The sequence below is a fragment of the Lissotriton vulgaris genome, chromosome 4_1 (assembly GCF_964263255.1).
Source record: "Lissotriton vulgaris chromosome 4_1, aLisVul1.2, whole genome shotgun sequence".
Lineage (NCBI taxonomy): Eukaryota > Metazoa > Chordata > Amphibia > Caudata > Salamandridae > Lissotriton > Lissotriton vulgaris.
The window spans coordinates 32,145,531-32,271,335 of NC_141691.1; the positions used below are offsets into that span (position 1 = coordinate 32,145,531).

General features: G+C 43.4%; 1 protein-coding gene across 1 annotated transcript; it reads right to left on the bottom strand.

Annotated features, from left to right (window-relative positions):
* Nucleotides 1-43,317: 43,317 nt before the first annotated feature.
* LOC147718279 (nicotinamide N-methyltransferase-like) lies at nt 43,318-121,618 on the bottom strand. The gene is made up of 3 exons (XM_086966676.1): nt 121,445-121,618; nt 74,308-74,515; nt 43,318-44,187 (listed from the first exon to the last, which is right to left on the bottom strand). Exons 1-3 carry the CDS (start codon nt 121,590-121,592, stop codon nt 43,752-43,754), a joined length of 792 nt encoding a protein of 263 aa, XP_086822802.1. The 5' UTR covers nt 121,593-121,618; the 3' UTR covers nt 43,318-43,751.
* Nucleotides 121,619-125,805: the final 4,187 nt, after the last annotated feature.

The window sequence follows — 125,805 nt, forward strand, 5'->3', positions numbered from 1 at the left end:
TTATGAGATGATGTCAGTAGTGGACCGATGTGTGAATAGGTCGGAAGCAGCACAAGGCGCCAAGATCAGGATGGCAAGTCCTGGATGTTGGGTGCCATAGTTCAGAGTTCTGAGTTTGAGCCTTTTTCAATGCCTGTGCTTTGTTGTTTCCCCTCCATCAAAAACAAAAAAAAAATATAAAACTGTGCAAAAATACAAAAAAATCAAAAAATGTTTAGAAAAGCAGTGCTTGTAAGACTGTCTGAAGCTTATTTCCACCTACTGCAGCTTCACTATTCTCAAAGTAAGTGAGGGTCGTTTGTGGACCTGACTGCATTTGAAAACAATGTTATATGGTACCTTCCTAAACCGCTTGACGGAGGCCCCCGAGGGGCGGTGTGATGGCCATGGACTCGGAGAAGACGCTTGGCTCCGACCCCCTCCCCAAGTCTTATAGCACCGGTGTAGCCTGAGATCGCCCCCGACATAGGAGGCCGGCTCCCGGGGTCCGCCGGAACTTTTTGCCTTTTGATGACTCTTCTATTCTGGACCTTGTCCCACAATCCGTTTGACCTGAAGACACGCTGTAGTGGGGCGCCCCTTTACCGTTTTAGTTGCCATTCCGCCCGCTTTTGCTACACTGTGCCTCTTCCGCCATTCAGCTGTTTACCGCCCGCTCTTGCAACTACAGCGTCTCGCTCACCATGTAGTTGAGTTGCTCCCGCTCTTGCGATGCAACGATAAGCGACTGCCACAGGACTCTCAAAATGGCGGCCGGCTCTTCAGATTTGGGCGTGGTCCACTAAAATGGCCCTGGGACACCTTGGAACTCGGACGCTTCCCTGATAGGGCTTGGGTCCCATTCTCGAAAGCGTCCCCTCAGCCGTGAAGATTCTACAAAAGTCTTGGGGACCCCCGACTCCCGCAGGCTTCTGGTGGAGAGCGGCTGCCATGTTTGCTCGTGGAATGGCCACGACGGACCTACGAGAATGTAGTGCTCTCATGCTGACGCCAGCTTTAGTCTGAAACATCCAGAAACACTGTAGACTACCAATTCGATCAGTTCCGGTAGCGCCCCAACATGACCCGGTAGAGAAGAACTTGCCCTCCCCTCTTTGACTGATGGTTCTTGTTGCCTGTCCCCTCTGTTGTCATTTTACAGAACTTTTTGGACTGCTGAAAGGGGTTGTGTTCCGAACGCTGGTTGGTGGAGACATTTTGACTATATTCTTGACCTACGTTGTCGCGTAATGCGTTATATGACACGCCGCGTTAGCGCAACCGGAAGTGATCCGGGGCGCGGCGCGCAGCGCGTAACGTAAGCATAACAGGTCATGTGACTTGTTAATAAAAGTTTTTATTGGTTCATTTTACTTTTGTTATTTTAATAATGAAAAGCTTGGTCATATGACCTAAAAAATACGCTTTTTATTGATTTCGAACTTTTTTTTTAAAAACATATATGTTATAATATTCCAGGCTAATGTACTTTCCCCGAAAATTTACAACTGTCCTGCAAGTAAAATATATTCCTTTTTCGAGAAAAAGGGCGTTTCTTCGTTCCATGACGGAGCCGTTGAGTAAAAGAGACTCGGCCTGCTGTCTTAGTCGCCGATACGCCTGATTATCAGATTCTTATCGATCACTTTATGTTGCAGGAGTGGAAAACACAACTGCCCTTGACCATTTATCTTTACTGCGTTCCTACATATTATACCTTTTATCCGTCATGTAATTGGACTGCTTTATTTCACTTGCCTTTTACTGATTCGAAAACAGTGACTAAAAGTAAAAAACTTTACCAATATAAATACTACTACCATGTTTTGTTTTAAAAACCTTTATTGTGAAAATGTCAGTATACAAATACGGGCCTATAACCACGTGGGCCGGCCACGGAGCAAACTGAAATCGTATATGATGAGGGGACATTTACATTATAGAGGAACGTAACGAACGAGCCATTAGGTTGCAGAAACTAAGGTGTATAACAGTTGCGGAATCGGTGGACGTACATTTTGTAATTAAAATACGACAGGGCCACTTACAAAAAAGTTATCTAGATATACATTTGCGTGCAAAAACCATGGGTGACGTTAATTCGAACTTTCAATAGTACAGTAATCAATAACACATCAGAACTTAATATCAATAGGGATGTCGAAATATTCAATCAATTCTCGTCCCCGCCCGCCATGAGCATCAAAACTGCATTCATATCTCGTGATATCAAGGTTGTTCAACCAGTACACAACAATGAGTCCCATTCATACTGGCGCCATTTTGGGCGAGGCCGGGCAGGTCCAAGATATAGTCAAAATGTCTCCACCAACCATCGGCCAGACCAGAACCCCTTTCGGCCCTTTATGCTACAAGATGGTGTCTTCCATTCAGAAAATATTGTTGGCAGCATTTTGAAAGGAAACATAAACAGCCGTTCTCCTAGTGAGTCTCACATTGTTACATTTAGGAAGAATGTTGAAGAGTAGTATGTGGAAAATCTGAAGCCATTTTTCTACAAACTCTCAATCAGCCTTGGATGGAAAAAAAAATCCTGAAGAATGTACAAACTGAAAACCAATTTTTGTCTGTATAGCATCAACAGCAACGCTTGAGTCAGCTTTGTGTTAAGCCGCCATTTTGATTCAATCAATAACGTCCCCCTGCACACATTCAGGGACCTGGTCATGTCTTCAGATGAAACGGATTGTGGGACAAGAAGCAAAAAGGAAAAGGAAAAAAGTTCCGTCGGACCTCGGGAGCCGGCCGCCTATGTCATGTGCGACCTTTGGCCACACCAGGGCAATAGTGAAGCTGCAGCAGGTGCAAATAAGCTTCAGACAGTCTTACAAGCACTGCTCAGAACTCTCAACTATGGCACTGAACATCCAGGACTTGCCATTCGGATCTTGGCGCCTTGTGCTGGTTCCGACCTATTCACACATCGGTCCACTATTGACATCACCTCATAAGCCAACGGGGCACCCCACGCCGACTTTCGGCGCAGCATTGTAGGATGGCCACACCAGTGCGGCAACTTGCTGGACACCACCTCGGTGCCATCCGGATCTCGGCGCGTTCGAGTCACTGTACCGCAAGAGTGACCGGAACTCAGCTGGACACGCCGTCTTTCGGCGCAGCATTGTAGGATGGCCACACCAGTGCGGCAACTTGCTGGACACCACCTCGGTGCCATCCGGATCTCGGCGCGTTCGAGTCACTGTACCGCAAGAGTGACCGCAACTCAGCTGGACACGCCGTCTTTCGGCGCAGCATTGTAGGATGGCCACACCAGTGCAGCAATTTGCTGGACTCCACCTCGGTGCCATCCGGATCTCTGCGCGTTGTGCTGCCTTTGGCCTACTGTAGCCGCAAGTGCGGACGCAACTCAGTTGGACGGCGAGTGAAACGCTTCGGGGCGCCGCACTGCAGCCGAGGAGCCTCCATCTTGGGGGAGACGCACAGCCCCCACTGACTGACGCGACCTCACAGGCCAACGGGGCGCCCCACGCTGACTTTCGGCGCAGCATTGTAGGATAGCCACACCAGTGCAGCAACTTGCTGGACACTAACTCGGTGCCATCTGGATCGCGGCGCGTTGTGCTGCCTTCGGCCTATTCGCACATCGGTCCGCTACTGACGCCGCCTCACGTGCCAACGGATTTTCTACGCTTTTTGTAGCCCTATGCCGCATAACAGGTCATGTGACTTGTTTATAAAACTTTTCATTGGTTCATTTTACTTTTGGTTTCCTAAAGATGGAAGGCTTGGTCATATGACCTAAAAATAACACTTTTCATTGGTTTAGAACCTTTTTTTTTTCCAAACGATGAAAGCCCCACCTTGTTTCTGGATGATTCAGACTGAAGCTGGCGTCAGCATGAGAGCACCACCATCTCGTGGCTCCGTCGTGGTCATTCCGCGAGCAATCATGGCAGCCGCTCCCCACCGGAAGCCTGCAGGAGTCGAGGGCCCCCAAGACTTTTGTAGAATCTTCACGGCTGAGGGGACGCTTTCGAGAATGGAGCCCAAGCCCTAGCAGGCAAGCGTCCGAGTTCCAAGGTGTCCCAGGGCCATTTTAGTGGACCAGGCCCAAAACCGAAGAGCCGTCCGCCATTTTAAGAGTCATGTGGCAGCCGCCTATCGCTGCACTGCAAGAGTTGGAGCAACTCAACAACATGGTGAGCGAGACGCTGTAGCCGCAAGAGCGGGCTCAACTCAGCTGGATTGCCGCCACCTGGGGAGGCCCGTTCACGCCGCCTCCCCCACGCCCCCCCCCCGGGCCGCCCCATGCCAATTTTCGGAGCAGCATTGTAGGATACCAAAACCAGTGCAGCAGTTTACTGGACATCACCTGGGTGCCATCAACATCTCAGCGCGTTCTGCTGCCTTGGAACTATTCGCACAACAGACCGCTACTGACGAGGCCTCCTCCGCACCACCCGGGACGCCCCACGCTGTTTTTCTTTGCTGCATTGTAGGATCCCAAAAACCAGTGCGGCACCCAGGTGACATCACCTGGGTGCCGTCCAGAACTCAGCACGTTGTGCTGCCTTGGGACTATTCGCACAAAAGACAGCTTCTGACCATTGTTGCTTTTTTTGTCAAAAATGTTTAAATGTTTGTTACAGTTTTTGTTCCGTTCGTTATATTTAAAAGTTAATAAAGTTTTATAATCCCACTTTGTTGGAGTGCTATATATTTTTAAAAAATCGGGTGAATGGGGCCTTGAATCGGGTTATTGTCATGTGTGGGCTTTGCAAGTGTACTGCTACAGGATCGGACATTTCAAACTCAAATGCACGTTCTTTTTCTTACCTTTCCGAAGCATGGAGCGCAATAGCAGGCAGAGAAAGGGTGATGCAAGTGTTGAACACTGCCTGGCCTGGAAGTTGCTGGCAGTGCCCCCCCCCCGCCCGCTCCTGAAAGAGGACACACACACACCGCCGCCCCGAGTACTTCACAGATCATTAAAAGACCATGCGCTTGTTCATGAGGCTTAAATGGTTTATCACCCCTTCTAGAACCCCTGCATCGACCCTCTGACGTTTCCTGGAAAAATTACCACGTAACACAATACCAAGCCCTGTCAGCTGAAACCCCTGAGGAATCGTGGGGCATATTATCAAGGGGGTTTATCTCCGCTTTTTTGGCTTTAAAAGCCAAGAAAGCGGAGATAAAATTATCTCCCTATTACCAAGCTGTCGCTAACACCAGTTAGTGACAGCTAAAAGGAGATAGCGACCATCTTGGGCCCCGCTTTGCATGTCAGTGATATTTATCACTAATGACATGCAAAGTGGGCGTGCCAAGATGTTACCGACTGGAAACAGTCCCTAACATCGCTATCTCCTATTACCAACTTTTGGAGATATTCGCGCTAAGCGCGAATATCTCCAAAAGCTAACACCTGACCTGAGCAGTTCTTAGCCATGTTATCCAATGGGAGGTGGATAACATGGCTAAGAGCATTTGCTCGATAATGCATGAATATCGCGGACTTTTCAGCGATATTCATGCATTGCGGCCGTTTTTTATCGCATTTGCGATAAACCTTGCTAATAGCAAGGTTTATCTGCGATAAAAATCGCCGATGTGCGGCGATAATTTTTGTCTCTAAACAAGTTAGAGACAAAAATTATCGCTAGTTGTTGGTAATATGCCCCCGGGTTTTTGCTTGCAGAAATCGGGAGGCGGGAGACTAGCACTGAAATCAGTAGTCTCACGCCTGAATCGGGACGGTTGGTATGTCTGGATTCTCTACAGCTGGGGCCATAAACTACATCCGCAGGGCTAGGTGATAGCCTGGGTCCGGCCTGGACAATCGGACACAGAGGAAGAGGAGTGTCAGAGGGTGCGGTAGTGAATAGGGTGAAAGGGAGGTGTCGGGCGGGCACAGGGTGTGATTCTCAGGGAAGAGCAGCGCAGATGGGGAGAAGTATATGGCCCATGCATGAGAGAGAGAGCGGGGGTGACCAGTGCGTGGGGGAGATGCTTGCGAGGGTGGGGAGCCGTGCTGAGAATCGACAGCGTGCAGAGAGTGGGTCTGGTCAAGGCATCTAAAATGGCTGCCGTGCACGACAAAAGTGTGGCATTGGAAAAAAAGCAAGATGGCGCAGACAATGTTTATCAATACGAATTAATTTATAACAATTATTTTTAACAATATATTTACTCGCAGTGTCAAAATGGCGGTCAACACTTCCTGATTTCCATCGAATCGAACGTTAACAGACGTCACGCAGCAAAAAAAAAAAAAAAGCTCACGCACAGCCGCTGGAAGACATGTATCAACATATATGAGCCTCCTCAGCCACCCTCAGAAAACATAAGGGGTCAGGATACGTCTCCCGCACCCCCTTATACCTAGTAATTTAATTAAAACGAAACACAAAATGGCGAATTCCCGTTTCGCTACCAGTTTGCGGCCCAGTTCGCGGCCCGGGAAGCGCTTCTACCGTGAAAATATATATTTTTTTATTTTCCCCACGGGACCCTTTAATAACCCCAACATCATTCCTAGGGGGTCAAGAGAGGTATACCTTGCCCCCTTTCATTAAATTCCCCCTTCGTTTTTCACCTCTTCTTCTCTCTCGATCCTACCGAGAGATAAGATGGCGGCCGCTCTGGACTGTTTAGAATGTTGACAGACACCGGAGAGCCAATCAGCTTTCTGCGCGCAAAGTTCCGTTTCGCGAAAAGTAAGCGGACCGGAGCGCAGCCCGGAGTGCTGTTACAGATATATATCTTGTTTTGAACGTTAATTTCTCAAAATCCACTGGAGCACATATATTGAGACCTAGCAAAGGCACATCGAGCTAACAGTCCCTACAATTTTGCCAAGTTTCGTGCAAATCCATTCAGCCGTTCGAGCTAAAAGTGAGGCCAAAGGCCCTATGGAAATTAACATGGGAAAAACGCGTTTTGGGACCCCCCCTTTTTCTCGGCCCCCCCTTGACGAAACCCCCCCAAATTTTCGGGGGCTGCTCAGAAACAAAATGTGCCATTTTCCTGAAAATTTCAGCCGATTCCGTCCACAAACGCCAAAGTTATTAGACATAGAATTTTCAAAAGTTCCATAGACAAATAATCCTAACTATATATACCTACTGGCGATAGCCAGTAGGTAATATATATATATATATATATATATATATATATATATATATATATATATATATATATATATATATATACTCCACTCCAAACTTCAGCATACAAGAAAGGCACTGACTCAGTGAAATTTTGGATTCCAAATACGTTTTATTCACTTATTGGCTGCTTGACGCGTTTCGGCGGTAAGCACCCGCCTTGTTCACAACATCTCTGCAGTTTGTGGTTTAATTTATACCCCTGTGACATTACATTACATCATGTACGTTTGACTCTTATTTTGTGGTAGGATACAGCTTGTTTTACACTTCTGTTGCCTGGTTGCCATGGTTACATTTGGCTGAACTCCATTTCGGCAGACATAGAAAAGTTACTAAGGCATGCACATTCCTGAGTCACGTCATCCTCCCTTTCACGTTTACCCGTAACTATAGAAACCTCACAGCTGCCACAGCCTAGTGAATTCTTCATTTACACAGCGTGCTTGGCAAATGTAGAGCGGTGATCCGTCAGCGGCCGTGTTATTTAATTAAGTGAGTAAAACTTTGTTTGTATAATCTCACAGGTTAATACTGATGGTAGCGCGCTGAAACGGTGCATAATTAGCCTGTCTTACGCTATGTGTGGGAAACTCATTAGCGGTTGAGTAACCGTGTGGCTCCTGTTAGTGCCGTTGTTGGGTTTGTGTATGTCGTGGGTTTTGTACTAAATGGTCCCAGGTTAGACATCCAGGGACCCTGTGTTTATTTTATGTGCAGTCAGGTACCCCAATTATTTGTATATCAGGAAACTGTGGTGCTCGGTAATTAAATACAAAACCCGCATTCTGCCTAAAAACACATCATCTCCAAGTGGAATGGTGTCATGTATAACATTCATTAAGATTAACGCAAAAATTACAAATACCTACAATAATGACATTATTTTTGTCTGCACACGCGATCATTCTGTACAAGTCAATACACTGGGTGTACATATAATTATGTTGTGTGCTCCCACTGATTTTCGTGGTATTCCTACCACCCACACATGTGAATTAGAAGACATACCATAATTGCAAATGTTTAAGTTCTGAAGACATGCCTATTATCATTAGCTGAACTACCACTTCTATTTTAATAGAGTCTAGGGGTGGTGATTGTGCTCCTATGTACAACGTGACGTGAAGTTAAAACATGAACAGTAGATGTTTCTAGGAAGGGAAAGGAGGAAACTCTTAGGAAGAGGGAAGGCATTACAGTAATTTGAAAACTTGTGTGGCTTACAGGTGTACACTAAGCGCCTCATCAGAGTTCAGGCCATTGGGTATCTTAGAATTAAGGAGGATTATATACCTCGATTCTAATCTCTTCGGGGTTAGGAGACGGTTACCCCCCCTGGTATTTTTGGGGACACTGTCAATGACATAGTACAACAGTACTTCTATGTCACCTGCATGGACCGCGTTGATATGTCTGGCCACTGGATAGGCCGGGTCATCATTAGTCACTGCTCGGAGGTGTTGGAGAACTCTAACGTGCACTGGGTGGATGGTGCTCCCTACGTACCGTTTACCACACATACAGACTAAAACATATACTGCGTAGTCCGTTTTACAGGTGTATTTGTCTCGGATAGAGTATGGTTTAAGTCTAAAGGGTACCTCCACTTTAGTAGTATTTATGCCATGTCTACAAGCCTTGCATTTATAACATTTTCTGAAACCCTTTTGGTTAGTTAGCCAATCTACAGATTTTTTGAGGATCGGTGCATTGCAGACTAGATGATTTCTCATGGATTTGGCCGTCCTGAATGCAATGGAGGGTCTGTTCCCACATATTTCTCCTACGGTCGGAGCATTTCTTACCAAAGGCCAGTGTTTCGTAAGTATTTTCCTAACCTGGGTGTGGTAGGCATTAAACCCTGTGATAAGTCTCGGGGGTTCTTTGATAGGTGTTTGTTCGACAGGGACTTGTTTCTGAGTACACAAAAGATCCTTTCTGTTAATTGTTCTCCATTTGGTATCTGCCTTATTACAGGTTTTCTGGCTATACCCTCTATTCAGTCTAGAAAATAGATTTTCTTTTGCCTCAGTGAGCCCTGTTCTTGTGCTGCAATTTCTCGTCATGCGTAGGCATTCTGCATATGGGATGGATTCCTTGAGGTTATGCGGGTGAAAACTCTGTGCATGTAGCACTGAGTTTCCCGCGGTGGGTTTACGGTACGTTCTCGTTTGGATTTTACTGTGTTCAATGTAGAGTTCTAGATCTAGGAATTGTAAAGAGATGGTGTTGGTGGTAAACGTGAACTTTAGATTGAGTGCATTGTCGTTAAGTTGTTCTGCAAATGATTCTGCCTCCTCTTTGGGACCTTGCCAAAGTTTAAATATGTCGTCAATGTAGCGTTTGTACATGACTACATTTTTGGTGAGTGTGGCAGCATGTTTGACTCCTAGTACCTGTTCCTCTCACCAGCCCATGTGAAGATTCGCATAGCTGGGAGAGAAACAGGTAATCATAGCTGATCCTTGCAGTTGTTTGTAGTGGAGTCTGTTAAAGATAAAGGTATTGTTGGACAAGCACCATTCTGTCATTTCTAATAACATCCTAGTGTGGTTATACAGTGTTATGGGTCTCTGCCCCAGAAAGTGGTTTACGGCTCGTAGCCCATCATGATGTCTAATACTGGTGTATAACGACTGCACATCTAAAGTCATAAATACATAATCAGTTTCCCATTTTACATCGTAGATTTTGCGCAAAAAGTCTCCAGTGTCTTTAATGTATGCTGGAAGTTTTGATACAAAGGGTTGCAGGAAATGGTCAATGAAGATGCTAGTGTTTTCAAAAAGGCTGCCAATTGCTGCAATGATGGGTCTTCCTGGGGGCACTTTCTCGTTCTTGTGTATCTTAGGGATAAGGTACAGCTGTGGGGACACTGGGTAATCTGTTTTCAAAAATTCGAACTCCGGTTTGCTAAGGAGTCCTGAGCTTTTCCATTTATACAGTGCATTGGTGTATTTTTCCTGTATTCCAACAATATGTGAGGGAGTGATCCTGGAATAGCACTCCTGGTCTTGTAGTTGTGACATGGCCTCATTGTTGTACATTTCCAAAGGCCAGAGCACGATGTTTCCCCCTTTGTCTGACCACCTGATCACAATGTCTGATCTAGCTTTAATTTTCTCCATTAACTTGTCATATATACAGTCTTTGTTTTGGTACTTTTAAAAGAACTCCCTGGAGCTGCGCATCAACAGGTCTTTCAAATCTTTTATCACACAGTCTGTAAACAGATCAAGACCATCTTTTGGCATAGCTGGCATAAAGACAGAACGTGGTTTGAAATTAGTTCTTACAGTTTTGTAAATGTCTATATCTGCCAACGCGGCTGCCTTTCCCGATGATACCATCTCACTCTCATTATTGTGTTCTAGGTCAATCATGTCTCTAAGTACGTTCATGTTAGCCACACTCAATCCTTGGTCATCTTGAGTGCTGGATTGTATGTTTGCGACTTGGTAGGTAGTGTTGACAAAATGTTTTTGTAGCTTCAATTTACGCATATATTAGAAGAAGTCAATTCTGGTTTGTGCATAATCAAAATTCGCGTGTGCACAGAAAGTCAAACCCAAAGATAAAATTTCTAGTTCTTTTTGTGATAGCTCCATAGTAGAAAGGTTAATTACTGTGTTGTCTGCGCTATTTTTGTTATTTGGCATTATCGTCGTTTGTTCTTTCTGTATTGTTTTTTTGTTGTTTTTGCCGTTTCTTTTCCCCCACCGTCTGTCTTTTCTGCGGCGGCTTTTTGTTTTTGCTGAGAGTCCTGTTTTGTGGTTGATTTGCTCCTATGGCGGTGTGGTATCCTGGGTCTTAGGGTTGTGAGGCGTTGTAACCGTAAAAAAGCCAGCTCCTGTGCTGGTGTCGGTACTGGCCCTGTAGCTCCTGTGGCATTATTCGTTTTATTTTCTGATTCATAGTCTGTGCTTAGTTCTGGCTCACTTTGCTCTCCCGGTGCTCCTGTGTTAGTTGTGGCATTCGGTAGGGGTTGGCGCCTGACTTGGTCATATTTTCTGGCAAAAGTGTAAATTCTACCAGTCATATAGTCCTTTCTATCTCTTTGGAATTTTATGGCTTTTCTTTCTTTAATTTCTTCTTCGTGTTTGAGAATTCTCACTTTTATTTCATCCAGCGCTTTGGAGATTTCTTCCTTATTTTCTTTCGTGTCTAATTCTTTTATGATTTCTTCAATGCGGGTAATATATATATATATATATATATATACACTGAAAAAACCATAGGTTTCATACCAGTTATAGTTAGGAATTAGCATTTAAAAAACCTATTAAATTCACTGAAAAAAACATGGGTTTCACACCAGTTATAGTTAGCTGGAAATTTTACTGAAATAAAACCAATGAAATTCCCACGTTATAGTTAGTTGGACTCACTATAACTTGCGCGTGTAATGCACTGCTGATGACATCACATATTACATCACTCATGACATGGTCAGTGACATCACTCATGACATCACTGATGACACCATCCTTGTGACAGAGTGACAGACCTCCTTTCACTGTAAAGTAACCCTTGAAACACATATTCAAAAAGAGAAACTAACATTTTCAAAAAAGTGGAGATACCTATACCAGTTACAACAATGGATTCAGTAATTCCACCATTTATGTACACATCCACTCATTCACCAACAGTTCTATATAGTCACTCATATATATATATACTATTTAAACATTAGACTAACTAACTAACTAACTTTTATTAACTACTCCCGTCTTCAAAGGCCAATTACCTTTACTAAAATTTTGGTTTTAAAAACACTAGGTAAGAATTTTTAAAGTCATAAGGCAAACATTGTTTATAAGTCAAATGAGAATCATTGCAGTAACTCCAACCTATTTGACATTTTAAGTAGCATGTATAATGTCCTGATGTTGTCGAAGAACCGTCATGATAAATAATAGCTACAGTTGTAAAGGTTCTTCCTTAAATTGATAACTGAGAAGCCACAACATTTTTGATAGAAGTCTTCAATTTAGTTCCATCAGGTCTACATCGTTGGAAAACTAAAATGATATACTGACCATAACTTTGTATAAATAATGTGGATAGCATTGGACACTTACATTGGGTACACACCATATTATTTATGATCTGCTGCTTTAATTAGATTTTTAAATGACACTGATTTCCAGTCTGGTAAAGTCAAATATATAAATCTTTCAGTGTCTATTCTAGTATTACTTGATGAACTACATTTCTGGCAGTCATGCTGCCATTGATAGGAAAGGCTGCAAAGATTATCTACATCTACACCTTCATCTTCCAAAACACCAAACATATACATTAAAAATTCCTGACAATCCTGCTGAATGTTCTGTGAAAATTTATCTTGAACAGAACACATATCTAAAATATTTCGAATTTCTGTTAAACTTTCTATTTTTGCTCTATCACTGGACATTTCTCAAACACAGAATTCAATAAACCACACAATCTTTGATCCCGATTTTCAACAATCTGTTCTTGTAAAGTTTGAAGAAAAAAAACAACATTAACCACTACATTAGCATAGCAGTTGACACCAGAACTGTTTTCAAACTGAAATCCAACAATATTTTCATCAGAATCCTTTTTCTTTCTGTTTTGAATTACAGTTTCATCTACTTTTTGTCTTTTTGCTACTACCTCACTGCAATTATTCTCATTTCATCTTTTTCAGCCTACCACACGTTTTTCAAACAGAGGATATTGAGGTAAATGTGGAGCATACTCTCTTCTTAACCTATTGTATTCTTTAACACAATCTAGATCTGCACAATTCTTTGTCTCATCACACTCAATCAAGTACAATCCTGATAAAGTTCTGACTCGTGATAATGCCACATATGCCATACCCTCTTTAAACACAGATCTTCCAATGTTCACCAAAGCACTTGAGATTTATGAATTGTCACCGCATATGCCAAACAAACAGGAAACTGTTTTCGGCGAACATATAAGTCTTTTACAAGCAAAAATCTAGCAGAACAACAACTGATTTGTTGTACTTGCTCAATTTCAACACATTTTTATTTTTAAAAATTCAATTCCATCTCTATTTCTATAATTCACAAAATCAACAACATAACCCATTGCTCCATTTACCAGACCTCTTTCAACATTTAAATTCCTTCTCAAAATGATACGACAATTTAAACACACATTCAGAGTCTTTTCAAAACCAGCTGTTTTAGAAATACTTTTCTCTAATGAATCCAATTTTGTTTTCAAATTTTCTGACAAAACAATTGTTGCACCCATATGCTCTATTTTATCTATTGCTTCCAGTTTCACAATCTCTTCATTTTCTAACTTTAACATGTTGTTGTTGAAGATGGAACATTCTTGCAGAGTTGGCATCAAACATATCCCAGATTGCTTCTCAGTCATTTTTTTAAAAATATTCCCTGGAAGAATGTTTTCATTTGGATACAAATTTGAAATTAATCGAGCATGTAAAGCTTCTTTCCCAAGCTGGTCATGTGACCTGACAATAACACTTTTTATTGGTGCAATACATTTTTTTTTTCAAAAGGATGAAAGACCCCACCTTTTTTCCTTATTCTGACTTTGTTGTTTGACTTAGGAAGACCTGTTTGTACCTCTCTGTACCTTTTTGATCTTTATAATGGCTTCAGTAGCAGCAGCAGCTGGTGCATCTGCACCACCACCACCACAACAACCACCAAGAGGACCACCACAAGATATCATTGGTGGTCAACAAGAGGAGGAAGAGGAGGAGGAGGAGGAAGAGGGGAGGAGAAGATGGCTTGAAGAACAAAATACCCCATACCAGTCAAGACCACACATTATATGGGAGTTTTTTTCGATCCCAGAGGGGAAGAAAAAAGTAAATGCAGCCAAGGTGACTTGCAAAATCTGTGGCGTGGAACTTTCCAGGGGAAACCCGAATAAGAAATATTCATTTGGAAACAACACGATGATACGCCACATGCAGCGCAAGCATCCAATAAATTATTCTGCTGCAGAGATGAGGGAACTGGCCAGTAACCCTCCCCAATCCACAAGCACCACCTCAAAAAGGAAGCAACCCACTCCGTCGGCACCAGAGGAAAGTGAGAAGATGCCTTGCATTCAGCCACGATTTGCAGATTTCCGAATTATCTGTAAATATTGTGGGAAGACCATCTCCTACTCTCCGTAAAGCTCATCGTCCTTGCTGGGGACAACCACAAATGCCCCAATAAACCCTAGTTATTTCTTTTCTTTTTTTTTTGCTCCAGTTGAGCCATTTTCAATTCCCAGTTTTTTCGTTTCTTCCCATGAAAAATACAAAAAAATATAAAACTGTTCAGAAAACCCCAAAAAAGTACAAAATGTTCAAAAAAACAATAAAAAATATAAAACAACAAAAAGAAGAAAAAAACAGTTCTTTTTAGAACTACCTCCAATTTATAAAAAAAGGCTACATTTTTAAAAAACTCTATTATTCATTTTTCCCCATGGGACGCTCCCCGGTCCGCTCCCTGGTGCGCGTCCAGGCGCTCCCCCGCACAAATCACAAAAAAAAAATTGTTTTTTCCCCGCTGGGCCCTTTTATGGCCCCCCATCAAACATAGGGGGTCAGGGGGGTCTATCCCTGCCCCCTTATGGTCATTTGATTTTTCTACCTCTTATGTCTCGATTTTACCGAGACACAAGATGGCGGCCGCTCCGGACTGTTTGGAATGTTTACAGACACCCGAGAGCCAATCAGCTTTCCATGCGCAAGTCGCGTAGCACGCCCGGTGCGCTCCGCGGTGTGCGTACCGGGGCGCGCTTATAGATATATATATTTTTTTTAACCTACATTACTCAATTTCCACTGTAGCACATATCTTGAAACATAGCAAAGGCACATCGGGCTACCAGTCCCTTCAATTTTGCCAAGTTTGGTGAAAATCCATTCAGCCATTCGGGCTAAAAGTGAGGCCAACCGCCCTATGGAAATTAACATGGGGAAAACACGTTTTGGGACCCCCCTTTTATCTCGGCCCCCGCTTGACAAATCCCCCCCACATTTTCAGAGAAGGAGCGGAGTGGAGCGGGCTACGAACTTTGAGAAATTCGCAAAGATTCGTCCACTGGCGCCAAAGTTATTCCCAATCGAATGTTGCTTATTTCCTATGGAAAGTAGATCCCAACTATAACTACCTACTGGCGACCGCCAGTAGGTAATATAATTTGTTTTAAAGGGTTTAGGGCTGAGTGTTATTTGATTGTTAATGTTTTTGCAGGGTTATTGGGTGTACTGTTTATTAGTTGGTTGAAATAGTTTTGACCAGTTCATGGATGGGTAGTGATTAGGGGTAGTCTGAAGATTTTAAATGTGTCAGATTGATGCCCTAAATGTCAACAGATTATCTACTGTGAAAAGTCATAAGATCAGCAAACGGAGCACGCAGGGCTGGTTATCAGTTCTGGCTAGGCAGTTGGCTACAGAAGGTGTTTTTAATTTATTTTCTAGCACCTGATGTTTTCCTTCTGAAGAGCCATCTCATGACACTCAGCAAGAAGCATACAAAACATACTCTGAATGTGCAAACAGGTGTACCATGGTCTTGAAAAAAGATTTTGAGTTCAGGATTGATAATCCTTGAAAATGGATTAGTTCAGGGGGTTTTCAATAATTGAACAGCACTACCAATAAAATACATTTGTTTTGCATATGAGAAAGTTAACATGTTTGCCCCCAGAGAACCAGAAGAAGGAACTTGAGGTCAAGAAATATGGCTTAAGCCCTCAAGCCCTAAGTGGTTAATGTGCTGAATGGTCTCCATGCGAATCCAAAGGCCCTGGTTCTGAGGGTTTCCACAGGCTGTGGTCTCCCTAGGTCTTAGAGGCCTTAGGGGGCTGTGAGTTTGAAAGTCTCAGAGGTGGAGCCTTTGAAGGCGTCCAGAAATCAAGGATTGCATGATCTCTAGAGTCTATGAGTCCAAACCACAGGGGCACTAGGTAAAGACAGCGGTTACAGTATGTAATGATTCAGTGCATGAGAAAGAGTCCCTTTAACACGATGCCCCCTAACAAATGAATATATTAAACTACTCTAACACTTAAGTCTAATTGTGAATGGTCTATACTTTTTTAACGTAAACAGTAACTACGGCTAGTGCATACCTAACAATTTATTGTGTTGCTTTTTGTATCTTCTGGTACTTGCTGGGTACAATTAAAAAATTCAATACATACTAAGCGCCTGATCATTATATTAGTGGGCTGCCACTGTCAAGCCATCTGTGGTGGTCCCACTGACATCCGGCATAACAGTTTGACCGCAACATTATGATGCAGTGAGACGCACTGCAGAGGTACCGCAACGCTTCCAACAGGCTCAAGGAGTCCGTTGGAGTGTTAGTTATATCATAATCCCTACAATGGGGCAGGGATTATGATGTCCCTCTCTGACAGACTTTGCAGGACTGAATGACTGCCATTGATAGGCTGTCGGAAAGGGACTTTGGTAGCACCTAGTGGGCCCCATAAACGTCTGCCATGAGGCTCTAGGGCAAATAGTGCTATCACACACATCCATGCACCATATGCCAGGAACCACATGGTGCATGGCACACAGTTCCTGGATGTTCACAAAATGCTTCTTTCAAGTGTGGCTTGTGCTGGGGCACTTTTCCTGTAACACATCACAAGCTGAACTAGAAAAATGAATTTTGTGACTGCCTGCATGGAGGTCTTATCATAATAGGGAGTGCAGAACTGCCAACTCATTTTCGGGTGGTTCCTGCTCTGAAAAAAATGTGGTTGGATGCTAGTCCAAACCCTATTGTAATTGATCCCTAAAGGTTTTCAAATCAAAGCTGATGGAATTTAAAGGGAGACAAAGGGTATGGAAATTATTGGGATGTGCAGATGATGATGTAGTAATACTCACAAATGATGCTACATATTACACAAAAAAATAATGAATCAACACAGTATTCTTATTTTTTGGATGTGATAAGTATTACACCTAATTGAGCAGCTCACGACTAATGCCTAAGGGAGAAAATGTAATCTTTTTGGATTCCATGTTGACAAACTGAATCCAATTGATGGCAAAACAATGCTGTAAAGAACGCATCAGAACCTACACCAAGAGTATTGGAAAAAGTAAAGAAACAAGAGCTTCTAAAACCACCACACTGCTTAATTAACTACTTAAAACACATATTCTACTGTTTGATTAAATTAGTTTCTTCAGAAGTAGAAAGACAGAACCTGTACTGGAATTTGGACATATAAACATGTGTGTCTTGAATGAGACTACTATTGCTTGAAAGGAGTGATGGAGATGAGACAGAAATTCTCTTGAAAATGTGTATGTCACGTTAATAAGAGTTTCTGAACCGTGTGACCCTGTGAAATGCTTCTATGTTGAGAAACTGGTTTAGATGCACTTCCTGTTCTATGGGGCTAACTATGTCTAGTGTAGCTCATTAAACACTTCCTGTCAAATCAAGGAAAGGAGGCCTTAGACATAATTTGCTTCATTACAATTACTATATTCAGGTATAGTCAAGGGCTCACATTGACCCTCTTTGATAATTTAGTGTCTCAGCAATGTAAAACTACACCCCTATGTTTCAGAATATCGTCTGTGAAAGCTTAATTCATGTTACAAAGAGGTATCCTTTTAGATTCACTATTACTTCTAACTTAGCATCTGACAACTTGCAATCTTTATGGAAATGTAGATGTAGGGGTACGTAGACAAGTGCCATAAGCATCATACATATCATTGGGCCTTTACATAGCTTTCACCTTAATAGTAGTTCAAACACATCCAAACATTGATAATGTTTGTATCAGATTGTTTTCAAACTTTGTTGGTGTAATGAAGTCAACATAGGGGAGATATACGGTCTTTGTCAGGGAAATGTATGATAATAAGAGGTACTGCACTAAACTAAAGAGCTTGATAAGGGTTTTGTGTTTATCAGATATCTCAGAATTGGGTATCCCCTTCTTCTAACAATATATTTCTATTTTATCTCATTGAACATATAGAATCATATTAATAGTGTAGGACCATAAAGGGTACAGGCAATAGTGTGGATGTTTTTCACCAAACGTTTCTTAGTGATATCAACAGTCAAGAGTAAAGCTTGAGACTCTCAAGGTCCAATTCATAAAGGTAAACTTATACCTGAAGTCTAGGTTTAACCCCTTCGCTGCTTATGACAAGCTCAGCTCGTCATGAGGTACACTGGAGCTTCGCTTATGACGAGCTGAGCTCGTCATGAACAATGGGATTCAATAAATATCAGCACAGGAGGGGAAATGTCTTAGCAGCCAAGGTGTTAACTTCAAAGTCTAAGGGCCCAAATCACATAGGTAAACATAGACATGAAGTAAACATTTAGACCTGAAGTCTAAGGGTCCACTTTAAAAAGGTAAACCTCGACTACATGTAAACGAAGGACCACTGAAAAGATTGCTGCAGAGAGTAATGTAGCGGGGGAAGCTGCATAGTCAATACGACTGGTAATGCACATCTGGCAGATAGGTGGGAAGACTCCTCCTGGTCTAGTCCTGATTGTCAGATCGTTTTTTATCCACAATGTTAATAAGTCCTCAGCTTTGAGATTTGAACATCTGAACAACTGTAGTGAAACCCATGACTGGTGGGACACCTCTTGTGGGGTTCAGGACTCACTTAGACTGGGTCCAGGTCCAGGTTCAATATGGTGGGAGCCTGTTATGCCCCTGTCACTCTGAATAGAAGACAATCAAACTAACCCTTGGAATTACTCTTGTAGTCCTTGGTGCAGGTAAAGATGTAGGGCTCAACATCAGGGCTGGCCTCTGAGAGTTCAAGGCAGTCTCCAGGCAACATATTATTCATTCCATGTATAGCAGCAGTCTGGCAGAATGCACAACAGGTCACAGCAGAAAGTATTCCTCTGAGAGTCCTCCCAAAGTTGAATAGTGAAATGAAGAGTGTGAATGTCTGAGGTAAGTATGGGCAAAATTTGCGAATTCACGGTCCGCGAATTTGCGCAAAAGCAAATTTGCGGCCCGCTAAATAAGCAAATTTGTGCAAACTTGGGATTTTTTTTATTTGGCGTGTTCGCTGTTTTTTTTTTCAGCGCGGCTACCGCTAACTTACCCATGCTTTCGTTTTTGGGCGCGGCCATCTTGTTCGTGGGAGGAAAAGAACTCGGCAAACTCAGAATCAAGGTAAGTCAACACAGCGCACGCAAGATTGTATTTTAGAAGCGCGAACAAGCAAAAAAAAAAAAATAGCGAACTCGCGAATTGCAGATTGTTTGGCAATTTTGCGATATTCGCAGATTGCAAAATTGCCAAAAATCTGCAAATTTCGTGAGTGGAACGAATTTTAGGTCCATGCTTAGTATGAGGTCCCTTTTTTATACTCTGGGCCGTCCTTCTGGAAGGTGGGAGAAGCTTCTAGACAGTATTTTGAAGTGCATTGCATTTTCCAGACTCCCATGAGCATAATCTAAGCTGGCAGCAGTGACAATGCAGAGAGGTTTGGTCCATTGAGTGAGGGCAGTTGCAAATGGGGCCCTGCTCAACTCTTTACCCATCTTTCCAGCAGATGGCTCATTCAGGCACACATAATCCCTCTATTGTGTGACTGCCTTGGAGGAATTCACAAAGTCTAACTGTCATTTACACCTTGTCATTTGGCCCAAGACAGTCTGCAGGGATAACATGGCTAATGGCAGAACAATACTAACTTTCTAAAAGTGTCATTTTCAAAATTGTTATAAAAATTCAAACTTTGCCATTGAATACCATTTTTCAGTTTAATTACAAAGACTCCAGACATGACATGGCTACCTGCTCCCAAATGGAAATGATATCTTATTACACATACTAAGGAATTGTGTTTTCTACTACGAGGGCACATACATTTAAAAGTAGATGTCCTACTTTTTAAATCCACAGTACCCATGCCTCTGTTCTGCCATGGGTCTACCCAGCAGTGACTTATATGTATTAAAAGGAAAGTTTTGGACAAGGCACAAAAAGTATTTTGCCAGGTTGATGTTGCAGTTTAACATTGTACTCAGGCTGCAATGGCACACCTGGGACATGTTTTAAGGTGCTAGGTAAGTGGGTAGTACCACATGTGTTACAGGCCCACTGGTAACATTTAATTTACAGTCCCTAATCATATGGTATACATCACTACCAGGGGCTTACCAGTAAGTTAAATATGCCAATATTGCATGCATTGAAATCATGGCAGTGATCCCTTAAAAAGCTGTCACTAATATTGGGCAGAGTGCAATGACAATGGGTGATTGTTTAAATAAAATTCACTTGTGAATAAAGTCCTGGGATTGTCAGAAATGGAATGTTTTTAAGTTACTCCAGGCATGAGACAAACCTTAATATTGTAAATAACTTGTATCATATGGCTGGGGTACTTGAAGATGCTTTTCTTACCAGTCAGAGGTTGATGAGAGAACATTGATCTGGTGGTTCTAGGAGCCAAAACACAGGGTGCCACACATTTAAAAATCTGAGGTTTAACAGATAATTTTCAATTAAAATAGCAAGATTAGGGCCAATGTTACAGATGCTCGGGGATAGCCAGTAGGGTTCAATATGATAGATACTGAAGATGGTTGGAAGAGCACAGTTACCAATATTTAGACCATATGTAAAGAGAAGTACCAAAAGTATGAAGAATAGTTTTATCAGAGTTTATTTTCAGGTGATTATGAAATATAAAATACATATTAAAAGCCATTTGTATGAAAATGATGTGTCATCTGTGTGTCAGAAAAAACTCAAAGCCAGATCTTATGATGATGATGATGAATATGATTTACAAAGCACACAGCTGCCCTGAGGTGTGTCCCAATGCTTCTGTTTCAATGTTCAAATTAAGACTGAGTGAGCAAGACAAAGTTCTACAGGCAGTTTATTCCCCCAGCATGGACACGATTCTTGGGACAAAAGCAACAGATTTATTGGAGGATCACTGCTTCCTCGCAGGGAAGTACATTTGACTTATGGTAGAAAAAGTAGCTAGGGATTATCTGGTGAAAGGCTCTATGGATCAAAACCAGTACCTTGAACACAATTATTTTCTTCACACAGAGCAAATACAGAGTATGAAGGTTAGTCAAGATCGTAGATCTCAAAGGCAGTTTCAGGAAGAGTTGCACTGCCACATTCTGGACCACCTAAAGTTTCTTATCAACATAGTCAGGAAGAGAACATTAGCATAATACAGCCTAAATGCAATGAAGGCTTGGACAACTGTTTTCTTGGCCAGACTAGGCGGAATATATCAAAAGGTTTTTAAAGGAACAGAGTAAACCAAAACAGGTTCCTACCACAAACCTGACATGAAGCTGAAATGATAACTGATTGTCAAATTTGACCCCTAAATTCCCAGCTACACTTGTTTGAGGCAACAGGAGAGAGGTGCTCAATCTGGCCAAGAGGCTCCCCAGTTAGAAGGACCATCGTTACTGAAAAAGAAGATGTCCCCTTATCGGCATTGGAAATTAATCAATGCTGAAGCATCCAGAAGAACACAACAGACAGAAAGGTCTGATTGAGTTCAGAGAAAAGTCTTTGCCTTTCTCAAAGGAAAAGCTAAATTTCTTGTCATTCACATCCAATATAATCTTGGCTCCCAAGGATTGAACCACATATTCAAGAAGGGTAAGGTAGATTTTAAACAAGATGGAACTTATGGCCGAACCCAAATGTCCCCAAATGTCATGGCCATATTGCCTGATGCCAAAGGGGTAGTCCAGACCTCTTGTCTTCTTTCCCCTACGAATGAACCTAAGCAGCTGAAACACATACATTGCAGCCCAATTTCATTCAGTCTACATCAAAGCATCGTAAGAGCGACCATGCACAACAGATACAATGCTATCCAGAGTGCCTTTTATATGCTCTGAGATCTCAAGAACAGCTGTTTCAGTGCTTAAATCTGAAACCAGATTGCCTAGGATGAAGGAGGAGATCTTAATGTAGTTGGCTGGTAATTTGAGATCTACAGAAGACTTCTACAATGAAGGTAGTATTTTAGCCTACTTCCAGATGGAAGGGACCACTGTTGTCTCTTAAGAGTCATTTAGAACTCTATTTTCCACAGGATTAATCGCCTCAGCACCCATAGATTGCAGCTCTCGGGGGCAAGGATCTATCAGAGAGCCATATTTAAGACTGCAAATGGCTGTTTAAGAATCTGTTGATATCAGATGTGCATGAGGACTATGGAAAGGTTCTAGGTCCACTTCTGTCTGAATCTTCGAAGGCTCTGGTACCCTTTGAAGTTTATCCTAGGCAACAATATTGATCACTGGGAGATCTCAGTAATGGATGCCCAGGGTGTCCGTACCATAATGAAAACTTGTATACATCAGCAACAGACTCCATGTGACTACACACAACCAATAAAGCAGGATTATATAGCAATAATGGACGGGATTAGCATTAATATAGCAGATGGGGATTACCTGCCTAGTGAATGGCCCCTAAAATAAAGCAAACTTGTATAGTCAACATGGCACCAATTTATTTGAGTATAATTAATATTAAGCCCTGATGACTCATATATTGTGTAAAATGAATTGCTGACTCGGGGTGCTCTGTAGACTTCGGGGGCATATCAAACTTACTTTGTTGGAGCCACTGCCCTCCCTGAATTCACGCTGTCCTCCTTCCCGCCACTGCAGCTCCTGGTCCCGTGTTGGTCTCCCTCCCGCCGCTGCATCTTTTCGACATCGTAGCGCGGCCGCTGAGAAGGGGGGGACTACACTACCCGGGAGCCATCACGTCAGGAAGCCGCCACTGCCCATCCCGTGCCAGGAGGTAATTAAACAGACCAGAACCCCAGTGGAGCGGGTGCTCTGAAGACTTTGGGGGCATATCAAACTTACTTTGTTGGAGCCCCTGCATAGCGGGTACGCGCACGGGCTAAGCCCGGGCGAAGGGCGGGCCGTCTGAGGCCGTCCGAGGTCGGTTGAGGCCGGGCTGGGCCACATTATTGACATTTGCGAAACGAGTAAGATTGTGGGGGTCTTCTCCTGTATCTTTATAGGGCTCTATAAGTCATATGAGGCAGTAGGAGGTGCTGGCCATCACCATCTTATATGTATTTGCTTCAAACAGGTTGCTGCCTTTGATATTGATTTTGATTCTTTGATTCATAGTATACATTGTTATTTAAACATGACTAGACGTCGTGTAAAACCCCTAATGGATAAAACACATAACTCGATCGATACTTACTTAACTAAAGGAGTTAGCGCTTTGGCGGAAGTAATAGACGGCCCAGAAAGACGTATATCGATGGGTAATGGCTCAAGGGGGGGGAACAGGTTAGTTTGTTTGCAGACATCCTTACAAATAGAGAGGAAGGATTGACCTCTGCAGACTGGGCCACCAATACAATAGAGGTGATACCTGACCCAGTCACAGTTGGAGATGAGAATTCTTGTCACTCACGTAAATGTAAATGTAAATTATGTGACTTGTAAAGCGCACTGCTGCCCTGAGGTGTTGTGGCACTGTAGACCGCTGGGGAACCCGTCCTGGCTATCCCTGTGAGATGGTCCCTACTGGGTATCTCCAAGGTGAAACCAGGCATCCCCGGCGAATGTGGGGTCCGTTGTAGAGATGAGGCAAGCTAATGCCCAGAGTTGCCGAGTGTGATCCCTGGTTAGAGTAGGCACCGAGGCAAGAATTTTCAAGTCCGCTGACCCTGGTCCACGACCCTGCTGCGTCGGGAATTGAACCCTGGTCCCGGGCCGTTTTCTGCTTCCGGGTCTGCCGCCTCTAACCAGTGAGCCACACCACTCCAGTTACACCTGCCCCACATGTTTCTACATTCCATTGTATAATAGATTCCAGTCCTTGAGCCGGATGGAGGATAATGATTGACATATAAGTCTAGAAGGGTTACCCCCAATGAACGAGCCAGGGCGGAGGGTAATTCATAAAACATCTAAAAGGGGAAAAGAAATAAGTAATATACAACCCTCATATACAGACCCCAATATGGTGCATTTATGTACTGATAATTGTGGGAGTGGTAATTATATTATCTTAAATTCTGTTAAAAAACCCATGATTAGGCAACAAGATGCCGAGTCTCGGGAGAATATGTCCATGACCATAAATCCAACTGCTAGCCAAGGAATATAAACTTTAACACAGCAGGGGTATACACTTATTACCTGGAATATTGCAGGCCTTGGCAAAAACTTAGATACAACCTTTTGGCAGGATTTTATTGCTTGTGGCAACAACTTTATTTGTATACAGGAAACGTGGAGTACAGACCAGGTCATAGTGGAAGGTTATACATCCCATTGTCTAAATGCTCTACCCTCCCGAGCAGAAAGAGCAAAGGGTGGACTGCTGCTGCTTATATCAAATAAATAATTGGGTGTAAAACTATTAGTTATTCATCTGTTGGTAATCATAGCCAAGTGCTGAGACTTGAGCTCCCAAAGGGCAAGAACTTCGTTTTAATCAATCACTAGAGCAATAATTTTACTATTGATAGGGAAGCACTATTAGTTGCACTGGAAAAGGAGATAGACAGGGCACTGACAATCTCTAGTAAACTTGCAATTATTTTGTGGGCTGAGATTTCAAATTTCGAGTTTGCCCAGCAATACAAACCAATTCATGCGGGTTTATGAAGGCCCACAATATTACAGTTGGGAATGATGATGGCTTGTTACATTTTCCACATTGTAGATATGGTATGACCCTAAATACGATAATGGCAAAGTTTGACCTTGATTTGTTAGACTGCTCCATGAGAAAGGGCCTTATTAAATGTCCAACTTTTACTGGGAGAAACAGGAACAGTAAGAAAGACCATATTTTAATTTTGAAAAATATTTTCCATACTGATCTTTGGATATCAGAACAGGTGGTTAGTGACCATAACAGTATTTCCATAGTACTGTTAGATTGGGGTATCAAATTAATGAATACAGAGGACTGTATCTCTGATATCCTCCCTGTCAGGCCTAATGGACTGAGAATTAAGTGGGATAGAGCAGACCCACCCAAGGTTCAAATGGATGTTGTCACTAAATGCAAAAAAAAATTGACTACTGCCTTAGTGAAGAGGTCCTCCCGGACATCCTGCTAACTACATTCTCTGACATAAATAGTGCAATTAAGAGTATACTAACCAGAAACAGCAAAGGTCAGAAAAAGGCTGGCAAGGTGTGGTGTGACTCCAAATATACCTAGGCATTGCACAAGTTGAAACTGCCACTGTGGACTAAACCCCATAACCAACTGCATGTCCACGAGCTACAAATTGAATATAAGCAAACTGTATTGGCCCACAAAAAAGAGTTGCGAGTAGATGCCTGAAATAAACTAAGGATGGCAGCCAATACTATGAATAGTAACGGTTGTTGTGTGCTCCGGCCTCAGCCTCCACTAAATTAATTAATCAAGAAACTGGTCTGAATTATTTATCAGATTTGGCTCCTTTACGTCCCCTACTTTCATGGCGCTACATTTGGTCAAAGAGCGAAACTGAGTTCACACAGCCCATCATTAGGGACTGTTTATAAAAGCCCTAATGGGAAGTGCCCTCGCGATAATATTTCAAAACAGAGCTGCTGTATTTTTTAGGAAATTTTATCTAAAACCTCTCCTTTTCAAATATAAAATTCGATTGACTGCAAATGCCATTACATTATTATGTTCATTTGAGAGCCCAGATATCTGCTTTTATGTTGCAAATTTTATAATGAAATGTAGAGCTGCTAGGAGATCGATAGTACTGTGAAATTTCGTTTTTATATGGCTAATTTGCACTTATGCATATGTCACTTTACAGCTGACTGGGCGCGCCCCTATGTACTGTAAAAGTCCACTTAAAAGCCCAGTTATCTATTTATTATGCTGCAAAAATTATAATGAAATGTAGAGCTGCTAGATAACAGATAGTATTAACTTGTAATTTTGCACTTATGCATATGTAACTTTATAGCGAAATTGCATAGTTTCTCGAGTACTGTATAAGGGAATTAGATATAGCGATTGTTGCACACCTGGACTTTGGCACATGATATTTTCTAGCACTATGCATTTTAGTATAAAGCAATATTATATGGTTCGTGTAGGTTATTACTACATTCAGTAAAAATAGTTTTTTTAAAAGTATTTATTACTCGAATTTATGACAGCGTGTTTTCAGTTTAGTTATAGGTTACCATGACGTTTGATCCGCGAAAATAATTTTCCAACAATTGTATAAGAATAGTAGCATGATACACTTGTGTTTATGACAATTATTTAGAAATAATATTTTAACTTTATATTTTCTTTTAAATATTGTTCAGCTTATACGTTTGTGTAATACAAACCGAATAAAAGCTTTTTGAATTGAAATGAACTGAATTGCTGACTTAAGAGACAATAGAATATAGAGTTGCCATTCTGACTCTATGATTTTACCTCAGTTTATTGAACAATCACTATTCATGTAGCTAGTATCCTAACAGGCTTAGAACATTGTTAACTGGAAGTCCTATGCATTGTTGGCTAGCTCTTGGGGACCCTTTTAATTCTACTGTTTATTGCTGGCCAGGCTTGCATTGGAAGGTATTACATGTCCACACCTTTTCCTTTCCTGCCTGCAACATGTTTTAAGGCTGCCTTAACTTGAGCTAAAATTCTTTCTGTTCACTGGCCTTTGCACTTGATGATGATAGATGCTAGGAAACATATTCCATGGGAGAATCCAGTTCAAAGCTGTTTGGTAGCATGTTGATGTTATGTGGATTAATATCAGATAATTGAAAAGACATTGGTAGAATAAACCAAGTTATTAAAGGTTAATTCCATCTAAAGTGCACTCTTACAAATTGTTTGGTTTAATATTTCCGTCTGCCCATCAGTTTGTGGGTGCTAAATAGAAGAAATGTGATAATAAATGTTGAATACTGAATTTCATCTGAAAACTACACAAACAGTTATCCTTTATTAGACATAGTTTCTGTAGGGAAACAACAGAGTTTCACAATGAGCTACAGTGTCATTTGAACCAATGGTACATAATCACCAACATGCTGGTATAGCCCCAACAATATGAAATAAATTAAAGATTGTTTCAAGGCAGTAGGACACGGTTCTAAGAAACCAAAATATTTTCTTTGATCATGTTTCTGGTCAAATGCCCATGTCAATGTGTGTCAGTGTCACAGGTTTATAGATGTTCCTTCATAGGAAACACAAGTCTCTTCACCAACTCAAGTGTTGCTTGCAAGACAATATCAATTGATTCCCAAATTCCACCCTAGTACAATGTTTCAGACTTCATCAGCATAAACTGCGATATTGTCATAAAGCATCCTTTATGGTATTTGCTGGTCCTGATACACACCTACAGACTGGTGTTTGAAAAATATAGTGTTCTATTCTTCACTTTTATGTTTATATTCAATCTACAAATGTGACAGGGCATCTTCAGTTAAAGGCCACAATAATAATGCTGACGGTTAGGAAATGTATTGATCTCTAAGACTGCAGGTCATGTTATTCCAGACATTCAGTGTGTACCGCAACACTAAGTATGCCCACGTTATGTGAATGCTGCCTTCAGAGCTCATATTCAATCACATTGTCATTTACTTCTGCCATGGAATGTCCCAGGGTAGAACGGTGCAACTGAATCTTGTTGTGCTAAGGTGGAACAACAATCAAAGAGTGTTCAACCTTGTACCCAGAGAAAAGCTTTGGAGGGTGATGAGCGACTTTGGGATTCCTCCATACCTCCTAAATGTCATTGGGTTACACCTTGACAATTTTGCATGAGTACACGATGGAAAGCATGGTCAACTCACGTCACGTTTCCCTGTTCAAAAGGGGATAAGGGAGTGATGTGTTTGAGCCCTTATTTTATCTTGTCTTTTTATTAATGGTCTTATCGGCCATCTTAAAACAATTGAGGACAATGATCCTACTAAGTTACCTTCTGGGAAGGTCCCTGCACTGATGTTCGCAACTTTCAAAATCGCCTATGGGCATCCAGCGCATTTTAGATGGTTATGAAATATTTTGTAGTTATGAGGGCAGGAGGTCAATCTAGCAAAAACAAAATATATGGTATTCGACCCTCCCCAAACGTCCCAGCCAAACCTTTCCCTACAGAGAATTCCCATGGAAAGAGTCAAGATATGTATTACCTTGGAGTTACCTTGGCAGAGAACTTTGAATGGGGTCCACAGCAAGACAAAGCAAGACTTAGATTAACACAGACAGTGGGTGGTGTAATGATACTTCAGCTTTTAAACCAGATGCCACTGTGGTGCAAATCTATAAAGCCCAAACGAGGGGTGACACACTTTACGGGGTGGAGTTGTGGGGGCATTGTCCTACTAGCAATATGATACAGGAGGAGAATAACTTTATGCACCAGCTATTCGCCTTACCTTGCAGCACCCCTCTTACCCCCTTCGCATGGACCTCGGAATGAGGCTGCTTGGTGAAGAAATTGCCCTGACACCCTTAACTTTTTGGCAGAGGATGTGCGTGACTGTAGATTTGTCCGTCTATAGGGCTGAGCTATCGCAGCTCCTATCCATTTGCACCACAAAGAAAATCCCATGGCTGTGCCACATAAGGGATCTCACCTTCAAGCTGGGCACGCCGGATCTCTGGAGAACGCCTGAGACATTGTATGCCAAGCTTTCCAGTTTGGACTTAGTTAATACCTATAGAGTAGCTAAGCTAATGTCCATACGAGAAAGTACCTCAAGTGGTGGTTTAACTTCAGAATTTCTATTAGTAAACGATGTTTATAACAGGCAAACCTTTTTAGATTTCGTTCAACCCCCATTGGCTAGGAAACTGTACATGCAACTGAGACTGGGGACTCTCCCATTAGCAGCATAAACCAGCAAATGGGTGAGAGACCAAACGGGTAAATGTCCTGCATGTAAATACAAGGCGAAGTCTGAATTACATGTTTTGCTCGTCTGCCCTGCCTATCGCGCAAGCGTTGGTTAATCCAACAATGTAAGAATCTAGGTTTTGTGCACTCCGCAGAGGCTTACAGAGTCCTAAAGTATGACACTCATCCACCAATTGTCTTTGCTGTATCGCATTTCCTAAATTGTATGTGGCACACTCGTCGGGCCTACCTAAAGTAGATCCTGTGGGGTTGAAGAATTGTATGAACCTGCTTAGGGAGAGCAAGTCTGTACTCATTCCTTACGCCTCGCATCTCTGTCCCATAGTTTTATTTTAGCACAAATTTTATAACTTGTCTATTTTTTATACGGACGGTTGTTTTTAATTGGTTTATGTCATAGTACCTATTTCCATATCTCTGCAGTATCCACGCATTGTGCGCTTTGTGCCTTTCATTTGCCGGTTGAATATTGTACATGAAGATCCTTGCCAGTATTCACTGTTTTTAAACCAGATGTTTATATTATTTATTTTATTGTTGTATCTTAACGGCCCAGGAGGCCAAAATAAAATATTTATGATGAGAATCAAAGACATAAACAATCACTGTGGCATAGGAAAGATGCTCTAGGACCCGTAGAACTAGAAGTGGAGCACTTTTGCGTTGGTGAAAAGCCTGTGCAGCAACTGAAGACCACATGAAGGCAATGGAAGTTACGATAGATCAAACCGCTATGAAATAAAGCTCCTGGTTAGCATAGCCCCAGAATCTTGCAACTTTCCTAATTGATGCTAGGCTAGCAAGGTAGTCGTATTATTTATGAGCTTCGAGACATTCATTAAGCAGCAATGACACATAAAAAAGTTCACTTTGTGGAAATACAAAAAGGAGTTACTTCATGTGAGATTTATGACTGTTTACTCGTGTCTTACTTATTAATTTTTAGATTGTCAATAAATCAAAATATCATTCATATACATAATTAGATCTGCTTTCTCTACATGGTCACATGCAAACATTTTCCCTTTCTCCTCCTACTTTCTGCAGACTTATTTTTTTATAAATGCAAGCAACCCCCACCTTCCTCTAGCACCATGGAGATGGAGATGGTGAATGCTGACAATCTCACTAAGGTTGATCTGGAAAATCTCTTCAAGGAGAGGGGGATGATTGTGGGCAGGAAAGCTTTTAAAGTGGACCTATGGATATCCACCATGCCAGTGAGGAGGTCAAGAGGCTACAGGCAGCACCTGAGGAGGGTAATCCTTAAGGGAACCTGGGACCAAATGGGGATTAAAACAGGTCCCAGAGGGGAGCCCAGACTTGCAGGGAGAACCCCCATGCCCCTAGTAAGAGACTCAGGATACCCAGGATGGGGCAGGGATTAGTAGGTCTTCCAGAGGCCTGACACAAGTGGAGTTGAAGGACAGGAGGGAGTAAAGGAAGATCAAGCTGGCCAAATTAAAGTTGGACGTGGAGAAAGCTGAGAGGGCTTTGGCTGAAAAGAAACTACTTTTGGAGCATGAGAAAAACATGGGGGAGCTGGAAATTAAAGCCAATAAGGTCTAGTCCAGCAATACCGGAGAGGTGAGATTCTGCATAATCAAAGACCTAGTACCCCGTTATGGGGTGGATGATAGTATAGATAAATATTTCTCAGCTTCTGAGGTAGCACTGTGGGCACACTGGGTCCCACAGGAGTACTTGGGGGTAGCATGTGAAGGAACATGTGCACAGTCCTACCACTCGGGGTGGAGGACCAGACCAAGTATGCTCTGATGAAGGTCATTCTTCGTTCAAATTTGGGTTGAACCCCGAGAAATTCAGGCAGAGTGTCAGAAACAGCCACAAACTCAAAAACACTCTTGGGTGGGCTTCATAAATTATACAAGCAATGCACTGAAGGGCTGGGTGAGAGGCAGCAAGGTAGACATTTTCACTGGGCTGCACAACCTGATTTTGAGGAAGCACATACTCAATACCTGTTTTATAGAGCTGTGCTAACAGCTGGTAGATAACAAGCTTGCTGCTGATCCTAGGAAGCTTGCTGAAGAGGCAGACCTCTGGGTACCTGTGAGTGAGCCAACGAAGAGTGATTCACGGTCTGCCCAGCAGAATGAGTGGAGGTCAAGGAAAACCCAGACAAGTCTTAGGTTAACTGGCAATACAACGGTCCACATGTACCTTCAGAGAAGAAGGAGAAAGGTGCTGATGGGCAGTTGCTCAGGGTGCCGCAATCCCACTGTTTTGATTGTCCTCCGTTAGGACACAAAGAGGAGACTGTCTCCAGACAAACCACCCATTGATAGTAACTCTACGGGCGTGCTGCATGTGGACATAGTGGAAGGTGGTCCTCAGTGGCAGGAGAGAGAACATGCACTGATCTCCCTTAGTTGGCGGATAAACTCAGAGGTAGAGTGGCCACTTCCACTAGATGGAAGTGAATTTGGTCACTGATCAGAGGGACACTCGTTCTAGCCACACCATGGTGATGGAGATGCTAGGTTCCATAGAACAGTACACCAGCCAGGTGTTAAGGATAACCTTGCTCTTGAGCAAGACTTATTTAGCCCTATGGCCCAGGGATCCCTAGAGTGGGGTCATCCACATGCTCATTGACTTCCTTCCAGGTAATGAGTTGCCCCCAGTTCCAAGAGATCTGGGTGGGGTGGCTGTCAAAGGAACCCTGCCAGTTCATCTTTCTAAGCACAGTGTACAGCAGCCCAGATGGAGGTACAGGTTGAGGTAGGACTCACCCCTGGCTCCTGTTCAATCTAAGGGTACAGACCCTGGGTTGAATGACCAGTCTATGGATATCACCCCTGAGCTAGTGGGAGGTGAAGTAGAAAAAGGGGGCATGGCACCTGGGCTTCTGCCCTCCACTTATAGAAATAACAGAGGTCGAAGACCCCTAGATTGCCTAGGGCCGGGCTTAGGACACTGACACCTGTCAGTGGAGTCTGTTGGGTATTGACCTTGAGGGAAGAGTTCTCCTTGGGTTGGGGACAAATATCTTATTCAAGAGGTGAATTGGGCCACATCAGTGTGTTGCCCATCGTGGCAATATATTCTTACTAGGATGCAACTGATGGCAAATTAAGTTTGGTGCTGCACACATGGAGTCCGCACGTGAGAAGAAGAGTTCCCTATGGGTCAATATATTGGCTCAGTAGAGTGTAGATAGACAGGTCAACTTATTTCAGAGAGGTATAGAACTGACAAGTGCCCCTGCAGACGTGGGCCATGGGCCATGTTCTGTCACCTAAGCCAGAAAGTTCATCAGGGTATTGAATTGTCTACCCTGCCTTTAGGCTGGAGGGGCCCTCTCTACAGGGTCAGGGTCACCCTCAAACCTTTTGTCTTCTTTCTCATACTTTTGCTTGTTGGCCTTAGGACTCAGTGCACTTTACCACTGCTAACCAGTGCTAAAGTGCATGTGCTCTCTCCCTAAAACATGGAATTGTTGGAATGGAGAGTTTTTATTTCAGACGTCTTGTGCAACATTCAAATTAGACCGCCAATTTGTTTAGAAGTTGTTACGATAATTTGCTGATCCTGGTGTCATATAAGGAAATAGGTAATATTTTATTGTTTGGATAACAAAAAACCTTTACAATTCTCCACATAAAAAAGTGCGTGGCAGCAAAATTCATAAATAAAAAGGCAAAGGGCATATCATAAAATATTCAGTTCTTATGGTAAAATGGTGGGAGCGGTAATCGGTATTTGCTATTGGATACAATGAGGTGGCAACATATTTTACCATTTTTTTGTCCAAACACCTTTCCAAGAGTGTTACTGAAACTGTTTAAGCTGCATGAAGAAGAGTTAAGAAGGGGATAGGGGTCAAGGAAGCATTTTCAAACTGTTCAAAAGTCAAAGTTTGGGTCTAAACTGTGCAATGGTCGATTGGTCTATTGACAGCGGGTCTGGTGTGCTACTATTGAGCGGTATGCTCCAGCATATGTCTTCCAGATTGAGGTTCACCTTAATGTTTATTGTTCACTGAAAAGTGGCTCTGTGAGAGTCTTTTGGTTACAGTGATAAAGATTGCTGGTCTCTTGATGCCATACGTTTTTCCTCTGCTGCTTCCATAAACCATACCAAGCGACACAATAACTGTACATCTCCACCTCTGAGGCATGCCTTCACTGCTTGTCTGCAGGATCTAATACCCTTGCTCAAAAATGTGGGCTTCAGTAACAGTCTCCGTTCAACTTGTAGTTATTTGCAGATACACAGTGTGTGTAATACACTCTCCTCGTCTTCCCCACATAGGCGGCATATAGTCTGGGCTGGAGATCTTTTCCAGGGATGAAGATGCAGCAGGGATGGTAAAATACCCATTCGAAAATGAAGGTATTTTTCTTTTATTCTCCTGGTAAATCCTGTGCCTAAATCAAATTGCAGGGAGAACTTAGCGTAGATATACACAACAAATCATTCAGGAGCCCTTTCTGTAAATGCCACCTTATTTTCCACTATGGATGTCATTTTCACTGTCTTGTTTGCAGGATGTTTAAAACAATTACGTGTCCTTAAAGCCGCCAAGAGATTCTCAAGGCCCAGACAGTCTATTGATGCTGTCAAGTAACTCATGGATGCGCATTCCTTCTTTAAGAGTATTTCCGTACATAGATGGGAGTTCAGTGCTGTCCTAATTTGGACTTTTTAATCCTGTGCCAGCACTTGACAAAGGCTCTTTTACAAGTGTTTCTTGGGTCTGCAGGCCAAATTTCAGACTTGTTTGGTCTGGTGAGACATAATTGTGTAGATTGAATATCATCCTAGCCAATCTTGAGACAGTTCTGTCTAGAGTAGCTGCTTCACTTCCCCTCAGGCATTCCCTCCCGTAAGTAATAGCTGGAATGAGCTTTGCTTCCCAAAACTGTAGCAGTGGGATATAGCTTGGGCTGGCTGTCTTGTGTTTATTGTTTTTAAAGCTGCCAAAATTGAGTTGCTGCTTCTGTTGATGGCTTCTTTTTGTGGATTAAATGTGCCTTTGTTGTCTATTATCACTCCCAAGTACGTATGTATGTTGACTGCTTCTATTGTTGTTTCGGCCAAGTGCCAACGGATGTTAGAGTTTGTCTTTTTTTGATGTAATCGCAATACCTTTGTTTTGTCAAGGTTGATGGTTAGACAGTTGGTAGCTGAGGATCTGTGTTGAAGACCGATGGGGGTTCGTCTGATCAACACAAGATCATCTATATATATGTCAATAAATGTAATTTTATAATTAAATATAAATCATGTTTTAGGATTCAGTGGTGGATAATATTTGATTTGAATGGATTTTTAATTTGTACTAGTTTTTTAGGGTTCTTGGATAGGTAGTGATTGGGGTAGTAACAGGTTTTTACTTCAGTGAGAATTAGGCCATTAATATCAACAGTTTGCCTATTTTTGTGTCATAAGTCTTCAGATCAGCATACAGAGCCTACTGATGCAGGAAAACAGTTCCTGCTTGGCAAGGTGCAATAGAATATGTTTTGAATGTATTTTCTATCACCTGATGTTTGCCAGCTGTAGGAACATCTCATGATTCTCAGTGCAGACACAAAATGTAGAGCACAGAGAAAACAATGTGACCATGCAATCAGTAAAACCATGGTCTTGTAAATAGTTTTTAGTTCTTGTGGGGGAATTTGTAGTCTCTATATCCCTCAGTCTCTTGAGAATGGATGGTTCCAATGGGGTATTGTCTAGTCATCAGTCAAATATCTTACGTTCTAAGATGCAAACTAAATGAAACCTTGTGGTTTAGTGTCTTGAATCTACAAAACATTTTTGTCAGGCAAATTGGAATTGAAGTGAGACCTTTAATTATTCAGACCAAAGAGACAGTTCATTATACTGTTCCTTTCAAACAAAACACTCGTATAGTCCTTTTCAGTCTGCCCCTTGTTACAATGATGATGCGTGCACTGCCCAAAGGAGGCATTCTTACCATTCTCTAGCCAGACAAAAATACCGGCTAGGTCTAAATGTATCACAACTAAATTTCTAAGTGACCGAATCCTTCCAAGGAGAATTTCTCCATCTATAGATCTCCAACATGTCCTGAGGCCCTGTATATCATATATCCCTTCCATATCCCAACACACTTTTAAAATGGACCTCCTTTGATGAGGTATATAAGGATGGAATCAGGGCTCTTTTGGAAAGGGGCGACCACTCGGTCCCCCCGAACTTATGGCATAGTACCTCGATCCCCCCGGGAAGCCATTTTGGGCGGGAGGCGCGTCTCGGCTGGTATGCCCGAAGCGGCGTAGCCGGGGCGCGCTCTTTCCCGCCCTGGAGTGGGCTGGCCTAGACACTGACGCAGCTGGCCACGCCCTCGGGGCAGGCAGGGGCGGGTTTACGCCCGCCCTGAAGACGGATAAAAAGGGACGCAAGACCGGAAGACATCCTCTTGTTCCTGTGCTCTGAAGCTGCACCTCCTCGCTGCACGTGAGCTCGAGACGGAACGAAGAGCCAATTTTGAGCGTTTTAATCTTTCTTTTTGTCTTCTAGATACTTGGTCGGAAACAATGCCCAAAAAAGGCGCGAAGAGAATGACGACGGATCAGATGGTTCGGGTCCTCATGAAGGAGATGTCCGAACTGAGAAAGCAGGTGGCGAAGCGAGATGGGGAGGGGGGATCGGAGCGTCCATCGGCTGGAGCAACCCCTGGAGGGAGAGCCAAGAGGCCTAGGAGGGGACCAGCCGGGGGAGACGTCCCTGTTCCCTGTACCCCGCTCGAGGCGCCAACCCCGGTACCGGTGGAGGGGAATCCGATTCCCGTCGTGGTCACCCCGACATCCACTGAGGATATGCCCCCCGAGCTGGCGGCACAGCTAGCAGCGTGGTTGGGCGCAGTAGCGAGGGCGCCACGGCTGCCGAGGCACAAGCGCTGATGAAACAGTTGCGCGAGAAGCGAGATGCAGCCAAGGTGCCCGCGCCGGCGGCAGTGATAGACAAGCCGCAGGCCCCGGTTGCGACCACAGAAGCAACGTCCGGTGCAGGTAAGCGGCCATTGCCGATCGCGAGGGACGAGTCAGCACCCTCTCGTAGAGAAAAGTTGGGGCAACATGTTCCTTTGGCAATAAAGGAAAAGATTTGGGCAGGGGAATATGTGAACATTTTCTCCTTGCTTGTCGACCATTATGAGGTGGAGCATGTTAAAGGTCAGAAGGATCTGATGCATCCGAGTGTTTGGCGCGCAAAAATGGCCGCCTTTAAAGTAAATGAGTATATTGGCAATTGGGGCAATGCTTGGGGGATTTTTACGTCGATCTTAGGGGAACGTAGGCCTGAATTGCTTTCTGAGTTACCAATCTATCAGTCACGAATTATGGGGTACTCGACGTCTCACCAGGGTAACCACTGGTTCTGTTATGATAATCTCTTTAGGAAGGCGAAGGAGCATAACAAAAGTTTAACCTGGGACTGTTATGATTCTTCGACATGGGATAAAATGAAAGAGTCAGGAATGTTGAAAATGCCGTTGGTGGGGAGCAATGTTGGCGAGTCCTCCCGCCAATATGCGGGGACGCCCTTTCGGTCAGGTACGAGTACCGACGATTACTCGAGATCTGCCGGTAAATGCAGGGAAAAAGGGTTTCTGCTTCAATTTCAACAAAGGTAAATGTACTAGGCCACAGGGATCGTGTAAATTCAAGCACGAATGTAGTGGTTGCGGTTCGTCCCATCCTGAGTCCTCGTGCAGAGCCAGAACGGGTGAGAAGGGGGGTAGGGGAGGCGCCAAACAGGTCTAACATAGTCCGAGGGGCGCCTTTACCAACCCCGATTGATACCTTGGCGATGATTCCCTGGCTCAGTGAATACCCAGATCGTACTTCTGCTGGATTGCTGCGAAACGGTTTTTCATATGGTTTCCGCATTCCGGTGGGGGACTTTCAGGGTGTCGGGATATGCAAAAATCAACTTTCCGTCCTGCAGCATACGACTGTAGTACAGGAGAAGATCCGGAAAGAGGTTATCCGAGGTCGTGTCGCCGGCCCGTTTTCTGCACCCCCGGTACAGTATTTTGTTTGTTCTCCTTTAGGGGTGGTCCCCAAGAAGGACCCGGGTGAGTTTCGATTGATTCATAATTTGTCAGCTCCACGTGGTCTTTCTGTAAACGATGCAATAGACCCAGAAGTGTGTTCGGTGCGGTACGCATCCTTCGATGAGGCCGTAGCCATTTTGAATCGCCTGGGGCCCGGGGCGCTGATGGCGAAGTCAGATATCGAGTCAGCGTTCCGGTTGCTCACGGTACACCCGGACGATCAGCGTCTCCTAGGATTTAATTTTCAGGGTTGTTTTTACATGGATAAGTGTATGCCGATGGGGTGCTCTATATCTTGTGCCTATTTCGAGAAATTCAGTAGTTTTCTGCAATGGGTCTTCACAAAGAAGACGGGTTTCCAACATGTAATGCATTACCTGGATGATTTTCTGTTCCTTGGGGCAGCCGGGGATCTTGAATGTGGCCGGGCCTTGGCCGAATTTTGTTTATTAATGAAACAGTTTAGTGTGCCATTGGCACCAGGTAAGACGGTGGGTCCTGCGACTCGCCTCGAGTTTCTGGGGATCGAGTTAGACTCCAGAGAAGGTTGTTTTCGTTTGCCAGCTGACAAAGTGTTAAAGTTCAGGGCAACCCTGCAAGAGTGTCTAAATGGGTCAAAAATTACGCTGCATCAGTTACAGCAGTTGGTGGGACAGTTGAATTTTGCCCTGAAAGTTATACCAATGGCCCGCCCCTTTTCTCGTTCAATTGCACAAGCTATGGTCGGCCTAAAGGAGGGCCACCACCGCACGAGACTATCGGCTGAGGTCCGCCAGGACGTGCGTATTTGGTTAGCATTTCTGGCGGACTTTAATGGTCGAGTCATATGGAACAAACCAGCCGTATCCTCTGAAGAGCTGGGGCTATGGACAGATTCTGCAGGCAGCATAGGTTTTGGTGCCATCTTCGGCACAAAATGGTCAGCACAAAGGTGGCCGACGTGGTGGCACGACAATGGTCTGACAAGTAATATTGCTTTCTTGGAACTTTTTCCCATTTTGGTGGCCTTGAGAACCTGGCCAGAAGGGTTCAAGGATCACTCTGTGATATTTTGGTCCGACAATATGACTGTGGTTGAGTGCATCAATAGTCAGGCAGCACGATGTAAGCTGATTTTAAGACTACTCAAAGAGATTGTTTTGTTGTGCATGCAACTGAATGTGCTGTTCAGAGCAAAACATGTCCCAGGGGTACAGAATCAGGCGGCTGATGCACTGTCTCGTTTTCATATGCAGGCTTTCTCGGGCTTCCTTCCCTCAGCGGACCCAGAGCCGGCACCCTTCCCCGAAGCTCTCTGGTTTCTCGGTGCCCCGAACTTCGTCACCTCGTGGGAGAGAGTCTAGCACCACGGACGAGGAAGGCATATGAAGGGGCGTTTAGGTCCTATTTAGCCTTCTTGGGGACTGATAGAGAGAAGCTTTGGGGCCATGAGGAATGGGTGGTGAATTTCCTGATGTCCTTACGTAGGGCTGGGAAATCTGTGGCTACGGCTCAGAGGCATCGTGCTGCTATTTCCTTTGTTGCCAGGGCTCATAGTATCCAGGACCCGACAGCGTCTTTCGTTGTACAGAAAGCGCTGCGTGGGTGGCAACGCCTTGAGGGTCGCAGAGTAGATGAGAGGCGCCCGATAGGTTTGGATAGGTTGGCCCAGTTGTTGGCTACACTCCCTGCCACATGTTCATCTCCGTTTGAGGCGGTGTTGTTCCGAGCCGCTTTTACGCTAGCATTTCACGGGGCGATGCGAGTAAGCGAACTGGTGGCAAGGAACAAACAGGATGTGGCGGGGGGTTTGTGCCAAGAACACGTTCAGATCAGAAGAGAGGCAATGACGGTCTCCTTTGTCAAGTCCAAGACCGATCAAGATCGGATGGGTGACTGCATAATCATAAGCAGGATTCCCGGGTCCTCCATATGCCCGGTAAAGTGTTTAGAAGATTACCTAGCACGAAGGGTGGCAGTATGGGGGGGGACCTTGTTGAGACACGCGGACGCCACCCCACTGACGAGGTTTCAGTTTCAGCGGGTGCTTGCGATGTCAATTGCCGCTGCGGGCTTGAACCCGGGCGAGTTTGGGACCCATTCCTTTCGGATAGGGGCTGCTACAGAAGCTACAGCCAGGGGTCTTAATGTTGAACAAGTGAAACGAGTGGGGCGTTGGTCCTCCAATTGTTATAAGAGGTATGTGCGGTTACACATGTTGTAAAGCTGTAATGATGTGCTTACGCCTCTTGTTTTTGTTTGGTTTTCAGTTGCGCAAGCCTACGAGGCGGGGCGGACTTTGCAGTCGACCCAACACCAGGACAGCGGTCAGACATCACCGGCTGTGAAAAAGGAGGTTTGGGTCGTGGGCCACTCATACGTGAGGCGTGCCGCGGACGTATTCAAAGCAGGTGACATGATTCACGTAGCTGGGGAATACGGGTACAGGGTGTCCTTCTACGGAAGAGGCGGTCTCTGTATTGACCAGTTTCAAGCATATTTTGAAGATTTGTTAGGGCGGACGAGGTCACCGCCGTCTGTAGTCATAGTGCATCTAGGGGGCAATGATTTGGTCACCACCGGTAGACGACTTCTCCTGGAGGCAATGCTTTCCACTGTAAGTTGGTTGGCGAGGAGAGTTCCGGGGTGCACAATTGCGTGGTCCCATATGATCCCACGAAAGGTATGGCGGGGGGCTATTTCTATTCCTGCTTTGAATCACTCTGTTAGGAAGCTTAATAACAAAGTGAGTAGGTTGTTCCGTTCCGGGACATTGCATTCTATTTCGCATGAATGTATTAATGATGACAGTGTGTATTCGGGGGATGGTGTGCATTTGACTCGGGTGGGAAATGAGTTACTCATAGGAGACTTCTTAGCATGGTTAAAAACGTTGAAGCATGACCTTTAGGTAGGAGCTTTGTGGGGGGTCCGGATAGCCGGTCAACTATCCGGACCTGTGGCGGTAAGGTCATGATCGGTGAGCAGTAATTGGAAGATCCCTATGAGTGGGCGTCACCCAACACGGATGGGAGCGCTCGGGAGAGGTGGCCATTGGCCCCTCAACGGGGAGGCGGTCCTGTCTAAGGAGAGGCCGCCGGAAGGAAAGGAAAGGCGGTCAAGGCCCCTTCCTGTGTAGGAGGGGTTACAGCCCCCTCCTGGGGAATTTCCCGGGGCCAGTGACGTCTGCGACGGCAGATGTGGTAAGTTGTGTGGGGTTTGGGGGGAGGTCTACGCTACCTTCTAGATACTCACACGAGTCCTCGAACGACCTTTAAGTGGCGTCGAGTTTATTGGGGCCCCCGACAAGTCAAAGGGAAATTGGTAGTTGCACGTGGGGTACGCCTCAGTGCTGTCGCCCCTCCCAAGTGGGGGGGGTATTTCTGGTTAGGGATCTTGACACCGGTTACGACCTTGCCGTTGGCCCTTAAACGTTAGGATGTACAATTTCATTATTTCAAGAAAATGTTTTGCAGGTTGGTAGTTCGGCTAGGAGAACCTCTGTATTAGAGAATCTGTTAAGGTTAGCCAAACATCGCAATGTGGTTATGAAATTGTACATTAATATGAACTGTTTAACGTTTAATTTTTTGTTTTAATAAATACGGCCGGGGAGGGTCACTCCCTCCCTCTTCCAAAAACTTCAAGAACTGTTTCCGGTTTCCCTCCTTTTGGGGATTGTGTTGAGAGGGGGTGGCGGGTATCTCAGCCATATAACCTTGACATAATCTGGGTCCCATTTAGATGTCATTTCTATCCAAGTAGGAAACACCTTCTCTTTTTTTTCCACCAGGCATTCATGAAATCTGTGTCTATCTCAGACTCTTGGAAGAGGGTGATTGCAACTCCACTTTTTAAAAAGGAGATACTTGAACCCCTTCACCTATGTAACTGTGTGTGGTTCTCTAATGAAACTTTCACTCTTGAGTGATGTATCCTTTTGAATACCTTTACTACATTTTGGTTATTCAAAAATTCTGAGTTTCACTTACACTTTTGGAACACATTCATACTCAGATTTCAAGAATAGTCACATGTTTGAGTAGTCTTGCAAGTCCTTCTAGGGCTGATTTATAATTTTGGGGGAATATTTGTCCTGGTCCTCTAGTGTTATGAGTCTGTCCTTCCCCAACATGAGCATGTACCTCCAAAATCTACAGCCTAATACTCCTCATTGATTTAGTGTCATGAGCTGAAAAACATTTCTATATATCAACACCCACCACATAACTGGGCACAAGTACCTTGAGTCACCTTCCTATTGATATCTGATGATATGCTGCTCCAACCCCTTTCCTGGACAGATCACTCCTGAATATGTCTTCAGATCCCTAAACGTAGGTGCCTGAAGAGAAACAAAATCCTCTGATGAAATGTATTACACACTGGCAGAGAACGACTCCAGAAGCATTCTCCTCGGCATTTGACTTTACACTCGAAAACTCTGATATAGATAAAACAATGTCTAAATATCTCTCAGCTGTCAATGCGACTTTCAACAAGACTTGCACTATAACATCTTGCTCGAAGCCTAACCATCAAACATATGCTCCCTGGTTCTCTTCAGAACTGCACAAGGAAAAAAAACCTTGTGTAAAGAGCTTGAGCTTGAGAGTTGATGGCACCACTGCAACAATCTTGTTGATAAAGAGGCATATAAACAAGCCTTAATAAAGTATTATTGAAGCATAAAATTGCCTGCACATATATTCATCACCAAATTAATCTCTTAGGAAACTCTTCCGAGATGCTTTTTAGAGTTCTTAATTCCTTTCTGAACCCACAAGTCTGTTCTTATGAAGCTGTGCAATCACAATTTCTGTGAGATTCCTTAACAAATCATTTTGAAGGTCAAATCATTGACATTTATCAGAATTTCTCTAATATAACCCAGCAAGACAATCAGTAGCTTAAGACTTGTTTCTTCACAAATAGTCTCATTTTAAACAAATTTAAGCCATTGCTGCCAGAGTCTATTCAGAAAGAATTATCAGTGGCTAAAGCAGGGTCTATCCAAATTAAATACTCGCTTCACTGTCCTTTAAGCTTGACCCCGCCATTTGCTCATTATTTATTCTTTTAACCTCCTCAGGCAAATTTACTTTTTGGAAAGCAGCATTAGTTGCCCAGATTCAAAGAAAGCCTAATGTGCCTCCCATGGTTCGTACTAACTGCAGACCCATTACTCTTCTCTCGTTATTGGGAAACCTGTTGACATCCAACATATGGCGTACCTTCAAACTAATTTTCTGCTGAACTCCTCCCAATCATTTTTTAGATACTTGTACAGCACCAAGACCACTTTGGTTGCAGTGTCCAACCATATTAGACATTCTCTTGACAACAACACCCATCAGTGCTTGTGCTATTCGACCTCTCAGCAGCATTCAATACTGTTTCTCATTCTAGAATGTTGCTTAGATCACAAGAGGTAGGAATCCATGTGCAGCATACCATGGCTGAAGGAGGTTTTAACTGATCACATTCAAACTATTTCCTTTAGAGATTTTAAATTGTTCACTATAAAAGTGGATAAAGGGGCGCCTTAGCGCACATGTCTGTGGCTCTAGTTCCAAGCTTGCCAAAAAGATTGGCTTTCTTCCTCCGTCAAATGCTGACAGCACACAGCTGATGTTTATTCTGGATCACGACCTAAATATTGTGAAAGCTTTTTTCTTATCCAGTTTTATTGCAAATTGTCTCCAACTGAATGCCAACAAAACTGAAATCATGCTGTTTGGCAAGAGCAAGCAGCTTTGGGCACCCAATCGGTGTCCTTCTGAACTTGGTCCAGCTCCTACTCCAAATTGGTTATAAGGAATTTGGATATAATCCTTGACCAAGCACTCCTCATGAAATAACAAGTCACAGCCACTACTAGCATTGTATTCACGTGTTTCATCTGTTATGGAGAGTCTTCACCATTCCGCAGGATTTAGTGAAAAAAACACGTGTCCAAGCACAGTTGCTTGGACTATTGCAATGCACTATCGGCTTCTATACATTAGACTGCTTAAGCAAACTGCAAACTCAGCAGAATATCTCACTTTTAGTTTTCTCTCTTTTGCGCTCGCTTCATTGGCTACTAATTTACAACACAATCTTCTTCAAAGCATTCTGCCTGACTCAATAGTCCTCGCAGGGCGACGCTCTGAGCCACCTCTCTACAAAGCTTGTTCGCTATTGTCAGGACAGAATTCTGAAATCGAGTGATAAAGCCCTCCCGGAAGTTCCACATATCACAAAATTTCACTCAGGAGGCAGAACATAATTCTGTTTATTTTGAGTTTTTACTGCTGTATTCAAATATCATAAAATCTATATTGCAAACAATAAACAGTAGACAGAGAGCTGTATCCAATAGAAATATTGACATTATTTAAACCACCTAAGTAAGGCGATTAGAGATGGAGCATTGCAGATCAGAACACAAAACCACTTTAATTTGTTGAGAAAATACACAGTTATTTAATTGAAATTGTAGTGACCATTTCCTCCCAGCACTGAGTCACACTCCTATTGATCTTGCAGAAACATTGATTGAGACTGAGATTGGGACGCCAAGTTCAGTTGTCAAGAGTGGGAGAAGCGAAAAAAAAAACAGAAAAACATTGGTGTCAGCAGCAATGGGGGCACCAATGAGGATGCAGAAGAAATGAGTGAATATGTCAATCAATTACAATTCACATGTAGATCAAACAGGCATTTCTTTTCTTGCAAGAACAACTATAAAGCCTTCATAATCTGCCACGTCACGCAATTTATTAAGTGTCCTAGGAAACACCTGCAGCTCCTGAATGACATAGCCTTCCTCACTTAGTGCTTTCCTGACAAAACTCTCATCAATACTCAGATGGGGAAACTTAAAGGTTCCAATCATGTAAAATGTCTGCATGAGGCAACTTATCATTACTAAATGCCCTCCGTTTTTTAAAAGTGATGAGACATTTTTTAAGGCACTGCAGAACTCCTCTTTATTTGTCGCATGGATCTCCAGACAATGAGATAACAGCAGGCAGTCAGCCTGGGGCAGGACAGAGGGAGACAGCGGGTTACATTTGCTGACATCGTATTTGAGAACATATTTGATCTTTTGTTTTAAAATGTTTTGCTTCTCATGCCATTCTTCCCTAAAAAAGAAATAAACACAATTAATATTGTTTTTATTATTGGCTAACATGTGTTTCTTCATAGTGTAGCATATTGAAAAAATTGAGTGTACAAATATTAATAATGTATGTAAGGGGACTACATATATGCGCTAACTAACAACTTGCACACAGTGTACATTTCCAAATATAGCACCATGCTCACTTTGATACTGAGGTATGAGGTGCAAGCATGAAAGTAAATGATTCTGGATTAAAGCATTTCAAAACACCCTTTAAAATACCTTAAGATATATAAAAAAGTATGAGTGATCCTCTTTACACCGCACTCAGCACAATCAAGATGGAGTGTGTACAGTGAAACATAAATAGTGCTCGGATAATCTTTTTATAGCATTCATGACATCTGTAGAAGAAGGTAATTGAGATGGAATGGAAATAAGTTAGTGAGAAGATCTGGAAGGGGACATTGTTCAGCAAAAGTATAGTGAGTGGTCAAACATTTGGAAGATCTTCAGACGTGTGGTGGAATCAGGGATAAAGTGACACTGGTCAGCCTCTGGTTTTGCTGTAAATCACATCTTCTTATTGCTCTCCTCCACAAGTGGAGTGCACTTCAAATCAGAATGTCTGATATCCACAAATCGAGATACCTCTGGTAAGTGACACAGAGCATACATGGCAGCTAATTTTTACTGGCCAATTATTCGCCTGCTAGTTGGAGGCAGTGAGAGGCAACTGGGGAAGAAGCACAAAGGAGCGCAGAGAGGGCTAAGGAAAACTTGGAGAAGTACTAGTGGGCTGTACTGGTAAAGTAGCTGGCTACAGACCTTGCCATCTCCCATAAGCTAGTGGCAGCTGGTGGCAGTGCATATTACCTTCATTGAACCCCCTTCATTGTTTGCTGCAACTGCAAGCTTCATCTCTGCAGCCAAAGTAAGTTACACATGAACTGATCAGGGAGAACATTGGTCCATCCCAAGACCTGTGACTTATTGTATCATCATAATAATGAAGCCCGATCCCAAAGGACTATTCATAGAAGATGAAGGCGCACATCAGTGGAGACCATGAACATTAGAGGTTCAAGGAGGATTACTGCATAGCTTCTTCCCCCTTATAGTCCCACAGAGTGCACCAGAAGTGCTAAAGGTATCTTTTTTAGTCTGTCAAGGATTAGAAATTGTCACCCAACTCACTGACCATAAGTTGGATCTGCCATTGCCAATGATCACTGGAAAATGATACATTACCTTTAAAATGACAAACAAAAAAATTAACTCAATTATTATTCAGAGTAAGTTTTCTGCTTGAAGGGACTCCATTAGAATAAACCGTCGCCATTGCACTCTCCTAGAGCAACATTCAGCAAGGATTAAAATAACACTGGAGTATCTAAAGAGGGGAATACACCCTGTAAAAAACACACACACACCCATCAATCAATATTCAAAACAACTTCTGTAATTAATGCATTCCCTCATTATGCAAAATCTCAGAATCAGACTCAATTTTTGGAGTTGAAACATCACTGGTACTACCAGAATCTGCACCTCAACCTAACGTTAATCATCTGGAATCAGACTCAATTAATGGGGTTCTTTTCTCTCCCAAAGCTCCGGATTCCACACAACACCCCAATTTTATTCAAGCACATAAAAACTCTCACAAGCTCTCTTGAGAACTCTAGACTTTTTAGAGAACCTAAGTGGTCTACGCAACTCACTCACAACACTCAAGATTTCAGGTTTTGAAAGCATTTAAAGTCTTGAATGTTTGCCCTCCCAAAAAACTGGTGAATAGTATGCCCCTCCACTCTGCCCAGTCGTTCAAGCAATAGGCGCTATGAGATCAACTTTATAAAAAATGGCTGACACTTTAAGCTATCAATGGTCTGCACTCATAGAACAAACCAGGCACTAAAAGCTAATGTAAGAATATAGGAGAAAATCAGAAACATATTTTAAACATACAAAAATTACGGCACACCTTGGACCCACATTGTAAAAACCATTCTAGATTGGACCTCATCATAGATCTGCTTCAACTCCTACCAGTTGAACTAATAAATGCAAAATTAAAAAAAAGATTGAGTTCTCCTTCCGAAGACCACTCCAGCCTCCCAAATAGCAGTTCTCAACAGACAAAAAAGACATAAATTGGAAGATGGTTTAAAATTGTAGAAAAAAAGGTTATTTTTACCCAAATCAAACAACAAAATTGAAAGATAATCCCCCCATTTTAAAAATACTGGTTGACCCTTGGGGACATTGAATGAAATTGTTCTAGTAGAAAACTTCAATCATACATCAGCAAACATTACCTACAAAACGTCTTCACTCAAGGACTCTAGGACTAGTAGTGTAACCCCAATCCTCATTACAAATAAGACACATGTTTTTTTCCAATATTTAGGCCAAAAGACAATATTGGAGGATGCAGTTTGGGTGCAAAGGTTCCTTGGAGACAAAAGGAGGAGGAGGGACTTCTCACGTAGTGTTCATCACAAGCAGCATTGAGGAGAAGGAGCGTCACTTTAAAAACTGTGTGCGAGCTGTGGTTAGTTGGATGAGGAGACATTGCCTCAAACTAACCTCTTTTTAGAGCAATTCACAGCAGTCTCAGGTGATGTACCCTCTTCTCATCCTGGTATTCAAAGTGAGAAATCTTGGGCTAATTTTTAACTCCAAACTCTCCTTCACTGAACAGACCAAAAAAATTATCTCCTAGTTTTTCCAGTTCAAACTATTGAAGACAGTTCTGTCCTTTAGTTCACCTGAACTACAGAAAACAGTAATTATTTCCCTTCTCCATGAAGTTTGGACTACTGCAGTGTCCTTTTTATGGGCATGCAGCAAGTTTATAACAGGAAACTGCAGAGAATTCAGTGTTCCGCTGCATGTCTCCTCAAAAACATCACAAAGTTGGATCAAGTTTTGAATGCCTATTGTTATAGCCCAGTACCATCTAACGTGATAATTAGTTTTTGCCTCCTTTACTCTTTTTTTTAACAACACATTTTTATTGATTTTGAAAGGTACAAAATTGTCAGAACCCAACAGGAACAGTACAGTGAATGTATATGGCATACAGTACCTAGGTATATTCTACACAACTGGACGGCCTGCGAAACAGCAGACCAAGGTTGTAAAAAACCTGCCTGCTTTACTCTTAAATGCAACTGTGTTATATTCAATATTATGGGGAAATACAAACTGGGTCTCATCAAACATATAGGACTGAGCAATACAATCTAGAAAAAATGTTTTGTGGGGGATTTGGGGGTAATTGAAATAGAAATACAGCTAATGGGAGAGGTGTTTTTTCAATTACAGCTGATTCTAGAACCTTGCCTATGAAGGGGAGGCACACTGAGGTAAACTCTAATAACTAATGCAACGTGTGTGTGACTGTCTTAGCTCAGGAGGAGGGTGAGCAGTGTTCAGAATATCCTCCCATCTGCACCACTATTCGACCAAACAATAAGTTGCACAGGTCTGAAAATGACACTCTATGCCAGCTACCTCAGGCCACCTGCCATATGTTCTGGTGTTAGTGGAGGTGGCTAGATTAGCTGAACATGCAGCATAAACCATGGACCAGTTTATCAATAAAGTTACTCATTGGTGGCACAGACATTTCAGCAATTGAATACTAGCGTGTTAGACATTGGGTTGTTGGTTGTAGAGATGTGAGCCCTGGTCAAGAATGAGTCAGACCCTTGCAGGGTGAAACACAATAGTCACTATATTAATCTCTGCTTAACCTTGGATAGCTTGGCACAAAAAGCTGTTGTAGTGTAATTCCTATATCCCTGATAGGTTCTGCGCATTGGAATAATATACACGATTGATTTCACATAGGACTAAGGTCAGTATGTCTCTATCGAGTACATTACACTTAATTACTTGTGTGTGCCAGCTAACTCAGAGGTCACTGAAAACTTCTTGAATAAACAAGAAGGGATTAGTTTCTGACATCCGCATAAACATGACAACTTTGTTTCCCTTAGATTCGGAACAATATCTTCAGAGTCGTGAAAACAATTGATTACAGTTTCACTCAGTTAATCGTGCATGCTTTGTTTCTACAGAGTTGCACAGAAATAGAGAGACAGGCGTTTTGTTAAAAGTGTTAATTGAACAGTCCTATTTCTCATGCAAGATATATTAACTGCTACAATCGTAAGACAGAATGCAAAGTATAATACGTACAGCGTTAGCAGTACTATAAAATAATACTGCAATAGCATGGTCTGTAGCTATGACATATATGAAAATACATACATAAATAACACAGGCTAAAACACTCAACTGGTGCTTGTAAAATAATTCCACCCCAGTGTACCTAACCTAAGTATAGTACGAGGGAAGAAGTAGGTGCTGTTTAGCTATGTTGTGCCAAGAGTTGCCAAAAGTTTCTCAAGGTTCTAATCAGCTCCATACCTTAGAATTAGAGAGGTTGTTCTCTCTTTCCCGGGACTCAATCGCTAACACCCCGCAAATGGAGTCAGAAAAAATGGAGCTGGATTCTCAGCAAGGAGGATGACAGTGTCTGGTCAGTGTGTCAGTTGGGGATTGACTTCCTTTGGGACTTGCTGTGGTGAGCCGCGTCTTGCAAGTAGGTAGCCGAACCTCACCGTGCCTTTCCATAGCAAGTGAAGGTATATTTATTCCTAGAAGGTGTTTAGGAATGCCAGTATTGACTTACAAATCGGGCATAAGAACATCATGAATCAATCCCTAAGGAATAGATGTTCATGCATAATAAATTAGTTCTTGGAGAAATCAATATCCAGGCAAGGGGAAGTCTTAAAGTCTGGTTTTCCAAGAACTCGTTGTGGCAAAGCGGCTCAGATGTAGTTGACCCTGTCTGCTTATGGTTAGCATGCGCAATACCAAAATAAGGGCTGGATTTCTATGCCTAAATAAGTAAATTGTACCCATATAAGGGCATGAATCAGGAAATCTATATATGGTATCTAAATCGACACACAACACTGTCAGGCTTAGAAGCAATGTATAAAGTACTTATTCATCACATAAAAAGTAATGCAGTGAAAATACAAGAAAAATCGCAATCCAATTTAAAAAAATGGAGTTCAATTTCATAAATTATTTGACACCAAAATGACAAAAATCCAAGCATTTGAACCAGAAGTAGTATTTTTAAACGTTTTAAGTGAAAATTATATCTTAAAAAGTTGTCATATGAGACTGGTCCAATGTAAAAAAAATTGCCAAAGACCATGGAGCGTGGTTCAGATAAATAAGTGGATTGGGTCCGGTCAACGCTTGTCTTCTGACTTACAAGAAATTCGGAGAAAAAGTGTCTGAAAAGGTAAAGTGCAGCAGGGAGGCATCCAAAGAGGAAGCATTATCATTGGATGGCCTTAGGTCGAATCAGAGGTGAATATTTCTGCATGCTGACTTAGTTGTTGAAATGGAAGTTGAAAATCGTTAGCGAGACAAAGCAGAGGGCTGTAGACGAAGACAATTCCAAGAGGTCAGATAAACCTTTGGCTAAGGACCACTGAAAATTATTTGGTGCTGAAGATTTTTATAAGTCCTTTAGTTTTGGGATTTGGCCATCTATGTACCTTAAGCACCATAACCAAGGATCCCGGAATGGGGAGACAACTCCTGGGGGTAGAGGACTTACTCAGGCTTGGTCCAGGTATGGTTTCAAGATGTGAGAGCCTTTCATGTCCCTGTGAATCTGAACAGGACGTCAGAAACTAGCACTTGGAGTCACTCTGGTATTCCTGAGTGCACGTGGAGATGCAGGGCTCAACTGCAGGGCTGACTTCTGAGGGTTCAAGGCAGACTCCAAGCAGCAAGGCAGTCCTTTCAACAGGTCAAAAGCAGCAGGCAGTACTCTGAGATTCCTTCCACGCGGCCAGTAGTAAACACAAGAGTGGGTATAAAGGTTCTATTTTTAATCCCCGGTACCTTTTTTTGGAAGGTGAGAGAAGTGTGTGGAAAGGTTATTTGAAGTACATGCAAATTCCTGACATTTGTGCCCTAGCTTCAAGGTGGCTGCTGTGACAATGCAGGTGCATTGTAACCTTTATGTCAAGACAGAGCAAAGGCTTTTCAGTTTTTAGTGGGTTTAGGCTCAGCTCGATACACCATCCTGCTAGCAGATGGCCTATTGGGGCACATCTAATCCCTCTATTGTGTGACTGTCTGGGAGGAATTCACAAAGTACAATGGTCAGCATCACCCAGTCATGTGAACCAAGACATGCTGTAGGCACAAAGGGCTATGGGCAGAAACATGCCAAATGTCTTTAACTATCTTAAAATGGCATTTTCCAAATTGAAATGAAAATTAGACTTTGCCATTAAAGTGAGTACATCATTGTCATTTCATAGATACCATATGTGTCATGTCTACGTTCTCCCAATGAAGAATTGCAGCTTATTAAATGTAATAAGGAAACTCAATGTTATCCTAAAGGAGGGATATGCTTGATAGTAGTGAAAAACTAATTTAGTCATTTTTCACTACCAGGATATATATATACCTTAAAAGTATATGCCCAACCTTTTATTAACACTGCACCCTGCCCCCTGGGCTAACTAGTGCATACCTTAAGTGTGACTTATATGTAATACAAGGGGAATTTAAGGTTTGGCAAGGGGGTTTAAATGTCAAGTCAACATGGCAGGCATGGGACATATATTAAAGTGCTTCTTAAGTGGGTGGAACACTGGGTGCTGGGCCACTGTCAGCATTTTATGTATTAGCCATTGTTATAGCACTCTCAAGGAACCAAAATAAATATGCCAATTTGTTAGGTTTATGACAATCAAACCATGTTTATCTGACTTAGTTGTTGAAATGGAAGTTAAAAATCGTTAGAGAGCCTGAGGATCTAATTGCACCTGACAGAGGAATGGCCTCACTAGTCTCAGATCCATCAAAATCCTGCCAACCCAATAAACCCATGTTTTCTGCTTTCTCAGCCCGATCCTTAGATCAAGTGGTCATTTTGTTTAAACAAATTAAGTCAGGGTCACCTCTAGACCGTGCCCACCCAGTATTCTCCAAAGAGCTTTAAGCATAGTGCCCAGTTATCTTTAATGCATTTTTAATGGCATGCTGCATTCAGGATACTTCCCTAAAATGTGGAAAGTAGCCTAGGTTCAAAAGGCCAATGTGGACTCTGACTGCCCTAGCATCTATAAGCCAATATCTCGTCTCCCCTTCCCGGCCAAATTGATTGAGAAAGTTAGGAACATCAAACTTAGACTTTATATCCAGGAACATGATTTACTAGATTTCTCTCAGTTTGGCTTTAAAGGTCAACACAGCACGGAAGTAAGTAATAGTAATATTTTTATTTGTATATGATTAATTAAAATCTTGATTTCACTTTTTTTTTAAATGCAACAATTACTGTGGTCAATTCATGGTTGTTACTAAGTCCCAATGAGTCTTTCAAGTGTGCTTGAGTCTTTCCTTTGTTAGGTCGAAGAACTTCACAACCTGGCAGTTCAGTTTGATGTAGCTGGTGGTGAAACACAGTTTAACTGCCTTCCTACAGGTCCGAACAGCATGTGCTCTAAAACACAGCACGGAGACTGCTCTGATTTCAGCTGCGGAGCATGTCAGAACAACATTAGATCAAGGAGGGAAAACTGACCTAATTTTACTTGATTTCTCGGCAGCATTTGACACTGTAAACCATCAATTGTTGATCAAGGGGCTGCAAGAAATAGGGGTAGGTGAGACCGCTCAAACTACTTTGTTATTTTTTGACAGAGAGATCGCAGTTTGTTTAGTGTAACTGCTACAGATCAATTGCTTTTACTCTTCCCTGTGGGGTTCCTTACGGGTCATCTTTGAGCATCACACTTTTTAATCTGTACGTGATACCGCTAGCCACAATATTAAAAGACCTTGGGTTCTTGGTTGTCTCCTATGCAGATGACACTCAGATTGTGGTGTCGGACATAGATAATGTCACTAACACAGCTTTTTGTTTCCAGGGCTGCATGCTGCAGGTCGGCAAATCAATGTCCTCCAATTGTCTGAGGTTGAACTCTGACAAAACGGAGGGGCTTCTATTTGGCAACAACCCACTGTTCTGGGGCCCCTGTTGGTGGCCACAGGAAATGGGTCCAACCCCCGCTCCTGTGGCGAAAGTGAAAAATCTCAGCATCGATTTTGATGGAGGTTTTTCCTTTGTGGGACATGCAAATGCAGTCACTTCTTCCTGTTTTTTCATCTTTAAATCCCTCAGGAAGATTTTTCCTTTTATCCCTCTGCACGTACTCATAGCTGTGATCACCGCTTAAGTCTTTTCCAAAATCGACTACTGTAACGGTCTCTTTTTGTCTGCCCACAGGAAAGCTTTAGACAAACTGCAACTGCCTCAAAATGCAGCTGCTAGGTTGCTGTTATGGATCCCTAAACACCAGTTAGTCTCTAAATATCTGCCCCCGCTTCACTGGCTACCAGTCAAGAAAAGAGTTATATTTAAATCCCAATGTCTAGCTTTTAAGGCTCTCCATTACATGGGCCCTGCCTCTATTAAACAACTCTTTTGCTGGTATGTCCTGTCCAGGAACATGAGATCCGCATCCCAAGCAAACTTGGTTATTCCCAAGTGTAGGAGGGCCACTTGGGGAGTTTTGCAGTTATTAACCAAAACTTTGGAATACCGTGCCATTCTCGCTAAATACTACCTCGAATCTGCTCTCTTTCCACAAGGCTCTGAAAAGCTGGCTTTTTAACAATTAGTTCCCTCAGGCCCCCCTTTTGTATGTCCTAGTCGGGGGTTGCTTAAATCTGTTCTTTCACTTTCCCTAGACACCCGCGGGTAGTAGTGTGCTATATACCTTTTATTTTCATTTCATATAGCGGAATGAACACAAGCACTTTCGCACTGGTTATCAGTGATGTCATAAGGCCAACAAATAAAAACATGTTCAGCAAAAATTGGAGGTAACTAGTAAATCTAACCTAAGCCTGACACTCTAACAAAATGTTTAATGACATGTTGTTCACATGTAGAGTGGATTGGGTAGACCCTATGGCTAAAGAGTTTGAAGGTGAATGCATCTTCATGAATTTAAGGAAGCTGCATCTTGCTGGTGAATTAACACAGTCATCAAACTTTAGCTTGCTCAGTGCAGTAACCATTAGGGTTTTAACTCTCTTCAGTGAGAGGTATTTTTTTCATGCACAATACCTGGGTTGCAGTCAGGGGCTCTGGGGGGAGGCCAGTGCTCCTTCAGGGCTGTCAACTACAGCCAGCCAGAGGATGGGGGTGATTGCTTCCCAAGAGCATGGGGCACGGATTGGGCTGGATTAGTGGGTTGGGTAGGTTGAGGGAGGACACGGCAGATCTCTTTAAGGGGACTATGGTATTATTTTTGGGGGATGGTATGTGGGGTAAAACAGGTCAGAGTTTTATCAATGTATACAGAGCATTAATCATGTGTGCCTTAGTTTGGCAGGATCATAAATAAGATTAAATGCATGTGCTGCAATGTCACTGGGATTAATGTACCGAGTAAGCAGCAATTGGTTTGGGGGGAGATAGGGATGTACAACCTCAATTGGAGGAATTACCTTAGGAACATTTGGCATATAAGTATTGGTTTCTACTCAAGCAGCTGGGATATGATATAGTTGTTTGTACCTCACAGTCTGTCTTGGTTTGTGGAGTTGCTGTAGTCTGCAAAGGATTTTTAAGTTTTAAGAACCGCTGCTGATTTATTGGGGAGGTGGGCCCTTACACAACTGTAATTACACTATTTAAACGTTGTTATCTGTGTGGTTTTATGGGCTGAATATTACTGATCCAGAGGTATTAGATATGCTCTCTCTGGAACTGCTGGATTTGGCTTGAAAACCTATCTTAATGGGTGATTTTAATTGTGTATTTAACTACAGTGTAGATTCCACTAATTGTACTCCTACCCCATGTAATCCTACACCTAAGGCATCACTCAAAGATTTGATTCATGTGACATATGGCAGACTCTTCATCCGGTTCATCCTAGGTATATCAGTTGATCCTCTGTATATCTTCTATGCATGCACAAGTAGGAAACATTTTAGGATCTACCTGGTCTTCTTTGAGAAGTCCCTGATGCATAGCATAGAAATGGATGCATATCCTAGAATTGTGACGGACATAAACAGTGATGAGATCCAATTGCTACAAGTCTTCATTTCCTCATTATCTGCTGTCTAATGACAAGTATAGAAAACACACCTCAGGGTTACTTTGGGAGTTCCTGCTTATCAATTATGGTACAACATCACAATCTGGGATACAATGGAGGCATTTATTTGGGGAATTACTCTTCAGTATGTGGATAGGCAAAATAGGGCTGCTTCTGAGGATGCTTATTGCTTGCCCCAAGTGATCCTCCAACTTCAAATACTACACACCTCAAAAATTACTCAAGGTGAGGCAGAAGAGGGACAGGTTTTCTTTACTTGATAGAAAAGTGGTTCCTTTTTGGACGTACGATAAACAATCAGGTAGCAGCCACATATGTAAAACACAGAACGCTAAAATATGAGTATGCGGAAAAGTTACGCCAAGTCTTAGCCCATCAAATATCAGATCACTGGCCCAAGTGTATTATTTAGATGATAGCAAAACAATTTAGTAGTGGTGCTTCCTATATGGGAAAAACCGCACCTACACTGGTTATATACAAATACACAGTAATACTGGGTTTACAATGTGAGATAAAGCATCAAGTCGAGATGGAGTGCTACCTGGACCACTGTCACTCACTACCAGGGGTGACTCTTGCCTATCAAAAGGTTGGCAAATCTATATACGCAAAAAGAGGGGGTCAAGAAGAGCACAATCCTAAGAACAAGTCGAGATAAGTGACTTATTAATCATTACAGTTTGTACATGAAATAGTAACATAAGTCCAGTTCCTAATGTCATGGAGTCTTCATACTTGGACAGGACAACAGAACAAAAAGTTCATGTTGTAATTTCATTTATTCCAAAACCGTCATGAAAATAGTTAGAGCATTAACCGGAAACAGCCAACACGTGTTTCATCGGTACAACCAATCAGTATCATGACTTACTCAAGGCTAAACAGATGATAGTGACTGTAATGAGTCGAGGCCTTCTATGTAGAATAAAAATATGACTCTGGTGTCATAAACCAAAGTTGTGTATAATGAAGATGAGCACTGGAACGCTGTCTCCTAAGAATAGTCAGACCTCGAACACAGTTGTCTTGAACGAAGACAGTCCCACCCCGTTTGGTGTAACCGACTACATTGTAGATGTGGACTGGTAATAATCCACAAAATAATACATGATTGAAGTAGAAACTCCGGTCATTTACACAGCTTATTATTCCTGTCTGATCCAAATACTTTATTTTTTAGCTTTGGAGGTGAAGATCTGGCTTTTTTCTACAGGTTGGGGGACCTTAATTTCTATAAGATGGTTTATTTTAATGTAATAAGAGATATTGTTTATATCTGAAAGGAGATCTGTTCTAATTATTCAATAGCCATTTTAAACAAAGATAGACCACTGTGGCAAAATACTTCCTTTCCATTGGTTTTTCAGGGTTCAACAAGTGAGTCTTGGGCACGGTACGGGGTTCAGATGATGAACTGTATCATCTGAATGGCCTCCATTCATTTTCAGGACTATACAATACATATGAGCTTCCCTGTCACAAAGTATTTACAAGTGAGGGACTATATCTGATCGGGATGTGCATATTAGTATGAAAGGCTCAGACCTTATGTTGTATTACTATAAATTAGGCAGGGAACCATCAATTGGTACAGTTTAACAATCCCCTCTCACTCTGTTACAGATGGTCCCATTTCATTCTCAGCTAAGCGTAGGTGGCTGCTCTCTTCCAAGTCTCAGAGATTATGGGGGCGCTAGAGAGTGGTGTGGCTCACTGGTTAGAGGCGGCAGACCCGGAAGCAGAGGACGGCCCGGGACCAGGGTTCAATTCCCGACGCGGCAGGGTCGTGGACCAGGGTCAGCGGACTCGATAATTCTCGCCTAGGTGCCTACTCTAACCAGGGATCACACTCGGAAACTCTGGGCATTAGCTTGCCTTATCTCCACAATGGCCCCCCATATACGCCGGGGATGCCTGGTTTCACCTTGGAGATACCCAGCAGGGACCTTCTCACAGGGAAAGCCAGGACGGGTTCCCCAGCGGTCTACAGCGCTGAGATACCCCATGGCGGGGTGATACATGCGCTTTACAAGACACCATTACATTACATATTGGATTGTTATGTATATTTAGTTAACTTTAAGTTAAAACAGCTGCAAACAATTTGCTTTTTGTATTAAAATCTCTGAATGAACACTATCTCAGATAAGACCAGATGCCCCAAGTGTAAGCTCCCAGCTGCTGATACAGATGCTATGTCCCGCCTCATAGGAACTCTGCTCTGGGGTGATTAAGTCTTATGTCTTATAGTTTGGGACATCAAGTTTTTCTATCTACTGAAGAGATAGTGTTGGGCATCAAATATAAGTATGAGGCACAAATCCAATGCTTAATTATGATTTTGCAAGTCTGTACCCGGCTCTGTATTGCACGGGCATGGGTTAATGTGAATCCCTCAATAGCTGTTGAATGGTGCACCGTCATCAATCATATCTAGGAGAATTGTTTAGCCATGGCTAAAGCCAGAGGTTTATCCTCGTAATAAAGTTTGATAAGATCTGGATTAACTTTTGCTGGGATTTTGCAAGCACTAATTGTAAATAAATATGTATTTACTTTTTCTTTTTTTCTTTTTTATCTGTCTCTCCAGTTTTAGATATTGTATTTTGTTTTTATGTTTCTGTTCTTTTGTCTGTTCTGAATTGAATATCATGATTATTGTATTTAGATTACCTCTTAAAAAATGAGAAAACATGGGAACATTATTTTTATTCTCAGGTACAGACTATAAAGGTAGTTTATTATTTTAGTTTAAAAGGAGCATTGCAAGTAGCATGAGGGACATTAGTCAGGACATTAGTCCAGTCATCATTTGAGAGTTTCAATCCCATGTCAGCATTAATGTAGAGGGGAGAGCTCACATTTGGTTTGGGAAAGAAGGGGCCAGTAAAGGAGGGTGAATTCTTGTACAAGCACAGTCCTAGTGCACTTTTTTCTTTCATATTCCAAGAAGAAGGGAGTGACAAGTGATATGGGGTTTGCACACTTTTACAAACATCTAAACATACAAAAACAAAAACATACAAAAACAACAGGAGGGACCCCTACCATGCTTAACTTATCTTGCAATACCACCCTAAGTGTATCACCCTATGATATTTAGAGGACTTTTACCCACAGACATTCCAAGAAGCATACTTATTTATGGGGTTTTGGTGTAGGACTGCACAGCAAGTCACTGTCCTACATCAAATGGAAAGACGAGGAATTTATTGTATTCACGGTTTATTGCTGTCCTTTCCCCCAGCACTGGCACTGTTTGGAAGCCTAGCATCAATGCAGCTACCATCGCACCATGCTCCTTGTGTTGTGAGCAAGATTGTTTATGTGTAGTAAGACGTTTTCCTCTTGCTTTGTGTGATGCCGAAGAAAGGAGGAAAAAACAAGGAGAAACAAGTTATTTCTCATTTTTGCACCTCCCCTGGATAGGCATAAGGTTTTGGTGAATCCCTAGCATTGCATAGTTTTGTAAATCAACGGAAGCATCAAAATCCATAGGTGTTGTGTGAGAAAGACCACAACAATGCCCATGGAATTTCTCCCTGGTGCAGAGTGATGCAACACAGCCATTTGTACTGCCTTTCTTTACTTTGCTTTTATGAGGCCATTCAAAGGCAAGCAAAATGACTTTAAGTGACCTCATACATATGAATTTGAACTTAGCAATGCCAAAGAGTCACAAAATGTGATGCTCCTATGCTGCAAGGGGCTCATAAATATGTCCCCTAATGTATGTGTGTGTGGACAGGCACAACCTTGGTAGCCAAGGGAGCTCTAAAAGCTTGTGGGGATGTCCTAAGGAAATAATATACCCACTATCCATGGGTAAACATGTTTCTGTCATCATTCAAATGCCTCACAGGGCTAGCTGGCTTTCATTAGGACCTCACAAGGATTATGTTACTATCCTATTTGTGTGTATTCCATTGTCAAACTTCAATTCATCATACTTATACATGCCTTATAAACTGACCCATTTGAACTCTATTTTCACATTTCTGTAGTAGACTTTTTTAGAGTTTACAACAAAAATGCCACATAACCTGCATCAACTTGGTTGGTATACAGTGTGCAAGTATTTTAATTGAGATTACCAAGATATTGTATGTTCTGCACTCATCATGCATATAAAGAGTGATTTTTGCTCATTCGCCTCACATAGAAGCATCCTAGTTAGAGGCCAATGAGTGTATGAGGCACGTGGACCTTACTGTCCAACACTGTCACCAAACAGTTGCAAGAATATCCATAAGAGTGTCAGGGTCTTAGTTCTCCTAGTCAAAGAACACAAGACCATGAAAACTGTCATTGTTTGTTCAGGTAAATGATGCCTTGAACAATCCAAGTTATTACCCTCATGAAAGGAGCAGAGTGAAGTCCATAAAGGGGTCACCCTGTTATCTGAACCCAGTCCACCCAGCTATATGGTTCAAACATGTACAAAAAGTGCCCCTCAGTGGGAATTGTAGACAACATCTTTCATTAGTGGGTGAACAACAACAAAAATATCCCAACAAATCACCCGAGGACAATTATTCAGTGGAGCTCCATCCTGTATCTAGTACACACTCAACCCTTCGGTAGGGTCAGAGTGGAACAAACACTCAATGTTAATGGGGGATATACATTGCAGAGTTCAAGTCCCCCTACCCCAGAATCTTCTAACACAGAAAAGTACTTTCAAGGATATCAGGATCAAAAGAGCAGAAGAAAAGTCCCAAAGCTAAATCATCCCTCTAGGGCCAGGTGAGTGAAATCACAGTTTATGTCATCAGCAGTACTTCGGAGTTAGATGCTGTAGTCAGAGCTAGATTCCTCGATGGATGAAGTACCAAGACCACTATTTCCAGTTAGGTTTCTGAACAATGCTGCTGTCTTTATTGCCTGGTCCCTATCGGCTGGAGCTTGACATAGTGAGTGGCAAGTGTACTTCGAGTGAAGTTGATTGCGCCTCACAGATGGCAGCCACAAGCATTTTAAGAGTCAAGCCAATTCCAGGCTACAGTGGACACATAAAAGATATACTTTGGCTATTGGGTTGTGCACGAAATCTGGTTGGGAACCTTGGGTACCCTTCCAAGGGCATAGAACATAGATAAGCCTTCATCTTTGACCATTTCTAGAGATAATACTCCAGAAAAGTGGTCATGGAGCTGCCTTCAATGTTCTCTGGCAGGCTCACAAGCCTAATGTTTTTACTCCTGGCTCTGCCTTTCTGGTCCTTGGTTCTTGCTTTGAGCTTGGATGTGTACTTCATTGTGACTGGGGCCAAATCAGACACAATGGTTTCTACTGTACATAGTAAGTGAACCATTCTTCGCTGGCTGACTCATAAGAGGCTGAGGTCCACCACTTTCCAAGGATTCCCTAGAGGTGTTGGGACTTGTCCCAGCAGTCATATAGATGTTGTGATTGTCCCTTCAACTGTGGGTGCTGGGAAAGTCTTGCTTTGGTAGTTGCAAGTGCTCCATTTCACAGTATAGAGTGTTTTGGAGTCAACAGTGTGAGAGGGCACCTGCCAGGCCGAGTATGGCATGCCAAGGTAAAGGACAGGTGATATCGGCTTTGCTTTACTGAGCTTAGCAAGTGAGCAGGCCAGTGGGTTGTGCCCCTATAGACTCAACCCCTGCAGTGGCAACAACGTTTCATTAATGTTCCATTTGCTCATGGTTGGGCTAGGCATCTTCTTTATGTATGCTTGTGAGTAAAATTTTACCATTTTTAGTGTCATTAAACTCTTTGATGGAAGGTTCTTCTGATAGTGTGTGGCTCTTGAGCTACTCAAATGCGCCTCTAGAATTCTAAATCATTTCTGTCTTGTGGGTTTTGCCTCATTTCAACTTAAATGAGGGTATGCTTTTAATTGCTAAAGTATTCAGAAAAACTGCTTTTAGTGGGGGACTCTGTGTGAACTATGAACCTGTCTAATGGTGGCACAAGTATTATAGAAACAATAATTATAGAGGGCATGATTTGCAAAGGAAAACATACATTTTTGTGGAAGTTTATTATTGTTTACTATTCACAAAGGGATTTATAAATAGTATCTTCATGAGTGCAGAGTCTCCTCACAAAAAATATTAGGACCATCCTATCTAAACCACTTTGTGAATAGCAAACATCATAAACTCACCCAAAAGTATAAGGTTACCTTTGTCAAGCCCAGACAAATATACAACTATGTACTAGTGACGCTCCCCCCCACACAAAAATCACATAAAAAAGTCCCAAATTGTGAGCGTTTTCGATCAAACGGTATTCATATCCACTGTTCCCACTGTTTCCAAGGAGCAGTCCCCAAGACTAATGTCCCACTTCACACACATGAGGAATGCACCACTGACATCAAGAAAGATTATGTCCATCCACTGTTGATAATATATAAAGTTTCTTTATTCTTCGAATTCATTAAAATAAAAAATGAGGGACAACCAACATGTTTTGTCCAACTGGTGTGGACTTCATCAGGGCTGTGAAATATATAAAACATATAATTTATAATACAACATAAATAACAACAGATGGACATTGACAAATGACAACATACACATATTAACACATAGAAGGGCAAAATAAACTTGCCCATAAAAATTCCTAAATGGAAGACATTACATATAAAAATCCAACATGACAGGGTCGCATTAATAATTCCCCATTGAAGAAAGAGACAGAGAATTGGTGACAAAACATGTAAAAATCATTGAATTAGTGTTCATGATATCACCCCATTAAAAGGAAGATGAGCAAGTTGAGGATACAGCAAAATACAACAGGCTTGTGAGCGAGTTGTAAATAGATAAGTAAAATAGATAAAGGAAGTGAAACACTAAACCACGTGTATACAAGTCATAATTTGATCAAAAATATATCCATCCATAATCTGAAACAAGGTGTCGCCCAAGAGTTTGCAAGTTTACTAAGATAAAATGAGAGATTAAAGTCTGGATCTGTAATAGTCCTATGTGACAACTGTTCCCTCCTGCAAAGGCTCATGTGCCTATAAAGAATTATAGTAAGCAATGATGACAAATAGACCTGATGCTAGCGAGTGGATTGCGTCTGTTATAGCAGTTTGGAGGTGTAAAGCCAACCTCTTGAACAAAAATGCTACCATATGTTAAACAAACGCTATGAGAGATTTGAAAGAATTAAACAAAGGGAAGTGTTAATCAGTTACAGAGAGGTGGGCATACAAACACAGGAATTGTCTGGTGCCCGATCTGCAGAACATAGGAAAGGCAGAAACCAAAATGGGAAACAAAGCTCCCAAGTCCACCCGCTCATAAGAGGGCCAATCACGAGTAAGGGTAAAGAGGGGAGTCATTACGAGGAAAGCTCCCAATGAGAGATTCCATGGCCTGCGTAAATCACATGTGGTCATATTCATGTCCATCTGAGCGTTAGATGAGGATGCTAAAGCAAATAATCACCACAGTAGTTAAATGACAAATGCCTATAGCAGTAAATCCCACTAGTAAAAATATAAGGCACACAGGAGTCACACTTGAAATTATCTGTGCCCACTGGAAGTGTGCCAGGGCATAGGTACTCCTTCGAGGGGATGATCATCATAGAAGGGAAACCCAATGATTCCAAATATATGACCTGTAAGAGTTATACCCCTGCTTACCGTACCAACAAGAGGACAGGCCCGTCCGTGTTAGCGTCCTGTTAGATGATGATGAGGGCCGCAGAAGTCTATTAAAGAATGTGAAGCGTTGCCACGTGGTACACACCCGACTTGGAGGCTAGGGAGGGTCTATAAAGAGTATCTCACAATTGTTACATTGTTAAATGTGCTACGGGGTTTCCTTGGAGATGCTCCGGAAAGTCTGGATAGTATCTACAAAATATGCTATAAGAGCCTCCAAACCTAAGGAGTTGGGTGGAATGAGTGCCCATAAGTGAAAGCATCAAGGGATGATGAACCACCAACGCTAGGTAAAATCATAGCCCAGAGATATCGAAGTAAAAAAAATGTAATAGCCCATATTTACCAATCATTTGAAGAGAAATTTTAACAAATGTTATGAATATGGATCATGTGACATGGAAGTACCGAATCATTTTAGTCAGAAGAAAGTGACATGCTTCAAAATCCATAATGAGGCAAGGCAATTTGCTGATAATATTATGATAACACAGGGTGCCTGCCTGAAATGAGTATCTTTATATAGTACATTATCAGACAATCCAATGCTGCCTATACATATGAGCAAGTTACATTCAGTATACATACACAGGATGCAGACACCCTAAATAGCAATAAAGCAGTGTATTTTTAATGTGCACAAAATGGTAAAAGTAATGTCTTAAACACCGGAACAATGGGTGTATTCCCTGTTTTCTGTCGTTTAAATCTCCTTGTATGTTGTAGTCTGTTCAGAGGGCAGTTCGTTTATAAATGATCATCTAGTTAAAATGCCAAATATCATCTTCAACAGTTTAGAAAGATGATAAAAAAATAGAGTGCTGTGGCATATAACTTTCAGGAGTTTCAGCTACAACCAAGATTGTAGGACCAACATATAAAGTGTTGTTTTCTGGGACAGGGAGAGAGTGTTGCACCTACAAAAGATAATAGAACTTCTCATCTGTATTATGTCCCAACATAATGCTACGCAAGAGGCACATCCAGCCTGCTTCGTTACGTCGAAGGACCAGTTCCCTGGCATTCCGCAATGCATTCTGTCAGTCATTCTCAGTGAAATACTGTGCAGAATTATTCTTTAGCAACCCATTGTTTTTCACTGGTTGAAGGTGATGCTACTTACAGATCACTGTTTATAAGGAAGAAGTAAGAAAGCTGAGAACAGTTAACACAGGAAATTGAAATGCTTTAATATAATATGGAATACTATTAGAGCATAAGAAATGTCTTCTCTTTTGCGTGTAATGTAATTTTCATTCTACATACTGAACCTTTATTGTGTAAAAATGTAAGTTGTAACACTAACTTATGTACAGGTTTTTATATAGATAAATCATAACATCTCTTGGATAAATTAGGCAAAGAGTAATACAGCCAGTGAGGCATGCAGACACACATCAACACAACCATTCACACAGTGCTGATAATAACACAGTATTTGTAAAGTACAAAGTAATCACTAAGGGTCTCAAGGCACTGGGGGCCTTCGAAAATATTAAAAAAACTATTGCCCAAAGTCACATGGTGCTAGACTAACTTGCTCTGCACCAGGGATCGAACCATGAGCTCTGTGTTCCAGAGTGAGCGGCCCTGGCTGCTGCGCCATACCTCTTCTACTGTGCAGCAGCTCTTACTCGGCTGAATGCAGCCCCACACCCACTTAATCAAACACTGACACACTCATTTGTTCACTGATACAAATACTGACACATCCAGTCACTCACTCATGCTGTCAGTGGCCTAACAACTCACTCAACCATACAGCCACCAACACACACACTGACTCTCCCATTGAAGAATTCACAGACACACTCACACAGCAACCATGTATGTAAACACTCCCTCACCCATTTAGCCACAGACATATATATATATTGTGTATTCATCTAACACATCATCTCACTCACTGATTTACCATTCACACACCCATTGCCTTACCCATATAGCACTTCACACACCTACTCAGTCAAATGTATAGCAACTGACACACCCAATTAGTCACCCATACATACACTTATGCACACACTCACTCACAGATATAGCCACTTATATACTCACACACCCATATAACCACTGATTCACACGTTCAGTCACACTAACTCCATTCATATACTATCTTACACACTGATATGACTATTCAAACATTCACGCACTCACCCCAATAGCCTGTTACTCACTCTCATACATACAGTTAGTCATACATTCACTTATTCAACCATGCAGCCCCTGACACATACACGCACTCCCTCATACATGCAGTAACACACCCACCCACTTACCCATACCGCATATGACACATCCAGTCTTACACACCACATCCATTAACACATTCACTCATGAACCCAAATAGTTACTCAAACATCCAGTCACTCACCTACATAGTCACACATAGTCACTCACCAATACTCTACTTCTGTACCCTCTCTCTCACTGATACATTCTTTAACACAACCTGTCAGTCTCTCATGGAAGTACTCATGTACTCACTCACACAAGCATAATGCCACTTACATAATCAATATCTCATTTACCCTGTAACTTTAACACCCACTTGTTTTCTGCTAGAACCACTAAAAACACTTACTCATACATTCACTCACACAATCATACAGTCAGCCCTTCATGAAGTTTGCCAGTGAGACAACCAGTCACTCACCTATGTACACATTTGTACAGTCACTCACCCATGCATCCACTTATATAACCACTCCTCTATACATATATATATACTGACATACACTTTAACTTTTTTTTAATGAAGAAAGGCAGTTCTAACAAGAACCTTAATTTTTTGGAACAATGTTTTGCTTTTTTATTTTCTATCTTTTTGTAATTTTTGTGTATTTTTCTTCAAACAAAATGACAACAAATAGAGAAAAAAAGTACAACCGCAAACACAAAAACTATGCACATACTGGAGTAAACGAAAAGAAAATAAATAGTGTGTGTTTTCTTCCAGCTTCCAGAATAAGTTCTACATACTGCTCACCATCTGTTAGGCTATTACTACAGTCCATAGAACATATATCAACTGCCCTCAATACAGTTGTAATTTTGGGGCATTAACACTTCACTTCAGTGGGCACTGTCTCTATAGGATGAGATGTAGTAGGCCTGGAGGTAGATGGTCCCTCTCCATCTCTGTGCCATTTACGAGCCCTGCTATGATATTGTTTTTAGGTGGTAAAGCATGATATTTTTTCAGCATGAATACTTTGTCCCTGTGCCCCTTGACAACGTTTTGTCACATAGGCTACATTTGACAAATGTTGGAATGGTCTTTGATTCCCCAGATGGAATTGTATAGAATTCCTAAGCAATCATTTTTTTTGGGTGGTGCTTTAGCACCAGAAATATCAGAAGGCATGTGGAACAATTCTCCCACCTCCAAGACTTCACACACAACCCAGAACAAGCAGCTAAAACCTTCTCCAAGTGGATCATAGAATGTGCCTACACTATCACCCTGCAAAGACAGCTAAGGTCAAAGGACCAACCAAAGACCCATCTGTTTAACCGAGGAACTGCAATCTACCAAGTGCAACTCCCAGCAACTAGAACGGAAGTGGCACAACAGCAAAAAGAGGGAGGACAGAACCAGCTTCATGACAGCTCCCAACCACTAGGACTGCCGCCTTAAAGAAGAAAGAAGAATGCCCTAACAGACTGCATCAAAGCTATCTTAAACCACAGCAAGGAACACTTTACCATTGTGAAGGAGGTCTCCAATCCAGAAACCACTGAAAACAACATGGCACTTGCCAAGACACTGCACAACACCTGTGCTGACTTTTTCCACAACAAGATCTCAGCCATCTATGAAAACTTTGAATGACAGCCCTCTGCCAGAATCAATCAGCTCACACTCACAAACTCAAAACCTGAATACCTGCTCATCCACTGGGACCTCCTCACCACACAAGGCACTATCTCCATCATGAACCCCATCAACGCCTTCCACCTAGGAAGCAAGACTATTGCCAACGAGACAGTCCTGAACACCTCCATCACCTTGCTTCCCAGAGGACACTGAAACACTCTGAAGTAAGGCACCTCCTGAAAAAACCATTGGTGGACCTAGCTGAATCAAAGAACTACTGATTTATTTATTTAAGTAGCTTATAGAGCACACGGCTACCCCCGAAGGGGTGTCCCGGCGCTAGGACAGAAGGCTCAGAAGTAGAGAAAAGGATCAAGACTAAGTTCAGGAATAAATTCAGGACCTGGAGAACAGCCACGTTTTTAATTTACTACGAAAAAGGGATTCAGATGGGCTGAACCTAAGATCAAGTGGGAGGCTGTTCCAGAGTCTGGCAGTCATTATGCCAAACCCCCTGCCGCCCATTCTGGATCGTCGGAAGCGTGGCACAATCAGGAGGGGTAAACTGTTAGATCTCAGCGATCTAACTGATTGAGATACTACCACTCGCTTTTTCAAGTATCCTGGACCAAGACCGTTAAGAGCACGAAAGGCGAGGGTAAGAATCTTGAATTGGATGTGGCATGCGATGGGAAGCCAATGTAGATTCTTGCAATAGGAAGCAACCGACTGCCGATAAGGGATATTGCCAATCAGTCTTGCCGCCGCATTCTGCATAATCTGCAGACGTTCAATCAGATATTGAGGGGCACCGGCGTACAAGCTGTTGGCATAATCCAGGTGTGATGTAATGAGGGCCTGAATGATGGTTCTGCGGGCATCTATGGGGAGGTATGGGAAGATCTTTTTGATGAATACGAAGTTTCGCAAAACAGGCTGATGTGACCTTGTTAATTTGGGCTTTGCAGGAGAGAGCATCATCAAACTGGAAGCCAAGGTTGCGTACTGATTGGACAGGAGTGGGCGGATGGTTAATCACTATGGGCCACCACAAACTAGGAGACAGCAGCGTTTTCTGGTTAAAAAATAGGACCTCTGTCTTATCGGTGTTAAGCCTAAGGTGGTTGGTGGTCATCCAAGCGCAAACATTGTCCAGACAATGGCGGAAGTTGGCAAAGGTGGAGTCAGAGTGATCTCTAAAAGAGAACACCAGCTGAGTATCATCAGCGTATGAGATCACTCTGACCCCTCCAAGATTCCACCACTCTAGCCAAAGGTGCGAGATAAACATTAAAAAACAGGGGGCTCAGGGCAGAGCCCTGCGGGACGCCACAAAGAAGCGGTTTACCCTCTGATTTAAAAGGCCTGAGAACCACCTTCTGAGATCTTCCTATAAGGAAGGACTCAATCCAGGACAGAACTGTGCCACCAATTCCAGCTTGCCTCAGACGATCTAGAAGAATCTTATGTGAAACCGTGTCAAAAGCGGCGGATAGGTCGAGGAGGACCAACATGGCCTCCTCGCCCCTATCCACACACTCATGGATCATTTCAGATACCTCCAAGAGAGCAGTCTCTGTGCTGAAACCCGTTCTAAATCCAGATTGAGAATCGTGGAATGAAAGATTACTTTCTAGATATTCTGTCAATTGTAGCTGCACGCCCTTTTCCAAAATTTTTGCAGGTTTGGGGAGGAGAGATATGGGGCGATAGTTACTAAATTTAGCTGGATCAGCGTCCAACTTTTTCAGAATGGGGACCAGCAAAGCCTCCTTCCAAGCAGTCGGAAATTTGCCATGATAAAGGGAGGCATTCCAGATAGAAAGAAAAGGTTTGACCAATAAAGGAGCCAAGTCACCCATGACCTTGGCAGGGACTGGGTCAGAAGGGGAACCAGATTTGCACTGGGTAAACAACCTTAATGCGGTCTCAGTAGTCAACTCGTTAAAAGACTGCAAAGATGCAGTTTCCGGGTCCCTGACAAGGGGAGCCGGAGGAATCCAATCCGTAGGGAACGAGGATCAGATATTATCGATTTTCTCTTGGAAGTAGTCAGACAGGCCATTGCATAGTGCCTGGCTAGAGGGGTTCTGAGAGGCCCTGGTGGGAGGGTTGACAAAGTCCTTAACAATGCTAAAGAGGGTTTTTGAAGAGTTCTTAGCATTAGTAATTTGAAGAGAGAAGAAGTCTCTCATAGTGACTCATTTTAGTTTAAGGAACTTTTTTAGGGCGGTCTTATAATTCGTTTTAGACTCAAGGTCATAATTTTGTCGCCATTTACATTCTAATATTTTGCAGCGGCTTTTTTCCTCACGAAGGGCCGGAGAGAACTATGGGGCAGAGGGTCGGGTTCTAGCAGAAGTAATAGGTTGTAGAGGGACAATGGAGTCAATGGCAAGGAGCAGAGCGGAGTTAAGTTTGGACACAATTTCATCAATGTTACTAGACAGGGGGGCCGGCTGGTAGCAAAGTAAGGGATCCAAAGCCATACACGTAACTTTATGCCACTTTCTTCCCATCTCTTTACCTAGGACAGCAGGTCTGGGTCCAGAAAGCAGATCTAGGTCAAAAGGAAAGAGATTGTGATCTGACCAGGTAAGAGGAAGAGATGGATAGACCTTAATATTCGAGAAGTTAGAAAAAATTAGGTCGAGCGTGTGCCCAGCTTTATGGGTTGGACCCTTAACTAATTGAAGCAAATTCAAGCCCTGCATGGTTTCTAACAAATGAGTGGCCTGCGTACAGAGTAAATTGTCCACGTGAAGGTTAAAATCTCCAAGCACTATAAAGTGTGGGTGTTTAAGGGAGAGATCTGCCGTCAGGTGAACTAATGCAGTAGGAGGATTGTAAACTAAAATACCTGCAAGGATTACCGCCGCAGCATCTGCAATGGTAAAATACATAGCTTCAATCATCCCAATATTCGTGAGTTTACTAATGGTCAGATTAAGGTGTGATTTTAGGATAATGGCAAGGCCCCCTCCTATTTTGCCCCCTTCTCGATTGATACCCTTCAAAAGGTAACCCGGAGGAGTAGCCAGGTGGATATCAGGGTTGGAAGTGTCCCTAATCCATGACTCTGTGAGAAACAGAACATCCCAAGCGTCAGAGACAATTGACATCCAAATCTCACTGGAATGGCGTGGCAGGGAGCGGCAATTAATCAAACCCGTTTCAGCGTCGAAGGGTGAGTCGAGCGCTTGGCCAAGCTGGGAAGTGGAGAGGAGCGTTTGCACCAGGGAGGGAGAGTAAAGTTACATTGTGAGCAATTAAAGGGGGTGTCCTCCAGGTGGCAGGGGCAACAACGAGTAGTAGACAGACATCTCGCTGGTCTCAATTGAAGGAGCTGATCTCTATTCCAGCTAATACGACTAGAGTCCGTCCGACAGACAGGGGGACTGGCCTTAGGCACGGGCCAGGCATGGACAGGCACAGACGGGCTTGCTTTAGGCGCGCCCGCTGCGTCCGCCCGCTGCGCCCGCCCGCTGCCCGGACGGGAAGCCCATCTGTTTAAATGCATGAAGAGGAAAGTGGGAGGTAACCGAGAGCTGGACCGCTACCCTGCCTACCCCAAAGATGGCGGCTGTCCCTCTGTGTACCGGCGTCAGCGCCTGAATCGGCTGCGCCGGTGTGCAGAGCCCTGACAAGCGACTTCAGTCTCGCCTGCAGAATCGCCTCGCTGAGTGAGGTAAAATTGCACCATTAAAATATATACAGGCTTTAAAATGCTAACAGCTCACACGCGTTACAATTTGTATAGAGGGAAAGTAAGAGTGGCCCCGGCTTCCACCTCAGGGGAAAGAGAGTAATCCGTCTGATCAATTGCTTTCCTTTCCAGCAAAGGTCCTCAAGAAAGCAATTAACCAGCAACTCACTCAAAACCTAGAATACCACACTGTTTATGATCCCTCCCAGTCTAAATTTTGAGCAAATCATAGCACTGAGACAGCCCTGATGACATCAGAGCCCTCCTTGACCTGTCAAAAATGACAGCCCTCATCCTTCTGGACCTGCCAGCCATGTTTGATGCTGTATCCAATCACATCCTGGTCAGCAAACTCAACCACATTGGCATACAGGGAAATGCCCTCAAATTGATCACCTCATACCTCACCAGTAGAATCCAGAGGACCCATCTTCCACCATTCAGCTCGAAGCAAAAGAAGATCATCTGCAGAGGTCCCCAAGGATTGACCCCCGCCCCCACTCTCTTCAACACCTACATGACTCTCCAGGCTGATAAATTCAGATTGCATGGACTCAGCATCATCTCCTACACAGACGACATCCAGCTCATTCTCTCACTGTCCGAAGACCCCTGTACCACCAAAGCCTTATAGATGCATGATGAACATTGCAGACAGAAAACCTGCATCAAACGCAACAAGGACAAGACAAAAGTCCTCATCTTTGGAACTACACCTTGCCATGGAACAGCATCTGGTGGCCTAGACAACTCGGACCACCCTCTGGCATCATTCTGGATATTAAGTTATCTATGAAGAAACTAATCAATACAGTCACACATGCCTGAATCCACACCTTTTCAATGCTCTCGATCTACACCATAAGAAACATCACATAGGCCCTCATTACAAACAGACCACACACATTCTCAACCTCCAAAGAAGGACCAACACCTTATAAAAACTAAACTGTCTCCCAATCCAGAATAGATGCCAGTTCAAGACACTGATCCATAACTTACAAGGCATTGCACAACAAATGGCCAGTACTCTAATTCTACTCTTCTGGCTCCTAGACCTGTGCCAAGTTTGTGCCATTTTAGCTTATCCCCAGAGGACTTGGCTACTGTTCACTGTTGTAAGAGGACTTTACGTTCTAGGCGCACTAGCTATCCTTGCCATAAAAATACTGCCACAATCGGAAATCAGCTGCCCGCTCTTTCCTCTCTACATGAGGCAGGCCTGCTGTTAAATGCCAGATCTCTGGCACAAAATAATGTTGCCTTTAACGATTTTGTTTCTCAAAACAAACCACCCTGGGTTTTTATCACCAAAACATGGGGCTCTGAAACCGCTGGCCCAGATCTCATGGACGCAGTTCCTGAGGGCTATTCCCTGTCCAGACTTGATAGGACAAGGTGTAGGGATGGTGGGCTGGGAATCTTGTTTAGAGACCTCTTTACTTGTTGTACCAAACCTCTCTCTTTACCATCAGACACCTTTGAGGCAATGTATTTCTCCATTACCTTTCTCCCTTCTGAGTCTTTCTCTGGAATTCTCTGTTATAGACCCCCATGCCCTAAAACGACTTTTCCTTACGAAATTCTTAAACTCATTGAGCCCTATGTTGACAGGCCCCATTTCACCATTCTGGGTGATTTTAACTTCCATCTAGAGGCCACAGATTCGAAGGACATGCTAGGACTTATAGATGGTCTAGCTGCATGTGGACTGCACCAATTGGTCAATGGCCCCACACATCTGGCCTCTCATACGCTTGACTGCATTTCTTCTAATGATGCCAGACTTAGGACTGACACCCCTATTCCCCTCTCTTGGTCCGACCATCTGGCAGTTCCCTTTTTTCTTAAAGTAAACTCCAACCCAGGCAACAAACCAAAGACTGATGTTTGGTCCACTAGAAGGAATTATAAAACTATAAATGATAATACTCTTTCACCTTTTATGAACAATCTTAGGTGTCCTTCTCTGGAGGATCCAAATAGGGCTGCCTCTTATCTTTTTAATGCCCTAACTATTGCTATGGACTCTCTTGCCCCGGCCAAACTACGTTACTCAGCCCGAAAGAGCCCCTCTCAACCTTGGTTTTCTGACCGCCTAAAAACCATGCGTCAGAAATGCCGGCAACAAGAAAGGTCCTGGATTGCTCATCCTGATCCACGGGGGAAAGCCCTGCATAAATCCCTTCTTAGAGATTATAAGAAAGCGATAATGTAAGAAAAAAGGCACTATTTCACTAACCCGACTACATCCCTAAAATCCCCTAAAGAGCCTTTTTAACATTATCAACACTCTCTCGGCACACAGACCAGCTGACCCTACCATCGAAACTCAGGAACTCTGTAACAGCTTAGCGAGTTTTTTCCATGATAAGATTGCGGATATCTATAGTGTGCTCAAAATTAGAAACCAAGAGCATAACGCTAAGGCACCAGAATCCTCCCTCTCCATCCCTGATAGAAATGGAAAGACTGATGTTTTGCTGAAACCTTCACTTACATGTTGTCCCTCTTTATCTATAGAAGATCTCAATCTTTTACTTGATGCCACAAAGCCCTGCTCGCCTCTTGACCCCTGCCCGCTAAAAATCTTAAAATCTTGCAGAGGGTCGGTGCTTCCCCCGCTACTGGAAGTTATGAACTTCGCGATCCAAGAGGGTATCTTTCCCTCTTCCTGGAAAACCGCTATTGTTAGGCCTCTGCAAAAAACCCTCCTTAGACCCAGGGATCTTGAATAATTACCGTCCTATTTCCTTACTCCCGGCCCCAGCCAAGATTCTGGAACCTCACATAAATCAACATCTGTCCACTTATATTGAAAATTCCAACATGCTTGATAGCTCCCAGCACGGCTTTCGATCAGCTCACAGCACTGAGTCTGCCCTCACTGTTGTGACAAACAAAATTCGATCTGAGGTTGACAAGGGACATCCTTCGCTGCTTGTGTTGTTAGATCTCACAGCAGCTTTTGACACCATGTCCCCGTCAATACTGATCTCCAGGCTCAAGGATATCGGATTAGGAGGCACTGCCCTCAGTTTGCTCTCCTCCTTTCTCCATCACAGGGAGCAGAGAGTAAAAATGGACAACTTCCTCTCCGATCCCCAAAAGGTGCAATGTGGGGTTCCCCAGGGCTCTTCATTGAGCCCTTTACTGTTTAACATCTATGTTACCCCACTTGCACAGGTGGTAAGATCCTTTGGCCTGGACGTGCTGTCATATGCTGACGACAGACAGATCTTGGTATCCATCACCCAGCCAGTCTGTGAGATCGCCTCCAAATTTAGAGCTTCCAAGTTTAGAGCTTGTATGGAGGCAGTCTCCAATTGGATGACATGTAATTTCTTAAAATTGAACAGTGAAAAAAACGAAGTTATGGTCTTCGGAGGGAGCCAAGATCTCTGGTCAAAGGACTGGTGGCCTCCATCCCTGGGAGATTGCCCGACTCCCACTCCTATTGCTAAGAACCTTGGAGTACATATTCATCCCGCCCTTTCCTTCGACCCCCAGGTAAATAGGACAGTGTCTACTTGCTGTGGCACCATCAGAATCTTAAAGAACATTGCCCCTTACCTGTCCTTGGTAGCCCGGAAACAAGCAACAGCTGGCCTAGTACTATCGAGGCTAGATTATTGTAATGCCCTTTATGGTGGCATCAATAAAGACTCTATCCCTCGCCTCCAAATGGTGCAAAATGCTGCAGCAAGATTGGTTCTAAGCCTCCCTAGGAGGACGTCTGCAACAATGGCCAGAAGGGACCTTCATTGGCTCCCAATTCCATCTAGGATCTCCTTCAAAATTCTCTGTCTGGCCCATGGTGCTATCCATGGCTCAGGATCTGAAAGCATTAGATCTCTTCTGTGTGCCTACACCCCCACTAGAACGCTTCGTTCATCTTCAAAGAATAGGCTGGTAGTCCCTAGGTTTGCTAAGGTTAGATGGGGTGGTAGAGCCTTTTCCACCTTGGCTCCCAAACTGTGAAACTCCCTTCCACTTGAGCTTACCAGTCAATCCTCCTTGACAATTTTCAAAAAACTTCTCAATACCTGGCTTTTTTTCTCAAGCATATTAGATTCTTGCTCTCCCAATGGCCTTTGGTCTAGCTATCTGGAGTCTTGGACTTTCCATGTCTTTTCGTATTGCGCGGTATAAAAACGCCATTAATTCATTCATTCATTCACACATTAACTAATGCCTAAACTTCAACCAAACCTACCAGACACCTTCCACTCACTTCCTTCTCCCTTACCCACACCTCATAAATCCACCTAACAAACAGCGGAGCCCCTATTACTCAGCTGCAGGCCACACCCTCATGCAAATGAATGAATGCCCTGTCATGATAGCTCTGGCACTTTATGTGCACCTATGCTGTTAGTATTATAGAAGAGGTTGGCACAAGCTGCTACAGCCCCATTTCTAATTCCAAATTGACCCAAGGATGCACCAAGCAGGTGCAATCAACTTGTGTGCCCCCGGGGCACTTCCATACAATTGCCCCAGAATGTGTGATTGCATAATGTTTTATTCATCGGGCTCCACATGTTTGATTGGTTGATTCATTTCAAGGAAAGGTAAGAGCCAATCTTTCATGCTAGCTCACTTAAAGATGGAGAAAATCTTGTCCAAAGCCCTGATCCTCACTTGTTTCATTGTAACAAATTATAGGAACATGTTACTCCCCTTTGGAGTCTTTGGAATCAGTGTCATGAATGTAAGCATTGCTATTAAAATATCAGCTGGTGCAGAACACATACCCTTTGCCCTGAAGCTCGCAGAGTGCCTTTGCTACATGACTCCAGTCCAAAGCTCCGGGTTCATTCTTCTGCCACTTGTCAATCTCTGCGATGCTTTTATCAGTCGAGGCTCCAAGAATGAAGTCTGTGAAATTGTCACAGGCTGGATAAATCCATTCAAAGTACGGACCAAAGCACAGGTTAATCAGCATCTCTCCTTTCACAACACCTGTAAGAAAAATGAGCAGAACTGGGTAATTGATTGATTTCAAAAGAAATTACATTGGAGGTTTCCCCCTCAGATCTCTTTTAAATTCGAATTAAATTATCCTTTAGTCCCATTCTGAGGAGCATCTCCACACCTTTAACAAAAATATTAATGTTCAATTGCATTAAACTGAGCTAAAAAAGATTCAGATTTGGAAGTCATATATCTTGTCCAGAATGCATTAAAAGACGCATTGAAGAGCAATGAAGACGGAGTAAGATGATAGGTACTGATCTTCTGTGAACAATAAACCTATCTTGGTAGCTGCAATGGTCACAACATCAGTATCACTTCTTCAAAAGATAGGAGTTTACAGGGCTAGTGAGACAACACATTGATGTATTCCCATCTTGCAAGGGTGATAGTTTTATTAAGGGAGTGAATGGATGTTCTCGTTTTTTACTCTGTAGGACTCTTCATCAGGGGAATCCGTCATTGGGAAATCAGTACTATTGCATGCTAAAGTTAATTAAATAATAAACAGAGGAGACAGCATTAATGTATTCCTGGTACTTTGATACTGCAATGCAGAATGTCTTGATAAAGAGTTTAGGACAGTGTATATGACTGACGTGTCACCAAGCAAGGAGTAATAGGAGCATAATCAGAATCCAGCAGTGACTAAAGGGTTTACCACTCCCTCTCAGCATCTACCCTGGGTCTACCGTAAGCTTCAGCACGGGGACCTCTTGTATGTGCCTCTCCCTGGGCAGATATTTGGCACAATGTGAAGACCTCCTCTGCGCTGGCACGCCTATGGCTGCTCGGAGCCGATGCAGGCACTCTTGGCCCATGGTGCACGGGTGCCTGTGACGCAGCTTGGTTGGTTTTTGTGCAGGAATGGACACTTTCCTGCCCAAACACAATCATCTGAGGCACAATGCTGCACATGTTGAAAGAGGAAGAAATTAGGAGATATTATCTATTTCTCCTTGTTTCGCCTCTACTAGAAAGACAGGTTGATGCATTCCCAGGTTTAATTGCATTGGCAAATCAGGTAATGCACCAAATATGTCTTCGAGGGCAGAGTAATGCAAGGCAGTGAAAGGCAGTGAAAGGCAGTGAAAGGCAGTGCCTTGTGTTACTCTGGATTCACTCTGCCACGCAGACCTTGCGTGGCCAAATACATCTAACGGAAGTGCTTGCGCTGCCCTTGTGTCACCTTGTTTGATGCAAGGGCGACTCTAACTCTTGATAAATCTGCCCCGTAGTCGCCTTTCTGACTGAAGGACCACTTGTACACTGACGACACTCAGATCTATTTCATGCTCCCCTTGCAATCCTCCTTGCAATTGATCAGTATCAAAACGTGGAGCGATCCTGTTCAGGAAACGAGGAGTGGGATCATTTATTGAGGAACAATCAAGGAAATCCCCTCACGATATAGATACAACACATTTTCTGAGTAGTCTATGTTACATTTTCAAACCTCTCAATTCCAACTTCTATTGAAGATGTTTACTCTATCTTTTATGAATATAAAACACCCTTTACTAGTTTACTACACTTGCTTGCAATCAGAACCACTTTGAATGTGTATGTAGAAACATGCAGTCCTCAAATATTATATTGATACAGAAATACAGGGCAATACTATACACATATATAAAAGTTCTGACTCATAACAGGTTAAGGACTTTGACTCTCAAATGAATAACAATTAATACATATTTACAAGTAATTCAACAATAACAACATAGAAAAGTGTCCAACATATATACTATGCTTTTTTTTACGTATATATTGTACTTTCTTTCTTAGTGACTAAATAACCAGCTCGCGACTTCCCTGAGCAAGAACCCACCCACCAGCGCAACGAACCCAAGCCAAGCGGCCACCAACCTCACGAAGTGGATCAGTGACTGCGCAGACAACCTCGCCCCCCTGAGGACCCCACCTAGCAGACCCAGTAGCAAGAAAGCCCCATGGTTCACCGACGAGCTCAAGAGCTCCAAGAAGAACTGCCGAGCCCTCGAGAGAACCTGGCACAGAGACCCAACACCGGACAACATGACTGCCTTCAAGCTCGCCACCCGAAAACACCATCAACTCATCCACGCCACCAAGAAAACTGCATTCAAGGAACGACTGGACAACAACGCACACAACAGCAAGGAACTCTTCAACATCGTTAAAGAGCTCTCCAACCCCAACACCGGAAACAACAACATCACCCCTTCGCAAGACCTCTGCAACTCCCTCGCCTCCTACTTCAACAACAAGATCGCGGACATACACAACAGCTTCAGCACTCAACCGACGCACGCCACGACCGAACCACCACCCCCCACCACCACCCTCCGCGCCTGGACCCCGATCAGCACCGAAGACACCGTCCGCACGATGAACTCCATCTACTCCGGATCTCCGACCGACCCCTGCCCTCACCACGTCTTCAACAAGGCCAACGCTGTCATCGCACCCCACCTGCGGGACATCATCAACACCTCCTTCGACACCGCTACCTTCCCGGAGAGCTGGAAGCACGCCAAACTCAGCGCTCTACTAAAGAAGCCATCAGCTGACCCCACCGACCTCAAGAACTACCGCCCCATCTCGCTGCTCCCGTTCCCTGCAAAAGTCATCGAGAAGACCGTCAACAAGCAGCTGGCCGCCTTCCTCGAGACGAACGGATCCCTCGACCTCTCGCAGTCTGGCTTCCGGGCCAACCACAGCACCGAGACCGCCCTGATTGCAGCCACCGATGACATCCGAGCACTGCTTGACAACGGAGAAACAGAAGCCCTCATCCTCCTAGACCTCTCCGCGGCCTTCGACACTGTCTGCCACCGTACACTAGTGCAGCAACTCAGCAACGTTGGAATCTAGGAGAAGGCACTGGAGTGGATCATCTCCTTCCTCGCCGGAAGGACACAGAGAGTCCGCCTCCCCCCGTTCAGATCTGAAGCCACCAAAGTCATCTGCGGCGTTCCTCAAGGCTCCTCGCTCAGTCCAACCCTCTTCAACGTCTACATGAGCCCCCTCGTAGACATCGCATGCCAGCACAACCTCAACATCATCTCCTACGCCGACGACACCCAGCTGATCCTCTCCCTCACCAACGACCCCGCCACCACCAGAGCCAACCTTCACGAAGGGATGAAAGAGGTAGCCGAATGGATGAAGAACAGCCGCCTGAAACTGAACTCAGACAAGATGGAAGTCCTCATCCTGGGATCCTCACCCTCCGCCTGGGACGACTCCTGGTGACCCCCCGCCCTAGGCAGCGCACCCAAACCAACAGACCACGCACGCAACCTAGGCTTCATCCTGGACTCCTCCCTCTCCATGACCAGACAAGTCAACGCCGTCTCCTCGTCGTGCTTCAACATCCTGCGCATGCGACGTAAGATCTTCCGGTGGATATCCACCGAGACCAGGAAGACGGTCACCCAGGCCCTCGTCACCTGCCGTCTGAACTACGGCAACCCCCTCTACGCCGGAACCACCGCCAAACTCCAGAAGAGACTCCAGCGGATCCAGAACGCCTCAGCACGACTCATCCTGGACATCCCCCGTCGCAGCCACATCTCCGGACACCTCAGAGACCTGCACTGGCTCCCGGTCAACAATAAAATCACCTTCCGACTCCTCACCCACGCAGACAAAGCCCTACACAACCAAGGCCCAGGATACCTCAACAGCCGCCTCAACTTCTACGCTCCCAGCTTCGATCGACCGGCCACACCCTCGCCGCCGTCCCCCGCATCTGAAGAGCCACCACAGGGGGACGGTCCTTCTCCTACCTCGCCGCCAAGACATGGAACTCCCTCCCGACCCACCTCCGCCTGACCCAGGACCACATCGCCTTCAGGAAGCAACTCAAGACCTGGCTGTTCGAGCAGTAGCGGACCCCTCTCCACTAGCGCCTTGAGACCCTCTGGGTGAGTAGTGCGCTATATAAGTGCTTTTGTTGATTGATTGATTGATTGACAAACATACACATAGACAGGGAATGCCATATATAGTAATAGTTCACTAAACTAATACCTTAGTGGTTATAAATTTTATTTGATCTTATCACCCACAGCTGTATGGCCCTCCCAGGATTGGGGCACACACACATCATTTACCCCATTTGTTGCGTTAGTCGGCCCAAGGCCGTCACCAGCACTCCCTCCGTTGAGCTGCGCAAGTCCGTTGGCCGACGTGGCCCCGCCCGCTTATGCAAATGTTTGCACCGCAGCGGATTCTACGCCACGCTTAAGAGTTTAAGGAACTTTAAAGTCCAAGCATTCTAGATCTTCTTATTTTTTTATAATTTTGTTATATGTGTGTTCCTTTCAGCACAAGCTGTGTGCCCTCAAATCCTTAAAATTAGGCTAATCTGTTTTGACTTTCTAGATGGGCCCATCACTTTAATAGAGGTCTTCCTCAGAGCTTGAAGTTGTAGGGGATACTGTAAGTCGAACATTGAGAAAGGCTAGATTTAAATAACCAGAGTGCTTGTCATGATAAATATTAACTACATTTGTCCCTGCATGATCATGTACCTTTCTTTAGTTCACTAGTTATTCAGTATGTCACAACATAGCTGTTTGCCTATACTGTGAGGTGCTGCGTAGAGCTCAGCTACTAATTAGAATTAAACTCAGAGGGGAGAGAAGAAGAAACTCATTGAGGCATTTAATCATGGAGTTTTTTTTAGGGTTTTCCATTACTTCTACTGGCTGAATGGGGTGAAGATAATAAGCAAAACAGTCTTAATTTTCATCCAGATATTTGAGTCCTCCTTAGTTGGGAGGCATCCCAAATTTGTGTTGCCATAATGGTGAGGCTGGAAATCAATTCACTCCTGGTGCTAAGTGTGAGAAGTTGGACTGGCATATGCTATCCATTATCCTAGTGGTCACCTTGCACCAGTCCAAATTACCCTTATTGATGGTAGGTTTAAAGACAACCTGTATAGAAAGCTATCCTAGTGATAGCTGTGGAGAGCAGCCTTCAGGCTAAGTCTTGAAGGAATGTAAAGCAGCTTGTTTTACCAGTCTATAATCTCATGAATTACTAAATGAAAGGAGAACCATACCAGGTTTATATATAAAATATATGTATTTATTTTGAACACATCCATCTAGTCTCTTTATGAGGATGGTGGCAAAAGTACATACAGTAAATGTATTTAGCACACAGTAAATTAGCACATTATACATTGAGCCCTAGGGGCGTACCAAATCATATATTACGAAAGTGGTATAAGAACCACAACTGACATAGATACAAGGCCTAGAGCCTTTTGAACCACTGGGGTCACCAGTAACCACCCAAGGTAGTGACACAGGGGACCCACGGGGGACACGTGCAGTGTCTAAACACAGCTGTGAATCACCATTAACTTCTACGGGGAAAGTCGCGATTGGAATTTTAAAGATTATGGACACTTGGAAGAGGATTTGGAGCAAACCCCTTTAGAAATAGGCAGTTCTAGAGTCAATACACACTGGAGCACTGGAGTATTCGAGTTACCTCACCCAGGGAGCCGGGTGCGTAGGTATCTGTTGATGTCGGGTTTCATTGTCATTTTCAATGGCGATCTGCTGCAAAATGCTGCAGGCAACCAAGTCGAAAGTGTCCCGGTGGATCCAAGGATGGATCGAAGATGCAAAGAATCTAAAAGCAGAGTTGACAGAGTCTGGGTCACTAGCAAGTGACCAAAAAGGTGATGAGTGGATGCCCACCAATGTCGGGTGCTTTCAGATGAAGAAGGTGAAGCTTGACTCTTCAGCCAGGAGGAGCAGTAGGCATTGACGACAACCAGGAGCTGGATTTGTGCTGTCCCACAAAGGATGTTGAGTGCTGCAGCGTCGGTATCCTGATTGGACCCAACAAGCCTTACAGCAACCCAAGCAGAAAGCAAAGAATGGTGTTGGTGCAGAACAGCAAGTTCTGAGGGACTCACCACTTGGTGGGGAGTCAGGGCAAGTCTGGAGCAACCAGGAAAGCCCAAGAAACAGAAAAGTTACCTTTGTGGGGACCCACCAGTCGATGGACCAGGGATCGCGAAGGGGCCTCGAGCGGAAATGCTAGAAGCGGGCCTGAGGTTCCGTGACGATTTGAACCCGTGTTTTCAATGTTGTCGGAAATACATAATATTGGTATCAGCGAACCGCAAATGATCTATTTAGTATATCCTGGTGTTTTCGCTATGCTACGAGCAAGAGTACTCCTGTTATGAACACATTTCTGATCTACTCACGGCATCCATCTTAGATCATGGCAGCCATTTTGTGTTTCTTGCCCTCACATACGCAATAACCTCTGATCACTTCATTTCGATTAAGGACACGTAGCCTTAGCCGGAGATTCACCTCTTTCATGGCACGTGCACCTTAAACGAGATCACGCTGTAGCTACATGACTCGACAAAGGCTGCCTCCTCTGCCCGAGGCCAGCCCAACTGAACTGGTTCTCGTGTCCATTGTCCCGATCATGATTAGGCGGCCGAAGCCGGTAGCCTTGCCCATTTACAACCCACAAACATCCCTTATCCCGCTTTTCTATCTTCCACACCTGGCTCCGTTCCTTTCCTTCTGAATCTTTATTAGGGGGAGGTAACGAAATTTACGATGAGGCGGTCCGGCTCTTGAATGCAATATTGACAAGGGATTGTGATGAACTAGTGGGAACCCCTCTTCGTAATGTTTGGTATCAGATTTTATCGACGGTTCCTGTGTAACGCCAAATATTTATTGTTTTAGACACAAAGGTTTTGAGAATGTATTACATGTAAGGAATTCGCCCCCAGCTTAAACATTAGTATATAAGGAGCAACCCTCTTTGTACAATTTGAACAGGCTCCTAGAATCTGCCCATGTGTGGTTTCTGTGACTTCTGTGTCCCTGCAGTAATAAACCTTTGGTCTTTGACGCCACCATCGAGAAGCCTGTGTTTCTGTTCATTTGCGCACCAAGGCAGGTGGAACTCCGGGGTCTTTGGGTGTTGTTCCCTGACACCTCTGGACGGAACCAAAAAGTCCATAACTCCAATTGGCGCCCAACGTAGGGCGACGTCATTCGGTACCGGTCCAAAAGCCTGAAGAGTTCGAGAAGCTTCGTGTGAAGATTCCTGAGGGAGGCGCCCCACTTCATCGATCCCGGCATATCGCAAAAGTGGCCCGAAGTTCTCTTCCACGAGGGTTCCCGTTCAGGACGGCTGCAGTGGGCCGTTGCCTTGACCGTCGCCCTGTCTTGGACCCGAGGTGCAGTCCTTAGTACAGCAAAACGTGACGGGTTTCTCCTTGGTGACGTCTTCAGTGCCTCAGTTAAGTATTTAGTGGTTGCTAGCTAGTTGGTTACTTCGTGAGGGTTGTTAAAATCCTTTTTGGTTCTATGTTTGGTTTAGTTTCGTAAGATTATCATTGGTTGTTCTGGTTACGATAATCTATTTGGTTTAGTTTGGGTATCGATACATCAGTTCGTTTTGGTAGGCCTAAAGGTTCTTGGTTCAGGTGCACATATCTGTTTTGTGTTTTGTTTGTTTTGTGTTCCGGACTGAAAAATGGTAAGTCGGAGAAATTGTATGTTGTCGTGCTTTGGTTGCAACAGTGACTCACGATTGGAGGACTCATGTCTGGTTCCTCCGATTGGGACTCCCTTATATGATTTGTACTGTAAACATGGTGTGGGCCCTATATCTTATAATGAGGTGTGGGTTCGCTACACTGAGAAAGATGGTGTCCTTAGTTGGCCACTGCATGGTAGTTTTGAACCCGAAATTCTTGATAATTTAGAAGCGAAATTGTTTAGGAAGAAAGCCCGGCCGGCAATGTTTGATTCTTTCCGTTACTGGCGAAAGGAATCCAAACAGAGAGAAATTAAGAGGTTAAAGAAAGAACAGAAAGAGAAAGAAGAGTTGACTCTGGAGCAAGCGGCTAAGCAGCTGCAAGATAACGAGTGTGAGAAGGCATTAGAAGTGGCCATTAGAGAGCATAATCTAGCGATCGACAAGTGCTATCCTGCCTTGCCATCGAAAACAGCTAAGATACTAGAGGACCCCGAAAACGATCCTCTGTTGTCTTATCTGTTACGGTCACCTCCACCGTATGCACAAGGTGCTACGGCTCCACCTGTACCGAATGTTCAATTGCCGGTTGCTGGACAACTTGGTATTCCCGCTCCTGCCCCTCAGAATCAAGTTCCTGTACCTCCTGTGGTTAATGTGAATGTTCCTACGGCTCCTCCTCTTCCTGGGTTGCCGACTTCTATACCTGTATCTGTCTCGCTTACACCTACTGTTCCACAAAGTATCTTCCTCGATACTCCTACTGTTACGCTATCTGTTCCTACTTCTACTGTGTTCTCTACGTCTGCGAGTGTGTTGACTCCACTTTCTGTTCGTCGAAGAATCACTGATTCTGTTTCTAATATGCTGTCTCCTTTCTATAAAACTCTAATTAAGACTCCTACTTCTGACTCTGTTCAGAGACGTAGCCAGCATCCAAGCACTGAGGAACGGGGAATTTTAGATTCCACGGCTCTCAGATGGATTTCAAAGAGTAGGAGATATAGTACGAGAGACGTGCTAGATACATTTATGCAGTGGAAGGAACCAACGCAACGGTATGTCTTTGATGAGATGTGTTCGCTGTTACGTGAGGAGATAGAAGAAGATGATGTTGAATCGAATTTAGAAGACTTAATTAAGGTTCAGAAAGAGTTTGCTGCAGGTATGATAGTAGGTGAAAATATAGAAGAAGCGATGGAACTGATCTTAAGTTTTAGAAATGATCCATCTCTTCGCTCACCGAGAGATTTAGAGAAAGGTAAGACAAAGCTAAGTCGCCAATATCCAATGAGGGAGGTTCCTCCAATTTGGCGCGAAGCTGTGCAAGCTGACCCACCGAATGGTATTGCAGCTGCTCCGGCGCAATTCCAGAGAGTATGGATACACATTCCGTGGAAGCGAGCCGAAGTACTAGCAGTGAAACAGGCCTTGCCAGATCCGCGTAAGAATCCTGCTGGATACTATAAGGAATTAACACAGACAGTTGAGGCTTGTATAATGAACTTAGCAGACATTGACATGTTATTTGGAAATGTAGTTCCGCAACCAGTGTGGGCTAAAATTCGTAGAGAGGATCATCAAGTTGCCTTAGGTGGTGATTGGGCGGCTATCACTGCAGCGGATGGTCAGCAAACGGGTGGTGCAAAACCTGAACCCCTAATTGCTAATCTTCCAGGTAGGATAATAGACTTAATGAAGACTCTAATGCCCGCATTGCGTGTTAATTGGGACAAGTTATCCGCATGCAGGCAGAAGAAAGACGAAAGTGTCTCCGACTTTTTCACGAGGTTCGAAGAGACTTTTGTAGATCATAGTGGTCAGGATATGAGCACAGAAGGAGGACAGAGACTGTTTGTCGATAAATTTGTGCATAATTTGTTACCTGAGTTATGCAATAAATTAAAGGATTCAGAGAGTGCGTGGGCTGTTTCTACAACTGCGCAAATACTTGCAACTGCACAATATTATGAAAATAGGGATAAAGAGGAAAAAGAAAAATCAGACAAGAAAACAAAAGATTTAAAGACTAAAGTTCTTTTGCAACAGGCGTATCCGCCTCGCACGAATCAGACTAACACGCAACAGAATTCATATCAAAGGACAGATTATAGTTCACCGAGGCCTCAATATCAGTGGAACCAGTGTGCGTACTGTAAGAAAGAGGGTCACTATAAGAATGAGTGTCCAGTCTTAGAGCAAAATAATGCAGCAGCAGCTCAGAGAGGTCGTGGTGGTTTTGTGCAGAATTCTAGAGGTCGAGGGCGAGGTGCTATGCCTCCACAGACGAATGATCGTCCTTCCAATCACTTTGATCAACGAAATGGACAGTCAGCCCAGCAAAATAGATCTCAACAATATCTTGTTGAAGACTATTGTGAAGCGGATGAGGGATTTCAACAAAATGGGTACTAGGACAGCCATGGACAGAGAGAGGGAGTAGTATCAGTTCCAGTGGATCAGAGTGGGCCTTATGTCGCAGTAGCAACATCAGGTGTAGTCGAACCGTTTCTGTTGGATACTGGTGCCGCAAAAAGTTCTATCATTCATGCGAAACTCCCTGGCGCACCTTTGTCTGGCTCAACAAATGTTTCTGTAGGTTTTTCAGGCGCCCCTGTTTATAACCCCATATCTGGTCCTTTGTCTATTTCTGTTGGACCGTGTCAATTGAAAGCACCCCTGATTTTGACGACAGGTTGTAATGAAAATCTGCTTGGTTTAGACTTGTTAAAACGATTATATGCGACATTGTACTGTTCTCCGGAAGGAGTACAGCTTACATTGGGTAAAAGAATCACCTCTCCGATGTACTTGTCAATGGATGCACTTCCGCCAGAGCTGCGTTCACTCCCTGACTCTCTTTGGGCGACTGGTCCTAATGATGTAGGCCTTTTAGAAATACCACCATATGTAGTAACTTTGAAAGCAAATGTGAAGTTTCCAAGAATACCTCAATACAAAATATCTAGTGAAGGTGAGCGTACACTTTTATTGATTGTGCAAGATTTGATTAAGAAAGGTGTGGTTGAAGAAACTAGAGGAAATGTTTGTAATAGTCCTGTATTACCGATTTTGAAACGAACTGATCCTACAAAACCTCCAGTGTATAGGTTTGTCATCGACCTCAGAGAAGTTAATAAGATTGTGATTCCGCAGTTTCCTGTGGTTCCAGACATTACTGCCTTGTTAACATTGATTCCTGCTACAGCTACTTGGTTTTCAGTCATCGACTTGAAGAATGCCTTTTTCAGCATTCCGATAGCCGAGGAAAGCAGAGATATTTTCGGCTTCTATCTAGGAGGTCGCAGTTTCAGATTTAAACGCGCTCCTCAGGGCTACTGTGAGAGCCCATCTATTTACAGTCAAGCATTAAAAAGCCAGTTAGATTCCTTTGTCCTTCCTCCAAGTTCTGCTCTAGTGCAGTATGTAGATGATCTTCTAGTGGCTGCTGATGACAGGGAAACTTGCAAAGCAGCTACGGTTTCGTTATTGCATCACTTGTCCAATTTGAATCACAAGGTATCACCTTCAAAGATGCAATACTGCTGCCAAGAAGTGACCTACCTAGGTCATCTCTTGTCAAAGGAGGGAAGGAAGTTGACCCCAGAGAGAATAAAAGCAATTACGCAGATGAGTGTTCCACGCACACAGAGAGAAGTACGTGCCTTTTTAGGTATTACCTCTTACTGTAGGCAGTGGATCCCAAATTTTTCTCTTTTAGCGAAACCATTGGTAGCTTTGACTGGGAAAAATGTTCCGAGTCCGGTACCATGGTCTGATGAATGTCAGGAGAGCTTTTCTGAGTTACGAAATGCACTATGTTCAGCTCCTGTATTGGGTACACCTGATTACAGTAAGCCATTCACGCTCTACGTTCATGAGAGAGAAGGTTGCGCGTTGAGTGTTCTGACACAGAAGTTTGGTGATAAACAACGCCCCTGTGCGTATTTCTCATCAACATTGGATCCGGTAGCTAGAGCGTTACCTAGTTGTTTGAGAGCTACAGCGGCAGCTGCGGCTTCCATTCGACAATCTGCTGGTTTGGTGATGAACAACATGCTAGTGGTCATGGTTCCTCATGCGGTGGATACACTCATGAATCGAACAAAGACACAACACCTTACCAGTGCGAGACTATCTGGTTACGAGCTGACATTACTAGCGAGTCATATTCAGATCAAAAGATGCAATGTATTGAATCCAGCAACATTGTTGCCCGCTAATCAAGAGTCGAGTGATTCCGAGCCACATGATTGTTGCTTTAGAACGGAGGAAGAGACAAAAGGACGAATTGACTTAAAGGATACTCCATTATCAGATCCAGATGGCACATTGTATGTGGATGGGTCATGTTTTAAATTGGAGAATGGTGATGTGACTGCTGCTTACGCAGTAACGACTTTGAAGACGATTGTGGAGACTGCAAGAGTGAGTCAGAATTCTGCCCAAGCTGCAGAATTAATAGCTTTAACCAGAGCGTGTGTTTTAGCTAAGGGAAAGAGAGTGAATGTTTTTACAGATAGCCAGTACGCATTCGGCGTGGCCCATAGTTTTGGCCGTTTGTGGAGAGAAAGAGGTTTCATTACGTCCCATGGGACTAAGATTCAACATGGTCAGCTAGTTAACGATCTGTTGGAATCTCTAACCTTGCCGACTGAAGTTGCGATTGTGAAGTGCAGTGCTCATAAAGCAATCACGGATGATGTTGGTCGTGGGAATGCTTTTGCTGATGAGACCGCTAAACAGACAGCTAGAGACATGATGAGTAGAATGTATGTTGCTACGTCTGCAAGGTGGATTGCTGACTCTGGAATGTGTGAGGATACAATGGAAAGTGTGAAAGAGATTCAGAAAGAGGCAACTGAGGAGGAAAAACGTGTATGGAGAGAGAGTACGGGCAAGTTGGATTCGAATGGGTGTTGGATTGATTTGACAGAACAGCAGCGTTGGATGTTGCCTGATGCGTATGTGCTTGCAGTGGTGACGATGGCGCATGGAGTAGCGCATATAAGTTCTAAAGGAATCTGTAAGATGTTGGCTCCAGTCTGGAAGAATGATGGGATCAGTAAGTGTGCAGAGAGAGTGGTGAAAAATTGTATGGTATGCCTGATGCATAATCCCGGCAAGGGAACTCCAACTCCTGCTGGTCACTTCGCTCCTCCTTCCTGCCCCTTCGAAGTGATTCAGTTAGACTTCATTCACATGGATCGCTGTAATAATTTGAAATATGTCCTGGTGGTAGTTTGTGCTTTTTCCAGGTGGATCGAAGTATACCCACTAAAGGACAATACTGCCCTATCAACTGCCAAAATTATTCTCAAAGAATATTTCCCTAGATTCGGTATGCCACGGATTGTATGGTCAGATAACGGAAGTGAGTTTATAGGGAAAGTTATGCAGAGTGTATGTGCCAGCCTAGGTCTGAAACAAAAGTTTCACAGTGCGAACCACCCTCAGTCTGCTGGTTTAGTGGAGGGTTACAATGGCACCCTCAAACTGAAACTAGCTAAAATACAAGCATCCACAGGTTTAGCCTGGCCAGACGCACTTCCTTTGGCTTTGTTATCAACGAGAGCAACTGTACATTCTAGAGTGGGGCTTAGCCCTTATGAGATAGTGTTTGGCCGCCCGGCAAATATTTGGGGTGTGCCGAGGCCTAAGGAGTTCTGTTCTCTAGAATATCCTATGTTGATAGACTACCTTTACGACTTGACTGCTAAATTGAGTCTTATTCACCAACAGGTTTTCGATGCTTTACCAAAGCCTCCGAAGAGTCCAGGGCATCAGCTGAAACCAGGAGATCAAGTGGTTATCAGGAATTTCGCGAGGACGAAGAATCTTCAGCCCAGATACATCGGCCCCTTCCAGGTCCTGCTTGCGACGAGGACAGCAGTTCGTGTAGCTGGTCGCAAGCATTGGGTACACGCATCCCATGTTAATCGTGTACCTTTGCCACTTCCTTACGATGACTGGGTGAAGAAGGGAATTGGTGCCTCCGAATTTGAACGCACGCCGAAATTCATCCCTTTCAGCGATGCCGAATTGATCACTGACTCTCCTCCTGAAAAGACTCCTTTGAACTCTGAACATTTGTCTCCTGCATCAGAAAAAACTCTGCCATCTGCGAACTTGAACACTGCAACAGCCACCAGTGATACGCTATTTGCCGATCAAACAGTACCTGCTAAGCAAAGATATAATTTACGAAACCGTAAAATGGACAAATAAAGCAGGCAACTGCATATTGTGATATTTTGAAATATTGAACTTTTGCCTTCAGCCAGGAAGTTTGCTATTGTTTTATTGTTTTTAAAATTGCCTTGCCGTCTGGGTAGCCGTAGGGTCGTGGCTGTGTGCCTAGTTGAATCTGCGGGGGTCTGACACAAGGTCGATCTTTCTGTTAGTTCTGGGAACTCCCAGGGCTGATAGAGGCATTTTCATCTACGTACACATCATCAGTGGTCGCGAGCGGATTGTAGAAGATGGAGCTTCCTGCGCTGCAACGAGAAAATGTGATTTATGTTCGCAGAAACAGACTTTACAGAATTCTTCACAGCAAATGCTTTTTGATGCAATGTGCCATTACATTTTTAATTGTTTTGATAACGTTAGTGGGTGGAATCGTTTTCAGTATAAGTTTGATTTTTGTGCCAGTAACTACAGTACCTCCCCTTAATCCTGTTTCTTCTACTGTTTCCTCTATACACTCTTTTCACTCATTTCCTGAACATGAGCAAGCTCGACGCTCAGAATTCATTAACAACACTTTTGTACAGCTCTTGCACCAACACCAACTGGTAGTTAACACTACAGACTGCTGGGTGTGTGGCTTGATACCCCACACTATGGATAAAGGCATTCCCTATCTGGTTTTGCCTTTCAGCTACAATGGATCATTTCAGGCCCTTCAAACGATCTTTGCTTATGCCCTTGAAACCTATCCTCCACGCCCACCACGTTCCACTAAATATAACTATGCCAACAAAGCCTTAGTCCAGGGAATTATTGACATGATCAAGGACGTCAATAATACTCCATCATACCCTAGAGACGAATTGCGAGTATATTTAAGTTGGAATTCTTCAGAGTATCGCCTTAGTTTGGGAGAAAGCAAGCGTAAAAGCTCAACTCCAATCTGGGTCGTACCTCACCGAGGTCAGGTCTGTTTGCAAAGTAATGGGAGAAATCCGAGAGCTCAGCTAGGGAGGAGTGAGTGCGTAGAGACTTATGTGTTTCCGGCTAACTCTTCCCCTGCCTTCCTTACTGCTAAGGGTACCTACTTCATCTGTCGAGACCAAGCATATACATGGTTACCTGCTGACTTTTCAGGGTCATGTTATATTGCTCGATTGTTGCCTCCAACATACACTGCTTCATCTGACTACCACAGGACTAGAGTAGCGAGAGGTGTCTTCAGCAAGGAAGATACCGCTGGTCAGGAAGCTGGAGACTTCTTCAAAGGCTTCCTTCCGTTCTGGGGGCCTATGGCCAATAGTAGAAACATACGTCAGCTAACACGGGTAGTTGAATCTACTATTACCGAAACTGCTGGTGCCCTTAGCAATTTGACAGCTGAGCTTCAGGCGGATAGACTCATGACGTTGCAGAACCGTATGGTTCTAGACGTAATACTTGCAGATCGGGGTGGGGTATGCAGAATGATCCAATCGAGCTGCTGTGTCTTTATTCCCAATAATGCTCCAACAGTCTACGAGGCGATCTCTAAGCTACACAAGATTTCAGACTCTATTCATGTAGACAAGGGAAACTGGTCCTTCATGGAGTGGTTTTGGACTCTGATCTCAGCGTGGGGATGGAAGGTTCTAATGGTCATTGGTGTCATCTTAGTATTCCTATTCTCATGCTGCCTGATTATCCAGTGTGGTCCTGCTCTGTGTAGTCTTTGTGCTGCAACCTGTTTTAGGAAACCACCTGCGTTTGGAGAAAAGGCACGAGAAAGGATGATGATACAACAGCATGTCACTGACCTGATGAGCATAGAACTAGATTCTGACATAGACTGATTAATTGCCTATGTAAGGGCAAAAGGAGGGTCTGAGGTTCCGTGACGATTTGAACCCGTGTTTTCAATGTTGTCGGAAATACATAATATTGGTATCAGCGAACCGCAAATGATCTATTTAGTATATCCTGGTGTTTTCGCTATGCTACGAGCAAGAGTACTCCTGTTATGAACACATTTCTGATCTACTCACGGCATCCATCTTAGATCATGGCAGCCATTTTGTGTTTCTTGCCCTCACATACGCAATAACCTCTGATCACTTCATTTCGATTAAGGACACGTAGCCTTAGCCGGAGATTCACCTCTTTCATGGCACGTGCACCTTAAACCAGATCACGCTGTAGCTACATGACTCGACAAAGGCTGCCTCCTCTGCCCGAGGCCAGCCCAACTGAACTGGTTCTCGAAGCCGGTAGCCTTGCCCATTTACAACCCACAAACATCCCTTATCCCGCTTTTCTATCTTCCACACCTGGCTCCGTTCCTTTCCTTCTGAATCTTTATTAGGGGGAGGTAACGAAATTTACGATGAGGCGGTCCGGCTCTTGAATGCAATATTGACAAGGGATTGTGATGAACTAGTGGGAACCCCTCTTCATAATGTTTGGTATCAGATTTTATCGACGGTTCCTGTGTAACGCCAAATATTTATTGTTTTAGACACAAAGGTTTTGAGAATGTATTACATGTAAGGAATTCGCCCCCAGCTTAAAAATTAGTATATAAGGAGCAACCCTCTTTGTACAATTTGAACAGGCTCCTAGAATCTGCCCATGTGTGGTTTCTGTGACTTCTGTGTCCCTGCAGTAATAAACCTTTGGTCTTTGACGCCACCATCGAGAAGCCTGTGTTTCTGTTCATTTGCGCACCAAGGCAGGTGGAACTCCGGGGTCTTTGGGTGTTGTTCCCTGACACCTCTGGACGGAACCAAAAAGTCCAGAACTCCAGGCCCATGGAACACTCGTGGAGTGTAGGCCCACAATCTTCGGTGCAAATGGTGTTCAGGGCTTGAACTACAAGTAGACCAATGGACAACTTCACGAAAGCTCAGAAACTTGATGCACTTGCAAATGTGCAGTGTCCAGGTGTTCCGGTTCCACATAGCTCGGATCCAGAGGGACCATGGGTAATGAAGACAGGCAAGATGCTTCGTTGGTGCCTGTTTGAACAGGGGAGTCACTCCTTGATCCCAAGGGAGATTCTTCCATCTTCTAGTCCAAATAGAATGTGGAAGTTCCAGGATATGTGTTGCAGAGTTTCGTTCAGGTGTAATCTGAAGTAGTAATGACTGGATTCCCATACTTATGCTAATTTAGGGGATTAGACATACTCTGGGGACCCACCTATGGGAGGGTCAGGGAAGAGGTGTGGTTACACCCATTCCCTTTTTCCAGTTTTGTGCCAGAGCAGGTGCTGAGTGTCCCTGCAACTGGTTTGAACCAAAGTGTTTGACACCAAACATGTTTCCATGCAGCCATTCCAAAGTTCGCATTCACCACAAGGTTATAATGCACTTAAGTGTATATTTTCTGGCTGCATCACAGAACAGCCTCAGAGAATAGATTCCGAAAGATGCAGAGGGGTTCTGCTCATGCATTGGCACCCTCTCACACAAAGCCAAGCACTCTGCCTTCAGGATTGATAAGGCCTGCTATAGGAGTGAATTATAGGTTTATATGTTTCAGTGATTAAAGGTAGATATAGGTAACCTATATCTTAGTAAGGGGTGCATGCACCACCTTACCCAGGGTACAGTAGTAAAATTGTGGTGCCATTTTGGAAGGCTTTCCAGGGGTGGCATAATACATGTTTAAGCACCTAGTAGGCCTCTGGAGTACCTATGCCCTTAGTACCTAAGGTACCATTTACTAGGGACTCATAAGGGTAACCCAGTAACCAATCTGGAGTATACCTAAAGTACATGCAATCAATTTAGAGAGGTAGCAGCTAGGCTGGGGTCCTGGATAGCAGGCCCCAGCCAGACTAAAGTGGAAACACAGTGAAACACCAGCAAACGGTTGGGTTAACCATAGTAAGCAGATCCTACTCTCCTACACTAATTAGGGAAAATATGCTGTGAATGCGATTTTGTGTGAAAGCAATAAGTGTTTCCTCAGATTTGCATTCCAGAAATGCATCCTCTCCTGTGGTGCAGCAGTTTCTTTTTCTCCAGAGTTTATATAGTGCAAACTAGATGCACTGGTATCAGAGTGTTTTACTTGAGCAGTTGTGTTGCAGACAGACACATTCACTTGTGTTAAGTATGGAGAGATTAAGTGATTAGCACACAATCCCAGGATGTTGAGCCACTGGCAAGACTAGAACCCGGTACCCCAGCTTCGAAGTCAACTGCTCATAACGTTGGGTCATATATAATATTGTTTTTTTTTGCTTTCCTCACTCCTGTGTTGTCTTGTAGAAGATACAGGAAGTGTATCCAAAAGGATTGTAGTTCACTCATGTTATTTGGAATGATGTTTTGCTTTCATTGTAGGTGGGGGGGGCTTATGGGTGATAAGTTTGAAATAATCAGTGGCTTCTCATCTGTAACATGTTTACATATAACACCAGTATTTGACAGTTTTGTACCTTAAATTCTTCTGTATTTCTAAACCCACATTTCGTTCATCATCATATTTACACATCAGATTTCAGGTTCTGTCAATTTGCATATTAATTATTTTAAGACATTCCCTATTTCCGATTGTTTGCTCAAGTGACTTTCTGTTGTTCGTAAGCAGAATATCTTTTCAGCTCCTAATCTTAGAAAAATAGATTCCAGGTTTGTAGCTTTCACTTGTTGTAGGACAACCTTTTTTTTCTCTGACGAGGTGTGTTTCATCTGTACATAATGTTGTACCATGGACGCAATCTGTGTTTTGCACCTAATGCACGATTTTTGTTGAATTATGCATTTACATAGTTCTTGGTTTGTTTTCACATTTTTTTTCGCATGGGTGGAGAACACAATATACAACATTTTTAGAGTTAGAGTTTGTAAATTTGGTGTGCTTGATCTTAATTTATCTATAGGTGAACTCCTCTACTTTAGTGATATTCTTGCAATTTGAGCATTTGCCACACTTGTGGTGTCGCCTTATTGGTGGTACATCCAGCATAGTGCCCAAAGTGGTGAATAGTGTAGTGGTTTATCTAATGACGTTGCTTCTGTGAATTTTGTTTCTTTTGAGTACAATCATAGGCAATTTCATAAAATGTTCTAGCCGGTTCACAATTATCCAATTTTTCTTAATAGTTTCTTTCATCAAATTCATGACTCCAGAGAAAGTTGTGACGCATACCATTTTTTTGCTGGTAGATTAGTTTCCTGGATGGAATACATTTCCCTTGCTTTATAGTTTCTTTGGGAAGACCCGCTATGGTAATTTGAGAAGAATGTCCCTGTGTTCTTAAAGTGATCATTCTTTTTAATCCTTAGAAACTGGCAGTATGGTAGATTATCCCTCAAGTTTACTTGATAAAAACTTGAGTAATGTAGGAGAGTGTTCCTATATGTCTCTTTTGTATAGAGTGTGGTGTCAATTTGGTTGATCTCATGCATCAACCTTGTGTCAAGGAAGTTAGTCTCTTTCTTATTGGTGGACATGGAAAACTGGATATCTTTGCTCCTTCTGTTGAGCAAATTGGTCAACTTCATAATTTTTTTTATCAGGACCTTTCCAAATCACCAACACATCATGTATACATTTTTCCACATGTAGATGTAGTCTTTGAATTGATTATTATTATAGATCCATATCTCCTCATTCATGGCCATGAACATTATGGCCATCTACGGGTTGAAGGGACCCCCAATTGTAGTCCCATCAGTCAGGATGAAAAATTGCTTATTATCTTTAAAAAGTTAAATTTGTAGGCAGAGATTAGCTAGTTCCAGAATGTATTTTGCGGGGACCTCATCCGGATGTCTTTTATTGAGGAAACATTATTATTCCAGAGCTCCTTCTTGGGAGTTGTGCTTGAGGCTTCCAATATCCAAGATTACAAAGGTATCCATTATTTCAATACATTGCACACCTTCCAATGCTTTCATTGTGCTTGTGGTATTCCTTAAATAACTTGGTGTGTCCAATATCAGAAGTTTTAGAAAAATATCAATGTATTTTGAGGGCCTTTACAGAATTGAATTATTCCTTATAAAATCAGTCTCTCTAGTAGATATAGTGGGTCTTTATGGATTTTGGGGAGAGTATATATTAATGGTACTCTGGGGACCCTGTTGTATAGATACTTCTCTTCTTTTTTTAGTTCAGTTCAAAGGCTTTATTTCGATAGATCAAATCATAAAAGCATCAAATTGATATATAAAAAAAATTTACACTAGGACACATTTTAGTGAGCCATTAGTTTCAGACATTTTTCCAAACATTTTTTTAAATTTTTAATTTTTAAATATCAAAGAGAATAAAAACAAAATTAAAAATTTTAGATTTGGAGTTAATCATTCATTTAAAAAACAGATTAAACATTAGATGCTATCCTCTTAGCTCTAATGGACCATGTCCACAATAAAAATTTAGAAAAGCCACAAACATACAGTGGCCGAGTGTCCGATATTAAGATACGTAGTGCCTCACTTCAGTGCCTGGTGCCCATAGCCCGACATATAGGTTTGAGCCATGCTTGCCTTGGGCCTACATAGGCCGGACAGACAAACAGGATATGTGATACAGTCTCTATGCTAGTTTGGCAAAAAGGGCAAAAAGGAGTTGTCCGGGACATTGGCTTCCAATGGGCAGTTAAAGCGCGCACTGGAAGAGACCCTGCCCTAAACCTAAAATATAGAGCCATATCATGAGATTTCCAAACCAGATCTAGGTAGAGTTCCCAGGATGGTACATCCTTATGTCTTAGGAACTCTTCCGTTAGTCTGCCAAGGGCTGGGTCAGTGCTAATGGTAGTGGTGGCCTTTTTCCAGTAGAGGGTCTTTATGGTCGCTTCCGGGTCAGAGGACCGATTATCCCAGGTTTCGCTAAGACCTAGCTTACCAAGGAGAAATTTAACATCTTTAAGCCATTTTATTTTTTGCCATCCCACCATTGACACTACTTCCGCTAGCCCCTTTGCGTACTTAGCAAGTTCTGGGACTCGCCACAGCCTAGCCCATAGAAGCAATGGCTGGAGTTTTGCCAGATCATTGATGGGTTGGCATCCTAGGTCAAGCAACAGGGGTATCATTGGGGTACTCTGCGGAAGTGGCATGATACCCCTTAAAAATTTGTTTTCAGACCTTGTTAGTAAATCTATGTTAGAAGTGCCCCAAAGCTCTAAACCATACAGGGTAGAACTAACACCCTTTGCCTTATAAATGTCAATAACAGGTGCAATAGGTCTAGTCATAGCAGATCGCTGCTCATTATATAGCGCCCCTGTAACCCTCTTATGATTTAGCACATTTAATAAAGATGTGGGGTCCACTGCATGGTATCCGAAATATGGATAACTAGATAATCAAATACAGTGACCCTCTCCAGGGATACATTGTGTAGTACGGGGGGTCGCCCAAGTTTTTTCGGGGGGGATTTAACACCAAATACTTAGTCTTGTCTGTATTTATAACTAGGCCATGTTGATCACAAAAGGCCTGAAAATTATCTAGGAGGCCTTGACGGCCCACCGGGGTCTTTGATAGTAGGAGCCTGTCATTGGTGAATAAGAGGGTGGGGATTCGCTCCCCCGCCAGGGATGGTGCGTCTGATGGCTTTTCAAGTAGATGCTCAACAACCCCATTCACATATAATGAGAAAAGGGTTGGAGCAAGAACACATCCCTGGCGGACCACTCTCCCCACCGGTATCCTATTAGTTGTCTGCCCCTCGGTGCCCCACCTCACTTGCGCAAAGTTACCTTCATGTAGCCTCACTAGGATAGACAAGATATTAGGGGGAATCCCCATATCTGCCAACACTCCCCATTGATGTCCTCTCCGCACAAGGTCAAAGGCAGTCTTTAAATCGGTGAATGCAAGATAAAGACTGCCTTTGCCTATGATAACCACTTTCCAATAAATTAACAATAACCTGAAAGCCTGCTCCATTGTGCCGGTGCCAGCCCTAAAACCTGGTTGATAGTCAGAGAGAATCTCATTATCTTTAGCCCACTGAAAGATTCTCTCGTGTAGCCCCGTCCCCACAACCTTCTGGGTCGAGTCTAGTAAGCTTATTGGGCGGTAGTTGGCTGGGTCCTCCCTCTGGCCCTTTTTAAAAATAGGGACGACCTCAGCCCCCTTCCAGGACTCGGGGATAGTAGCACCTTTATCTATTGCAGTAAGTAGGGTGTGGATGAGCTTTCCCCATTGCGGCTGATTAGACCGGAGCAAGTCCCCAGGAATACCATCAGGGCCAGCTGCCTTTTGGGGCACAATGCAGCTAATCGCGAATTCAACCTCCTTGGCTGTAAATGGGAATACAGTACTTTCTCCAGGGAGTATTAGGGGACTGCAAGGAGCGGAAGTAGTAACGGCTCCTAGCTGGCAAAAATACAGGCTAGAAAAATGGTAAAACCAAGTCTGACCAGTGATATTACAAGTAATAAGTTCGCTATCGGGCCTATTCCTTGCCCTTATAGCGCACCAAAAACGACCTGCGTCCCGCCCATCACTGGCCTCTCTAAGTGTTTGCCAATATGTGTCCTCCTACTCTTTTTTGGCGTTTGCAACCACCCAATTATACTCTTTCCTTGCTTGCTGAATCAGGGGTTGTGACTTCGCCTTGACAGCCTTAATTAGGGCAGATTTCTTCTGTCTGCATTTAAATGTGTACCATCCCTGCTTCACATTTCCTACCGATTAAGGACTCCTGAACAGTGCCGTAACTCTGGAGGTGTCAGACTGTGCTAAAGGGAACGTCTCCATCTCACATAGCGAAACACCAATAATTGTCCCATAGCCTGAACTTTTACCTCATCTAGGGCAACTTTGCACCATTTAAGGCGCCTTCCACAATTAGATGGAATAATTTTAGATGTCGACTTTACATTACACAGTGAAGCTAAGCTATTGTGTCTTAACCACAAATGCTTTAGGGTTAGAGAGAGCAAGTTGTGGTTGCTGTCTACAGTCGGTATTACTACCATATCTTGGACAAATTGCCAAAGGGATAAGTCAAGGAGAATGTAGTCAATCCTGGACGTATGATTCGCCCTGTTGTATGTGTGGGCACCCAAGGGATCTGAAGCAGTTCTGCCATTTAATGCTCGCAAACCGTGCTCCAGGGTCATAGCGTTCAGCTGAATTGCCCTTTGTGCCCAACTTTTTATTGGTTGGAATCATCCTCAGTAACATCTAGGATGTCTTCAGCCGCAAGGGGCTCAAACATGCAATTAAAGCCCCCCACGATCAATACTTGTGTGCCTTCACAGCTATCACCAAGAGCTTTTTCCAACAGTACTACGGTGGGGGATAACGAACTGCCTTTAGTACCCCTGGCATATACATTAAATATGTCAAGAGACCTCCCCCTACCTGGTCCTCTCAGTAAAATCCTAAGGATGTCAGGTGAGTTACTATGCTTTTGGGTGATGTTGTAGCCCAGGGAAATGCTCACCCATATGAGAAGCCCCCCCGAGGGCCGACCCCTCCCCGATGGTGCAAAAATGCAGGTAAAAAAAAACGTTGAATAACCACCCTGTGGTTAGGTTCAAGACTCCATGTTTCCTGAAAAATACATATGGTATAAGGCTCCACCTGGGTATTCCAGTCCGGAAGAACTATTTTCCTGGCAATTCCTGCAATATTCCAGCTCATGATCCTCAGATTAGGCCCATCAGCCACCACCGTATCCTGCATGCAAATAGAGTGATGGCTATATGGTGTTGATGGTTCACCTCCAGAATGAATTGCCATAGATAATGGCCGGGCAGAAGTAGCTTCTGGGCAGATGTATGTCTCTAGGGGGGTAACAAATATATTGTTACAGTGTGATAAGCCAAATCTGGGAAGAGAGTTATTAGCACATTCCACCACAATTGCTTTACGATTACTAGTTACCTCCACTCGAGATGCTAACTCAAGTCTGTCCCCCCTATAAATTGTCTCTGGTTGATCTAAAATCAGGGGTTATGGGGAAATCCCGGGAGAAGTAATTGGGGACCTGCGCCCTTTGGGCCTTCTGCTATCATCTGGAGCTGACAAGGGATTCAAAGGCAAGTAGTCTCTACGTCAATACCTGATATTATTTCCGAGATAATTATCTCCTCTATCGAAAGCAGGGTTTGGGTAGAATCTAAAGTTATTGGCTTGCCCTTACCACAATTGGTTGCCATTAATCTGTCTCTGGTGCCAGCTTGGTGGCCGTGGGTAAATGTACCCCAGGTCACGAGTCCTGATTCCGCATTCACCATGCATATCCTGCTGGCTACAGATGGTCCTTGCTACTCTGATGTCCTTAAAGTTAACTAGGATGCAATCCCCTTGGATATCCTTGGTCCTTCTTCCCACCCAGCTGACTCGTCTAACAAGAATAATCCTGCCATCTAAACCCCTCGGAAGTGGCCTGTTATTGTTTAGCCAAAATGTAGCTTTATTTTTAAGTTCGGTATATGATTTCGTTTTTCCCTGCTTTAAACAAGGGACTCCAACCAGTACAGCTACATAGGGCATACAAGCTGGAGGCAAATTAATACATGGAGGGTTAATTTCCCTGCTATGCGCTAAGTCAGGATTTGAGGATGGATCATTGCTTTGTCTTTCTATGTTACTACAATTCTGTTTGCCCTTCAGTGCCTGGGTAGGTACCCTATCACGAGCCCCCTTATCCCCTTTAATTGATGATTGGTGTGTTGGATTACTAGCCTTATTTGGTTTTGTGGCTATCGCTGGGGCTTTGCTCGTTGGCGCCGTTCTCTCCGGGGGATTCATTCCTCTCGGGGTCTCTAGGGCGCCATGCAGCTTTGTGGGAACGCAATTGCCCACTTCGGGAGGGCCTACCAATGAAGATTGTTTCTGTACATCTATTACAGGGCTATTTTTAGAATGTAGCTTGATTAGGGCCTTTATAGAAAAGAAATTGTCCAGAGTTCCTTGCTCAAAGCGATCAAGTCTTGCTGTTAGCTCTTTCAGCCTCTCGGTCACTGGCAAAATGAAAGACTTCAGGATATGCTCAATGCAGGCAATAGGGGGCATATCCCTCTCAGGGTTGGGAGGGCACGTTATATTAAAGTTGGTATTATTCGGTAAGGTGGTATTGCCACTAGCAGGATTGTTACTTCCCTGAATATCAGAAGATTTGTCCAGGGGAATCTCTATTCTTTCCTGGGAACATGCATCAAGAGGTAGGCCTTGGACCTTAATAACAACAGGAGCATCACTAGCTGCATTGTTCTCAGTATTCTTGCCCCTCATTGCACAATTTCTGGCGGGCGCTTTCTTTTTCTTAGTTTCCTCCGCTAGCCCCTTGCAGCTTCTTACAGTTGGACAATCTTTATCAGCGTATTTGGACTTACGCCTAGCCATCTGCACTCTAGTTTTTTCGCTAGGGCTATCACTACTTAAACTTGACTGTGGGTCGGAAACTGAGCTAGTGTTAGCAGGCGTATTACAACACCCATTATCGTTTGGAACCCCAACCTGGGATTGAAAATCAGCAGTAGACTGGATTTGAGAAATGGAAGGGGTCAATGATAATCTTGGACAGGAGGGGGGAGTCTCTGGGGATGAGTTAATCACCATGGAGGTAAGATTCTGTGACATCGGGGGATAACCACCACCTGGAAGAGCAACAAAGGATGGTGCCAATATCGAGTCTTATCTTATCTTATCTTATCGAAGTTTTATAAAGCGCTCGCACACCCGGGGGTTTCATGGCGCTAACCAACAGGATGCTAACTCAGCTATGGGTACCATCTTTCATTTGGCCATCGCCTGGGTAAACAGCCATGTCTTTAAAAGCTTCCTGAATGGAAGGAGAGCAGTACAAGAGCCAATTTCCGAGGGGAAAGAATTCCACAGCTTGGGAGCAAGGGTGGCGAACCTGCGGCCTCCCTTGCGTAAAAGCTTATAGCGAGGAACAGTCAGGAGGGTTTGGGAGGCAGACCGGAGGCTGCGGGAGGGGGTATATCTGAGTAGACGTTTCTGAATGAACTTGGGGCTGCGAGTATGAAGAGTTTTGAAAACAATACAGGCCAATTTCAAGGTGACACGGTGTTGAATCGGGAGCCAGTGGAGTTGCCTCAAAAGAGGTCTGGCTGACTGCCATCGCGGGAGGTGGTGTATCAGTCTGGCCGCCTGATTTTGTGCCATCTGCAGACGTCTACCGAGTGTGACAGGAAGGCCAAGATAGATGGCATTGGCGTAGTCTAACTGAGACACGCACCAGTGCTCTAACTACCTGGGTCAGAGCTGATTGAGTGAGCATCTGACTGATCTTTTTTATTTTCCGCAATTGAAAAAAGCAGATGGACACAACAGAGTTGACCTGAGGTTTTAAAGAGAGCTCACTATCAATGAGTACCCCTAAGCTTTTAACTGATTTAGATGGAACAGGTGGAGGGACTAATTTAGAAGGCCAGTATTGAGGGCCCCAGAATGACTGACTGTTGCCAAACAAGACCAGTTCCGTCTTACCCGGATTAAGCTTGAGTTGGTTCTCATCCATCCACTGGGAGATGTGGAGCATGGTGTTCTGAAATTGATGGATTGAGTCAGGGGAATTGTCAATTGTAAAGGTGAGTTGCACCTGCATAATTGAAAGTGGTGACCTTAAAATATTGAAGAGACTGAAGCAGTGGAAGCATGTAAATGTTAAACAACAGAGGTGACAGTGAGGAACACTGGGGGGCTCCACAGGTGGTCTGGAGTTTATGAGAGGAGAAAGGGGGTAAGCCAACCGCTTGAGTGCGGTCGCACAGAAAGGATCTAATCCAGTCATGGGCCAGGCCGCAGATGCCCACGGATCTGACACGGTCAAGCAGAATGTTGTGGTCGACCGTGTCAAACGTGGCTGACAAATCAAGCAAAACCAGCGCCTGGGGGATTCCCAAGTCTGCATTAAGACGCAGAGAGTCAAAGACCGCTACGATGACTGACTTGGTCGAATGGGCTTGACGGAAGCCGGCCTGGGAAGGGTGTAAAACGTCAGACTGTTCAATAAAATTTGAGAGATGGGAAGTGACGTGCGCTTCCAATATCTTGGCCAGGTACGGGAGCAAGGATATAGGCCTGTAATTCAAGAGAGTAGTGGGATCCGCTCCCGGCTTTTTTAAGAGGGGCAGCAGGACTGCATCCTTAAAGGATTTAGGTACTGTCCCTTGGAGCAGGGAGGTGTTGAGAAGTCTTAACGCCGGAGTTGGAAGAGCAGCAAATACCGTCTTTAATATGTAAGGGGGACATCAGTCGCGAGAAGAGCCTGACTTTACCCTATTCAATAAGGATGTTAAAGCTGGGACGTTGAGGGTGGGAAAATGGTCCAGAGATAGGGGATTGGAGATGTGAGCAGGGACAGACAGAGCATGGTTAGTGACAGGAATGCTGGATTTGATTATGGCAATTTTATCCAGAAAGTATTGATTCAAGATATTACAGAAGTCGTGATTGGCAACAGGCTTAGACTCAGTTCTACTGCGATTCGAGAGTTTTTTGACAATGGAGAAGATCTCCTTAGGATTGTTGTTAGACTGTTCAATTAGGTTGCAGAAGAACTCGGATTTGGCTGACAAGATAGTTTTCAGATAGTCAGCACGTGCAGCCAGATAGCTGGTCCTGTCGAGAGAGTAATAGGTTCTCCTCCAAGCTCGCTCCTTTTGCCGGATGAGAAGCTTTTTTTCTCTCAGATCAGGTGAAAACCATTTATGGGCATTAGAATGACGAATAGTTTTACATTTTTTCAAAGGGGCGTGAGTGTCACTGGCAGCTTTGAGCCAGTCAGAAACATCAGACTCGGCAGAGTTGAGGTCAATGTTTGGGGCCTGTTGAGAGTTATTTAAACTTTCCAAAAAAGCTGAGGTGTCCAAAGTACCCCATTTCCTAATGAGTCCCTGTTCAGTGACCGCATTAGTTTTGGGCTCAGAGATGAGAATGTTAAAGTGGATCAAGAAGTGATCTGACCAGATACACGGTGAAATAGTAGGAGGGGATATGTCAATATTAGTGCTCCAGATCTGGTCCAAAATGTTACCTTTGACATGAGTGGCAGTGTTAATATGAGGCCGAAGGTTAAGCCCAGCGAGGAGCTCCATGAGTTCATCAGCTGCGGGGCCGCCGCCCTCACTGTTGAGCCAGTAATTAAATTTAGAGTCCTGAGAATTGGTGGAGAACATCGATACATTTGCAGGAAGTAAGGGGGGCACAGAGCCAACAGGAAGCGAGAGACGACGCTCTGTGCTTTCTATGGCATTAACCACCACCCTAATAGTTTTTTGGAGCATGCGATCTATAACTGTTTAAGTAGGGAGCTGAGGTTTTGTAACTTCTTTTTGCTTTGGGTCTGGAGCAGGTATTACAGGGTTACCCCTCCCCATCATTTATCCTTATAGTATCAGACAGCATGAGGTCACTATGATCGTTGAATGAATAACTTTTAGCCTTAAACCCCTGATATTACACAAACAAAGACCCTGTTTTAAAGTAACAGATAGTACATACCCGGAGTACAAATGCAAAGAACCAAGAGGGGTGGCCCAGCCCGGCCTCAGACGGCCACTAACGGCCAAAAACGGTCCCGCCCTTGTCCCGGGCTTCTCCCGGGCTTCTCCCACGTGCTCCCGCGCAGCAACAGACCAGGTCCACTATATAGTGCGTATGACGTCCTGTGGGCGGAGCAAAAAGGGAGAGCGGATCAGGTGTTGTCGGTCAGTCAGGCAGGGACTCCTGGGTGATTGAGTCCCTGCAACGCCGCTCTCTGACCTGTCGAGATGTTAACTTGCCTCACAGCGTCCACGGCACCTTCAGCCTGGGTAAGTTGTTGCTCCCGCTGATAAAGGATGAAGCGGCACCCGCGGAGCAGGTGCGGCGAGTTGCGGTTCAAGTTCAGTGCTCCCAGACACAAGCTCCACTCAGCACAATCACAAGGAATATCCCGCAGGGGAGAGGAAAGCAGGGGTTTTTAGACCATCGGGCATCCTGTGGGCGGGGCAGACAGGGAGAGCAGACCAGGTGTTGTCGGTCAATCAGGCAGGGACTCCTGGGTGATTGAGTCTCTGTAACAGCCTCTCTGACCTGTCGATATGTTAACTTGCCTCACAGCGTCCGCGGCACCTCCAGCCTGGGTAAGTTGTTGCTCCCGCTGATAAAGGACGAAGCGGCACCCGCGGAGTGGGTGCGGCGCGTTGCGGTTCAAGTTCAGTGCTCCCAGACACAAGCTCCATTTAGCACAATCACAAGGAGTCTTCTTTTTTAGAGATCCATCCTTCCCGTGTTCCTTCTTTGAGAAGCTCCTCAATTCTCCTCATGATCATAAGTGTTGGATCTTCTTGTATTTTCTTGTACTGTTCACCGTTTTGTAGTTGTCTCATTATTTCATGTTCATATTGATTCTGATCCATGATAACTGTTGCCCCTCCTTTGTCCGCCAGTTTTAATATTATCTCTTGACTTGTTTTCAACCTCAAGAGGACTGGCGGTTCTTCTTTAGACAAATTGTACTTTGTATATTCATTTTTCTTTTCAATACTGTCAATATCCTTCAACATTATTCTCTCATAAGTTTGTAGTTCAATGGGCATAAGTAAAGCTGATTAGTAAAAACTTGATTTCTCTTTCAGCCCTGACCAATTTCTTTCTACAGGGGAGGGATGAAAACATCTTTCAAGCTCATTTTACGGTATAATTTTAATACTCACAATCTTGTTAGAATGTCATCTGCTCTTGTCGTAGGTACACAGGAACAACCGCTTACTTAGTAGCCACATATCATACCTACTTGGAAAATGTGTCAGCACCTTCCTTTCCAGACTGCTGTTTACTACACAGTACATTGATTGTGAGCAAAATACAACACTATAACAGCCTCTACACTGTTCATTTTGACTTGTAAAGATAAGGTGAATGTATAATGCATGTGTAAAATTTTGCATGACAAACATTCTGAACCTGTTACTGGCAATCTGAATTCAGAAAAAAAGGTTTCTAACTTCTGATAGTGTTTAAACCAAAGGTGCAGAATGTATCAATAACAAACAAAAACTTTTGTTGAGCCAAAAAGATAAAGACAATATCTAGGATATTTTGCAGTGAATGAGCAAGAGAACCAATACCAAGTGTGGACCTACATCATTTACATAAAACATCAAGGCTCCGTGGAGCTTGAGGATTGCAGAAAACTCCACTTTGTGATGTGCAGAAGAGTTTTTTAGTGATTGCAAACGGGAAGTTTATGAGCGCAAGCTGCCACTTGGTTAGAATTTCTACCGGAGCAGCAGGAATACCAGCACAAATTACAGTTCGCACTTCACTCTGCCACTTGCTTGTTTTTTTGTAACTTTGCAGAGTTTTGCATAGCAAAACTCTGCGAACTATGCCGAGGCCAGGTAAACACATCCTTTTTACTACAGTGACTGACAATGGGGTGAAGGTTGTGGTATACTATTTGAGGAATGGCTTTTTTCGTTTTTTTTAGATCAAGGTGTTGTATATAAGGCAGCTAGCACCTTTTGGAATATTATAAACAAAATATGCTACAAGAACACTTTAACCATATTATTGACTCTCAAACACACAAAAGGTGATGATAGGGGTGCTTGCAAATAGTCTAACCACTGGCATCCATTTATATGCAAATCAGTCTTGGTCCTGCTTCAATTCCTTTGGATACATCTTCTTGACAAATGCATGCCCCTGGAATTAAACTATAATGCATGTGTAAAAATTATCCATAAGCCTCAACTCTGGCCACCCCACAAAAGCACACGTGCATATTTGATGTCCCACCCTAAATTTCAAGGGGACTCAAAATGAAAAGAGCTAACTTACTCCAAGGATTCATTTGGGATCACTGATATGAACTTATACATCTTGATTTTGTCATTAAGGATGTACAATCACTCACATATCTGTCTACTGCAGTATTAAGTCCAAGCTACTAGAAATAGTACCTGACTCTCTACTTCATGGCTCTAGTCTATATTTAATGCTCATGAGTAGGACTCAAAACCCTCTGTCCTGAACAGTTCTGGACCAACCAACAATCCCAAAACATGAATTTCCAAATATTCGTCATATACATGTATTTTTGGCTTTTCTTTGCTAACCAAACCCTCACAAATGGCCATCTTTCCACAATATACTGTACGACAAATTTCGTAGAGTCCTGTAGATTTGTTCTCCATCAGCCTTCCCCATACGCACTATTCAGCATTTTGTGAATCTCAATCATAACAAATACATGGGCACAACATATCCCTTTCCATTTATGCAGATATGATCTTGAACAACATGCGTGTATCCATCAGGAGAGCTCCAACACCAGTCCAATTTAGGAAGGAGTTGAAGGTGAAAAAATAAAAATGTCAATAACACTAACTTACCTTGCTGTCACAGTCAGAGCCAGCCCCCTATCCTACCACTCATTAACTCTATGCTGTTAAGAGCTCCGCTGGCTAACTTCAAGAAACACCATCCTTTCCAGATAATGTATCAATATTCTTTCTTCTAGACCACTCTCCAAATTCTGGGAGCCGCTTAAACCAGCAAAAGGTGCTAAACAAGTCAACTAGAGGCTTAGCATGTGTGTGCAACACAAAAGACGAGGCACACACAAATGTTTTGAAGTGGTGGGTACTCCAACACAGCGCCACAATCTCTTTCTTGATTGTAGAATGTGTGAGTTAGGCACTCCACAATGCTCAGGATGTGAATGCAAAAATGTATTCAATATTATGTTCCTTTCCTCTTCTGAGGAGTAAAGCCCCCAATCCTTGATTGCTATCTTCAGTTTTAATAATTCTATTGTCCCTAGTATCAAAAGGCCTCAGAGGATGCATGCTCATATCAACCTTTGCCAACTAAATGCAGCTTGACACCCTCCAGTTTAAAACATACTCCTTCACTATTTTCATCAAATTGTACATGGGTGCCAATTAGTCCCATACAGCTGGAGCACCTTCAGTAGGATTCTAAAAGTTGGACTTTAGGTCCAATTACATTTTGGAGACACAGGACCATATTAACAAGCCCTTACCTCCACCAGAGCATCACTTGTATTGACACTCTGGTGGTGCAGCACTATTTTTCATATTTAGAAAGTGGCACGAAGGAACTTGCCTGGCTTAACACCACCTACCCACAGTCCCTGCAGGAGAGGGGCATGCAATGGGTGCTGCGTTAGTGTTCCATGAGATAACCCATGACTTTTTGATGCTGATGCTGCCCCAGAGGCCGAAAATGACTGCCATGGAATACCAGGCATTAGAATAGTGCAACATGGAAACAAATCAAAACACATTTCTTATAGGTTTTTGCTCTTCCCATGTGTGCTGTATTCTGCAGCACACATAGAATGTGCATATCGCCATTATTGATTGTTTATGTGCAGGAAGTTGTCCCTTCCTGCACATATACAATCATCCCTGCAGCACAGGCACCCTTGCAACATGACAGCAGGGAGCCTGTGCTGGCGCTGGGCTGTTTTTTTGCACTAGGGGAAACACTGGGGTGTGTTGTAGTCTTTTGACTACAGAACATCCCTGTGCTTTGAACATTTATTGCATATATACCCAATTGTATACACAACTTGGCAAATCTGCATTTATCCCTACTTTGGGTCAATCAATGCTCCTTCTATATGCCCAACCCTTTGCTTAGGTTGTAATCCAGTTCAGGCATATCCTTTCCAAACACTTGGATATTATCCTGGAAATATATTAAATGATACATGTGGTTAAACCATAGTGACATCCCCTTTTGGAAAACAGAAGATGGTGATGCCAAGTCAAGGGGAATATATAAGTGTTTGTAGGCACCCTTAAGCACATTGAGGTGCTTTGATTTGTCATTCAAATCCTGATGGTAAGTAACCTTGGGCATATGACTATGCTACGCTCATGGAGCGTGCGTAGTTTTGCTACTATGCACTATGTGAATTGCACGTAGCACAGTGCAAAAATGTGTAGAATAGGGTCATTTTTTGCTTGCTCACTGTCCTCAACGTCAAGTCGGCAACCTCGAGCGAGCAAAATCAACATCCCAGTGAGACTTTTTCCTCGTTCGCGATCGGCAATTTGATGTATGGAAAATAAATCTCCGGGCGAGATTCTCAACTCGGGGAGGCCAGGAATCTCTTGAGAGTGGTCCCGTATGCTCGCGATGAGAAACTACCACTTCGCATTGAGAAAGCTGCCGCTAGAGTACAAATCTACTTGAGCAGCAGAAAACGACTGCTTGCACTGTTCAAGATGCTGATTGCAATGATTGCACTGTGCGGACAAGCATCCTGCACTCTGCAATCAGTGTGAACAGCATATTCCCTACCGCACTACGCAGTGTGTGTAGCTACGCATAGCTTGCATATTAAGAAGTGCACTTCACGTAGCTGCGCATAGCGCTACTACGCAAACTACGCCCATGCTTAATGGTAAGTGGCTGACATGTGATACCAGAGTTATGGATCATTCAATGTGCATAGCATTTAATTTATATTGGGAAAAGGTTCTTAGCAAACCCATAAGGCTGATATACAGAAACCGGTCCTTGGATGCTTGATTCCGGTCTGGGAAAGACATGGCTTGGTAGTTCGGACTGGACTGTTCCCATGAGGCACAGGGTCAGAGCTGATTTGCATATAGCCAGTGTCTAACCCAGGGTGGTGTGGAGTGCAAACAAAATGATGGATTTAGGCCCAGATCCTCGTACTGGGGGAAATGCATGACATTGTTCTACATTCTGTCCATCAACTGTGTTTTTTGCAATTATCCAGACGGTGAGCACTATTTCCTTTAATGGACTTCCCCTATTCCACCCACTATGTCACTCTTATTATTATTATTATTATTGAATTTGTTTTTAAATTTGTAGTGTGGTACACTTTCACTTTAGCTGTTGCACTTCTTTCTTTATTTAATTTGCAGCTCAGTCCACTTTCATTTAGCAGTTGTGCTGCTTTCTTTATTTAATTTGAAGCTCAGTCCACTTTCATTTAGCAGTTGTGCTGCTTTCTTTATTTAATTTGAATCTCAGTCCACTTTCATTTAGCAGTTGTGCTGCTTTCTTTATTCAATTTGCATCTCAGTCCACTTTCATTTAGCAGTTGTGCTGCTTTCTTTATTTAATTTGAAGTTCAGTCCACTTTCATTTAGCAGTTGTGCTGCTTTCTTTATTTAATTTGAATCTCAGTCCACTTTCATTTAGCAGTTGTGCTGCTTTCTTTATTTAATTTGCATCTCAGTCCACTTTCATTTAGCAGTTGTGCTGCTTTATTTATTTAATTTGCAGCTCAGTCCACTTTCATTTAGCAGTTGTGCTGCTTTCTTTATTTAATTTGCATCTCAGTCCACTTTCATTTAGCAGTTGTGCTGCTTTCTTTATTTAATTTGAATCTCAGTCCACTTTCATTTAGCAGTTGTGCTGCTTTATTTATTTAATTTGCATCTCAGTCCACTTTCATTTAGCAGTTGTGCTGCTTTCTTTATTTAATTTGAAGCTCAGTCCACTTTCATTTAGCAGTTGTGCTGCTTTCTTTATTTAATTTGAATCTCAGTCCACTTTCATTTAGCAGTTGTGCTGCTTTCTTTATTTAATTTGAATCTCAGTCCACTTTCATTTAGCAGTTGTGCTGCTTTCTTTATTTAATTTGAAGCTCAGTCCACTTTCATTTAGCAGTTGTGCTGCTTTCTTTATTTAATTTGAAGCTCAGTCCACTTTCATTTAGCAGTTGTGCTGCTTTCTTTATTTAATTTGAATCTCAGTCCACTTTCATTTAGCAGTTGTGCTGCTTTCTTTATTCAATTTGAATCTCAGTCCACTTTCATTTAGCAGTTGTGCTGCTTTCTTTATTCAATTTGCATCTCAGTCCACTTTCATTTAGCAGTTGTGCTGCTTTCTTTATTTAATTTGAATCTCAGTCCACTTTCATTTAGCAGTTGTGTTGCTTTCTTTATTTAATTTGCATCTCAGTCCACTTTCATTTAGCAGTTGTGCTGCTTTCTTTATTTAATTTGAATCTCAGTCCACTTTCATTTAGCAGTTGTGCTGCTTTCTTTATTTAATTTGCATCTCAGTCCACTTTCATTTAGCAGTTGTGCTGCTTTCTTTATTTAATTTGCATCTCAGTCCACTTTCATTTAGCAGTTGTGCTGCTTTCTTTATTTAATTTGCATCTCAGTCCACTTTCATTTAGCAGTTGTGCTGCTTTCTTTATTCAATTTGCATCTCAGTCCACTTTCATTTAGCAGTTGTGCTGCTTTCTTTATTTAATTTGAATCTCAGTCCACTTTCATTTAGCAGTTGTGCTGCTTTCTTTATTTAATTTGCATCTCAGTCCACTTTCATTTAGCAGTTGTGCTGCTTTCTTTATTTAATTTGAAGTTCAGTCCACTTTCATTTAGCAGTTGTGCTGCTTTCTTTATTTAATTTGCATCTCAGTCCACTTTCATTTAGCAGTTGTGCTGCTTTCTTTATTTAATTTGCATCTCAGTCCACTTTCATTTAGCAGTTGTGCTGCTTTCTTTATTTAATTTGAAGCTCAGTCCACTTTCATTTAGCAGTTGTGCTGCTTTCTTTATTTAATTTGCATCTCAGTCCACTTTCATTTAGCAGTTGTGCTGCTTTCTTTATTCAATTTGCATCTCAGTCCACTTTCATTTAGCAGTTGTGCTGCTTTCTTTATTTAATTTGCATCTCAGTCCACTTTCATTTAGCAGTTGTGCTGCTTTCTTTATTTAATTTGAATCTCAGTCCACTTTCATTTAGCAGTTGTGCTGCTTTCTTTATTTAATTTACATCTCAGTCCACTTTCATTTAGCAGTTGTGCTGCTTTCTTTATTTAATTTGCATCTCAGTCCACTTTCATTTAGCAGTTGTGCTGCTTTCTTTATTTAATTTGAATCTCAGTCCACTTTCATTTAGCAGTTGTTCTGCTTTCTTTATTTAATTTGCATCTCAGTCCACTTTCATTTAGCAGTTGTGCTGCTTTCTTTATTTAATTTGCATCTCAGTCCACTTTCATTTAGCAGTTGTGCTGCTTTCTTTATTTAATTTGCAGCTCAGTCCACTTTCATTTAGCAGTTGTGCTGCTTTCTTTATTTAATTTGAAGCGTGCTTCACTTTTACTGTAGCAGAAGAGCGTCTTTATTTTTTGCAGTGAATGTGGTGCTTTCACAAACAAAATGATGAAATAAAGTTTTCTATTGTTGGCCGCACCCCTTTCTTTAGATGTTGCTCACTATAACCTGAATACCGGAGCAGTGTCTAAAGAAAGGGGTGCGGTCACCATTAAAGCGGTATCGCTTGAAAAATTAGAAAGCCTTTTATAAATGTGTAGCTTTTGAAAACACATAAATAAGGGGCATTGTCATTTACCATGCCAATAGCTTAAACTCTTGCAAATGCTAGACCTATTGCATTGAAAATGCTTGTTCTTGTTGCCATTATTAGAACAGACAAATGGCACTGGGCTCATTCACTCTTCAACCCTCACTGTTGGTGTCAGGATGATATTTTCTATACTGCTGAAACCCAGCGTCAGAAACCCCAACCCTCCCCTCGATGGATCTAGCAATTCAGTTTGTTTGACTTGTAGAGCTGACATGATCAGCAGCTCTGCTTAGTAGCAGTGTTTATTCTGTGGTGGTTGTCAAATTACTGGATTCTCTTTCCTGTCTCCTCTTTCCATAAGGACATAATCAGTTTGAGAATCAAAGATTACTGTTGTTCATTTAAAATGAACTTTTTAACGCCCATGCCCTCTGGTAAAAGTGCTAGCACTCACCATCAGCCTCAGCCATCACTACCCTTCCACCTGGCAGTTGCTTTACACCGGCTGCCTGTGCTGCACACAGCAGCAAAGCTGCACATTCAGAGACATGCAGCCTCTCTGAACACTGCTGACAGCTCAACTTGCTGCAGCCCTGGCTGTCCAAGGCAGGCCTGTCACCAACAGGCCTCTGTGCACCTCCCTTTCAGCGCATCAGTGCTAAATTCACTAATTGACATTTTTTCTTTACTAACACAACAGCTGTCAAAGATGCATTCAGAGAAGGGTAACTCTGAAACCCTGGACGCTTGTTTTGAAGGGCTCTGTGGAGCCATCAGTTCATTTATTCTACCCCATTAGCAAAACCCATACACTTTAGCATTTGTTTTCTGGTGAGACTAATGTCGGCTGCGATGCTGCTAAAGTTGTACCGATTTACATTGATCTCTGACTGCATGCATCTATGGGCCATATTACACAGAAAGAACTTTCAAAAACCCTTTTAAACATGTGTGATTATGTGCAGAGATACTTGACCCTGACCACACAAGATTCCAACCATGATGACGTGAATGTCACTTTCAGTTTCATAAGTTCAGCATGCTTGGACATTCATCCCCAATCTTCTATGAGTGTTCCCAGGGTAGAAATGCATGTGAAGGTTGTGGGTGTTCACAAATATGCAAGACTTTAAGCTGTTTACTTGTCTGAATATATTGTTTTTTCTTGGGACGATAAAGTCACTGAAAGTCTCACACATTCTATGGTAGAATGTCACTCACAACACACTAAAGCTATGACAATGCCACACATAAGCAATCTGAAACTTGCCAGCAAAAAAAATAGTCATTACAAGAATAAGGACATCATTGTGAAGTGCATAGTGAACCTCCTACTATCGATAGCAATTACAATTATGCATCACATGATTCCTTATGGCTATTATGTGGTGTATTTGAAAGTTTAGACTGAATTGTAGCTGATGTTGGTCCATGCTGGGCTGAATTTGGGCTTATACTCATACTGCTGTGGCTTGGAAAGGGTCTCAAAATCTAGCAACACTGTTGCAGAGGTCAGTGCTTCCATTCAGATACTGCTCCCCAACCACTCACAGAGTGTGGACTCTACACTACTACTCCATTGATATAACTCTTACCCAACACTCACAGAGTGGGGACTCTACACTAATACGCCATTGACATAACTCACACCCAACACTCGCAGAGTGTGGACTCTACACTAATACTCCATTGACACAACACCCACCCAACACTCACAGTGTGTGGACTCTACACTACTACTCCATTGACATAACTCACACCCAACACTCGCAGAGTGTGGACTCTACACTAATACTCCATTGACACAACACCCACCCAACACTCACAGTGTGTGGACTCTACACTACTACTCCATTGACATAACTCACACCCAACACTTGCAAAGTGTGGACTCTACACTAATACTCCATTGACACAACACCCACCCAACACTCACAGTGTGTGGACTCTACACTACTACTCCATTGACATAACTGTCACCCAAAACTTGTATAGTGTGGACTCCACACTAATACTCCATTGACATAACTGTCACCCAACACTTTTAGAGTGTGGACTCCACACTAATACAGGAGAGGACTGCAGAGAGGACGTGAGACCCGCATAACGAAGGTGCCCAATATACCGCCATCTAGCATATGAGTTGGCATTATATCGATTGAGGTTGTCTTATCCCATAATACCCATCGATTTACATATCAGCACCAAGTTGGACCATTATGAGAAGACTGTTTGATCCACAAACAAAGGGAAAGATAGAATATACTTTGTACACAAAGAAACAGAGGTTAAATTGAAAAGACACTCCAACAAATAGAGAACCTGAGAAGGAATGGTGAAGGTCTACCACTGCATATTTGAGAGCCACTGAATTGGCAATTCATTTTGAAGATGATATGTTTTTAACTGATCTGTCCTGAAGAAGGTGTTTAAACAACTAAAACAACACCGAAACGCGTCGACAAAAGTACCTTTATTAGTATTGTTTTATCTTTTTTGTACAATTTACTGTATACTATTTGTGTATGTGAATATTGTTGTACGCAGCATGTTAGAAGATAAGAATTTTAGAAAGAATTAGTATGCTCTGTGTGAGAAGTTGGCCTGATATGCAGTGTTCACTATTCTAGTGATCACTATGTATCAGTCCAAACAACCCTTATTGATGATTGGTTGTAAGTCAAGCGATAGACCAGCTATCCTAGTAGCATGGACAAGAGCAGTCTTTAGGCTAGACTCTAGAGGGCGTGTTAAGCCAGCTGTTATACCATCACATATACCCCTTGAACACCAAGTGAAAGGACACCACACAAGGGTTATGAAAATAAACAGTGTATTTATTTAGATCACAACAGCCCTGTACTCTTTATGAGGACAGGGTACTAAGCACACAACAAAACTCTTACGAAAATACTTTAAGTTGCACAATTACACAAATGCCCGAGGGGCACGGAAAACCATATACTATGGAAGTGGAATGCGAAATTACTAGCAGGTAAGTACTGGACTAATAAGCTTTGGAATCGCTAGGACTACGTTACTGAACCTTCAGATTAGTAGTAGGAGGCCTAGGGGACTCGGGTGCAGAGTGTGCACTCTCACGCGGGATGCGGGACAAAGTCTATGGAGTCTAGTAAAAGCAAAGTTAGTGTTCTCGGGCGAACCCGATAAGGTAGGCTGAAAACGAAAGTGGTTCTGGACCCTTGGATAGTGAGTCTATGCTGGGGCACCGAAATGCTGAAGTTACCTAGCCCAGGGGCTGCGGCTGCATAGCGTTCAAGTGTCATCGGAAACCCTCGTTGACGAACCAGGAGCCTGAAAGAAGGAGTTGCTGGCAGGCGGCCAGTGAAGATTGTTCGGTGGATCCAAGCCTGGATCGAAGATGGAAGACACCTGTAAGCAGAGGGGACCAAGTCCTGAATCACTAGCCAGTGATCAGATGGGCACCAGGATGGCACCGGATGGAGTCACCTCGACCAGGTGAGTGGGCGACGCTGGGCTCTGCAGTCTCACGGACCAGGAGGCGTTGTCGGCGACCAGGATGGAGGTGCGAGCTGTCCCACGATGGTTGATGGTGTCGACGTCGCTGGACCCAGGATTGGGGCAACAAGTCTTGGCAAATTCAAGCCCACGCGGTGGACCTAAAATGGCGTCTGGAGTGGACAAGGAGGGTCCGGGGTGCTCCTCTTTTGGAAGGGAGCAAGGGCCATTCTGGAGCAACCAGACTAGCAGTGGTGATGTCGTTGGTCGTCGTCGGGAAGGCCACAAGCCAGCGGGCTAGTAGCCAGACAACGCGGTGAGCAGCCAAAAAAAGCAGAAGGGCCCCACGCAGATCTCATGGATGCTGGGGGGCTGGTCTTTGGTGCTGGAGCTGCTCCGGGTCGGGGCTTCTCGGACCCCAAAGCACTCACCAGAGGATCCCTCTGCGGTCGTGCTGGATAGAAGTCGTGCAGCTCTGATGATGGCCGGTCCCTCGAGGTCTCGTCGCACCTACGGTTCTCAGCTTAGCTGTAGAGGTAGGTAGAGGTCAGAGGTGCCAGGGAAGCCGGGTCTCGTTGAGCTGGTCAGTCAGATTCCGGAGGAAGGACGTGCAGCAAACCGCAGAGTTCCTAGATGGTGCCTGCGGATGCAGGGTGACTACTCCTTAGTCACAAGGGAGAAATCTTAAGAAGAAGTCGAGAGTTCCTTTTGTAGAAAGTAGTATCTTGATTCAAAGATGATCTAATTTGGAAGGGTCCCCACTCCTGCCTTTATCCTAAAGAAAGGGGTGGGTACGCGACTAGGTCCTGCCCTAGGGGTGGGACCAGGAAGGGGGGTGGTTATACCCCTCTCCCATGCCGGACTTTCCACAGCTCAGGGGCAGGTGTGCCCCTGGAACTGGTTCTAGCTGGCAGATGCGTAGTGAGCATCGGGGTGCCACTTGCAGTCACCTTCCTGTAAAGCCCTGCCTACCCAGGATACACAAAACCCTGTCTGGGATGGTGCTAGCACTGCCCCTGATAGGAAACCCTTTGTCCAAGCTCCCCTCGCTGGAAGGACTCCCAGCTGCAGGGGGTCAGACTTGTGTCTGTGGTGGCAGCATCCATTTTGTGATGCTGAGGCTCGAGTTAACTTTAACCGGGGTTCACAGTTACATACATGTCGTGTCCCTCTAGAAGGGTGGAATGCTAACCCCGTCACCAGAATTGGCGAGGGGTTAGTATTCCAATTCGTATGACATCTTACTCGACATGTTTTGATAAAGCGATACCAAAGATAGCATTTAACCGCGAGGATTATAATGCACTTAAGAGTATATGGTATGCGTTATCATGGAACAGCTATTAGGACTTGGTTCTGCAAGCTGCAAACGGGCTCAGCTCATGCCAGACCACCATCTCACATGATTCCAAGCACTCTGCCTTCAGGATTGTCAAGGCCTGCCATAGGAGTGACTGATAGGAATCTGTGTGTCCATTTTAGGGTTAGATATAGGGATACTATATCTAAAGTAGAGGGTGATTACACCACCTTGCCCTAGCTGTCGTGCAGCCAGTTGTGTCAGATTTAGATGGCCAGCCAGCGGTGGCATAATACACGCTTCAGCCCCTGGTAGGCCCTGGGTACACCTATGCCCTGAGTTACAGGGTCTGATAAGGTGGCCCAGTACCAATTGGTAAATGCACCTAGGGTACACGTTGTAATTTAGTGAGAGAACAGCTAGGCTGTGGGTCTGATTAGCAGGCCCACAGCCAGAGAAAGTCGTAAACCAGTGAAACAAAAGCAAAAAATCTGGGTGATCATAGGATTGCAGACCCTACTCTCCTACACTCTGAGGTAGTCATACTTAATACTGTGTTTTTTATATTACTTTATGTACATTTTTTTAAAGAAATACTGATGAAAAAAGTACTTTTAATAAAATAAACAAATGAAACATATTTACATTTGAACAATCCTTAAGTTGTGTCATGGTAGTTACTAGATGGTCATTTTATCATTTCAGGAATTAACTGAGGAACACAGAAAGGACATCTTTTTGTTTATTGTTTATATTACCCACTCCTTTCTGGTTTATCTGAGGAACTCTCTCTTTTTGAGGTGCTCCACACTAATACTCCATTGACATAACTCACAACCAACACTCGCAGAGTGTGGACTCTCCAATAATACTCCATTGACATAACTCTCACCCAACACTCACCGAGTGTGGACTCTACACCAATACACCATTGACATAACTTTCACCGAACACTGACTGAGACTGGACTCTAGACCAATACACCATTGACATAACTCTCACCCAACACTCACAAAGTGTGGACTCTATATCAATACTCCATTGACATAACTCTCACCTAACACTCACTGAGTGTGGACTCAACACTAATATGCCATACTCACAACCAACACTCGCAGAGTGTGGACTCTCCAATAATACGCCATTGACATAACTCTCACCCAACACTCAGTGAGTATGGACTCAGCACTAATACTCCATTGACATAACTCTCACCCAACACTCACCGAGTGTGGACTCTACACCAATACACCATTGACATAACTTTCACCGAACACTGACTGAGACTGGACTCTAGACCAATACACCATTGACATAACTCTCACCCAACACTCACAAAGTGTGGACTCTACATCAATACTCCATTGACATAACTCTCACCTAACACTCACCGAGTGTGGACTCAACACTAATATGCCATACTCACAACCAACACTCGCAGCGTGTGGACTCTCCAATAATACGCCATTGACATAACTCTCACCCAACACTCAGAGAGTATGGACTCAGCACTAATACTCCATTGACATAACTCTCACCCAACACTCACCGAGTGTGGACTCTACACCAATACACCATTGACATAACTTTCACTGAACACTGACTGAGACTGGACTCTAGACCAATACACCATTGACATAACTCTTACCCAACACTCATAAAGTGTGGACTCTACATCAATACTCCATTGACATAACTCTCACCTAACACTCACACAGTTCTGACTCTGCATCTATATACACAATACACTATATTGCTATTACCCTAATGTAATTTAATGTAAAGTACATTTCTATAGCGCTACTACCACTCCAAGGAGCATCTTGGCGCTTAATACCAACCCAGATGGAGTAGGTTGCTTAGCTGAAGCAATTCGAAGGACCTTACACCCTTTACACTAGAGCTTTACAAGCAGCATCAGTGAGCGAGAAAACCCAGGTTTTCAGGGCTTTCCTGAAGAGGGATTCTGATGAGATTTTCTGAAGCTGAGGTGGCAATTTGTTCCATGCTCTGGAACCCAAGACAGCAAGAGATTTCCCACCTTTGGTGGCAAGCCTGAATTTTGGGATTACTAATAAATTCTGGTTAGAAGACCTCAAACTCCGAACGGGTAAATAGTGTTTAAAGCCTTTTGACAAATACCTAGGCCCTTGTGAATGAAAAGCTCTAAAATTGATGACTAAAATTTTAAATAAAATACGCTCATGTATTGGGAACCAGTGAAGGGCATTGAGTGCAGCCGAGGCAGATGACTTTCTGGGCCAACCAAGGACCAGGCGAGCGGTGGCATGCTGGACCATTTGCAGCCTGTGGAGCACAGATTTATTCGCTCCCGCATACAGGCTATTGCAGTAGTCCAGTGTTGATGTTATGAGCGCCACCGCTACAGTTTTCCTTGTTGACAATGGGAGAAGGTCAAAAAATTTCCTAAGCGTTCTGATGATATGGAAGCATGTGCCAGCCACGATAATTGCTTGTTGCTTGAATGACAGTAAGTCATCAAACTTAACGCTCAGAAGAGATGGTATTGGGAGGGGCTTCAGCATCTTCAGGCCACCACTGCTTGGGGGAAAACACATTTTGGGGACCAAACGGTAATATTTCAGTTTTCCCTGAATTGCATTTGAGATGGCTGATCTTCATCCACTCAAATGTAGCAGTGAGGCAGTTTTTAAGAATTTGTTCAGCTTCAGCAGCTCCCTGTCCAGTACCAGGATGAGCTGCTTATCATCAGAGTAAGATATTGTGCTGATCTGGTAAGAGGAGATAAGCTTGATCAGGGGGACCATATATAGATTGAAAAGTACAGGGCTCATACTAGAGTCCTGAGGCACCCCTGTGCTGATGGATTTTTCTTCAGAGTTGAATTCTCCCAGTACGTTGACTTGACATCTTTGGCTGAGGACGTTTTTGAACCAAGCCAGCACTACTCCTCCTATCCCTGAGTTGAGTAGACGGTCAATCAAGATTGTATGTGAGACCGCATCGAAGGCCGCCGATAGGTCGAGTAATATCAGGACGGCCTTCTTCCCCTGGTCAATAGTGGATCGCAGGGTCTCTGCTGAGAACAGGAGGGCGGATTCTGTAGAGTGCTTGGACCTAAAGCCTGATTGGTTGACGTGTAAGATGTTATTGTCTTGTAGGAATTTCGTGAGTTGTCTATTAACAAAATATTCGGTCAATTTAAACACCAGTGGCAACAATGAAATGGGACGCAGGTTAGAAAGAATAGTCGGGTCAGGTAAAGGTTTTTTCTGAAGAGGTTTAACGGCTGCTAGTTTCCAATCACGGGGAATCTCGGCTGTGGCAAGTGACGAATTGATGATGTCATTAATAATAGGGTTTACCTCATTGACCAAGGCTCTTAAGAACATAGGAGGACAGGGGTCAAAGGGAGATCCAGATTTGCTTGACAGAATGGCCTGATCTGAAAATAGGTCATGTTAAAATTGTTTTCATTGTTTGATTCCATTCTTTCCTTATCAGAGGAAATCAGTATCGGTTGGGGAAAGTCCTTGACAATGTCTAGAATTTTCTTTTAGAAGTAATCAGCAATGGAGCTGCAGAGAGGCAGCGAAGGGGGGATTTCCTGTAAGAGTGCTCTGGGGTTTGTGAAGCTGTTGACAATCTTAAATATGTCTTTCTGTCCATTTCCAGAGGAAGCCATTGCCTCTAGAAAATAAGCTTTTTTCGGCAATTTAATTGAGGCGTGGAACTGCCTGTGGGCTGCTTTAAAAATACTAAGGGCACCGGGCCACGTAATTCCTACGCCACCTACGTTCCAATGATCTTACTTCACCTAACTCTACTTTCAGGGCTAGTGAGAACCAAGGGGCGCTCTTTTTGTTTTTAATACTACCTGAGTTTTTTAGGTTCATTGGGTCTGACTGCTTACTTAATGTTGTAATCCACTCGCAGAACTGCGGAATGTCTATCGAGGTGTACCCAGAAAGTATGGGTTTACTCTCTCTTACTTTCTCCAGAAGATCTGGTTGGATAAGTAATTTTTCCCAGTCAGGTTTATGGCTTCCCACTGTTCTTTTTATAGCTTTCTCTGGGGCATTATGTTTTAATACAAGGTCAAAAGGAATACATTTGTGGTCTGACCAGGTTTGGACAGAGGGGGGTTTAATGGTCAGAATGTCTGAGTTGGAACAAATACAATCTAATATATGGCCTGCTATATGTGTGGGTTCCTGAGTCAACAGAGTTAAGCCAAGGACACTAATTATATCCATAACACACGTTACCCCTGGTTCTTTATGGGAGTCTTAATGGAGATTGAGATTCCCTAGCAACGTGAAATGGGCAAATCTGAGCGTAAGATCTCTCAGTACATCCCCAATGCTCTCCAGGAATTCTTTAGGTTGACCCAGAGGGCGGTATACCAGGGCGCCAGAAAACGTCAAGGAGTCATGAAGGTTCAGACAAAAGGCCATAGCCTCTGCCCCCTTAATGTCTGGCAGTTCATAAGTAGTGCATGTCATAGTGTCACTATAAATAATCACCAGCCCCCCTCCCCGTTGCTCCTGCCTATCCAGACGCTGTATTAGAATCCCTTGCGGGAGGGCCACTGCTATGTCCGATTTCACCAGGCCTTTAGCCAGGTTTCAGTGATAAGGAGCCAGTCTAAATCCCCCTCTGTAATCAAGTCATAAATATGTTGTGCATTCTTGCACACTGATCATACATTAATAAGCCCCCCTCATGAACCAATGGGTTGTGGCTTCCCTTGGATGCTAGCTCCGGGCAAACTGTTGCTTTACAATGTTGACAGCAGACCGGGCCATTCCATGTGTCAGGTTTCAAAACATCATGGCAGTGAGTAGAAAGATTATTCAAAGAAAGAAGACATGCCCTAGACAGGCCGGGGCCTCTAATATGGGGGACATTAAGTATGGCCCCTGGGGCCTCCTTGGCGCTGACGGGCGCAGATGTTGGATTCAGTCTGTTGGATTCACCTTTAGATTATTTTTTCAGCAAACGTTGTTGGTCAATTTTCATGACCTTTTCTTCAGTGTCTTCAAGTATTTCAGAAGGGTAATTTATTTCCAAAGACTTTGCTTTGGATTCTTGCGTGATGCTTTTGCATATTTCTGAGACTGCAGATTTTCCTCTGATTCTCAAAAACTTGGAGAATTGTACGTTATGAATCAAGTTGGTAGGGAGAAAATGGTGGTACAATAACACATTGTTCCTATCTGTAGGTTTGTTGTAAATGTCTCTAAAAGTGATATTTCAGCGTTCCTGATATTACTAGTAAATGTAATTCTTGTTTTAATTTGAGTCAATCTTGCGATGTGATGATGTCATTCATCTAGTGTACCTTTCCAAATTAAATAAATGTCATCTATGTATCGACAGGACATTATCAAATGTTCTTGCCATGTCGCAATTTCCCTCAAAAATTCAAAATCAAACTAAGTCATGAATGTATTAGCATGTGCTGGAGCCCCAACAAATCCCATAGAAGATCCTCTAAGCTGAGAGCAAAATTTCCTAATCCATTAAAAGTGGCTGTGGTGAATATGTTTCTTTTATAAAAAAAAACATTTAGAGAAATATACTTGTAATTTCCGTTGTGAATCTGCACAATTCCAATGTCACTTGTATATAATGAGACCAATCACAGGAACTTGTGAGGGTTTCTATATCTGCCTTATAATTGATTCCAACTATGTCTCTAATGCATTCTGTGCTTTAATCCATTGTCTAATCTGAACATCTCTATTATTCAGTACAAGATCATAGAAAATATGTTGTATTATTGCTACTCATCTGGCCAATCACTACACAATGTGTAAGCGGCTGCGGGTAGTTGGTAAATAATGACAATATGTTTTACCATATCATTGTCAGTGTGCTTTTGCAAAAAGCACAATCATTAACAATTGATCATTTTGTCAATACTCTCTTCCTGCTTATGATTACACTAACAACAACAGCTTGTAGTAACCACTCTGTTCATAGTTGAAATGACCAGATTTGATGAAACAACTAACTCATCAAGAGTGAAGAAGACCTTACAATAAATTTCAGATTTCAACGCATACACACAGACAATATATTTGTAAGATTAAAATTACTCCCCATGCCTTCAAATTCGGTAACAGGATTCATAGAAAACAGAACATGTCTAAATACATAAATGAATATAAATATTACCTGATGTGAAGATTTTGTTGAAAAGAGGTAATATCAGTGTAATTACATTATCAAAGAAGTCAGAATCCTTTGCAGTATATGTATCCATCACTATATTTGCATCTAAATATCGATCGTGGAGCTCTTTCAGAACAGAGAACGATGCCATTTTCAACTATGCAAATCTTAAGGCTCAAATTCTTCTGTGCGCGCTCTTACTCTTATACTAACTGATCTAAATTATTGTTGAATAGAAGCCAATGTCATACGCATGTGCTCAAACACTCATTGCAAATTCATTTTTACAGTTAATCTCCTAAATATTTGTCAACCTGTTTGCCAAACCAAGTATTGAGCCAAATAGAAACAGCAACACAATTTCACAATTCTGCTACTACAGTGAATAGGACATTTGGAAAAATTAACAAAAAAGACATGCACTTCATATTTTATGAAAAAGCTTTGTTTTCCGATTTTAGTTTTTCAGTTTTGTTTTGAAAGCAATGAACTAATTAGCATCAACGTGTAATCTAGTGATTCTTATGAGTGTCACTCAGAATCCGCTGAATGTTCCAATATAGGAAATTACCAAGTTGTGAATATTTCTTTAAAAATATGATTAATAAATGGGAGGGTACCCTTACCAAATCACTGAAACACCTTATTTCAAAATATAGTTATGAGAAAAACTCCTGAAAGGTAGTCCCCGAGAAATGTGTTCTAACTTCAAACAGCACCAACAATTTTAAATGAAACAACACAACCAATAACAGTTTCAAAACAGTGTAGATAGAACAATAAATAAAATGCTAGTGAGCAGAAATACTTCAAAATAATCAGTATAGAACAAATGGAACTAGAGATATGAGTGTTCTATACCTGTAGCATAAAAAAATGCTAGAAATTGTCACAGTTGTGGTTAAACTGACATAGATGCAATATCAGGCTGAAATAAAATGAGTGAATCGTGGCTGGAGGCATTCAAATCTTTTCCTTTCAAATTTAGGGAAGGGTTCACCTAGGCTGAGCGTGTTTCAGCTAGTGCTTTGTATGTGTGGTTGAGGAGTTTAATTGTGCACAGTGATGTATAGGGAGCCAGTGTAGTCCCCTTAGATAAGATGTGATGCTGATCATCATGAGAGGTACAGGATCCGTTTGGCTGCTCCAGTTTAGAGAGTCTGAATTTCTTTTGTAAGTTGTTTGGTGCTTCATAGAGGTATTACATGTTCTAATTTGATGACAATGAGGTCCTGGGTGCAGGGTTTCTGGTGTACCCAACTTGAATATCTTTTTCAGCATTCTCAAGGTGTGGAAGCAGGTTGGGATGAGAGCAGTGATGTAGGCAGACATGTCCAGCTTGCTGCTATTAATGACCCCCTGTTTTTTTTGCTTGTGTTCTGAGTGGTCCCAGGTCCATTGTCCACCAGGCAGGGTCCCAAGGTGAGTTATCATTTCTGAAAAGGACCACTTCTGTCATGGTCAAGGTGAGTTTGAGGCAGTAGAAATTCATCAAGATTGCTACTTCATTTATGTATGAGTTGAAGTTGCTCCTGGTATTTGGTGTTTTGTCTGAGAGGGACAAAACCAACTGTGTTTGTTATAGTGTAGGTGAGTATGTTAATATTGTGTGCATGATTGACATCTCTGACCCCACAAAAATCATCTGAAGCGCCCCACCCTCTTCAACATCTACATGGGCCTGCTTGCAGACATCATCCGACAACATGGCCTCAACATCTTATCCTATGCCGATGATACCCATCTTATTCTCTCACTCACCAAAGACCCCACCACTGCCAAACTCAACTTCCAGAAAGGAATGCAAGACATTGCATTCTGGATGACCAACGGTTGCCTGAAGCTCAACGCCGGGAAGACAGAAGTCCTTGTCCTTGGTACCACCCCTTCTGCATGGGACAGCACCTGAATGCAACCGCCCTCGGAAGCCCACCTAATCCTTCAAACCACGCCAAGAACCTTGGCATCATACTCGTCTCATCACTCACCATGAACCGACAGGTCAACACCATCACCTCTTGCAGCTTCAACACCATCCGCATACTCTGCAAGACATTCAAGTGGATCCACCATGAGTCAAGGAAGATAGTCACCCATGCACTCATCACCAGAATACTGGACTATGGAAATGCACACCACGCTGGCATCAACAAGTCCCAAACTCTAGATAATACAGAATACCACTGCTAGACTCATCCTCGGCATCCCCTGACACAAACACATCAGCCCACACCTCCGAAGTCTCAACTCGCTCCCCATGGAGAAAAGAGTCACTTTCAAAATACTCACTCACGCCTACAAATGCCTAGACAACAACGGACCCAAATACCTCAATGACAGAATCAACTTCCACGTATCCAAATGAAATTGCAGCCAAGACCTGGAACAAACTACTGCAGACTTCAGACGCGCCCCCTCCCTGAACACCTTCAGGAAGACCTGGCTTTAAGGCTAAACAGATCTGCGGACCCCTCCTTAGCGCCTTGAGACCCTCACGGGTGAGTAACATACTTACAATCCCCCATTGATTGATTGATTGATTGATTGAGAGCCATCATATAGGTTTTGAAAAGGATTGGATTGAGTTTAGGGAAATCTGAGAAGGAGGGTGACTGGTTGACTGTCTTCTCCTGGTACATAAAATGCATAGAGGAAGGCTGGTTCTTACCTTGTGTAGTTATCTAATCATGATGGGATGTATAAAAAGCTGTGTAGAGTTTCTATAGGATGAGTGTTGTAGTCTCTTTGTTGAGGATCATCAGCATGTCATCTGATACTGCTATCGCGGCTGTCTGTGCTGTGGTTAAATCTAAAACCTGATTGCTTGGTGTTGAAGTACTAGTGGTTGGTGAGGTGGTCTGCAAGGCATCTGTTGACAGCTTTCTCTAGGACTTAGGCCAGGTAAGGGAGGCAGGAGATTGGTCAGTAGTTCAGATGGGTTTGCTAATGGTAACTGCTGTAGGAAATCCCTAGAGAAGAGTATGATAAGTTCAAATAGAACTGTTAGTAATGGGAATTCCTGTTTGGCTGAGGTATCCTGTGGTATGCACCCAACATGGCACAGAAAATCCAGGCTTATCTAATGAGGAGATGTATAAAGTGTGTATGCAACACACACACACAAAGAATAACACAAATCAAATTCAAATAATCTTTATTAGGAAAATTGTCTTTAAAAGATACACACATAAAACACATTCTTATGCATAAAGTGTAATAAAAAATTAAAATAAATGAAACATAAAATATTGTGCAAATGCAGCCATGTTACAGCAGTATAACAGGAAAATCAAATACTGATCAAAGAGAGTGAATTTTCAGTTCTTTTAAATACACAAGTACTCCTTTCAACTCAGTGTTGTCTTCCAGGATAGCAGTGAGGGGTTATCAGTACCTTGTGTGTGGGCTGGTCACTAACTTTTCAAGTGGGGTATGGGCCCCACTTACCACTTCCAGCACAGGAACACCCATCAGAATATAAATTGATACAGATATAGTTGAGTGACATGTGTTGTGGCTGTCTAGAGGGAATGTACATATTTAGCTGTTACCTAGACCAACCCAGATGTGTATTAGAGTCAGTATGTCAGGCATATAGAGCAGTAAAAATTGAGAAAAAATGTCCACTTTTTAAAGACGGCATTTCTAAAATAGTAAAGGTAAATCCAACCTCACCACTAAGTAGGATTTATCAATACAATTCCAAACATGCAACATCAAAAAGCTACTGCTCTTTGTTAAAGAATTGCCACTTCAAAAGTTATAAGGGAATTCCCAATGCTAACTTATGAGAGAGGTGAACTTCATAGTAGTGAAAAACAAAATAAACAGTGTGTTACTACTGGGGGTGGGCAGAAAACACTGCTCTGCCAGCGTAGTGGGTAAAGTCAGCTACCACTGCTCCCCGGCCCAGTCCTGGCTTCTGAAAGCAGCCAGGCCGGGGAGAGCCTCCCCGTACCCCAGTGGACCCCCGTCCCCAGTGCCCAGACCCTCGGCTGGCATGCAGGACGGGGGCTCCCGCACCCCGGGCCCATAGAATGCAGCACGAGCCCCGGGCTCAGTCCCAGCATCCGAACCCTAGCCAGGCTGGGGAGAGCCTCCCCGGGCCCCGGTGGACCTTCGTCCCTAGTGCCCTGCCCTCTGATGGCTTGCAGGAAGGGGGCTCATGTACCCCAGGGCCCACCGGACGAAGTTCAAGCCCCGGGCCTGGTCCCAGCTTCCGAATCCTAGCCAGGCCAGGGATAGCCTCCACTGGGACCCGGTGGACACCTGGTCCCAGCACCCGGACCCTCTGATGGCTTGCAGGATGGGGGCTCACTTACCCCGGTGCCTGCCAGATGGAGCTCAAACCCTGGGCCCGGTCC

Coding starts and splice junctions, on each gene's coding strand:
- LOC147718279 (XM_086966676.1), bottom strand. CDS start 121,592: ATGGCATCGTTCTCTGTTCTGAAAGAGCTCCACGATCGATATTTAGAT. Junction 74,516..121,444: donor CAACAAAATCTTCACATCAG/GTAATATTTATA, acceptor TTTTTCTTACAG/GTGTTGTGAAAGGAGAGATG. Junction 44,188..74,307: donor TGCGAGCTTCAGGGCAAAGG/GTATGTGTTCTG, acceptor TTTCTTTTTTAG/GGAAGAATGGCATGAGAAGC.